General features: G+C 42.1%; 1 protein-coding gene across 1 annotated transcript; it reads left to right on the top strand.

The window, feature by feature from the left end:
• Positions 1 to 5,132: 5,132 nt before the first annotated feature.
• On the top strand, positions 5,133 to 112,891 carry LOC310939898 (GDNF family receptor alpha-2-like; the record flags this gene model as incomplete). The annotated part of the gene is made up of 8 exons (XM_083904755.1): positions 5,133 to 5,184; positions 7,544 to 7,885; positions 33,788 to 33,871; positions 57,325 to 57,703; positions 81,718 to 81,830; positions 85,742 to 85,882; positions 96,992 to 97,134; positions 112,179 to 112,891. 8 exons carry the CDS (start codon positions 5,133 to 5,135, stop codon positions 112,314 to 112,316), a joined length of 1,392 nt encoding a protein of 463 aa, XP_083760881.1. The 3' UTR covers positions 112,317 to 112,891.
• Between the last annotated feature and the right edge of the window lie 9,005 nt (positions 112,892 to 121,896).

The following is a 121,896-nucleotide window of genomic DNA, read 5'->3' as shown; positions in this document are numbered from 1 at the left end:
GATATAATGCTTCCTCTTTTGCATGATACCATTTCAGGTTGCATTTTGGACTTGGGTTAAAGGTGCATTATGTAATAAAGCTAAAGCAACCGGCCATAAAATCCTCATAAAGTGTCACAGAGACTCAGGAATAATGTTCATATAACAAACTGAACTCACCAACAACAACAGTACAGACAAAATATTTGCATTAAAAAAAATATATTTTGCAGACTGCAAATCATGTTTATGTTTTGAAATCATGTTTTTTGGCATGTGGCGCCACCTACCGCCATCTACCAATCATTGCAGTCAGTAGAGTCTCAGCAGTTGCCGAGCAACCGCGGGTTGCCAGTTACGTCAGAAAAAACGAAACCCAAAAAGACCTCTGTATTTTTGAATTTGAATGCAGTAACCGTTTTTGGCCACATTCTTACACGTGGCGCCTTTAAGTCGCAATGATTTTTCTTCCACCAAGCCCACGAGGCTTCATCACGTCCATCACAGTAGCATAAAACCACCTGAGGGCTCCATGTCCACACACATTCAGCTTGAGTCTCCACCTTTGGCCTTTTTAACGCAGCCAGATTTCCCCCGACTCCCTGAATCCTTTCACTCTTTTCCACATCGTGTACTTTAGATGGTGACAAACCTAATTGTGTTTCTTGCAATCTTTGTGCTTTGAAACTTGATTTTTTTTTTTTTTTTTTTAGCTGAATCAATTCTTTCACAAAGTTTGGCACCGCCACGACCCCAACCTTGCCCCGAAAAGCCTTTGGCGGATGCTCCTTTTATATTAAAAATGTATACTCTCATCTGTTACCAGTTAACTTGGTAATTGTGGAACCTTCCAGAACGGGGGGGGTTACTTGTATAAACGCTCCAGTTTTGCAAAATGAGTGAATGATTGCGAAACAAAATGATATCCTTCAGTGAAAACAATGAAAAATATTTTCACTGCACTTTTAGTCGTTAAACAAAATGTTCAAGTCAGTTCAACAAATTAGAGGTTTTAGTGTTTATTGGCTATTTAACGTTTATGACTTGATTTGGCAGATATTTTTTATGGCGGATGCCTTTCTTGATGTTATCCAGGTTTGGAACCGGCACTGGGAAAAACTGGATGTAGCCCCCACGGCTGGTGTCTTCTCTTCGGCCACTGAGTGTCGTCACGGGAAGAGTCAAACTGTGGATCAGTTAAAAAGACGTAACAATCCTGACGTGCGCTAATCTAACAACATTTAGCAAGGAAATGTCTATAATCTGGAGTCTGGAACAGCCGGCGATCGTGAGCCGAATCCCCACCAGTTCAGTTCCGTTCAAATGATTAAATTACACGTAAAACAACTGCGTTCAGAGGCGCCGTTTGTGAACGGGCAAGGCAGGCAACTGCTTGGGGCCCCGAGCCGACAGGGGGCCCCCGCATCGGAGCCAGAGAGCTGTTTTTACTGAAATGTGCCGTGACCAGCCGACCTCCCCGTCCCTCTTAAACAACAATGGGCGATTTGCAATGACATCTCAGTAGGAAACCTCCCTAAAGGGGCCCCACCTCACTTTAACCTGTGTGAAGTTAACGTTCTGCAAGTTGGAAAATTAAGAAGATCATTTGCAGTGTAATGTAAACCTTTTTTTACTCGGTTTATATGTGTGTTTTTTCAATTTTATTGTTCTATATATTTATATTTTTTATAATGCGGGTTCTTTACAGTGTGATGTATTTTTTTTACTAATAAAATTTTGAACATCACACATTTTTCGTTGGTGTCAGATTATTTGTAACATAATGGTGATGAGCACTGGTTGGAAGGAAGGGCCCCCTGGGAATTTTTGCTTAGGGGCCCCTACAGACTCTAGAACCGCCTCTGATTGCGTTGCTCCTCGCTAGTTTGGTCGAGGTACAATGAAGTAATGGGAAAACGACGTGTCTGATACCAAACTGAGTAGAGTAGAGCCGAGCTGTGCTGGAACTGTATAATGGAAAAGTGCAATTTGGAGTTCTTGGGATTTACTATTTTGGCTCAGGGTTAGTCTGGCCCCTTGACCTGGGGGGACTCGAACCGGCAACCTTCCAATTTCAACTTTCCACTTGGCCATGGGCTGCCCCCATTAGTGTTTATCACTACAACCTGTAAACACTGTAAAAAAAAAATCATCTGTAATGTGTGTTCCAACCTTTCTGTAAATGGGGTGTGAACGTGTCTAGAATGTACCATGTGTGGTAGTGGATGATGTTTTACAGTGTCCTAATAATGACAGAGACTTCACACTCTGAAGGGGAAAAGGAGAATAAAAACCCGGGCCAATATGAGCAGAATGAGGCTGATTTTCGCCGTTACGGCAGCGAGCGGCTGCTCCCTCTTGGTCGGCGGCGGCGGCGTCTGACAGTCAGACATCATTACGAGCCGGTGGCCCTCGCAGTTTGTCACTGTCACAGCCTCTAAATAGAGACGTTGTTTTTCCCCAGATTTGCAAAGATTTATGACATTCCGGGGCACTTTTTTGAGGCGACGATGCACAACAGTGTCATTTTGTTCAATGTGAAGCCACTTTGAAAAATGGCAGATCCTGTGGTTTTGCGGGGCTGATTTCCTGCGAACACAAATATAATGCGAGACATTGTGCCCGTTCCTTTTTTTTTTCCCCCCTTCGTATTAATATTTCTTTCAATCAGAGGAAACAGATGTGACGTGAAGCGCTGGGACGCTGCTGGAAATGAATGATGACATTTTCATCATCACTGTTGAGGTCCACCTTTGAACCTTTGAATCGTTGACACATTTCTGCGGATTGTAGAGATGTCGGCCTGGTGCCACATGGAAATTGATCGTCCCACGGACCTTAATTACTTTAAAGGCCTACGTTTGTCTGAAAAAGTACAGGGAGATACAGTCTTTTGGTCTCAGGACGGAAAGTGGAATTTCCCAGTTGAGGGAGAGTTCAAGTTCAGCTAAAAAAAAAAGTCAGAGCAACCTCTCAAACCCAAAGATTGGATTCCAAGATGGCTGCCACTTAACTCAATAGCTAAAACGCTCTGCTACTTTCACTGTTAATTGTGCTTTTGCGCTATTAGTGTCACATTAGTGATCGATTTTCGTCCGCAGATGTGTTGCTAAACTGTTTGTAAATACTGTGCTGGGACCATGGTAGCCATTGGTGTAGCTTACAGTGGCTAACAACAGCTAACCCGAGATACGTTTCTCTAACTTCTCAACTACGTAAACTACGTAAGTAACTCTGAGGTTTACGTCAATCCTAGTTTCAACCAGTTACAGCCTTTTTTCTTAACATACATACTGAACTTTACATTTGTTGCTCCCTTTGACCGGAACTAACAATCAAGCTATCGGTATAGCTAACAGTGGCTAACAACGGCTAACCCGAGATACGTTTCTCTAACTTCTCAACTAAACTACGTAAGTAACTCTGAGGTTTACGTCAATCCCAGTTTCAACCAGTTACAGCATTTTTTCTTAACGTACATACTGAACTTTACGTTTGTTACTCCCTTTGACCGGAACTAACAATCAAGCTATCGGTATAGCTTACAGTGGCTAACAACAGCTAACCCGAGATACGTTTCTCTAACTTCTCAACTAAACTACGTAAGTAACTCTGAGGTTTACGTCAATCCCAGTTGCAACCAGTTACAGCATTTTTTCTTAACGTACATACTGAACTTTACGTTTGTTGCTCCCTTTGACTGGAACAATCAAGCTATCGGTATGGCTAACAGCGGCTAACAACAGCTAGCCTGAGATACGTTTGTGTTACTTTTTTTTCAACTTCTCAACTAGAATGTCAACTAACTAACTGAAAAAACATTCGATTGGCAAAGGACGACAGATACACCCAGATTAGCTTAGTAGTCGTTGATGCTGTTGTTGTTCTTGTTTATTTGTGTATTTACAGTATTTATTAAAGTCTTATTTCAAGAGATACAACAACAACCAACTAACTAACTAACTAAGGACGACAAATACAACCGGATCAGCGTATTATTATGATCACTATTATTATGATTATCATTATTATGATGATGATCATTATGATTATGATTATTGTTATTATCTTTATTATTATTATGGCGTTGGGGGCAAACGACATGTCACACACCCTGGAGGAGGTGATAATGATAAGTGTCATTATCTGATATTATTATCTGTTGTCGTCTGTTGTCGGAGTTTTTCCTCACTCGATATGTCCCTTCGAGGCAAGATGTTGGGCTATATAAATACAATTCTCATGACTATTATTATTATTATGATTATTATTATTATTATTATTTCATAGCTGAGGGCGTTTTCCCTGCAGGGAAATGTCAACAATGCAGAGGTCATTTTCCCCGCACACAGGAACGTGTTTATTTTTTGTTAGGTGTGAACGTTTTTTTTTTCTTTCAAAAAAATCAGTGCAACCCCACCAGCAGCGCCCTCTGCCGGCTGCCCCGGAAACTCCTCCTCTTTATAAAGTGCAGCGGAGCCTCGACGCGCTTGTAGTCAGTGCAAAAAAAAAGGGCAGGAGCGTTCACTCCGCACCACAGGAGCGCACGGCGGGGTGGTTGATTCTGTCTCTCTCTCTCTGTGTGTGTGTGTGTTTCTGTGTTTGCGTGTGTGTGTGTTTGGATGAGCCGGTGCTGTGGGGAAACAGAGGTCCAGTGAGCGGTCACTTGCACTTGTGCAGCCCGGTCCGAGAGAGCTGAAGAGCGGACACCCAGTTTTGAAAAAAAGGATGTTTTAGGCACAACTTGTCTCCAGAGGACAAGTGGAACGGTCCAAGTCTGTGCGTCCCGATGATGCGGAGAGACCAAGTCTCAGTAGTTTGTCGTGAGGAACGGATCCTGAGAAAACAGCTCACGTGGATTGATTGATTGATTGACTTGATTGATTACTTCATTGGCATTTGGAGATTTGATTTTCTGTGTCTGTGACGTTTTTTTTTTTTTTTCTTAGTAATTACTGTGGATTATTAATTTGGAGACTTGGATTTCGCTTCTCTTTCTTTTTTTTTTATTCTCAACCCTGCGTCTTTATTCCGAAGTTGAAAAAGGGGATTTAGATTTTTTTTTAAGGATCCGGAGAGTGGAATTATCCTCCCACACGGTGGAAATATCAGTGTGATTTGGAGCCACAGTTCATCTTCTCTCAACCGACAACATGAAGACTGTCAAAGTGTGGATGTGCGTTCACATCTGTCTCCTGCTCTTAGGTGAGAAGTGGAATAAATAAAATGCAATGACACGCAGCTCCAAATTGTGCCAAATTGCGCATTTCAAGCGCGTCATAAAGATCATTTCTAACATCATTAATTATTGTGCTGGATTTAATTTTTTTGTGGTGTGCCCACTTCTAAAACACGTCATTACACGAGAACATGGTTATTTTTTTTTTTTATGATTCTGTGCAGGGAAAATACTGATGGATGATCGTGTCATGCGTAATTATGACTTAAAGGTGCCAGTTGGTGTGTGATTGAATCACTTAGATTAAATATCCACAGCTTGCAAAACCATAATTAGTTTGTTATTATAATATAATACAGTTTGTATATATATATATGACATATTTATTCCCACTTACACATCTGTATCTGGTTGAATATGAGGAAAAAGCATCATCATCAGCAGCAGAAATGTGATCATTGTGATCATTCTTGTCCACAAACTGCAGCACTTCTCGCTAAAAATCGTGCATGAATCCACAGTTTTCGCTCCATGCTTATATCACATACTGATGCAGCATCACCTCCTCCTTCCTTGCCTCTGATCTTTTAAAAAAAAAAAAAATGCTCGAGATCACCACAAGGGGTCTCTCTTGCCATTTCACCTGAACTGTTGCCACTGAGCGTGTGAATCTTCCGCTCCTGTCAAACTGCAACAACTGTGCATCACTGTCTGTTTGCTCAGTTCAAAAGCTTGCGCGGATTAAACGTCGCCGCGTCGACGAAGTCCTCGGCGATTGTTATTAACGCTCCCGTGGTCCACGCCTTGTCTTGATTAGGCTCTGAGGAGGCTGCCAAGTGTAGTTTGTTCTAGATTGCAGTATTAAATTGGGAAGGGGGAGCAGGGGGGGGGGGGGGGGGTTGGGGGCTACAGGTTATCACAGGTCAGTCACTTCATGTGACGCAAACAAGACATGAAAAAGACCTCGGGTAGAGACACGTGTCAGGCCAACGTGAACACAGAGGAATGTGAGTGAACATGCAGGGGCCGGAAAACCCCAGCGTTTAGAAGTCCATCATCCGACCTGGTTCACGGACTATAACGCCCAGAACGTGGTGCCTGAACAGAAACACAGGACGTTAAAAAAATATCGAAGAATTTCCACGGCTTGAAAATGGTAGATGTGAGTGACTGTGACGTAAAACGCACCTCGTGTTTCTGCGTTCCGCTGCACCGGAGAAACGTTAAAAATGCCATTTTTTTAACGAGAGGAACGCGTTACGACGGTTGTGAGATCGCTTAACGCTTTATGACAGTCGCGATTGCCGCCATAAAACAAACAAACAAACAAACCAAAAATAAACCACGACTACCCTAACCCCTATTTTTCGAATTATAACATCCTATTTGAAAACCGTGAAGCCGTGAATTGTTCGACAGGGAGAAGCCAAAACTTGTGTAGGATGTCGTAAAAAAACGGTTTCTCGTATGGATCGAGGACCATACTGAATATACAACATCATGCTCCTCTAATCCAGGGTTCTCAAATGACCCGGGGCCCGATGATTATTTTGAGGTGGCCAATAAATCTAACTTTTTCTGGTTCAGGAGTGGTGTTTTTTTTCGATAGAATTTCAAAATAAAAGTGGCTGTGTTGATATGGATCGCTATTCGCACTTTATGTTAAGAAACACATATTCACCATTAACTCGGTGCGTACCAACATGCATATAGCTAGCATACTAGCCCTTTATTAGTAATTATTAAACACATATTAACACCTTCTTTAGGAAAAAATCTTAATCCACGTCATCATAGAGGTAGTTATGTAGAATAAGGTATTAATACGTGCTTAATAATTACTAATAAAGAGCAAGTATGCTCGTAAAAACCTAGTTCATGGTGAATATGCGTTCCTTAACATACAGAAATAACTTCATTATAACTTGAAATGAAGTGGTGGGCTGCCTTTTGCGCCACCTGCTGCTCAACGTGTTGAACTAACTCCCATATGTTTGCTTTATCGCGGTTTATAGTGTAACAAATAAATGCTAATATTCTTCTACCGAATCTGTGGAAATTCAGTGAAAAGCACTGGTTCCTCGTAGGTTGCGAGAAGGGTTTTCTCCAGGGTTCTTCAGTTTCCTCCCACATGTCCAAAAACATAATCGGACACTCTAAAGTTGTTGTTTGTCTCTATATGTTGGCCCTGCGATGGTTTGTTGGGATTAGCACCAGCAACCCTGTGTCAAAGTGGCAGACAATGGACGGATGGATGGAAACCTAGCTCCTGACGCAAACCCGAATCTCTCACAGTCATTTTCACCATTATCTATAAGCCCCTTCTTCCTTCTTCCGTCACCTTCACCTTCTCGTCTTCCTTGTTTCCTCCACCCCCCCTTTTAGACGCGGCAGCAGGTTCATGGGAGGGCCCCTCGGCTCTGTCCGCGTCCCTGAGCACCGGCGCTCCGGGACCTGGGCCCGCGGCTCAGCCCGAGTGGGTGGACTGCATCCAGGCGAGCGACATGTGCAACCAGAACCCGCACTGCAGCTCCCGCTACCGGGTGATGCGCCAGTGCCTCGTGGGCAAAGAGAAGGAGGCCATGCTGGACCACAACAGAGAGTGTCAGACGGCCCTGGAGGTGCTGCTGGTGAGCCCGCTGTACGACTGCCGCTGCAAACGGGGCATGAAGAAGGAGATGCAGTGTTTGCAGAACTACTGGACGATCCACATGGGACTCACTGAAGGTAAAGGAGGCAGATGGCTTTCCTTTTTTTTTCATCCTCGCAGCGAAACACTTGCATCACATCGTGGTTAACTGTGTGGCAATTGCAGAAGGTGCAAAGAAGTAAAAAGCTCTTTAGAAGAAGAGTGGAATTAGCAGTGGGCTTCAATGTCATTTCTTTCTTTGTGCATTTCCTTTTGTTTCAGCGGGGCTGATGAGTGAATGTGTAGCAGCCTCCAACGGCACACATGTTCACTCATGACCTTGATGTATGTGGATATGACACAGCACATTCGTCATCTTTAAAATATCTATTTTAAAGGTGCATTATGTGATAAATCTAAAGCAACTGGCCATAAAATCCTCTTAATATGTCACAGAGACTCAGGAATAATGTTCAAAACAAACTGAACTCACCAACAACAACAGTACAGGCAAAATATTCGCATTAAAGGTCACATAGAGTGGTCCTGTTGCACATATATGTTAGTTATGGAGGTCTACTTACATATATTAACTTGTTTTTATGGTCAAAAACCTCCTAGTTGCTGTAAACTAGCCGATAGAAATCCTCTTTTCTGACAGTGTTTTTCAGCCGCGATGTTTCAGAGTGAACTTTCACCCCCAGAAGACAGAGTCTTGTGATTGGCCAGTACTATCCAGCACATCCGTTTTCAGAAGCGCAGCGCCCCCCTCTGGAACGGCGGATGCACTGCTACTCATTATCAAAACATTGTTTTAACAGTGTTTAAAAATAGCTTCGTCACGACTCCCCGCCGCAGTCCCTTTTATGACTTTGACCCGGAGTCAGACCCAGAGTCAGAAGACACTGTTGCTCGTGAAACACCTCCACAACGGACGTTATTCTTCTTCTGCGGTTCAATGTACGCAACCGGATGTGCCCGGACTAGTGCCCGGAGCAGGAGGATCTGCTGTTCAGGAGAACCGCTGCTTACGTAACTATTACGGGATTTTCAGAGATCTCGTTGAGCCCCGAGATTACAATAAAACACAACGTTCTCAGCAATGGCTGAACTGTTTGTTTCGAACCGTCAGGGCTTCATAAACAAGGTAATGACGCAGATACACACCAAAAAAAACAGCGATAATAGGAACTTCCGGTCTAGTTCCGCTTTAAGAACATTTTTTTGCAGACTGCAAATCACGTTTTGGCATGTGGCGCCACCTACCGCCGTCTACCATTCATTGCGTTCAGTAGAGTCTCAGCTGCCGAGCGACCGCGGGGGTTGCCAGTTACGCCAGAAAACAAAAACCTGCGAAATTTTGAATTTGAATGATGTAGTAACCGTTTTTGGCCACATTCTTACATATGGCGCCTTCAAATGAAGACTTCATGTACCAGCGATCATTCCCCGGTAAAGAAAAAGAAAACTCACAACACCCACTGTTGTTGTTGTTGTTGTTGTTGTTGTTGTTGATGACTTTCCCCCCCAGTGCCTGCTTATAGTGATACCCAGAAGCCTCCGCTGAGGAAAAATATATGCTTTTCTACTTTCCTCAGCCCTCTCCAAACGTAATGGAGCTATAATGGGATTACATTAGGTAGACCTGTTATGGTAGACTTATTGGTTTTCACCTAAAGTGTTCCATATTACCATATAATTAGGTTATAATCGTATAGCTCAGTGCCCTTTATGTGTCCACTTACACAGGACATAAAATAGCACTCTTGTTGTAACACTGAAACCTTCTGGTTTTTTTTTTTTTTTACACTGCAACACATTTAGAGAGCATAAAGCCGCCGGCTGGACCGACATTAATTTTTTTTGCTCGTCCTTAAGAGTAAAAAAGCCTTAAGAGCGTCTAACGTTGAGACAAATCTGCGATGCTGGAGACGCGGGACTTTAACCCCAGAGTGGCGTTTTTTTCCTCCACGCCGGTCAAAGTCAGCGACGCCGGTGTGTGTGTGTGTCTGTGTGTGTGTGTCACGCCGCGTAAACATGTAGGACACGGTGTTCTTCCGCCGTTTCATCGCGTTTGGTCGGAAGGCGCGGCAGAGTCTCCGAGCTTTTTTCCCGGGCTTCTGGTGCGTTGATCCGTGAAGCGATTTGCCCACGCCGACGCCGACTGCTCGTAGCACCGGCCACGCTTCGTCACACTGACGGCAGCAGAGGGTCCCTGACACCAGTTCAAGGAAAACACAAAGACGTGGATCCTCCCCTGGGGCCTTTTCTCCTCTTTACTAACTTTATCCTTTTGTAATGATCTGTCTGTTCTCTCTCGTACGCCTTCTTCCCCCTCGATCTCTGTCTTTCTCCCTGAACAAATAGCTGCATCCGTCAGTGTTTTCAATTGACTGTGTCGTGAGAGTCGTCCAGCTATTAGGGACGGAGTCCTGGAGCAGCTTCAGTGTGCCCTTCGTAGAGCCAATGCTTTCTTTTTTTTTGGAAAGAATACCTTCTCACTCAGCAGTGTCCTGTTTTGGCCTCGTCACCCTCGGAGATAAAACCCACTTCAACACAAACGAAAAGCTCTTACAGTGCAGCCTTAATCTAATCGCGATCCATTGTGCAGTCAAGCGGGCTTTTGTTAAGTGGAAACAATCTATGTACAACATCCATCTCTGGGAACAACCACATAGGGGCCGGATCCCAGCAGACCCCTCTTGTAATGGGCTCAAAACCACTTTAAAAGTCATTTGTTGACAAAACAGGAAGGTTTTTGGTGCAGTTGTCGGGGTTCAAGCGGCACGTAATGTAGCGCTTAAGAGTTTTATATTACTCGTATAAATGAGGATGGATGATGAGCACGAGCCGAGCGAGAGTGAAGAAGGGAGGGATGGAAGAAAAAGAGAAGATCAGGTAAAAGGACGTGTTTGGCTAAAGACAAGAGAGAAGCTTCTCAAAATCAAGGGTCCTTCGTTAGCGGTGGATCTGATCTTTGAGGATCAAGTGAGCTCCTGCAGAAATGAGGCATTGTGGGAAAGAATAGCAGCTAGCGGGGGACGCTTTTCCACGATACAGTTCTAGAACTGCTCGACTCGTCCTGAAAACGTGTTCATCTCCAACATTTAGTAGCAAGGAAATGTCTCAATGGAGTTTGGTGTATTTACAGAGGCACAGCTTGTGAACAGGCAAGGCAGGCAACTGCTTGGGGCCCCGAGCTGATAGGGGGCCCCCCAGACACTTGGAGCCTGAGGGCTGTTTTTTACTGAAATGTGCAGTGACCAGCCGCCTCCCCGTCCCCCTTAAACAACAATGGGCGATTTGCAATGACATCTCAGTAGGAAAACCTCCCTAAATGGGCCCCACCTCACGTTAACCTGTGTGAAGTTATCGTTCTGCAAGTTGGAAAATGAAGAGGATTATTTACAGTGTAATGCATATGTTTTTTAGTCAGTTCATATAGCTTTTTAAAAGCTATTTACAGTATTTTTTTGTTCTTTACATTCATATTTTCACATACTTTTTTAATTGCCCATGTTATTTCTTTCATTTAAAAAAAATAAAAAAATAAAATTTTGAACACTGGTTGGAAGGGCCCCCTGGGAATTTTTGCTTAGGGCCCCTACAGACTCTAGAATCGCCTCTGTGTATTTAGCCACATCGCTCGATACCAAACCGAGTCGAGTAGGTAAGGTAATGCGCTAATTGTGTTTGTGGTTGAGCGATTGAACACCTTGGGTGCTGGTGTTATTGCTAACTAGCGATCACAGCTAACGAACTGCGTCCTTACAGCTCAAGCTAGCATTTTCTAGCTAACGTTTCAAGTCAGCTAATACTGGAAATCATGCTTTTTGTTGTTGAGTTTTGGCAAATCATTGTTGGTACTTCTGCTGTGCTGAGGATAGACAACATTCATTGTTGTGTATTTTCCATGCTAAAGACTTGGCCTCTTATAGAATTTGACGGATTCGACTCATTCGTGCAATCATTTGCTGGAATCGATGATGGATTTCAAGAATTTAGCCCTTTAGTAATCTGTTCAGTACTGTATGCCTAATGGCTAAAGGGCACACATTGTCAATTTGCACATTATTTGCAGCAAACCTAAGGTCTAAAGTGAAATCTCACTCTATCCAGAACTAGTTTGCTATGTTTTCCGTGACCCGTGTTGACCAGGAGCAGGAAGCTGGCCTGTAACGCTTCAGGGCTAAACCATTGAGTCTGTGAGGGGAAAGCTGATGTCGATCAGCGATGAACTGGGATAGAAAACAACACTTTCTGCTCCCAAATCAGCCCGACGCCAAACCGACGAAGCACCCGTTGATTCCACCGCCTCGGGCAAGGTTACGTATCTCACTATCTTAGCGAGCGAGCGAGCGAGGGTTATTAATATCTTTCATTTAAAAATATAAAAATCACAAATGAGTGTTGCAAAAATGATTTTTCAAAGTGTGAAGGTAGATTAGAAAATGTGTAAAGAAACAGTCATTCTCAGCGACTGTATTCAGACCCAGAGATATTTTTTCAGATGGCAAATAAATTAGCAGAAATGCTTCCAGTCCTGACTGGTAAGTTTTTATTTTTATATTTTAAATAGAGCTTCAAATAATCAGTTGATTATTTTCTCCATTAAGTGAGTACTTCACGCTTCATATTCACATTTTTGACACTTAAAAACTTGTTTTAATTATTGCAAAAAAAAACCCACTAAAAACTGATTAATTGTTTGTCAAAATACTTGACTAATTTAGCAATCAAGCCCTAATTTTAATTAACGTGCACAACATTAAGTTGTGTTTTACTTTGTCGAACATTCATCTCAGAAAATCTATTCAAAAATCTATAAATAATATTGTATGACAGAAACAGTGGTGAATAACAGTCAGATATGTTGTAATTTGCACTAATTTGTCATCTTTCAAAAGTGGACACCCATAAAAAGTTTGGCATACAATTGTGATTGTCTTAGTGTGGGGCCACAGTCCCCTGGTGGTCTCTGCAGGTACTGCAGGTGGTCGTGACATGGTAATAAAAATTGGGGATGTGAATCTTTGGGTGGCTCACGATTCGATTCAAACGATTCCCGATTCATTCAAACGATTCTCGATTCATAATCGACTCTCGATTCAACCGATTCGATTCATACGATTCTCGATTCAAACAATTCTTGATTCGAAAATTGTGTGTTAAGGCAAATTATGGCATCAAAACAAGACAGTTTGAATAAGATAATGTGATCATGTGATCACACAAAGGCAAACTTAAGACAAAAGTTAACATTTATTCATTCAAAACAAATTAAAACTTGCATAAATAAAAGCTTCGACTAGCTACCTTTTTCTTCCAGAAGTTACAAAAATCAACTGTACACAAATAATGGTGTTTTTTCAAAATAGAAACTTAAAAAAAAAAAATAATATTTCAAAAAAATATTTCCCCACCCCTAATAAAAATCCACATATATTTTTGTTTTTTAACTTTCAAATAATCTTTATGTGGAAGCATTATTAAGGGTTATGATGTGTGGAGAATATTTGTTTTGTTGCCAAGCTGAGCAATGATGAATAAAAAGGTTATTTTCTACCTGTGAAATAATCTATATCCACATAATTCAGGATTCTTGTAGTTTGATTTGAGCAACCAAAACCAGCCAGAGGACATTGTGCGATATATACAAATAGCGAATTAATAATCGGGCGCGACAGACGACTTTCAATCTACACATCCATGCATTCACGCGGCTGGTTGTTGTAATCACACATTATTCACAACCATTTACCCAGGGACACATCGAGAAGTCAGGGCTTTGAACCTCCAACCTTTCATAATTAAAACGGCTCGCGATGTCAGTCGGTGTAATGATCGGATCCAGTAAGTCATTTAACGGCGCCGTGAATGTCAGAGTGACAAAGTGAATACTGTTCACGCAGAGGCTTCGTACCGTCAGCGTTAATCTGTCTCTCTCTGGTCTCTTTTGCGGCCGCGCTTGTGCTGCTTCAGACTCATAACTGGAAATGTCACTCTCATTTGAAAGAAAACCGCAGCGTCTACCTTGAGACTAAAGGGCGGATAATTCACCTCCGAATCGCCCGTAAAATGCCCGGGTGGAGAGGCTTTGCAGCCCTGCGTCCGTGAGCTGTAACCTTCACTGGCAGCGGTGCACAAGGTCCAGACACTCGGCCGGGGGTTTTTCCATCAGACGCTTTTTATGTTTGGTTTGCACAGAACAACACTTACAGGGGGGGGAAACGGGCAAAGACACACGTCTCGAAATATCGCTTTAAAGTTCTCCGCTCTTGTGGGGGGTAGAAAAGTCGACGTATTGATTAAACGTGAATGTTTGGGACCGCGTTTAGTCGATGAAGAACGATGAAGAAACCTCACTCCGCACAGCTGCGCGGCGTTTCCGCGAAGACTGATGAGGTAAACCGCCACGTTTCCTCAAATTAGTGCGAGAAGCAAAAACACAACTGTAATTACAGATGTAAGCAGCACGGAATCGTTTATCAGCGTCGACTGTTGCTCTTTTCTCTTTTTTAGCCTTCTTATGCAGTGACTCAGAATGTGAATCGCTAAATCCCAACGCTTCTAGACTTCTAGACTATACCATTTTTGTTAGTATTGCCTCTTTTCCACTGGAAAAGCAATTTCTCATTTAGACGTGATTTTGAAAAATTACCCGGAATTACCCGGCGAGAGAAGAACCTTATCGCGACTACGATACGACTACGATTACGTGGAACTCTAGAGGGGAGGAGCTTTGTGTGCCGAAGAACCCTGATTGGCTGCAGCTTGTTTAAGCCAACTTTAAACAATACTTATTCATTTCACAGTCATCACAAGTGGACGAATGATGAGGTCCAGGCACCTTTGAGGATATCAGCGAGGACTCATCGACACCAAATAATCCAATTGGCAGTTTCCCGAACTTTGAGATGCAGTGGAAACACAAACCAAACACCCATCCATGCATCTTCTACCGCTTTATCGCTGGTCTTTCGCTGGTGCCAATCTTAGCTGACATAGGACAAAAGGCGGGGTACATCCTGGACAGATCGCCAGTCCATCGCAGGGACACATATATTAATAGTAATAATCCATACACGGAGGCCCCGAGGCACCGTTGTTAGAGAACGGCAGCTGCCTGTGCTCCTGAGTGGAGCAGTAATCGGTTCTTTTATGGATTCAAACTGTTGACGTGATTGGCTCACACACAAAACCACCCACTATCCATCAAGAAAGGCATCAAGCTGCCATTTTAGATGTTGGAATGTTAGGGTTAACCCTAACCCTAAGAGTTAACCCTAACCCAATTAACAGGTCACCATTAGCTGGTATAATAACCTTAAAGTGTTTTTTTTTGTTGTTAAAAAGGAGCTGAACTGTTGCCTACACTCTTAGAAATAAAAGTGCTAAGTAGAACCATATAAGGTTCTTCGGCTTGTCCTCATAGGAAAGAACGCGTTATGGCTCCAGGTAGAACCTTTTTATAAAGGTTCCACCAAGAACCCTTTTTAAAATCCTTTATTCAGAAAAGGGGTTTTAAAGGGTTCTCTGGGTCACAATGGTTCTTACTGGAACCATTAGTGTTACCAAGAACCCTTGAAAAACCCTTTTTTCGGGAAAGGGTTATTCCGAAGCAAATTGTTCCAGGTAGAACCTCAGCCCTTATAGAAGGACCCTTTTGGAACCCTTATTTCTAAGAGTGTATATAGAGAAAAAAACAACCATCCACTCTCACGGTGAATTCAGAGTGTCCAATTGGCCTAATCTACAAATCTGCATGTTTTTGGACCGTGGGAGGCAACTAGAGAACCCGGAAAAAAACCCATGCAGACATGTGGAGAACATGCAAACTCCACGTAGAAAGGTGTTAACCACTACAACGGCCGTGTCGCCCTGCGAACCGCACAGATTACCAGGAATTGTTGGTGGAAAAGGGGCGAAAATGGACAAAAAGTTGTCAGAGAAACGCTGAGCTTCTGTCAATCATTCACCACAGTTTCATTATTGATCAAATAACGATCGGCTGCTCTAATAATCTATAAAAGTTAACAGAGGGCCTGCGGTGATTAACGGATTAACGGCTAACCGAGTTCATGGATTAGTTGCTTAATTAATATCATGTGTCAGTATTGCGATAACTGATTTGTCGGATCGAGCGCTTTATTTAAATGATTAAATCACATTGTCTGATTTTATAAAACAAAGAAATCATTAACACTGCTTTAGATTTGGTTTGTTAATTAAAAACATCATTGTTTCCGCATTTTTCCACATTTTCCTTTTATTGGATTAATTATCAACAGATTAATCGCCGATGAAACAATTTGTCAGCTGCAATTTCCGGGGTTCACGCTTTTTTGTATTGATACTGTCTGCAAATAAGTATCTGACTATAACCTGCTGCTTAATGTAATGCTCATTATAATATGACAACTCCAGTGAATCCATGTGAATAGAATCCAGACCGGAGTGTCTGAAAGGGTGTTTGAGAGTTGACAGTTCACTGTAGCTGTGATCAAAGTGCAGCACATTATTGCTGCTGACGCTAAGTGCGATAACAACGTGACTCAGCACCTTGTGTCACGTGTTCCCCGTTCTTGAACGACACCGGTTCACAGATTCCAGCACGAGGTTGTCGGATACCATACGTCTGTGAAGTATTTTGAAATTCGCAACACATTCTTGATATGTGTGTGAACCTGTCCCGCGCCCTGCAGGTAATATACGGGGTCAAATTTCCTCCTTGATCATTACTGTGCTGTTTTTACTGCTTCTACATAGAAATAAGGGGTTCCAAAAGTGACATTCTACAAGGGCTGAGGTTCTACCTGGAACCATTTGCTTCTGAAAAACCCTTTCCTGAAAAAAAAAAAACATGCAGATTTGTAGATTAGGCAAATTGGACACTCTGAATTGACCGTGAGTGTGAGATTGGATGGTTGTTTTTACTATATATTCACTCTTAGAAATAAGGGTTCCTTAAGGGTCCTTCTACAAGGGCTGATGTTCTACTTGGAACCATTTGCTTCTGAATAACCTCGCTCCTTTCCAGACGAAAGGGTTTTTTCAAGGGTTCTTGGTAACACTAATGGTACCAGTAAGAACCATTTTGATCCAGAGAACCCTTTAAAACCCCTTTCCTGATTGGTTTTAAAGGGGTTCTTGGTGGAACCCTCCAAAGGGGAACCTTTTATAAAGGCAAAAAAGGGTTCTAGGGTACAACAACAGTTCGGCCCTGTTTTTAACAAAATAAAAACACTATCAGGTAACCCCAACCCTAACCCATAATACCAGCTAATGGTGACCTGTTAATTAGGGTTAGGGTTAACCCCTTAGGGTTAGGGTTAACACTAACCCTAACATTACAACATCCAAAATGGCAGCTGGGTTTAAAGAGCCTTTCTTGACGGATAGTGGGTGGTTTTGGACCTGTGTCAGTGTGAGCCAATCACGTCAACAGTTTGCATCCATAAAAGAACCAATTAAGGCTGCACTCAGGAGCACAGGCAGCTGCCGTTCCCTAACAACGGTGCCTCGGGGGCCTCCGTGTGTGGATTATTATCGTCTGAATGTTTGCAGCAGGATTGATACATTTAATGATATCTTTCACGCCTACAACATGCATTACTGATCTTTTAGTGAAAAAAACCCCTCTCGGAGAAAAGTTTAATTGCCCGAGACAACTTTAACTGCAGCGAGGAGGGCGAGCTCCACCGGTGGATCCTCACGGCTCTGTTCTATCTTCACACGGAGGAAAGACGGGTATTCCAGACAATTAGGCGGGAACATGATGCATCGTCTCCATTTTCATGAAAGTCAGCACTGCGAAAGGTCATCGTTTCCGATACTGCATCATGCTAATACCACGCGTTTGTCCCCCAGGAGACACCGTGTGCTGCGCTCATCGTGATATAAGGTTTGTTTGTACACGCAAAAAATGTGAATGGAAAAAGTCTTATGTTTTAAGTTTTAGTGAATGGAAGAGGACGTTTAGAAATCATAATGACTGGAAAGTCCCAGAAATGGCGAACTAGGCCTGCAATGATTATTAATCGATTACTGAATTAATCATCAACTCATTTTCTTAAATATATTAATCAGTTTAATTTTTGCTCCATATAACAAAGAAATCGCTAAAAATTGAATAATTTTTGGTTTGTGGACAAAAACGAGACATTTGAGAGCATCATCATTTCCTGGTTTGGTCGACATTGTCAACATTTTGTGACATTTTACGAACCCGACAAGTACTTAAGTAATTAATTCATAAGTAATTAATATAAAAAAAAGAATCAACCAAATGTTTCCTTTCACCCCAACCGGTCTAGGCAGATGCTGCACATGTTTTGAGTGTGGTTCTCTCCAGAGATTTCGTCCCGCTTACGATTATGAAAATAATAATCTCACGTACCGGCGCTAAAGGCTAATCCCGAGAGTCAACACAGACAGTGACTTTAGCGCCACCTGCTGCTTAACCAACTCAACTAACTCTTTAGCAGCAGTGGATGGAAATATGTGCCGTACATTTTAATGGAAGTCGAGCGATGGAGTCAAAAGGCGTGTGGGGGGAGGGAGGGTAGGAGGTGAGGGATGGACGGTGCTGATAAATGATGAGAGGTGAAGAAAATTTAAGAGAGAGATGGAGAAAACCAAAGATTGAAACGGCGAGAGGTAAGAACGGGAGCGTCGTGGGGGAGAGAGGGAGGGAGGTGGGGGTACAAAGGTACACAGTATTCCTGGGTGAAACCATCATTACTATGAGCAATAGTCGCAGTCACTGGTCATTACCTTAGCCATCCACTGTCATAAGCAGAACATTTTTTTTCCAGGCCTGGCCTACGTGTCAGGGGATCGCGGGAGGAGCAGACTCCTGCATGCTGAACGCGTCCTCGCCTCCTCCTCCTCCCTCCTCCCTCCTCCTCCTCCTCCCTAAGCACTCGCTGGCTCCTTCATCATCAGAGGAAAGGACCTGTCAATATCTTGCGGACGTGATCGATAAAGTCTTTCATCCTTTTCGCCGTCTCAAAAATGCAAAGGGAAACGGTGAACTGCGACGACGACAAAACAAGAGTTGTTTGTCCTCTTCAAATATGTCTGTGACGATTTTATATACGCGTGGAGTGAACCTCACGAGCGAGCAGAGGCGATTCTAGAGTCTGTAGGGGCCCCTAAGCAAAAGTTCCCAGGGGGCCCCTTCCTTCCAACCAGTGTTAATCACCATTATGTTATAAATAATCTGACACCAACGAACAATGTATTTCAAAATTATTAAAAAACATTATATCAAAAATGATATTATAATAATTATTATCGAAATGAATGAAATAACATGGAAAAACCTTGTAATTGAAAAGTATGTGAGAATATAAATGTAAAGAACAATAAAATACTGTAAATACCTTTTAAAAAACTAGATGAACTTAGTAAAAAAACATACATTACACTGTAAATAATCCTCCTTTAGGAAGGTTTCCTAATGAGATGTCATTTCAAATCGCCCATTGTTGTTTAAGGGGGACGGGAATGCGCCTGGTCACCGCACATTTCAGTAAAAACAGCCCCCAGGCTCCGAGTGTCGGGGGGGCCCCCTATCGGCTCGGGGCCCCCAAGTAGTTGCCTGTTCACAAGCTGCGCCTCTGTGCGTGAGATGACTCTCGTTGGGGCTACAGGAGGCGCAGAGGAGTGAAAATGTAGGGGCCGGGTATAAGCGAAAAGGTTGAGATTGGCCTTTTGTAGCAGAGTGAGACCTCCGTCTCTTTCTCTATCAGAGGGAGAGAGTGAGTGAGTGAGTGAGTGAGTGAGTGAGTGAGTGAGTGACGGCCATTCTGCTCGCTGAATACTGTCATGATGCGAGCATTAAGACTCACTCCTGACTGAAAGGTTCACAGTGAATGAATGTGAACTGCAGGAGTCAACTACCAGGCCCCGGCGGCTGTCATTACAGCTCGGCCGCCTCACCTCACCTCACCTCACCTCACCTCACCTCACCTCGTCTACCAACTATTTTCTACGGTGGCCCACGGGTGTCAGGCCAAATACAAAAGCCGCAACGCAAATACAAACGCCACAACACAAATATTTCTATATTCACAATATTTTTATAGAAGAAGACAGCTCTCGCTCCTGTGATAAGTAAGTGAAACATTGTTCTCTAGCTAACTATGATGCAGGTGTAACGTTAGGCTATTCCAGAAAGCCGGTTTAATGACTGTCCGCCAGCAACAATCCGCCGCATTGTCAACATCCGTTACCGTTCACTTCCGTTGAAGGTCACTTCCGTTGTGGCGCTTGTATTTGTGTTGTGGCTTTTGTATTTGTGTTGTGTTTTGTATTTGCGTTGTGGCTTTTGTATTTGTGTTGTGGCGTTTGTATTTGTGTTGTGGCTTTTGTATTTGCGTTATGTCGTTTGTATTTGCGTTGTGGCGTTTGTATTTGCGTTGTGGCTTTTGTATTTGTGTTGTGGCTTTTGTATTTGCGTTGTGTCGTTTGTATTTGCGTTGTGGCGTTTGTATTTGGGTTGTGGCTTTTGTATTTGTGTTGTGTCATTTGTATTTGCGTTGTGGCGTTTGTATTTGCGTTGTGGCTTTTGTATTTGTGTTGTATCGTTTGTATTTGCGTTGTGGCTTTTGTATTTGTGTTGTGGCATTTGTATTTGTGTTGTGGCGTTTGTGTTGTGGCGTTTGTATTTGCGTTGTGGCGTTTGTATTTGCGTTGTGGCTTTTGTATTTGTGTTGTGGCGTTTGTATTTGCGTTGTGGCGTTTGTATTTGCGTTGTGGCGTTTGTATTTGAGTTGTGGCGTTTGTATTTGCGTTGTGGCTTTTGTATTTGTGTTGTGGCTTTTGTATTTGTGTTTTTTGTATTTGTGTTGTGGCTTTTGTATTTGTGTTGTGGCTTTTGTATTTGTGTTGTGGCTTTTGTGTTTGTGTTGTGGCTTTTGTGTTTGTGTTGTGGCTTTTGTGTTTGGCCTGACACCTCTGGGCCACCGTAATTTTCTCTCTTTGCATCATTAATTGAAATAGCCGCTCATCAGAATAAGAATCTCCCTTCCCTTTCCTCCATAAGGAGAAATTCCGAGCACAATTAACACTTTATTTCGTTTGATTATTTATACGCCGCCGCTAATCATGTTTACACAGAACACTCACGTTGCCTTTTTAAGTTATATGAACCTGCGTCTTTATGTGTTTTTTTTCCTCCTCTTTCACGTCGATCTGAAAAGGTAAATGCGGACGAGAGGCTGATATATTACCGGCTGCCGTCTGTTTTAATGTTTCCCTCAATATGCTGCAATCCCATAAAGCTGTTTTTTACTGAAATTTTTATCAGGATTTACAGCGTATTCCACATTTAGTAGCTGACACCATGCAGGTATTAAAATGCTGATTTAGGGGAGTGGGTTTGTAACAATTCATATTAACATTACAGCTGCATCGCCAAAGGGGAGGCTGAACATTTTCAGTCTTTTTCCTTTTTTTTTCCCCCCTGTGCTGTGTTTGCTCACGGTGCCACGTTGGATTGGAATTGTGACTTCAAATATTATTCCGGGCTAATCCAATATTCTATTTGTATGGATTTGAAATTGAGTTTAAAATGTCAATATCACTTCAAACGCTGAGCCGTTAACCGAGTTTATGGATCAGCCGTGAGTTCTGTTTGATGAAAGATGCATCTGTGCTTTCATTATATGTGATAAACGGGCCCATTGTTCATTTTTACAATTATTATTTTGCATAATATTATAATAAAATGCAGCAAATTTAAATCAGAGGTGTCAAACACGTGGCCCACCACTTAATATCTTGTTGCATGATGCTATAATACTATAATAATACTATAAATATGTATTTGCTTGCAGTATTTTTTATAATAGTAATGAAAAGACAAATGTGTAATTATCGCATTATTAAATTCATAATCAAATGACAACTTTTGATTATAAATGACATTCAAAACAATGGTGATTAAGGCTATAAGCTCCACATGGCTCTGTCTGTGTATTTTTGTGAGGGAAGAAGCACACGGCGCGAGTAAAGCGAGACCAAGTAGATTCCTTTGTAGAAAAAGGACTTTACAGTCATATTTTGATCGCAATGACACTTTTGTGCTCTGCCAACTGTATGTGCCTCCATGTTCAAACGCCGCTGCTGCTGTTTCTTTCACTATGCAGCTCCAATTAATGCTCCTGGATGGTGTCTGAGGTTTTCTGATTTTCATTCATTTTTGGTTTGTGGACAAAACAAGAAATTTGAGTCGTCATCTAATATTTGTGATCACCTAAAAATCTGGATAGGATTAACCAGTCGGAAGAAGCACACGGCGTGAGTAAAGTGAGACCAAGTAGGTTCCTTTGTAGAAAAATAAATCTGGACATCAAGTAAGGACTTTACGGTCATATTTTGATCGCAATGACACTTTTGTGCTCTGCCAACTGTATGTGCCTCCATGTTCAAACGCCGCCGCTGCTGCTGTTTCTTTCACTATGCAGCTCCAATTAAGGCTCCTGGATGGTGTCTGGACAAATAGGGTTGAAACAATTACTCGATTATTAATTGGTTTTGAGGTTTTCTGATTTTCATTCATTTTTGGTCTGTGGACAAAACAAGAAATTTGAGTCGTCATCTCATATTTGTGATTCCCTAAAAATCTGGATAGGATTAACCAGTCGGAAGAAGCACATGGCGCGAGTAAAGCGAGACCAGGTAGATTCCTTTGTAGAAAAATAAATCTGGACATCAAGTAAGGACTTTACGGTCATATTTTTATCGCAATGACACTTTTGTGCTCTGCCAACTGTATGTGCCTCCATGTTCAAACGCCGCCGCTGCTGCTGTTTCTTTCACTATGCAGCTCCAATTAAGGCTCCTGGATGGTGTCTGGACAAATAGGGTTGAAACAATTACTCGATTATTAATTGGTTTTGAGGTTTTCTGATTTTCATTCATTTTTGGTCTGTGGACAAAACAAGAAATTTGAGTCGTCATCTAATATTTATGATTCCCTAAAAATCTGGATAGGCTTAACCAGTCGGAAGAAGCACAGGGCGCGAGTAAAGCGAGACCAAGTAGATTCCTTTGTAAATAAAAATAAATCTGGACATCAAGTAAGGCCTTTACGGTCATATTTTGATCGCAAAGACACTTTTGTGCTCTGCCAACAGTATGTGCCTCCATGTTCAAACGCCGCCGCCGCTGCTGTTTCTTTCACTATGCAGCTCCAATTAAGGCTCCTGGATGGTGTCTGGACAAATAGGGTTGAAACAATTACTCGATTATTAATTGGTTTTGAGGTTTTCTGATTTTCATTCATTTTTGGTCTGTGGACAAAACAAGAAATTTGAGTCGTCATCTAATATTTATGATTCCCTAAAAATCTGGATAGGCTTAACCAGTCGGAAGAAGCACATGGCGCGAGTAAAGCGAGACCAAGTTGATTCCTTTGTAGAAAAATTAATCTGGACATCAAGTAAGGACTTAATGACACTTTTGTGCTCTGCCAACAGTCTGTGCATCCATGTTCAAACGCCGCCGCTGCTGCTGTTTCTTTCACTATGCAGCTCCAATTAAGGCTCCTGGATGGTGTCTGGACAAATATACGCCATTAGGGCTGAAACAATAACTCGATTATTAATTGGTGTTGAGGTTTTCTGATTTTTAACTTCTTTAATGTGAATATTTTCTGGTTTCTTTGCTCCGTGTAACAAAGAAATCATTAAAACTGAATCATTTTAGATATGTGGACAAAACACGACATTTGATCGACATTTCATCATTTCCAGGTTTGAGAAACGCTGATCAACAATCAACAGATCAACATTTTCTGACAAACGGTTACTCGATTAATCGATTGCAGTCCTAGACGCTAAATTATTAGACATATTATGTACAACACATAAGTTACCAAAGTACCAAAGTACCAAAGTAACATCATCTTTATAACAATTCTACGATTCTCCCAAACAAATCTGGATAGGATTAACCAGTCGGAGGAAGTACGAAGGCAAATCTTCTCCTTCCAATGTCTCGGCAAACAAATTTCCACGAATTTGATTTCAATTTCGCTAACTGAATGTGAAGGTGCAGAGAGAGAGAGAGAGAGAGAGAGAGAGAGAGAGAGAGAGAGAGAGAGAGAGAGAGAGAGAGAGAGAGAGGATCAAATGCACTTTCACAGCATATTGATTTAATTTCATTAGGTTTATTGGAATTCAGTTCCCATCTGACAGATTTAGTTTTTTCCGCGTTTGAAGATTCACTAACAAAACTTTGAGGGCATTGACGGCAAAGACTCTTGTCACCTTTGGTTAGACGAGCGGAGTTCGTGAAACCGGCGGCAGCAGCGCGGCTGTGCAGAGAACCCTTTCGGCTGTGCTGCAGGCTGCTCCAGCTGTGCCAGGGCTTTTGTGTGCGTGTAATTAATATCAAACAGAAGTGGTGTTGCAATAACGCTCTATTAGATGAATAAGAAGCACAACAGGAGTGTTTCTCCTCTGCACACTGGCCTGATGCACGCAAACGGAAAAAAAGTATAGGTAACGCTTTCTTTTACAGTCCCCTAATTACCTGGTATTTAGCTGGTAAATTCATGGTAACACTAAAGTGTTGCTAGGTAATTACCAAGGGTAATAAGATAAGTAAATACAGTGAAACCGTTGCCAAAATACTGGGTAATGCACGGTAATGTACTCGGTAAGTAAAGTAAAACTGTACTGTAAAAGAAAGCCAAGCTTGTTTCCATGTAATTACACACATTTTTAGGGTTAGGTTTGTTAGATTACCCCTTGGGTAAATAGCTAGTAATTAGGGGACTGTAGGTACCTGCTTATTACCAGTTTATAACCCAATAATACACTTACATTTACCATAGTTTTGCCATAGTTTAGCTGTACATACCTTCTTATTAACAGCAGTAATAACACGCTATAATTAACTATATAGTTACCAGGTAAATGCCCAGTATTTTGGCAACAGTTTCACTGTATTTACTTTCTTATTACCATTGGTAATTACCTAGTAACACTTTGGTGTTACCATGAATTTACCAGGTAAATACCTGGTAATTAGGGGACTGTAAAAGAAAGCGTTACCAAAGTATATATAATCGATATTAAACAGGGACATAATCAGTACAGAGCACTTTTTTTTATAAAACACAGTGAGTTGAATGGCAGTTATTAAAATTGACTGTGCTTCCAGCCATGAGCGGTTTGCTAAGAATGTCCCAAAAAAAAAAAAAAAAAAATCCATAGGACAGTTTCCATCACCTCAGGAGTTAAGCTCACTGATAATGGATATGAAAAGGATGAGTGATGGCGACTAATGACTTCATAATATCCCTCATGGCAAAGGAGAGGAGAGCGTGAATCCATTTAAAAGCAGTATTCCTCTCATGCTTTAACCGGGGGAAAGGCTTCGCTCGTCTGACTGAGCCTTTTTTGCCGGTCATGCTCCATACTGTCAGAGCAAATGAAGTCAAACGAACGCGTAATTACAGCGATAAGTTGTTGCCCCCGCAGCTCAAACCGTCTTATCGCTTAACAGCTGGGAAGAATTTTTTTTATTACTTGATGGATGCGTAATTGGGTCCAGGGTGACTGTCAAAGAGCAGCTTTATTTATTTCATTCCAAGTACAACAAGGCTCCTGCTGTGTGTGTGTGTTTTCCAAGGTGGGTGTGATTAGAGTGTGTACTTTATTTGTTTGTTGTTGTTCATTCAACATGGATGCTATCGTCCAAGTTAAGTAAGCACATCAAATTAATTAACCACAGCTCCTGTGGTTTGGAGTTTTGGAGACATTGTAGTTTTAGGGGTCACTGCAGAACCTCGCTGTGCATTTGGACTTGTGCAACTTAAAGGCGCCATATGTAAGAATGTGGCCAAAAACGGTTACTACATTCAAATTCAAAATACCGAGGTCTTTTAGGTTTCGTTTTTTCCGACGTAACTGGCAACCCGTGGTTGCTCGGCAGCTGAGACTCTACCGACTGCGATGATTGGTAGACGGCGGTAGGTGGCGCCACATGCCAAAAACATGATTTCAAAACATAAATATGATTTGCAGTCTGCAAAATATTTTTTTAATGTAAATAGTTTGTCTGTTCTGTTGTTGTTGGTGAGTTCAGTTTGTTATATGAACATTATTCCTGAGTCTCTGTGACATATTAGGAGGATTTTATGGACAGTTGCTTTAGATTTATTACATAATGTACCTTTAACGTGTTATAGTTTTTGTGAGCAGGACACTTTACAAACTCTTATCTAGTATCATGTAGAACGTGGACGACCCTCCCCACCACGCACCGGGTGAACAGTGAAGGACTGTGTGTAAGAGACTCTCAGAGTTTTCTGATACAGGAAATCTTTCCTGCCAGCTGTAGCAGTAAACCTCTATAACACAGCTGTTCTGTTGGACAGAGAACTCTCTTGACTCTTTTGTGTTATGTAACTAAACTTGCAGATACAGCTGTGGCCGTGCAACTTCATAACTTTGCACGACCGGACAATTGGACTGTGTGCAGTATATTCTGTGTAGCCACCGTTGTTTATTTGGTTAGATTCAAATGTTTTATTCCATATTGTCTTCATAGCTGTGGTGTATATCCTTCTGTTACATCTAGATACACATTTATTTTAAATAGTTTTAGAGCTGCAACTAATGGTTCGTTTCATAATTTAATTATTTCTTTGTTATATGGAGCAAATAAGCCAGAAAATATTCACATTTAAGAAGCTGCAATCTAAACATTGGATTTAATTATTGAAAGAAAATACTCTGAATTATCAAAATAGTTCATAGTTGATAATTGTCCTTTATGGACCAAACTACCAATCAATTGAGAAAATAATGAACAGATTCATTGATTATGAAAATAATCTTTAGTTGCAGCTCTAATTGCACGAAATGCCAGAAAATATTGATTATGTGTTTCCCAAACCTGGAAATGAACCAAAAATGATTCAGTTTTAATGATTTCTCTGTTATATGGAGCAAAGATAGTTGATTAATTTAGTAATTGATTAATCGTTGATTAGTGAAGTATTCAGTGTTTCAGCCTTAAGTATTTTATATTTTAATATTTTATTTATTCTTGTTTAGATGTGCATTTGCCTGGAACCATACTTAAGTAGCACAAAAATACTATCTATTAGCTAGTTGTTAACTTTTTAGGTAGCTTTCTTATCTATTAAGCTATTGCTTTCTTAGCTAACTATTAAGCTGGCTGCCTTGCTAGCAGGCTGACTGGCTAACCAAGTGTTTCATAACAAGGTACGTTTTTTTCTTAACTATTAGGCTATTGCTTTATTAACTAACTATTAAGCTAGCTGCCTTGCTATCAGGCTGACTGGCTAACCAAGTGTTTCATAAAAAGATATGTTTTTTTCTTAACTATTAAGCTATTGCTTTATTAACTAACTATTAAGCTAGCTGCCTTGCTAGCAGGCTGACTGGCTAACCAAGTGTTTCATAACAAGGTACGTTTTTTCTTAACTATTAAGCTATTGCTTTATTAACTAACTATTAAGCTAGCTGCCTTGCTAGCAGGCTGACTGGCTAACCAAGTGTTTCATAAAAAGATAAGTTTTTTTCTCAACTATTAAGCTATTGCTTTATTAACTAACTATTAAGCTAGCTGCCTTGCTATCAAGCTGACTAGGTAACGAGGTGTTTCATAACAAGGTACATTTTCTTTCACAACTATTAAGCTATTGCTTAATTAACTAACTATTAAGCAAGCTGACTGGCTATCTAGGTGTTTCATAACAAGGTACGTTTTTTCTTATCTATTAAGCTATTGTTTAAGTAGCTAACTATGAAGTTGACAGTCTTGCTAGCAAGCTGACTGGCTAACTAGGCTTTTCATAACAAGGTATGTTTTTTCTTATCTATTAAGCTATTGCTTAATTATCTAACTATTAAGCTAGCTGCCTTGCTAGCAGGCTGACTGGCTAACTAGGTGTTTCATAACAAGGTACGTGTCTTGATTTTGTCAAATGAGAACACTGCTGTCACAGTCTAACACAAAGACAGTCGAGGAAAATCCTTTTTTAAACACACGTGTACGTGTTTAGCTAGCAAAGGTGGTTAGAGTCTGGTTACTGCTCAAAGGAAGGAGGGTGAAGGTGATTGTTTGCAGAGTAATTGGTAGCCTCGAAAAAACACTGCTTTAAAGCCTTTCGCATAATTGTTGTAATTACACAGACAGAGATCTCGAGTCCAGCAGCCCAACGTTTACAGAGGTCACACGGAGAAAAGAGACTGACATTCACGGAAAGTGCAGTGCGTGGATGTATTATAACACACACACCTACACACAAAAGGTGAAACAAGAAAGTAGAGGTTGATTATCGTGGATAATTCTACGGCAGATATCAGTGTAGCTGATGGTTGATTCAGGGGCTGATATATCAGGCCAATTATCTTTTTTTTTGAAAATATACCAGTTTAATAATACCAAACAATTCATTTAAATAACCATTTAATGGATAACACTTTCCAATCTGCTTTTTATGGCTGCACTGCAGTGCAATTACATCACCCGGCACTTTCCATTGTTATTTGCGTCTGTACTTAATACAGTTTGGATGTCACCGTGTGTTACTGTGTGTTTTTACGTGCTAATGATGTTGCATTATTTTATCCGCCTCGCGTCTGCAGATGGAAATAGCGAATGTGTAATAGCAGAATTACGACGTGGGCGCATTTAAAGTACACGTGAAACTCATTCATGTTTTCAAATACTAATGCTAATTTAAATGAATGAATTAACACATTGGATATTAAGTACATGTAACAGCAGACGGCAGAGTTCTACGGCGGATGGTGTACAGGGGGGAGCTGCCAGAGAAATGACAGAATGTAGACAGAATACTAAATATAGTTTTTTTTTTTTTAAATGATAAAAATAGGAGAATCATTTGGCTGTAATGATATAATGAGACCCTTGAAAGACACAAAAGCCTCTTTTCCACCAACATTCTCGGAACTTATTTAAAATCATTCCTGGTAATCTGTGTGGTCTGAGTTCCCCCGCAACTCAAAGTTCCGGGAATTTTTTTTCAAATCAGGCTGACAGGGGGGGGGGGGGGAGCGGTATAGTGGAAACTGCACTACATCTCCGGTCCAGTAGGTGGTGGTAAGAAGTAGTTGAAGGCCAAACAAGCATGATGACACCATGAAATTGTTGTTACTCTTGTTTTTTTTTTTTTTACATCGCAAATAAAACCATCTGCACGGAAAAAGGCAACTGCCGTTATTATCAAAGACAATCGCGTTCTTCTTCCCTCGTCTTCTTTTAAAGGTCAAAGGTGGTCGTCGCGAGTAAGTAGTTCTTTCTGTGAACGTTTGAGTTCCCCACGTAATTTCCTAACGATCACATTTTTCCTCCGCTGCCATCTCTACACTCACTCCACTCCTCAACTCTGCCAGACGTCAATAGCGACATGTGCTCAGAGAACGGCCGACCGAGCTGCGCCGCGTTGTTACGGTCGTCAATATTGACGTAAACGGGGAGACGAAGCGCTATCCCCGTGAAGTATCGAGTCCTGACCGCGTTCGCAAATCTCAGGTCGTTTTCTTTTCCAACGGAAATTATGATCATATGAAAAACCTCTTCTTCACCTCCAGCAGTAAACGCTTCTGCTGCTGCTGCCGCCGCTTCAGCCGAGAGACCAATAAAGAGCAAAGTATCCCTCACATTAGTGCCAATTCTTTGTGCCGCCCTTTAATTTAGCACGGCACTTACTTGTGTCGCAGTTGCTGAGTTTGGCACATTTCTTCAAAAGTTCCTTAAGCTCTCAGGTCTTTTGAGTGCCCTCATTTCCTTGTCTTCCATCTTGTCTCCTCTCTTTCATACGCCCGCCTCACATTAGCTCACCCTTTTTCAACCAGTCCGACCCAATCGTGACTTGCTTTTGATTCGTTTTCATGGGTGAATTCAACTCACACGACCACTTTCACCACTTTATCTAATCGTTGTTGACTTCTGTTTTTAACTCTTATTTGAAATTTTATTGTCCACATGATACAAACATTCTTGTAGAGCATTCTAACTTAGGGGAACGAGTCTCTTACCTTAACCATAACCATCACAAGGAGATGCTTCACCTTAACCCCAACCCTAACCCTGGCCTCAATCCAATTCTCACCCTAAAATCAGGTCTTAACCCTGAAAAGTACATTTAACCTTGACATTTAACCAATCGGTCTACGAGTTGCGTTAATGAGAAGGACGCATGCCAATTCCTTAACCCCTAACCCACAGACAAAAAGCTGTTTTGATATCTTAGTGGGGACACCTCATAGACATAATGCATTCCCTAGCCCCTTACCCTAACCTTAACCATCACCACAAAGTTCCTAACCCTTAACCCTAACCCTAAAACCAGGTCTTAACCCTGAAAAGCACTATACATTTGTTGGGCCCAGACAAAATGTCCTCACTCAAAGAACACAATACAAGAACACAAACACACACAGTTGTTTTGATATCTTAGTGAGGACACCTCATAGATATAATGCATTCCCTAGCCCCTGACCCTAAATTTAACCATCAAAATGAAGTGCCTACCCCAACCCTAACCCTAACCCCAACCCTAAAACAAGGTCCTAACCCTGACAAAGCACTTGAAAGTTGTAGGGCCCAGACAAAATGTCCTGACTTTCCAAAAAGGTCCTCACTCCGTATGGTTTATATGATTTTTGTTCCTCATGAAGGGACAAATACAAGACACAAAGTCATTTTGATATCTTAGTTAGGACACCTCATAGACATCATGCATTCCTTAGCTACTTACCCTAATTTTAACCCTAACCCCAACCTTAAGACTAAAACAAGGTCTTAACCCTGAAAAAGCACTTTCAATGTGTTGGGCCCAGACAAAAATGTCCTCACTTTCCCAAAATATCCTCACTCCGTATCGTTTATATGATTTTTGTTCCTTGTAAAGCAACAAATACAAGAACACACACACACTAAGTTGTTCTTACCCTAGTGAGGACACCTCCAAGACATGATGCATTCCCAAGCCCCTTACCCTAACCATGCCACCGAAATGCCTGACCCAACTTTAACCCATACCCATTTCTAACCCTAACCCTAAAACCAGGTTTTAACCCTGAAAAAGCACGTCAAAGTTGTTGAGCCCAGACGAAAAATATCCCCATGAGGACCTTACAAAGATATAAATACAAGTACACACACACACACACATAGCTGACCTAGCAGATAGGAGACAGCTTTTATCAGCCTGCATTATCTTTCCAATGGAATCCATGTTGGAGCGCGTTGATAAACAAACTGTAGTGTATCTATTGATTGGATCTAGTGATTGGTTGTCGAGGCAGCACCGTTTTTGCACCAACTGGGTTTCAGTACTACTCATTTTTTGTTGTTGTTGTTGTTGTTGCCCTCTCATCTGCAGCAGTGAGTCCTCCTCAGACCCGACACAAACACCCTCTCTGTGTTTCTGCTGGGATCAGAATGCCAGGCTATTTAACACTGGAGGGTTTGTCTCAATCACACCGAATGGCTGTGAATTTTAAATGCGGGATTAGAGGCCTACAGAGAAGCAGGCACACGGGAGGGACTGAGTCAGTTGAGTGCTAATTAGATTTTTTTTTTTTTTTTTTTTTTTTTTTATAAACAAACAATATCCGGCAACACGTTGTTTGCAGAGTGAGATGTAACTGAAGTCAGTCTAAACTGTGTTTTAAAACTAAACCCCAGCAAAGACGAATGCTCCACGGGGCCAAAGCAGCCACCGGCGATGGGAATGGTGTTAACCCTTTAAGGTACGCACCAAGAAAAAAACAAAGAAAAAATTATTTATTTGCATTTTTTTTTTAATTTTTTTTAAATTTACTTATGATAAAAATAACCACAATCAATATTTTTTATTTTTATTTTTTTTTTAATTAGACCATACAGTATTACAGATACAGGCCTCTACCAAACGGTTGAGACGTCTGTTTATAATAAACCTGGTTTGCATAATTCATAAAGTACAACATTCACAATTTTACAAGTCACATTAAGTGTTAGTGAGTTCAGCTTGATCCATTTTTCAATGAGATATAGTGACTTAAAGTGTGGTCGACCAAATGGTTGAGTAGGACCTTAAAGGGTTAATCACATTTTCATAGTCACACAGGTTTTTAAAAATGCTGGTTATGTCTGTTAATTATACTGTAAAAGCGGCTACAGTTAGCATAGCATTGTGTTGCATATATAGCTGTAGTCTGTAAGTTATAAGGTAAACAAAACTTGTGTTACATTCAAATCGTTGTTGAAGGACTTCACACAATATCGCTCTTTTTTTCAGTACAGTGCCGTTTAGATCTCGAGTTGCCTGCAAAATTTACGGCGCCGCCGCACAGGAAGTGATTCATCTTATGTCAAGACAGATGCGGAGGGGGCAAAAGCAGCAGCAGCAGCAGCAGCAGCAGCAGCAGCGCTGAGCTAGTAAATCGAGACGGCGACAAACTGTTTAGAGCAGTGTTTCTCAGGCCTGGTCTGTGGCACTCGCTGCCCCTTCGTGTTATTTTTTCTGAAAGTCTCCGCGCTCCAACAGCGCCTGATTCAAATCAGTCAGCTCATCAACAAGCTCTTGCAGAAGCCGCGTAAACGACCCAGCGGTTTGAGTCAGGTGTGGCGACAACCTGAATCGGGTGCTTCGACGGTGAAATTTGGTTCGTGGTTTGCTTCAAGATAAGCGTTTTTACAGCTGCATCATCCAGGTGCGGATTGTAGTTATGTACTCAGAGATTTATCGTTTAAGGGGCCACTTGGTCTCTTTATTCATGCTAATAATGGTCGTGTGGATTATTATTGTTCATTTATGTCTCATAGTCGGTCCATATAGGGCTGACACAATTACTCAAATAGTCGGTCATTAATCGATTACTAAATTATCCGTCAACTGTTTTATTTTAAAAAAATCCATGAGTTGGTTTTCTGATTTTTCAGACTCTTCAATGTGAATATTTTCTGGTTTCTTTGCTCCTTAAAACAAAGAAGTCGTTAAAGCTGAATCATGTTGATGATCAAATGATCAGCATTTTCTGACATTTTACGCAATTAGAGCTGCAACAAATTATTATTTTCATCATCAAGTAATGTGTTGATTATTTTGTATTGGTAGTTTTCAACAATTGATCAATTTCATCACTTATAACTAATCAGTTACTACATCAATTGTCAACTATTTTGATAATTGATCTGATCAATTTGAGTGCTCTTTAAATAATGCAATGAAGTTTTGAGGTTTTTCAGCTTCTTATATGTGAATATTGTCTAGTTTCTGTGATTTTCCAGCTTCTTAAATGTGAACATTTATATATTATATGTTAAAAAAACAAACATTAAAGGTGCATTATGTAATAAATCTATAGCAACTGGCCATAAAATCCACCAACAACAACAGTACAGACAAAATATTTGTCTGCAAATCATGTTTATGTTTTGTAATCATCTTTCGGCATGTGGCGCCACCTACCGCCGTCTACCAATCATTGCAGTCAGTAGAGTCTCAGCTGCCGAGCAACCACGGGTTGCCAGTTACGTCAAAAAATAAATCTGAAAAGACCTCGGTATTTTGAATTTGAATGTAGTAACTGTTTTTGGCCACATTCTTACACATGGCACCTTTAAAACTGAATTATTTTGGTTTGTGGACAAAACAAGACATTTGAGAACGTCATTTTCTGACATTTTCTGCACCAAACAGGTAGTCGATTAGTAACCGACAGATTAATCGATGGTGAAAATAACCGTTAGCTGCACATACGTCTTTCAGGGACATGAACTGCACTTAAACTTGCTCAGTTTTGATGAGCGACAAACACGGACTTCCACTAACTGCGACAAAATTGTCCTCTGTCAGCATTTGTCCCCTTTTAGGGCTCACATCACTACTCCTACATTTGAGTGTGAATTCAATTACCTCTGTGTTGTTTTTTTGTAGCGCCGTAATGAATCTTTGTCATTATTTCTTTTCTTTTTTTCCCCCCCCCTTTCAGGTGGAGATATGGATTCGTCTCCGTACGAGCCCGTGGCGCCAAACCGACACCCCGACGCTTTCCGCTTGGCTTCAATCTCATCAGGTATTTACTGCTTTTTATCTCAAATGAATTCTCTGTGCTTTTGTCACACGAGCGAGAATGTGATGTAAATATTCACCGCAGACAGGAGGTGGGAAATGAAATTCCTACAGGATAAAAAAAAAAAAAAAAAAAATCCATACAGCCATTGTTGGTGGTCTTCCACCATTCAGCTTCGCTCGCGTGGTAATGAATGTTAGTGCAGCGGTTGTTTATGGACGCGTGGGTTAAAAACCATATACAGTCATTACCTCATATATTCTCCTGCTATTGATTTTGCTTTCCTTTGGTTTTTACTAATTAAACAGCACACCGCTCGACAAGAGAGCTACAGCCGGGGCCTTTTTTTTATTTACTGATTCTTACCGTCGTGCTATCGCTAATCAATACACGTCTTATTATGTCGCGTCGCGGCAACAGTGGCTAACGCGGCGCGGAGAGAACGCGGCGTGGACGCAAGCGAGGGACGAGGATGTTCTGTCGCTTAAAGATTCCATTTTTCTTGTTGTGTTTTGGCAGAAAATGTCCACAGGATGTTCTCTCCTATTTCTTTTCTTTTTCCGCCAACAACAACAACGACAACAACAACAAAAAAGCAATCTGCAAACACTGAAGACGGCACATTTTCCCCTCTTCTCTTGGCTGATGTATCTGGCTTTGTTTTATCAATGGGAGGTTAAGGAAAGACATGCTTTTTTGCATAATCCCCTTGGCTTGAAATCAGCAGTGTATCACTTTGTTTTTGAAAATGCGCTTGTTTTGATGTATCGGAGGAAGAGCAGCAGAATGAGTGTGTAAGAGTGCGGGGCTTTGATTAGTTTGGACTTTTTTTTTTTTTTTTTTTTCAAGCGATGATGGCAAACTGCCTTGTCTGATTTAAGTGCATGTTCATCTGGAACGCACCCAGGCAGGGAAGCGCAAAAACTGAAATTTGTTGTTTTGATGACGGAAAATGTTTCTAAAGTTTCACCGCCGATTGAAATACTGCGTCGGAAAAAAAAAATTCCAATCCAATCAAGCTGATTTATGAATAGTTCTTACGATTGAAATATGGCTCCTGTGTTTTGCCCACTTTTATTTCCTTTGGCTGCGTTTCTGTAATAAATGCAGCAAAAACAGTGTTTTCTTAATATACTTTCAAATGATGACAAGGAACACAGCGACTTCTCTTCTTTTAAAAAAAAAAAAAAAAAAACACAGCGCAAAAGCTGGTGAAGGCTGAACGACACGCGGGGGAGTAATTAAAAAACATGAAAGTGTAATAAGTCGTAAAAACTGTTTGTGCCATAAAATCAAACTCAAAAAAGTTGCAAGGAAAGACTTTGGGCTTCGCTTCTAACTCGGGAATCAACAACGAGGGGGAGATCCGACGTTTTCAAGGATGAACAAAGACAACACAAAAAGCTACAAATCATCCAACAGTTTCATTTAATGCGGACCTAGACCGGAAGTTCCAATTAACGTTGTTTTTTAGTGTGTATCTGCGTCGTTACCTTGTTTACGAAGCCCTGAAGGTTCGAAACAAACAGTTCAGTCACTGCTGAGAACGCTGTGTTTTATTGTAATCTCGGGCTCAGCGAGATCTCTGAAAAAAACCCGGTCCGGTTACGTAAACACCGGTTCTCCTGAACAGCAGATCCTCCTGCTCCGGGCACTAGTCCGGGCACATCCGGTTGCGTACATTGACCCGCAGAAGAAGAGTCGTGAAGGCGCTATTTTTAAACACTGTTAAAACAATGTTTTGATAATGAGTAGCAGTGCATCCACCGTTCCAGAGGGGGGAGCTGCGCTTCTGAGAGCTGGTGTGCTGATTATGTCACTTCCGGGTACTGGCCAATCACAAGACAGTTGGGAAGGCTCTACGCTGGCTGACCAATCGCAACACACTCTGTCTTCTGGGTGTGAGATTTCAGTCTGAAACGGCGTAGCTGAGGAGAGCGTCAGTAAGGAGAGATTTCTATCGGCTCGTTTACAGCAACTAGGAGGTTTTTGACCATAAAAACAAGTTAATGTATGTAAGTAGACCTCCATAACTCACATATATGTGCAACAGGACCACTCTATGTGAGCTTTAAAACAGTTGCAGGCCGTGAAACGATGTGAAAATGTGACACAAAGGAACTGAGTGTTTAAATCCAATTAGGAAAATATTGCTAACAAAATCACTGAAAGCTTGTTTGTTTGTGAGTCATTAGCTAAATAATAATCAGAGTTTCTCTGTAACAAGGATCTTAGTAACTAACTCATTTCCAAAAAATGACTCGTTAGTAATTAAAATTGTCCTTTGAAGAGCTTTGAAGATAAAGATAAAAAAAGAACATCAGTGAATCGGGCGCAAATGGACTTGAAGACGCCTCCACGAGGCTTTGAGGCGAAACCTCAGGGGATTTCATCTTAAGGTGAGGTTAACTTTATCAATGTGGGGGGAAAAATTCTGTTTTCTGGAAATTCTACGGCGGCCGACTGAGCAGCACCTCGGGGGGGGGGAACAAGTCCAGGGTGAATGTCAGTGCCTCGGTCTGTGGCAGTCTGACAGAACAACAAGTTTTCATGGTGGGAGGAAAACTGGAGGAATAATCCACACCAACACGGAGAGAAAGTTAAAAAGAAAGGATCTTTTTGTTACTGGCGTTATATAACTGGAAATTGCCGAGTCAGATGGACGGTTGATCAGACTGAGCGCGGCCGCCACGAGGGGCCAACCTGCCCAGAATCTGTCTAAACACTCAAAAGATGTTTTGATGGTGGGAGGAAACCGGAGAGCCTGGAGGAAAACCCACGCAGACAAGGGGAGAACAATTAGAGCTCGGGATTTACGGGCTCTTTGAAGGGAGCCGTTCAAAAAAGACTGGCTCGTACTTATATGTAATTACTGTTTTAGAAGCCAAACAGAAGTAGTAACTTGGTTTTTTTTTATCAAGAAAATAATCAGCGGTTGTAATTATGAGGTGAGATTAGGATCAGGAGGATTCAAACTTACACACGACATCAGTACTTTGTTAGCGGAAGTTATTCTGATATATCGATGATATATTTTTTCACTGTGAACGTTCCATGAATAATGTGGCACTATATCCCCATGCATTGACAGTGAGATTATTATATTATATTACACTATTTTGGTGTTAACCTCATCTAAAAAGCTTTGTGGCACAATAAACAATAATAAGGCTCCAATTAATAACAGGTTTTTCCACACAAGAACATGAAAACACAACAATATATATATATAAGAATAATAAAAAAGAAAAACTGTATGTAAGATATAAGATAAAATACAGAGATACATAGAAAACAATGTCAACAATAACGAACGATTCACTCACTCACTCAGTCGGGGCTGTGCTGTTTGCTTGGCTCCTCCCCCAAAGTTGATAGAGAAGACGTCCCATTGGACAGAAGATTTGCATATCTGTAACAATTTGTTTGCGTATCTCGCAAACAAAACGTTTCGCAACTCTGACTCGGTTCTCGTCGTTCGTTTTCAAAAGCGCCGTTTCCAAAGATTCGACTCGTCCGTGAACGTCCCAGCGTCCCAGAGTACATGCTAACTCCTGCGCCGTCTTGCTATGAGGCGACGGTGCTAACCGCTAACCGCTACCTGCGTAACGCGCGACGTCAACACAGTACGGTCCTGTTCTGCTGCTCCGTGGGTGTGACACAGAAACTCCACTCCACTCAGAGTCAAACTACGCCCAGGTTTGTTTAAGCGACGGTCGTGGTTAAAGAGCGTTAGCGTCACCTGTGGTCACTTGAAGCAGAACGAGCAGAAGTGGTTCCCTCTCCTCTCCTGGGCAGAGATGAAAGAGCGGCGTTGTAACTTCAACGCGAGCTAATGACCGTCATTAACAACCTCGAGCTCTCCCAAAACCAAGGCATGCGGTCGACTCTCTGAGGCAGTTTCTATGACAGGGTTAGAGGAGCATAATGAGGGTCATTAGGACACTGTGCTGCGAAAAATGTACTTTCAAGAAAGTAGAATAAGAGCATTTTATGAAATACAGAAGTAAAACTGAAGTAAAAACCTGATTCAAAGATCTGCAGACGCCTGATAACGAACTGTTCATCTGAATCAGGTGTGTTGGAGCAGTGCAGTGTTTGACTGAGGACCAGGGTTGGAAATGATGTTTGACTTAATAATGATAAGGTTTGAGCTGATAAAATAGCGTTAGTGTGTGTCTTTGCATGGATTTCTCGTGTCCAAATGTTGCTCCAGGTTCATTGTGTTTTTTTTTCCTTTGTGTTTCAGTCTTACGTCGTACGTGAAATTCGACCACGTGTCAATTTCGTTCTTCCTAACGTTGTCATTTCTGCCGATTTCACTCCTCCTGTTGACATCTGTGTAGATCAACCTAACCTCTATATAATACCTCACAAAGAGATTAGTGATTGAAGGGCCGATTCCAATTCCTATCTTAACCCTCAAGCTCAACCCTTAATCTTAACTGGCCCTCAAAACCAAGTGTTGAGGGTTATTTTGTCACTTAGAAATGGGACACCCCTTAAATGCAGATACGTCTTCAGACTGTAGGGGGCAGAATAACGGGAAAGCTGCGTCCAGTCTGTCAACTCCAAAAAAGAAAAAGAAGAAGAACACATATACGTCAGGATTATTTATTACGATCCGTTTGTCGGTCAAGTTATTAGGTTGTCAGTTAGTTATAAGATGATACTCATACAAATACCACAACCACGGACATATTCAGCTGACAGTTACCACACACCACGACTTATTGAAAAGTAAACGATAGCAAACCATCGCTTGTCCGCACCGGCCGACTATTGACAAAAGATCGTAAAATAAAAATAAATGTTACGCAACAATGACGTCAGTAATCCATAATATGGACCTAAACTAAGATAATACAATGGTTTTCATCATTTTTATATCTCTATTAACAAAGAAAATACTTCATTTGTAGCGTACTCGTTTCGCTGCTTTCGGCGCCATCTTTGTTCTGTCAAAACACGTAGCCCTTGCTAGGGTGGGCTCAGAAAATCTCAATATTGAGGGCGATACAGCCCTTAAACTCGCCCCTCAACTTAATTTTTCTGAGAATCGGTGACAGCACTTTAAGGGTTAAGCAAGGAATTGGAATTCAACCTATTCTTCTCTTCTGATTGGTTCTTTTCCCAGTCTGTCCCGTCTAGTTTTAATTGATTGACGAAAGTGTCAGGAGATTTTGCTGTAGTTGTTGTCATATATCAGCTTTATTTTTATTTACTTAACGTCTAATGTGAAAAGGGTCATTGACGAACATTTTTTCAGTCAGATTTCACAGCCAGACCAAACCTCACAAGACGAGGTTTTAATTACCCTTTAATTCCCACGTAAAATCCCTTGGTTTCACCATAAAAAAGCCCTTTTGGATGAAGCTGAAAACAAAAACCAACAGACCAGCTGCTACTGATTCACTGACTTTTGCAGAACTATGACCTAGATGAATGAGAATCTTAATCTGCACAGGATATATTCCTGTATGAGAAGTCTATTTGAATTCGCTCGCCTGACGTGGATCTTAAATCTTTACAAATGCGGTCGTTTCGTTGGCGTTTTTTGGTTCCCGGTGTCTTGTTTTTTTGACGTTCAACAGTCAGAAGAGAATAAAAACCACAGCTGCTGATGTTTATTACCTCTGTACGAGAACAAGCGCTCTTATAAAAGACAGCGTGCGGTACATGTTAAGATATAACAGGGGACTCATTACTGCATCCATTTTGCCACCTCTATTCTCTCCAAGGTGAAATATTGGATTTGCTCTCAGAAAAATTGTTTAGCCGCAAGGTTTCCTCATTATTTATCATTTCTGAGGAACGGCGTAATTGATTGTGGCGCTGAGAAAAGAAACGTAATTACACACTTGTTTTATGAAGATGCTTCTCACTTCATTTTCCAAACCATATAAAATATTCATTATCGTGTCTTTAAATGCTTGAACTGCACAGGGAATATAGTGATATCTGGCCGGCTGACGAGGGCACAGGGGGGGGATGTATATTCTCCTGGAGCAAAGGTAGGAAATTGAAAAATAATCTCTGTTTTAAAAAGTTTTGTTTTTTTTCGTCGTATCGAGTAAGATAAGGGACAAAAGTTACGTGATAGAAAAAAGAAGAACTCGCCGTTCGACGAAAAACACACTCTCGCACTCGGAAGTGTAAATGAAACGGAGCATATGGAGTCTGTATCCGCGTTCTCCCAAGTGACACCTGCAAAACTATATCACACAGGACTCCTCTCTCCTAATGGGTAGTTTTATTTTAGCCCCCTCAGTGTTGGCTTATCTTCAGAGTGAGCATTTGCATGCACGCACACACGCACACACACACGGAGAAAGACAAAAGTTTAACACCCATGGGGTTTTTTTGTCTTAAAGAAGGGCAAAAGTATTTCTTCTCTCCGTCCTCTTTTCTCCTGCAACACTGACGACAGTAAAAAAAAAAAAAAGAAGAAGAAGAAGAAGGAAGTTTGGACACACGGGGATAAATTCTGACTCTGACTCTGTGCACCTGCATCAGCAGAGTTTCATCACCTGCTTGTGAAGTGACCACTTTAAACACTGGGCTCTTTTTTTTCTATATGCTGTCTGTGTGAATGCAGTGCAGGAACTACTGGCTCCTCCTCCTCCTCCTCCTCCTCCTCCTCTTCTGTGCTTCCACCTCTCGCTGTTGAACAATGTGTCGTTACAGGATGAACGACCTGTTAAAAGTCACGACAGCAGCACATTCCACCGTGTCATTTGCAAAAAAACCAGCGTGAGGACGTTACATTAAAAAAAAAAAACATGTGCTGCACATTTTGAAGACGGATGACACCACAGGTTGCGGAAGATATTAATTATAATACGATGATGCTGTAGAACATCACGGGAACCTGCAGGAGAGACACTTCCATCATCCTTCCTCGGAAATTCTTAAATGGTCCGTATTTAATGTTGATCAGGGGCGTCAAACATAGGGCCCCGCAGGCCAGAATTGGCACACCAGAGGGTCCAATCTGGCCTGCATAATTTATGATTGTTTTGTGCCTTGTCGCTTGTCGGTGTCACATTGGGCGTCAAATTGGGTGTGGAATTGGGTGTCGGATTGGGCATAGAATTGGGCACCAATTTGGTGTTGCATTGGGAGTTGCATTGCGTGTCGAATTGGGCATAGAATTGGGAGCCAATTGGGTGTTGCATTGGGAGTCAAATTGGGCATCAAATTGGGTGTCGCATTGGGTGTGGAATTGCGGGCCAATTGAGTGTCGCATTGGGCGTCAAATTGGGTGGGGAATTGGGTATTGCATTGGGAGTTGCATTGAGTGTTGAATTGGGTGTTGGATTCGGCATCAAATTGGGCATCAAATCGGGGGTCAAATTGGGTGTCAGATTGGGCATAGAATTGGACGCCAATTGGGTGTTGCATTGGGAGTCAAATTGGGCATAGAATTGGGCGCCAATTGGGTGTTGCATTGGGAGTCAAATTGGGTGTCGGATTGGCCATAGAATTGTGCGCCAATTGAGTGTCAAATTGGGTGTCGCATTGGGTGTCAAATCGGGTGTTGCATTGGGTGTCAAATTGGGTGTCGGATTGGGCATAGAATTGGGCGTTGTATTGGGTATCAAATTTGGTGTTGTATTAGGCGTAAAATTGGGTGTCGCATTGGCCGTCAAATTGGGTGTCAAATTTGGCATCAGATTGGGCATCCGTCGGGGCAGGTGAGTGGGGGTGTCAGCTGGTTGGAGGGTTACCAGGTCGAGGCTCGGGTGACTATCCTCGGCAACTACTTCTTCTGTTGGGGAGCGCAAATTCATCTGAATGCTGTCCGCGTGGGTCCGCACATACTATGTAGTATACCATTTATTTTTCTAAAGATGTTTTGCGAAAAAAAATACTTCTAGGGCTTCTTGTCAATACGTTATTATGCTATTATTTTACTGGTCCGGCCCACTGTAGATCGAGTCTTGATGACCTTTCAGTGCTGCTTTACACTGCACAGAATTTGCCTTCATTCACTCAAACGTTACGCAGCACAACCGTCTTGCAGCACTTTTTCTATCACACGTCTGTCAAACCCATTCACACGCTTGCCGACACACACAGGAGCAACTTGGGGTTAAGTGCGTTGCCCAGACATGTAGAGGTAGCGGCGCTGGGAACTGAACCATTGACTTTGACAGTTGGGGAAAAAAAACCCGACTCAGGTGAAGGCGACACGCGATACACTGACGCTGAGCATCGTACATGTGTTTGACACGGTTCAATAATCACACATCAGGGAAAAACAAAAACATGAAATTTGACACAACATCTGAACCTTAACTTAGCAGAGACTCAGTGACAGCAACAGCATTTTTGACTCAGGTTGCGTGATGTTTACTTCTACTTCTTTCATTTAAGCTGTTTCCCCCCCAGGGCTTAATAAGAATATTTCTGATTCTGATTTTGATTTATGGGAGCAGAATATTTGTTAGACAGTTGGAGCATCATGCTTCTTTTTTTTTGACATGGCAGGTGATGAATCTATTTGCAATTGGCACAAATGTGTTGTGAACATCTTATAAAGATGTAAAACCACAGTGTCGGTGTAAAGCTCAAGGTTGTGACAATGGTGTGAAGCCAGAACCTCCTGCACAGATGTATGCCAAAAATTGATGTAGCTCTCACTTATACTCGTTATCTAACCCCATGGTTCTCAAACGGTGGTACATGTGCCACCAGTGGTACGCGAGCGCCCTCTGGTGGCGCTTTAGAAAAGTCATAAATAGTATAAGTGAGAAGGAGGAGGATATAGAGAGATTAAATTATATTTTTTCGGAATAAATCTGCCTCTGTAGTTGTCGTAGTCTGGGTTAGGGTTAGGGTTTTTAACGTTGGTGTTACTTCAAGTGCTCAATATTTTCTCAAGTGCTATAAAACCTTTGAGAACCACTGATCTACGGGGCGGGGATCACACTCACTCAATTACAAATATCTACTTCATGAATGACATCTACAAAGAACTACTGGTTGCAGTACCATTTTTTCTTTTTCATTTTCGGTCCAAAATTTTACAAAAACGTCATACTATACTATGTCCAAAATTTGAAAAAAAATTGGACGCAAAATTTTTGGTCCAAAATTTCAAAAAGAAATTTGAAAAAAAAAAATTGACCCAAAATTTGACAAAAACGTCATACTATATGTCATCCAGAATTTGAAAAAAAAAATTGACCCAAAGTTTTTGGTCCAAAATTTGACAAAAACATCATACTATAATATGTTGTCCAACATTTGAAAACAAATTTGAAAAAAAAAAAAATTGGTCCGAAATTAAAAAAAAAAAATTTGGTCCAAAATTTAAAAAAAAAAATTTGGTCCAAAATTTGGAAAAAAAATTTGGTCCAAAATTTAAAGAAAAAAAATTTGTTCCAAAATTTGAAAAAAAAAATTGACCCACAATTTTTTGTCCAGAATTTGACAAAAACGTCATACTATAATATGTCGTCCAAAATTTGAAAACAAATTTGAAAAAAAAAATTTGGTCCAAAATTTGACAAAAAAGTCATACTATACTATGTCATCCAAAAATATATATTTTTTTTTCTTGACAAAGTTAGTATAGCATGTTATAGCAACTTAAGGAAGTGATTTCAATGAAAACAAAGTGAGGACCAGCCAAAATGTCCTCACTCCGTAAAAATGACCTCATTTTGTTGGTTAAAAACCCTCACTGGTCCTCAGTATGCCGCAAGTACAAGAACACACACACACACACACACACACACGGGGGAGAACCTGCAAACTCCACATGGAAAGTCCCTTTGGTTGAGTCACTACTCTGCGGTGTGGAACTGGACGTAGTCGCCCTGGTTTGAAAATTGAAGCGTAGGAAGTCGCAAAGAAAGTGAAGTCAATGGTAAAATGAGCTTCTCCTTCTCACGTCATGTTCATTTTGTCATTTTTGATGTTTCCCTTTAGAGCAAAATACACGATAAAGCACATATGAGTGGATACCAGTATCATCTGATAGGCGTCTGGTTGCAAAAAACGGAATCACACACATCCGCACTTCAATATATATCTGTATATAATATGAGACTATGGGTGAATTCCAATTCCTTGCTTAACCCTCAATCTGTCCCGGTTCTCAGAAAAATTAAGTTGAGGGGCGAGTTTAAGGGCTGTATCGTCCTCAATATTGAGATTTTCCGAGACCACCCTTGGGAGCAAGGGCTACCCAGAATGCATTGCATTGTGTTTTCACATAACAAAGATGGCGCGGAAATCAGCGAAACGAGTACGCTACAAATTAAGTGTTTTCTTTGTTAATAGAGATATAAAAATGATTTTAGGCCCATATTATGGATTACTGACGTTGCGTAACATTTATTTTTATTTTACACTCTTTTGTCAATAGCCGGTCGGTGCAGACACGCGATCGTTTATCATCTTATGACTAACTGACAACCTAATAAATAATAATAAATAAATAATCCTGACGTAAATGTGTTCTTCTTCTTCTTCTTTTTTAGAGTTGACAGACTGGACGCAGCTTTCGCGTTATTCTGCCCCCTACAGTCTGATGACGTATCTGCATTTAAGGGGTGTCCCATTTCTAAGTGACAAAATGACCCTCAACACTTGGCTTTGAGGGCCAGTTAATATTAAGAGTTGAGCTTGAGGGTTAAGATAGGAATTGGCCCTATGACCATTTTTGTATATACAGTATGTGATCACAATTCAGAAAAATAACTAATACAATTATTTATATCAGGCCAACAGAAATGTGAAAATATGTCAAATATGTTTATACGTGTGTTTTAGTAGTAATTAAATGCATAAATGGGGTAAAAAGAAGCAAATAAATAAATTAAAGACATAAAACACATGCATCAGCAATAACTATCTTGAATGCAAAGGAAAACAGTGGAGTCTTTAAACAAGATTTAAAATTGGACGGTGAAGGGGAACTGCCTAATGTCTAATGATAGACTATTCCACAACTTCATAACTAGCCCGATCTCCTCTGAGCTTCAGCTGTGATTTAGAAACCACTAACATCAGCTGATCATAATATAATGCACCATTAACACCAATATTAGGACGCAAGAGATCTTGAAACAATTATTAGCTTCAGGAAAACGCTTCATCACGACTGCAGCCTTTGTGATTCCCCCTGTTTTTAAATTGCACTACAATACGTTGTTCAGCCCCAGTTTACATTACACAGACATTCACAAAAAAAAGCACTTCTTATTCCCACGAAGGTGAGAAACAACTGATCTTATCTGCTCAGATTTTTACTCTCAGTTCTGCTCTACGAATATATAGCAGTGGGGTTTTCTTATAGGTTATTGTTGGTTCTGGTGTTGAAAAACACAGACCGCTGACAGTGAAACAGCAAATGACAGCAGCCGGGCGAACAGCGGCGACACCTGTGTCACATCAGGGCAGAGGGTCCTTGTCAGGACATACATCATGTGACAGATGTTGGGAGATGATAGTTGGACGGAGAACAGAGTGTGTGAACACTGACAGCTGACAGCTGACAGCAGGGAGAAGTGACCTCTGGTTACCACTGAGTGGAAATACCGTTCACAAAACAAAAACAAAAACGAGAGCACAGAACTTCGACGAGGCTTAAAGGATAATGTCTCACACTTTTACCTGCTTATACAGGAGCTATCACCGCTTTACATAAACATGACTAAATCCATCCTGATCTGTGAAGATCTCGCTGAGGTAAACACATCTGAACTTTTTTAAATGGGACTTTACCGAGTTAAATTTAAACAAATCCATAATCTGAATACGATTCCAGATGAAACTCAGTATGACGGTAGAGCGTGTGATCCCGCATACGCTCACCAAATTTCAAATTTCATGACCAAAATTTAATGGGAACATAGACAGGAAACAGGTTATGTGACAGAAAATGGAACCTCTGTTGAAACAAAACAAAAAACTGGTTTATACTCGTCACAATATTGTCAAAAAAAAGACACTGATTAAGATATGATTGGTAAAACCAATCATTTTCACACACAAAACAATTCTAACTTTCTATGAACAAATGATTTTTGGGGCCAATGAATTCCTGCATTATGGTCAGCTCTATAGAGGCAGCCATTTTAGACCACCATCGTTTTTCTTTTTTTAATGGTAGCCCACAATGGACAAACTAAACTAAACAAAACATGTTTTGAGTTTTGATGCTACATGAAGGCTACATACATGTAGGTTCTTCAACACTCTTGGAATGGAAGGATATTCAGCCGTGACATGCGACTTCACAGTTATTATGCTAAATTTCTACACACTGTGCCTTTAAGTTAAACAAAAATGAATCCAGGAAAAAAAAAAAAAAATCTAAAAGTAATGCCGCCCATTACCCTGAATGACTTATAACCAAAATTAAGAAAATAAGAGCACAATCAATCAGTTTATACTCAAACAGATATTAGATCAGTGTTAATTAATATATTAAACAAAATGAAAGTCTGTCAAGCAGCAGATCTGGGATCTGATGACTTGATGAGACGCAGGTGAGTCCAGGTAATCAGCGAAATCAGCTCCTGCTGTGAAAGAAACACACACACACACACACACACACACACACACACACACACACACACACACACACACACACACACACACACACACACACACACACACACACACAGAGAAAGAAGGCATGGAGATCCTGGGTGAAACTTTGCACGTCTGGTCGCTTTTTTCGCCTTTTAACTCTACAAAGCTCCCCCTACAGTAAGTCCATATTTTTACACCACCATTCTATCTATCTATCTATCTATCTATCTATCTATCTATCTATCTATCTATCTATCTATCTATCTATCTATCTATCTATCTATCTATCTATCTATCTATCATTAGCTTAAAGATAGTATAAAGTTAGCTTAAGTTGGCTAAAACAATTGTTGTCTGTCTGTCTATTTTGCTAACTTGCTAGGCAGCTTTTCTATTACCTGTCTAACCAGTAAGCTAGCTAGCTAGCTAGCTATATCTTTCTTCGATTTTAGCTGGTTTTGTCTATTTTTTGTCCTCTCTGTGTTTACTATTTTTGACCCTATAAGCATATATCTATCTACATACATATATAGAGATATAAAAACACTGAGAAAAGTACAAATTACTCTTTTATTTCCCCCTTCCTGCTAACGAGTTCTATCATTTACCACTTTATATATGTTCATGACAACTTTTCCCGGGATGAAAACGAACACAATCCCGCGTACTCATTTGTGTGATATCTTTAGGCTTGTGAGAGAAGACGCGTTAGTTGTAAGCGTGGAGAAACGTAATCATCAAACGATACCGAACATCGCTGAGTCGTTCTTTCCCCCAGAGGGAAATCCGTCGAGAATCAGGTCTCTCTACCTGTTTCAGCTGCCGTTATAAACCCGAGCACAATAAGCAATATTAATGCATAGTTTCTGGCGGTTAAATCAAATTGGACCGAACACTAGTGGGAATATAACCAAATCAGATGAAGTGATGAAGCATGGGCTCGCCATGCAGAGACACATTTGTCTTGTTTACAGTCGCACACCTTCTTCCAGTCGCAAGGCAAAAGCTCCGTGCTCCGCTAAGTTTTGTCGCCTTAGAAAATTAATCACCCGCGCTGCTCGCTGTGGCACTGGTTTGTCTGCAGCGCAGAGGACGCTGCAGTTTTGTGTTAATGTGCTAAACGCTTGCTGTTGTCGACTAATTAATAATTTGCCTGTGAATGATAATTTGGGTTGGATCAGTGGCCTCCGAGGTATTGAGATTATTGAGCCATCATTTACCAAAAAGTCACTGAAACAAACACTCTCCCACTTTGTTATATCACATTCTCACTGGTCAAAAGAAATGTGTGACTCTTTACTTGTTTTAACAAGTTTATGCTGCGTTCGCTCCCAGGTAAAATGATTCTGTGATGCATGTGGGTTATTTTCAGCTCTAACCATCATTAATGGTGACGTGACCAGACAAATTGTTTTTTTAGGTACCTCGCACACAAAGGTGGTGAGGAACCTATTGAAATTGCTGATTACTATTATTATTATTCTCCGCGGGAAACTTGAATTTGACCCCCTAAACGTGCGTGAAAATTTCCACGCACATCAGAACTGGTGAAAAAATTTGATGAAATAATGGACTTGGTCCAAAATGGCTCGGTAGTGTCCCCACAGGTCAGGCCCCTATGGAGCGGGCCGAAATTTAGTTGATGGGTATATTGCGCGGCCCGAGGCGAACAAAAAAATCCTCTTGACACCATGACCTCAACTCAACAGGAAGTCCGCCATCTTGGATTTGGGCGTATTTCTTGGCATTTCGCAAGTTTCCTAACTGAGCTTGCTGGTCTGAGGCCGTTTATCCTAGGAAGATGAAAAGCGTGTCAAATTGTACTAGTTTTATTAATATTATTATTGTTGGCAGCAATGCTAATTCCTCTGTAATTTCCAAACCGATGCAAACACACACGTCTTCTGTCCGTTTACCAATTCAAAATGAACAGTTGATGAATGACGGCACCCTCTAGTGGTAGTATAAATAACAGAACTCTGGTATCTTGGGTGTAGTCGTCGTGGGTCAAGTAGCTTCGATGCAATGGACTGGCGACCTGTCCAGTAGCTTCTTGATTAAAGCATGGTACTTTTGGTGTGATCGACACAGGTTTTGACTCCCATGTTAGACGTTTACACACGGTACCACGCCACATGCAAACCCTTTTACTAGCTAACCGCCTAGCCCTGTCTTTTGTAGCCACAACCCTAACCTCACTAACACTTATGGGTCGTATTCAAGGGTTGACCGAAAATGACCCATAGTTGCGTTTCAGTTGACTTGTTTATACCTTGGTGCTCGCGTGGCACGGATCTGTGGGAATAATACACAACTCCTTATATGGACATCCTGGGTGTCTTTTGTTTTTGTTTTTAAAAACGAGCCAAGCAAACTTAAAACAGTGACACAGTTCCAAAATTTCACAAATTCAATCCGATTTTAAACAATATGATTACTTGGTATTATTACTATGATATTATTTGCTCTTGGGTCATGATAGTTTTTGCCTGTTTTCAAAAGTGGGCCCCCCCATGTAGAAAGTTCAGTACATGTTTATAAAGGTGGTTTTAAGGGAGGACAGTGAGCAAGAATGTCTTAGTTGTTTTGGGGGGGGAGGATTTCTGTCCTCCCAGATTTGATGTTTGGAGTCGGGAAGGAGGATGAGGAGGTTGGTGTCAACAGATCATAGGTTGTGGGTGGGAGTGTGGAGAAATTTGGACAAATATGTGAGAAAAGTGAGAAAAATGTTGTAGAAAGGGCTCTCGTTGTGTTCGTTGCACTGGAGTTCCAATGCACAGCCGTTATTATACCGCTTTCAGGACAGAGAGGCCGAGCGAGTCAATAACCGTCCACTGAAATCAATAACAACGCCACGTCTTCCTCCGCTCTGCCCGCCGAAAAAAAAAACCCTTATCGAAGTCAAACGATTGCCGTATTTTTGCGCAGCATGTTGAGATATCATTGATTGTGATTGTTAATATGTGAAATGTATTCTGTGCTCTCGACCCAGAGCTGAGCTAATTAACTTATTACAGAGCAGAGGGCAGCGCGGAATCCTGTGTCCTGCAGGTCCCTCCTGGAATTAGGTTTAAAATTCCTTGCTTAGACCTTCTAACTCTCTGCACTAAGCCTCTCACCTCTCAGCTCATTGTGCCCAACATCCAATTAAATCCAGAAAGCTCCATCCTCTGCTGGGGGGGGGAGAAAAAGAAAAAAAGGACCAGTGCAACAGCCGTGCTCAGCATGCTGCTGAACACTTTGACATTTTCTAGTTGTCTTCATAATAATTACCATTATTTACTCAAACACCATAGTATTTGTTTTTGGCCTGGAGTCGGACTGTATCTGTGTTTGTTTGTACAAGATTGGCGTTTTGTAAGCTCGTGGTTGTACCTCTGTGTGTAATTATATTACTTTGTTTATATGCTTCATTATTCTGTGTGGATTTTTCCTCATCAGTTTACCAGTGGCCCAGACTAAGATTGTCTTTGTTGTGGGTCAGCAGCAAATGTGAACGTTGTTGTTTACAGCTCACTTAACAGCCTCCCTATTTTGTAGTCAGCACTTTTCTAACAAGTTTGAATTAAACAACGGTGAATAAATTCACAGGAGATTGTTCTCGTTTGTTTTTTTAAATCGGTATACGCTTATTTGTTTACGTACTCACAAGCTGGTAAAAAGCAGATTATTGACACAACATTGTTCTGGTTCACCTGTGCATCTGAATAAGGAGGAAAGGTGATTTGGATGCCGGTGCCAGATGTTTCAGAAACTGCTGATCTACTGGGATTTACACTCATAACTTAACTGTCTCTAGGGTTTAGAACTGGACCACACTTTAAACGCTCTGCATTTCCGCATGCTAATTCGGGGCTGTGTTTCTTAAAAAAAAAAATTAATCCAGAGTGCTTTCTTGAGTGCTGGGTTGTACGGGTGTGGGTACCAGCTAACTACCTTGCATAGTTTCCTTGGTTGTAGCTTCTTTGTTGTCTCTTTTGACCAAAAAGGGAGTGCAATACCAACTGGACAAGGAAGTGTTGTGCTAAAGGGAGCACGTGGCCTCAAACTGGAGGTGTGCTTGTTTTTGTCCACGTAGCGTCCACACAGTCACCGGACGGAAATAGGCTAATAGCGAAAATTACATCACGCAGACCCAAAGAAACCCCTGCAGAGCAACCTTTGCAGACATGCGAGGTCGGTCTCTAAAGGCCACATTATACTTCTCCGACTGCGTAACCACAGAGACGTCGTGGTGCTGGATACGCACTGCAATTTCCCGCCCCGCACAGTAGGGGTCGCTATGCAAGGTTGTTGTGCTTCTGGCTACAGTGAGCAATGGCGTCCGAAAGAGAAAGACTGTTGTTGTTGTTGTTGCAGCGGAATAACATTGAAACAGTGGCCGTTTCTCACCTGAAATAAATATTTTTCGCAGTTTTAAGATAATTTGAGGCGAGAAATTAGCCATTTAGAGTCTAAACATGTGGTTTGTGTATTAAGATATTTCGTATTTATAGTTTGGCAGCGACGTTGTCGGCGGTGATCAGCTCCGCCTCTGTGGACCCTCGTGCGCCGGCACAGAGCAGCGTTAGCTCGGCCTGTCCTGAGGACCAATCGCAGCCCTTGCCGCCCCGTTGTCCCATGACGGAGTGACAGACACTTGTCCTGTCCGACAGCCTCATGTCCGTCGACGCTGAGGCTCTGCATAACTTACATAGAGCACTTTACGCACGGAGTATAAATTGGTCTCTAAGACCCAGACCGTATAGACGTCCAATTTCTACCACTTTATCCGCCACATGAGGCTCGTGGCGAGGCGTTGTAGAGCCAATCCAAGAAGACACAGGGGGGAAAGGCAAGGCTCACCATGGACAGGTCGCCAGTCCATTGCAATTGGCCAACGTACAGAGGAAGAAGCGTTCACTCTTACAGTCACACCTATGGTCAATTTCATGTGTCCAGTTAACCTAATCCCCTTTCTACATGTCTTTGGACGTGCAGATTTCAGACAGACAGGCCCTCAGTCGATTCAGGGCCTTACAGACAAAAGTTAGTAATAGAAAATATCCAGTCTGCGGCAATTCTTGAGAAGAAGAGTGGTTTAAAAGGACAGAAAAACAGCAGCAACTCACAACAATAACTTAAAAAAAAAAAAAAAAATCTATGCAGGAGTGCGCCTCTGTACTCTCAACACGTGGGAACCTTGAAGCAGACTGGCTACAGCGGCAGAAGACCACACCGGGTGACACCATTAAGTGTCCTGCATACATTTTAAAGCGGCTGGTAAGTTTTCTATACGCCGCACAAAGACGACCAGGAGAGCGAAACAGCTTGTGTGCGTAACTGCAGCTATTCAAGACGCAAGCTTTGAATTACACTGGAGAAAGTTCAACTTGGAGGCAGATGCTCACAAAACAACTCGAGTATTTTTGTTTGTTTACGAAAAAATTAGTTTGGACCCTGCTTCCCACCTGAATTCTCACACGCAAATATTTAACTTTCTCTCTATTATTTAATTTTTTTTTTTTTTCAGCTCCGAGGTAAAAAAATCCACTTTCTTCTCGAGTACAGAGGACTTTATGAACTCTGCGGGTCTTTACCGCTCTGGTGACGTCCACACATCTCCTGCTCGGTGAAGGCGTCGGGGAGATGATGTCAGAGCTGCCGCACACACACACACACACACACCCTCGCCTGCTTCCCCCCTCTGGAAACCGTGCTGCGACACAGAGTACTGAGCTAATGACTGATGAGTCCTTTGACACGGAAATGCTTGACATGCTCCTCGGGGTCCAGACTAAAGACTTCCCTAACAAGCTCTCGCACATTCACCGAGGGCCGCATTAAATCCAAACTTTGGCACCTTTCCTAATTACTGAGAACATACCCGGAGCCAAGAACCCCGCGCTAACCTGAGCTGAACTCCGTTCTGCAGCGCTCCGAAGTCCCCCGAGTATGGGATGATATATGAAATGCAGAATTCAAATTAGGCTGACGAAGAGCAATTACGGGGGAAGTAGGATCCCTTACTCTTAGGGGAAAAAAAACATCAGAATCCGGTGAATGTTGTAACCACATCCCCCCACCCTTTCTCTTTGTCTTTTTAATATTCCTTTCTATTTTTTGCAATCCGTTCCACCAGAACACAGGTCTTATAGGTAGCTCGCTCCATCTGTCTCCTATCTCACGCTTTTACCCTCTCATTTGTTTCTCCTCGATTCCCTTCCCGCCTCCTCCGCCACATACGTGTGAAGAATGGATGGTTATTTCCACCACGCCGCTATCAGTGGGGGTCTAATTTACGATGCTCGCGGAGTAGCGCGGCCTATTAAAGGGCCTATTTACAGTCAAGCGGCAGCATCGCCGAACGGCCTCAACTGTTGGGAACATCAACCAAATGTTACGAGAACACTCCTTCTCCGCCCACGAGGCAGTCGCGAGTAAACAACGCCGGACAGTCTGATGCGCCCGGTGTTGATTTATGCGTTACGTTACCCGGATTAATTGTCACGCGGCGCCGCAACGCACATGTGAAATACATAATATCTGCGCGTATTCGTGTCTTGGTTCATTTCGGATACCAAATGCGCCTGCATTCGTTGACGATGATCGGTGTAATGCGCCCACTCGCCCGTCCATCTCTTCGTTCATTCAGTCAATATACGTCGTTTGCTCAAGCAGCAAGGTTGGTTGAGGGATTGCTGAGAGATTGTACTCGTGATGGTCTGGATTAATATTCTGAGCAGGAGCTGCACATATTTGCTGAATTAAGTGGATCTCCTGCACGTCTGTTTAGTGTCTGTCCAAAGACGCCGTCATTGTCCTTTTATTGCGTCTTTATCTGTCACAATCAGCTCTAGGAATCAACTCGTCTCCTCGCCCTCTGAAAGCTTTATATCATTAGCTTATCAACCCCATCCTCTTCACATTATAGTAGTAAAAAAAAAAAAAACCCTCTTTGTAATGCACTTGGAAAATCAATTATAACACAATAATACACATTTCCCTCCACTCGTCGCCACTTCTTTGCTTCCGTCGCTCACGCTCTTCCTCGCTTATCATTCCGTTTGTGTGTAAGCACGTCAGAGCCATCAAGTGGGCTTTGTGTCTTATGTTCTCGCCCCAGGACATCTCCAAATTCAATCTCGGCTCTCCAATCACAAGTAGTAAAAACCCATCCGTCGCTGCAGCTTCAAAAAAAAAAAAAAAAACCGAAGGAGGAGGAGGAGGAAGAAAAAACACTTCAGCCCCTTCTTGGTCAGATAAATCTTAGTAGCTCATCCTTCTCCTATTTTCTTTTCATCCCGGACCCCCCAGTGGCCCACATTAGAGTCCGCAGATGGCCACGGGAGATTAAGGAGCTGCAATCCATCAATGTTATGTAGCCTGAACCACTGGACAACCGCCCTGCTAACCTCTCCCCTCCAGCTGGACTGTACTAACCCCACGACTGGTCCGCTTCAGCCAAGCTTGGCCCACTTTATTAAAACCGTTGGCTCCGCGTTGGCTTCTTCATGCCGAGCCCTCCAAAAAAAACACTCCGCTCTCCTTCTGATTCCTCGTCGTAATTACAGATAAAGTGAGCCGCTCCTACTTGACAGGTTTGTCTAATTGTCTCCAATGCCACCTTTGAGGTTTGATAAATTATCCGAGCACAACATTTTTTTCCCGTCGGTGGTTTCGTCGCCTCACGAGACTGAGCATGCAAAAAACGCTCGCAGACATTTGTAATGGAATGTTTATACTCGACACGCAGAGAGTGCAAGGAAAGACACATTTAATTTGATAAAACAATTATGTGCGTGTGTGTGTTTTTTTTGAGTCATGTATTTGCGCCAAACATTAAAAAAACAAAGTGGGTAAAAGTTTCTCCCCGGAGGTCTGTGCATGTACCTACATCTGTTGAACCCAGAACATGTTTGCTAACACCGTGTTTTGTTAGACTGCCAACGGTTAACCTTGATACGTGTAAACCAAAGCCTCATGTAGAGCTAGATTGGTTTTGAGTGCCCTCAACCGTAAATTCCCCTGTGGTATTGGGACATCACTACATGCAAATTAGCGTAGTGAACGTAGCGAACGTGCTAACCTACGTCACACGTTGACAATTCTACCGGTGGAGCGTGCTACTATTTTCATTTGGGGAAATGCCAGCGTTGATCAGCTGTTTGTTTTTCTCCGTCCTCATAAACGCTATATCGCAAATGTGATTGAAATCTGACAAGTCCGGGGTATTCGTGTTCAAGTGAGCGTAGCCGTTCGCTAGCTAGTTAGCTAGCTGCTTTCATAAATGGTCACTTATTTTCTGACATTAGTGTTCAAAGCTCAGCGTTCCTTTGGATGTATATCAAACCAACATATTCCAACACAATTTGTCATAGTAACGTGCTTATTTGCGAAAATAATATTACGACGAAAATGTTCCTCGGTAGATGTGGCCGCCATCTTTGAAGAAAAATATCAGCCGGCTTGCTGACTTTGCAAAGCATCATGGGTAATTCCATCTTCCGCTTCTTTTTAAGCCTGCATCAGAGCTCACTACATTTTGAGAGTTGATTATAAAGGCAAAATCACATTTCCCCTTGCTCCTCCCTACACGTGAACGCGCAAAATGTAGGGTTAGGGGAAAAATGTAGGGTTAGGGGAGGTATTGGGACAGGGCCTTAGTGTACTCTCTCCTCTGCGATGAATCCCTGATATTCTCCTCCAGCTTCTCTTCAGTGGCAGTGACTTTTGTTTTATCTGACGCATCTGAAAACACACTGACAACATTGATTTTGAGGGTTTTTATCCCCAATCCAACCCAACGCGGTGTGCTCTCTGCATCCACATTTTTAAAGATTGATAAGGGGCAATGTACCATTTAGAAACAGTGCAGCGTCTCCAGCAGACCCCTTTTTCCCCCTTGAAATAAATGGTTCTCTTCTTGTTTCAGGCTGTCTGATAGACATAGTGTGAGATTGGTTCTGTTGAATAAGAGATGAATCTCGCTGCGTGTCACCATGTGGCTGCGACCTCTGAAATATCATTATCTACAGGTTGGGGAGGTTAACTTCACTAATATAGCCTGAATACAAGAGAGGGGCACCTCAAGTGAACATGTTACTGCTTTATTATTGGTATATCTCAAGGAAAAGTGTGATTTTTTTGTTTTGTTTTTTTACTGCCACTACGCCGTATATCAGAACACCCAAACACACCATTAGTTTTGCACAAAATTGCAATGTTTCATTTTGAAATTACGCAGAAAAGGAGTGTGGGGAGTTAATCTTGTACTTGAAGTGTGGAAGTGGAGTTTTGCCAAGTCCTTGAGCTTCACATGTTTTTGAGCAGATGATCCAGTTTTTTTTTTTCAGTGCCGTCGTTTTCCTGCTGACCAGCATTTGCATCGATGTGCTTTCTCGTCACTATTTTCCCAAGGACTTTGGTTTAGCTTTGCATTTTTTGTTGTCAAAGAAAAATGTGAATATATTCACCTCATTACAAACTCAGATGACAAGAAATATTGGAATTAATATCATTAGGATTGAATTGACGTCACGATGTTACCTGGAGCTGCAGGCGTCTCTCTCTCCAGTGGTTTTACTGTATAGACGATATTGAAGAGTGTCCTTCAGTGCTCAAGTCTAACATTTGCAATGAACCCCCTGGTGGCTCGGAGATGCAGGGATTATTGTTTTTATTTGTTGAACATACTGCAGCTGAGCCCGCTGCAAATTGCGGGGAAAGATTGGTGATGTTGAGTCAGAGAAGAGCTTTTGGCCCACCTGGTGTTACTGTGTTATTGCTTGAATGGCAACGGTGCTTTCACGGAAATGCATATTTCCACAGATGGCGTCTTGTTTTCAAGAGATTGTGACATTGAAAGACTTTTAGCCATTGGATTGTGGATGTGTGATTTAAAAAAAATCAACAGAAAGAAATTATACTCTTATTCCTATTTTGTCTTCACTTCTTCATTCACTCGTAAAGTATCACAATGTAGGATTTCCTCTCTGGGTCCCCCTACAGTTGGAAATCGGTATTGTCTGTTACAAGAGTACAAATGCCAAAAGATACTAGGGATGTGAATCTTTGGATGGCTCACGATTCGAATCTGCTTCTTAGGGTCACCGATTCGATTCAAACGGTTCTCGATTCAAAAATATATACAATGCATAGTGTGTTAAGGCAAATTATGGCATCAAAACAATACAGTTTGTATAAGATAATGTGATAATGTGATCACACAAAGGCAAACTTAAGACAAAAGTTACTATTTATTCATTCAAAACAAATAAAAACTTACTTACTTTACAAAAAAATAACTTGCATAAATAAAAGCTTAGGCTAGCTGCCCTTTTCTCCCAGAAGTTACAAAAATAAACTGTACACAAATAACACAAACTGGTGTTTTGTGTGATTTTTGAAGTTTATGAATCGTGGATGATTAGATTAGATAGATTTTTTCCCCCACCCCTAAAATATACCATCAATACCTTATTAGAAGGTCAGAATTTTACATTGTGTTGCTTCAATTGTGATTAAACATGTATAAGGTGCTAATAAATGGAAATCAAATTAAATAAGATAAAATAAGAACCTTTTTCAAGTTGTAAGGAGTAAGGTTTGGTAAAAAAACATGCATGGCTAACAGCTATGCTAACGGTCAGAAGATGCACCGACCAGTTAAGATGCAAGAATTTGCATTTCCACCCAATTTGATCAGCAACAAGAAAACTAGCATGTTCACCCGAGTCTTGTGTTCCCACTTGGACCAAAAGCTAAAAAAATACGTGTTTGCATTTTAAGCAGAATTCATGCCTGGGAGGGAAAGCCAATTAAAGACATTCCCACTGGTCTAAAACATGTTTAAACCCAAGTTTTTTGACCAGGGAGAAACGATGTACAAGTCACTAAGTTGTTTTTTGTTTCTCTTTTTTCAGGAATGCTCACAGCTGCGCCAAAAGGCTTCCACTGCCCCGACGCCGAGAAAAACTGCAACCCCTGTCTGGACGCGGCCAAGGCCTGCAACCTCAACAACAGCTGCAAGAAGCAGCGCTCCTCCTACATCGCCACCTGCAGCAAGGAGGACCCCAACAAGGGCGAGACCTGCAGCAAGAAGCGCTGCCACAAGGTGCTGCGGATGTTCCTGGACCGCGTGCCCGCCGAGTTCAGCCACCGCCTGCTCTTCTGCCCCTGCCAGACCGAGGGCTGCGCCGAGCGCCGCCGGCAGACCATCGTGCCCGATTGCTCCTACAAAGAGAAGGAGAAACCCAACTGTCTGGAGCTGCGCAGGGTCTGCCGCCAGGACTTGCTCTGCAGGTGAAGTAAAACACAGAGTTTTAGAGCTGTAGGCGTTCATCTTATGTGTATTCATGTGAGTGTTGTTGGTTGGATTGGCAGCCAGGCCTTTTCGCCGCTGTGTACCTGAACTTGTGCCAAAACACCTTTGAAGATGCTTCATCTTCTTCCCTTCATGATAAACGAGAGGAGGAAATTGAATCCGTGAAGTTGGAAGAGAGTTCTCTCGCGTTTGATGGCAATTTCCCTGCTCCTGTGGTGTCATAAAGTTTTTATTCCTCTTGCTGTAACTTTGCCAGCAAAGTAATTAGAGTTTCAGGGAAGCTGTGGCTATTAGACGCGGGATGAAGACGTGACGCTAAGTCGAAGAGACAACGCTCAATTAAGCCGAACAAAACATTAGCGGATCACTTTGGCCTGCGTGGGGCCTCTATCGGATTCAAGCGGCCAGATTCAATTCACACCCACCCAGCCGTGACATGTTTCCTCGCGTTAGCGCCGCTGAGAGCAGGTGAAACACAGCGGCTGCGCCGACAGCCCCGTTCGGCTGTCAAGACCTTTTTACTCCCAGAATCATGTCCGGGCCCCGGACGCGGTCCCCCCACCACCGTCTGACCACTTTGAGACAATATCCCCCGCATTCATTAGTCTAATAGCATAAAAATGGGACACATTTGAATAATTCCAAGCATTTAAAACCCCATTTATGAGCCTAATGGTGTTCGACCAAGTGTTAGACCCTTGGAAGCTAAAAATAAGACTCATGATGTGAGACTTATCAGAGGGTTATATGTGTTTTTGGGGGGCTACTTTTTCATTTCCCAGTGTAACAGATGATTAGGCAGCGGGTGCAATTTAGTGACAATCAAAGATTGGATCTTTAAGCGTTTTTTTTTTTTTTTTTTTGGACAGACACCGTGAAACAGAGAGAGAAACGTTGCGTCTGGGCAGGTAGAGCGAAGCAATATGGGCCAAAAAAAAACCCCCACACAATTCTTGGTATATTTTTTTGCTGTTTTCACCTGCTGTTACTCAAACTTTCAGTCACACATGATAAGCTTTGTCATCATTTAATCTTCGATTGTCGGCTGATACATGCTTCAAAGAGTCTGTGGTACAGATGTGTCTGTTGTCAGTGTGTGTGTGTGTGTGTGTGTGTAGGTGTGTGTAGCAGAGGGTTTTAGGGTTTGAACTAGGTTTAGGTTTGAGTGAGGATGAAAGCATTTAACTGTGATGCATAAGGTCAGACTTACAAGCAAAGACTGTTGTACAAGAGTGTGTGTGTTTATGGAGTATTTGTCATCACTTTAGGACCATCTTCGGCATAAACACTGACCTTGTCAGGACCAGTGGTCCTCATGGAGACCAAAAACCTGGTCCTGATGACGCTGAAGAACGTGGCCAAAAAACAGTTACTACATCCAAATTCAAAAATACCGAGGTCTTTTAGGTTTTGTTTTTCTGACGTAACTGGCAACCCGTGGTTGCTCGGCAGCTGAGACTCTACTGACTGCAATGACTGGTAGACGGCGGTAGGTGGCGCCACATGCCAAAATTTGATTTCAAAACATAAACATGATTTGCAGTCTGCAAAATATTTTTTTTAATGCAAATATTTTGTCTGTACTGTTGTTGTTGGTGAGTTCAGTTTGTTATATGAACATTATTCCTGAGTCTCTGTGACATATTAGGAGGATTTTATGGCCAGTTGATTTAGATTTATTACATAATGCACCTATAAGGTTAGGGTTAGTCATGAACTGGTTATGAGTAAAGTCAAGGATAAAGCTTTTGTCAGAGCACATCTCTAAAAAGATAGCAGAGCGAACCTGTATGTGTGTGTATATATATATATATATATATATATATATATATATATATATATATATATATATATATGTGTGTAATGGGCCATGTAGATAAATTTAGATTCAAACCTATATTTCAGAGGATATTTTGACTTTGTGAGGACATTTTGACTGGTCCTCAAAACTTTAAAGGTGCTTTTTGTGGGTTAGGTCCGAGGGCTTGGGGGAATGCATTACAGTCTATGATCAGGTTGAAAATAAATCACTGTCTTCTTGGGCCTCATCTAACTCTGCCCCGTTAAAGGGAGTGAACGATCACACAGCTCTGCTCCGATTATAGACGACCAGAAAGACATAAAACACACACAAGTAAAATGTCTGACATGCACACTTTAAAAACACTCCATCAGCCAAAGGTCAAACAGCATATTTTGGCACAGACAAGAAAAAACTATCCTTATTTCTGGAAATGCAGCTGTGAACTTAAGTTTGATTCATTTTGTCCCACCTCTATATGTATGTGTGTGTGTTTGTACTCATATTGTTAGGACTTTTGACCTTGTGGGGACATTTTCAACTTTCAAGGGCTTTAAGACCTGGTTTTAGGGTTAGACTTGTGTTAAAGGGTTAGGGTTATGTCTATGTTGTGTCCTCACTAAGATATAGAAACAAGTGTGTGTATCTGTGTGTGTGTTTGTACTCATTGTGAGGACTTTTGACCTTGTGGGGACATTTTCAACTTTCAAGGGCTTTAAGACCTGGTTTTAGGGTTAGACTTGGGTTAAAGGGTTAGGGTTATGTCTATGATGTGTCCTCACAAAGATATAGAAACAAGTTGGTGTATCTGTGTGTGTGTTTGTACCCACATTGTGAGGACTTTTGACCTTATGGGGACATTTTCAACTTTTAAGGGCTTTAAGACCTGGTTTTAGTGTTAGAATTGGGTTAAGGGGCTAGGGTTATGGTTATATCAAGGGTGTGTCCTCACTAAGATATAGAAACAATTTTGTGTATCTGTATCTGTGTGTGTTTGTACTCATGTTGTGAGGACTTTTGACCTTATGGGGACATTTTCAACTTTAAAGGGCTTTAAGACCTGGTTTTAGGGTTATAATTGGGTTAAGCGGCTAGGGGTTATGGTTATGTCTATGGTGGGTCCACACTAAGATATAGAAACAAGTTTGTCTATCTGCGTCAGTGTGTTTGTACTCATGTTGTGAGGACTTTTGACCTTGTTGGGACATTTTCAACTTTAAAGGGCTTTTCAGGGTTAAGACCTGGTTTTAGGGTTATAATTGGGTCAAGGGGCTAGGGTTATGTCTATGACGTGTCCTCACAGATATAGAAACACATTTGTGTATGTATGCGTGTATTTATATTTGTATTCATTACCTCTTTCTGACCTTTTATGGGTCAAAACACTGACTTTGTAAGGACCAGTCGTCCTCATGGAGACCAAAACCTGGTCCTAATGAGGCAGAACCTCATTCTCATTTCTGAGGAGCTTCCTATTGTAGTTAGATTAAAGTTATGGTTAAACATGAGTGAGCGATACAGAGAGAAATAAAAGAGTTGACAGTCGCTGAGTGAATCAAAACTCTACTCACGCTGTTGTTAGACGGGGAAAATAAGAAGTGTCAGTATTGTGGTGCTGGCTACAAATAAATAAATGTGCATATTTATGCTGATTAGTGTGAAAAAAAGATATTGTGAAAATACACAGTTATTAGACAAACATCCTGATATACTGCCCAGCCCTGCGGTGGAGAGACGAACGTGGGTGAACAGCCAAGATGGTTCCTGATGATCAATCAACTCGTATCTCGTGCAGCACAATGAATAATATGCTGCACTATATAAATCATAGTCACACACACACACGAGTGTGGAAAAACCACACCTCCCGGTGCTTGTGCTCTATTTTGAATAACAACCCAATATCGTTCGTCTCTGTACGCGGGACAACAAAAAAAAATTCAAATCAGACTCGCTAACAATGCAGAGAGCGGCGACTCGTACTTCTTTGGTCGTGTCACATTTATCCTGTTTCCACGGAGGTTGAGCAAGCCTCTGAGGCTGAGCGTGGTGGTTAAAAAAAAAAAAAAAGAAGCCCAACCCAATTCCTCCCCACCGCGAAACACTAAATCCAACCACTGTGCTGCTAAAGTAGGGAAACTATTGCCTCTCCTCCGATTTATGGTTGCCTTTGATAATTACCTGCTTGCCTGCACTGTGTAATCTGTTTTCAGGCTGAGTTGCTTTCTTTGACCTTTAGGCCCTCAGGTGTCTGCTGTGCTCCTCCTGATGAAATAGAACGTTAAAGCTTATTATCTGTGGCTTTGTAACGCCCCGCTGAGGTCAACAGCTCGATGAGTGCATGCACTCGTACAGTACGGACACACGCCGGTCCTGCACGGCCAACACACCGGAAACCATTACGCGGCCACACATAGAAACGCACACATTTACACAACGCTGCCCCTGTGACAGTCCACTGTGAGGCATCTGAAGTCAACACTGTGAGCATGTGAGCCTTGTCTTTATGTCCTTTTTCTGTTAGAGACACAGGTTTTTGTTCTCGAAAATGACATGCCCAAACTAAATAGAGTAAATATCTGCAGTTACAAGCTCTATGTGAATTATCTTGGTATCAAACTACAGATACCGCTTGTGAGATTCCACCACAGGTGTACGTTTCACTGTAGATGCCTTTGTGTCAGAGTAAATGTACATGGAACATGGAGCATAACTGAAGGATTTTTTTCTCTCGCCTAAAAAAATATTGCATTTTAAAGCAAATATCACCTTTAAGAAAATGCAGTAGGAGCTTAAAAACACATGGAGGTCATGTAACAACATGTGGACATGAGCTGTGCAAGGTCTGATGCTGCTGAAATGAAGCAGAGTGAAATTACAGAGGTTTTATTAAAGAGCTGTCCAGGCGTTCTTGCTTTCGGCTTTTGGCATTTGGCAGCATCTGTGCCATTTGGGATTTTCTAGGTTACAAATTATTAAAAACCCATTTAATTTTATCTATATATCATTGTTGGTCTAGAAAGAACTTGTTTTGAAAAAAAAAAAAGTATGATAAAAGTATGATAACTTGCTCTAAATCAATGCTTCCTGTGCGGTGCGTAATAACGACTTTGTGACTCTGCAGCGTCTTCAGTTACGCAGCGCCATAGCTCTGGCTTATCTTAGTCAATTAGGGTGATTGACAGCTCGTTTTAAACCTCTAAACCGGTAGAATCAGATTCCGGTCTCCAAATGCATGTAAATCACTAGCGAGTCAAAGGGACATAAATGCATGTGACGCATTTGTGCGGACATCCGCTTTCTCTAATCAGAACGATCTAATGTCCCTCTGTAATGATCAATCAGACCGGGATTTGTCCCCAAAGCATACTGGAAAGTGTAGTTCTTCATTAGAAGTGGTTTTGTTCCGGTGGAAATAACTTGTTTTGATAAACAGCAAAGGTAAGACAACATTTCTGCTTGTATTTTTTGAAAGTCAGTTGTTGTTTTGCTCTTATTTTGGGGCTGAATCTGTGAATCTTGGTCATAGAGTGATAAAAATGGTACCGCTGGAATCTGTTTGTTCTCCCCTGTCCAGTCGACCCGTGTTTTATTTGTTTACATAATCACGCTGACGCTCCGGTGCCGCTTTTCAATGAGTGTGCTGTAACGTTTTTTTTCGCTCCTGCGGGTTTGATCCCCCGGCGTTTTAACTGTGTTTCGTGAACATAAGAATTATTTATATGAGCTTTTAGCTGAGTTTCTGACCTTTCTGTGGGTATGCAGCATGTCTGTGTTTGTTAAAGTTAGATGTTAGATCAAGTTAGATCTGTTCTTAATTAGCTTTGCACCTTCACTATGTTACGCAGCAAATAGAATTTGAACTCATTTGTCATGCTAATGGAGATAAAGTCCACAAATTAGGGGTGTATTTTGAGCAACGCTGGTGATAAACACAAACGAAAAAGGGCCCTTCCGAAACTTTTTAGAACACAAGGTTAAGTATGACAAAGCAAACTACCTCTCGACCTCAATTTTCCCCTCTCTGATGTGTTGATAAAAGCAGGAGGAGATCATTGGAGATGCCTGGGATTAGGTTCCACTCAGACCTGGTATTAACATGTGTCGTGGATGTGTCTTCTGTGAGATCACCTATAAGCCTATTTCATTTTAACACAAGGGACGGAATTCCGAGGAAGAGGATGTAAGAGGGATAATGAGACATCGTGAGAGGGCGGCGAGAGAGAGAGAGAGAGAGAGTGAGAGAGAGGCCTGGTCGCAGAATCAATGCAGAGCTGCAAAGCTACTGCAGCAGATTGGAGGTCAGTGTTTGGGGTCACACAGACTCTTGGCCATCTCAACCATGAGCTTAGCTCCCTGCAACACACTCTGATCAGGAATCGGTCAGGGCCTCGGAAAAAAAACGGCCAGCGGATTTAAAAATGTATCCCCAACTCTGTATTTATTTCCAACCTTCAAATACCAGCAGTTTCTTGCCATGCACTGTAAAAATCCTCAATTATTTGCACCTTGAGCACATCGGATGCCAGCTTGGCTGCGATTTCACCTTTGGAAGCCGTTCAGATTTTTTTTCCAAGTGGAGTCCAGAGCTCAATCAATTAAAAACACATATTTGAAAGGATCTCAAAAAACATGATTTTTGGCTCGGGCTTTGGTGGCATATCGGGCTGGAAGATTCCATTCTCTTTTAAGTCTCCGCGGAGGCATATGTTGACACGCTCAGGAGATCTGGGGACTGCAGTTGGACGAAGAACAACCGTTCCTTACACCTGGTTGTACTTCGGCTGCATTTGTCGTCTTATTTTCATTCTTTCACAATCCTGCACAAATCCTGCACAAACAGACGAAAAGAACGGATCCCCGTGTCCACCTCTCTCTCTCCGTTCGACTTCACACTGTGCTCTCACCATTCTTCCAATGGATCCAACACCTATTCATTTGGGACTGCTCAGCCCACGCAATGACAATAGTCTATATTTGGATGTGCTGATTTTTAAGGGGCTAGTGTAGAGGGACTGTGTGTGTGTGTGTGTGTGTTCATGCATGCACCCGAGGAGAATAAATCCTCATTCCCATTTCCATGTCGCTTCAAACAGCGCGAGCCCAACGAAGCCACATCTAAAGAGCATTGAGTTGTATACATGCGTCGCAATCGATTCTCTGCAAAAATCAATGCGACATTTCTGTCTTTGATTTATATCCTCTGGTCTCCGGGCTCGTCGGATGCTCCTCGATTGAGTTCTTTAGCCACTGGGTTTTCAAAGCAGAGAGCTGAGGGACAATCGATCAGTTTACACATAGCCTGGCCCAGTTTGGTGGGATGTACTTGTACCGGGTCACTTTATTTGCTTATATAACACACATACACACTCTGGTCCCCCATGAAAAAATTCAGTGTTTGTACCAGAAAATGGGGTAACAAAAACATATATACACACACAAACTTGTTGTTATATCTTAGTGAGGACACCCCATCGCCATAATTAATCCCCTAGCCCCCTAACCCTTACCCTTACCATCACAACTAAGTGCCTAACCCTAATCCTTACCCTCAAATCAGACAGATAGGAATATACTTGGGTGGTCTCGCTTCCAAGCTCAGGTCTTCTACCAGAGGCTGAGGAGACTGAGGGTTCTTAGCTGTTCCTAGGACTGCGCTTTCCTGGACAGAGATCTCAGATCTCAGTTGTTCCTGGAGTCTGTTTAGCTGAGTTACAGCTCCGGGTGTTGCTATCACCGCTGGGACCACAGTTGCCTTTACTCCGCACACCTTCTTCTTCTCTACAGCTCCTCTCTCAGCCCTCGCTATTTCTCAAGCTTCTCACGTTCCTTCCTCTTGATGATGCTGCTGTTATCGCTTGCGGGACTGCCACGTCCATCTATCATCGCTACTGCCCTCTTCTGCTGCTGCTGCTTATTGACAACCACTATGTCCGCTTGATGAGCCGCCATCAGTTTGTCCGTCTGGATCGAGAAGTTCCGTAGATCTTAGCCACTGTCGTTCACAGAAGTCGTTCCCGGAAATACGATGTGTTGCACCGTCTCAGGGGCCATCTTTACACGCTCTACACCTTGACTCCTGCCTGGTGTGATATCAGTTATTGGGCACAAGCACTCCCGAGATATCGGCATATTAGACATCTGAAAAAAAATCCAATATCCGTGCATTCCTAACTGCTGGTCCTGAGAAGGTCAGTGTTGATGTCAGGGAAAAAGTTCTCGAGGAGGTAACAGATACAAGGACAACCTAAACTTCACCTAAAAACAAGAGAACTTAAAACAAAAGACAAGACGTCACTGCACAGAAAAAACACGATTGATAGACATTATTGAAGCATCTAAACCACGTGTCAAACTCAAGGCCCGGGGGCCAGATGTGGCCCGCCACATCATTTTATGTGGCCCGCGAGGTCTATGCTGCTTTAAGGCGTGTGTTGACCATAAACTACATTTCCCACAATGCATTAGCGATCCCGCCACTAGTTTGCAGCGTATCATTTTATACAATATTGTACCGTCAAAGAGTACAATCTACGTTGGCATTTTGACACCAAACAAGGAGCCAAAGTATGCCAAAGTTAGCCTTAAAAACCCAACAAATTGCCAAAGAATTAAAAGGCAAACTGCGATCGCAGCAGAATGTGTTCACAAAAGCCATAACCAAAAACGATGAGGCAGTGAAAGCTAGCTTTATTGTGGCTGAAGAAATCCCTCGTGCTTCTTGGTCTTTTTCTGAGGTTGCGTTTGATTTGACACCCCTGATCTAAACCCTGCCCTTTAATCCGAGACTCTGTAAGGATGTTTGGCCTTATTAGGGCTGGGATTCGGGCTCCATGAGGACAACTGGTCCTGACAATTGTGTCAAAGATGCACTTAACCAAACCCTATACCCGTCACCCTGACACCAAATCATCACCCTTTTAAAAAAGTCCATCGATGTTATAAACCAAGTTTTGAGAGTTTATCCTCATCAACTAATAAAGACGTTTATATAAACACACACAAAAGGCCTTAACTCAACATCCAGCGTAGGTGAGAAGTCGCACCTCCGTTAATCAGGAACAGTACAGAGAAGAGAATAAGTGGCCTTGCCTTTATTTGCCTTTAATAGACAACCCTTTTTTAAAAAAAAACGCCTTTGCTGTTGCACTTCTATCACAAGTTATTCTCACTTTCTTTCTTTCTCACTCTGGAATTCTAACGCTAATTCTTCTCTGCGTACGGTCACTTATCTATGATGTGCTGCAACTTTAATTAGCGACCTGGACTAACGATAAGAAAAGAAGCCGCGTGGAAATAGATTGTGTGAGAAAGCGCGGTGTCAGAAAAAAAAAAAGTGAATTCATAATGTGTTTGTGTAAAAAAAAATATTTTTTTTAAAAATGCAAAGGTAGACAACTATTTGAGATCTGTAGAATCAGCTTAACCCTTGCGTTTGACCTCCTTATCTTATTTCTTCCTCCCCAGTTTTGCTATTTAATGGAGCATAAAATTGAGATAATTTCACCCAATTTTTCTCAGTTCAGCAGTGAGAATGAACCAGACTGTTAAACCAAAGCTAAAATGCTTTGTAGACGCGCTGCACATAGTATATACTGTGATAGGGAGAGGAAAAAAAAACAGCTTGTTCCTCAGGCACGTTTGTGTTCGTCCAAGAACGAACAGTAAAGGGAGTAATAATGGGATGAAAAAAAAAAAACAATATTATTGCTCATCTTGATAAAACTAACAATATCTCAAACTTATTTTTTAATGAGTTAGAGGGTTTTTTTTTTGTTGTTTTTTAATGTGCACCACTGGGGAACTGCATTTTGCCTTCGTAGAGTGTTAGTAAAGTGTCATTATTTATTTTGTGAGAAAGCTTTATTGCATTTTGTGTTCATATATATATTTATTTTTTGTTTAATAATGACAAAGGAGGATAAATCAGGGAATCCGAGAGACCCATGGATTTTGGTCAAACTAGTAGGAAAACGCAGGTGAAACACCTCAAGCCTTTATGTGGAATCATCATTTAATTTATTGTTAATATGAAGGCGTTGACTCGTTAGCATTGCTTTGTTTGTCCAAAAATGAACAGTAAAGGGAGTAAAAATGGGACAAGAAACATAATTATCGCTCATCTTGCTAAAACTTACAATATGTCAAACTTTTTTTTAATGAGTTAGAAGTTGTTTTGTTTTTTAATGTGCGACACTGGGGAGCTGCATCTTGCCTCTTGACTTGGTAAAGTGTTAGCAAAGTGTCATTAGTTATTTCTTGAAAAAACTTTACATATATATATATATATATATATTAAATTATAACAAAGGAGGAGATAAACGATCAGGGAATCTATAACTAGTGTAGTAAAAACGTGTATATGTAGGAAAACAGGTGTGAAGTCTTTATGTAGATTAATTCAATGTAGTGGTAAAGGCGCCATATGTAAGAGTGTGGCCAAAAACGGTTACTACATTCAAATTCAAAATACCGAGGTCTTTTAAGTTTTGTTTTCTGACGTAACTGGCAACCCGTGGTTGCTCGGCAGCTGAGACTGTACCGACTGCAATGATTGGTAGACGGCTGTAGGTGGCGCCACATGCCAATTTCAAAACATAACATGATTTGCAGTCTGCAAAATATTTTTTTTAATGCAAATATTTTGTCTGTACTGTTGTTGTTGGTGAGTTCAGTTTGTTATATGAACATTATTCCTGAGTCTCTGTGACATATTAGGAGGATTTTAGGGCCAGTTGCTTTAGATTTATTACATAATGCACCTTTAAGATTAAGGCGTCGACTCATCAGCGTTGCTTTGAATCTGAATCTAATACAGTTTTGAGTCAGAGAAAGTTCAGAAGAGTTCACTCAAAGACAGACACAGAAACATAGACACTACAAAGTAATACACGGGCTGTTTCCGCCACTTCAATAACACACAGTATCCGTGTCTGAATCGTCTTTTCTCTGATTGGGCGAATCCTCCGATTCTGCAAGCCAAGCAGATGTGTGGACCGGTGACCTTTTCCCCTCATACATAGTACAGTTTTCTGCAAGTGTGCGACTTTAATCAGGCCGTAGCTTTTCTTCCAGAGACGTGCTCGGCTCGCCGGCTACGCATGAGAGCAACAAACTGGGGGTTAGAGAAGGGCGAGAATGAGGAGTCGTGCGGCGGGAAAAGAAAGAAAGAAAGAAGGAAAAAAAAAAATAGGGAGTTGTGCGTTTAATTCCAATCCGTGGATTAGCATATGCCCGTTTACTTTCCCAAACGGTAATCTCCAAGGGAACACGGTGTAGCGGAAAAACTGCAGTCATTACCGACCATGGCCTCATCCTTTCAATTGTACCGTATGTATTATTAATGCGCACATTATCAATAGGGCTTTAGACTTATCTACAGAGCGGTCGATGTGTGGTTTTGAATGTGTCAGTAAAGGCCACTCACTCTTCGTCGCTCTCACTCTGAACTCGTCTTTGTGCTCGGGGAGGCTAAGCGAAGGCCGCAGCCTGTACCTTCCTTTCAACGCTCTGTGCGGAATTGTTTGATATGTGACTAATGGCTATATAATTACTTGTAATAAGTGTTTTGCCACCGTTTGCTAACTCTTCTCCTTCAGGGACAGTTTGCCCGTTTTTTTGTCTGACAAGTACATTTTGTCTGAGGGAGCGGCGGCTGTTGGGTTGTGTCTTGCTCAGAGACTATTGAGGGAATTCAGATAACCTTGAATAATCTACTCAACCAAAGCAGACAGTACTGGTTTTTGTGTGCAGCACACTTGATGTAGCATTCATCCCGGTGACATAGCATTCAGCAGGGGGCTAAGCGCTGTCACTTTTCCCAAAAACTCAAATTTGAAAGAATATTACGTGCCGTGCTGTAGACGTTCGGATGCTCGTGTTGTCTATTTTTTTCACGGCGCTACGACCTAAAAATCACAGCGTGAGCGAGTGAGCGTTCAAAATGGACGTGAGGTCGAGATGCTCTCGTGCAATAATTACCTCACACAGTCTGATGTGTTTCTCTGCTGTTTGTTGTGGACCGGAATGAGTCATTAAAGGTTTCCACTGCTAAAGAAAACGCAGATATCTGCCAGATGGAGGTCACAGAAATAAAAAAAAAAAACAACGACAACAACAACAACTTCTTTTTTTTTGGATAAACCTGAGCTATATTCAGTTAGGAATAGTCAGAATAGTAGAATATTATTCAAAAGCAGAGGCGATTCTAGAGTCTGTAGGGGCCCTAGGCAAAAATTCCCAGGGGGCCCCTTCCTTCCAACCAGTGTTCATCACCATTATGTTACAAATAATCTGACACCAATGAAAAATGTATGACTTCAAAAAAAATTTTTTTTCAAAATGAATGAAATAACATGGAAAAACCTTGTAATTAAAAAGTATGTGAAAATATAAATGTAAAGAACAATAAAATACTGTAAATAGCTTTTTAAAAAAACTATATAAACTTAGTAAGCAAATACATTACACTGTAAATAAACCACATTATAAAACAATATGAATATATAGAACAATAAAATAATGTAAACATGCATTACACTGTAAATAATCCTCTTCATTTTCCAACTTGCAGAACGATAACTTCACACGGGTTAAAGTGAGGTGGGGCCCCTTTAGGGGGGGTTTCCTACTGAGATGTCATTGCAAATCGCCCATTGTTGTTTAAGGGGGACGGGGAGGCGGCCGGTCACGGCACATTTCAGTAAAAACAGCCCTCAGGCTCCGAGTGTCGGGGGGGGGCCCCCCTATCAGCTCGGGGGCCCCAAGCGGTTGCCTGCCTTGCCCGTTCGCAAGCTGCGCCTCTGTTCACGATTTCCACCCTTTATCCAAAGGAGCTGAATGTGTGAGAACAAAAATGTCCATTTCAGTTGACGTAGACATCGTATGGATTTTACGTCCGCTAGCTCCCGAGAACAAAGTCGGTGCGAAAACGCTTGGCAGGAATACGATACCGCCACATCTGGAATATGCTAATTATAGTATATCGTGAACTCATATCCTCCGAGTTCACACACTGTCCAGTCACACTGGGCTTTGACCTCGTCCCGCTGCCTTTTTCCGACGCAATAAAGCACCAGACTTTTTGTGTTGTTGTTGTTGTTGTTTTTTTTCCCCCCTCGTCTCAATTCTCTGCTGAGTCAGCAGGCGAAAAAGGTCGCGTCACGTGACAGCGAGGCTAAACCGCCTTGTGTTTTGACTGGACGCCATCTGTCTGCATTTGCCCTTTTAAGAGTATTGACCAGGAATCCTAATGAGTACAGTGCTGCCAAAAAAACAAAACAACCAAAGGCAGGACTCCAGTAATGTCTGACAACGAGAGGCAAAATAGCTGTGGGTTAAAAACGTAAAAAACGTCAGAGGTCGTCTCGGGGTCACCGGCTGAAATTAAGGTTGTTATAGTCGACTGAATTATAAGAGGAAAGATTATCCGCTCGCAGTGTTGAAGGAGGTTTTAGCAACAAGGGAAGTATCAAAACGTTGAAAAGAACCGTGTCTGTTCAGAAGGAAAAAAAATCATTCAACCCTGGAGGAAGTGGGCGCGCATTACAGAGAGATTACGTCGTATCCCGAGATACAACGAGACGATTGATTAAGTTGCTTGATCCTGAGGACGTGGATCTGAGACGCAGGTTTTACCGCTGCAAAGGTCTTAGAATAAAGTTGACACGTCGATACATACTTTATCCTTCAGTCAGCGCCTTTGTATCATTTTTGTCTTTCATCATAAAAAAGGTTATGAAGTGCAGCGTTTAACCCTGGAACACTATCGCTCAAATAAATACACCTGATGAAAAGTGCTTGTCATCAAAATATATCAAAACAGGACAATACGTGACACATTTGAGCAGCGTTCTTTTATTTTAAAATGCGTCATGTCCAACAAAATTAAAGGTGTCATATGTAAGAATGTGACCAAAAACGGTTACTACACTCAAATTCAAAACCCACAGAGGTCTTTTAGGTTTTCGTTTTCTGACGTAACTGGCAACCCGTGGTTGCTCGGCAGCTGAGACTCTACCGACTGCAACGATTGGTAGACGGCGGTAGGTGGCGCCACATGCCAAAACATGATTTCAAAACATAAACATGATTTGCAGTCTGCAAAAAAAAAAATTTAATGCAAATATTTTGTCTGTACTGTTGTTGTTGGTGAGTTTAGTTTGTTATATGAACATTATTCCTGAGTCTCTGTGACATATTAGGAGGATTTTATGGCCAGTTGATTTAGATTTATTACATAATGCACCTTTAAAGAAAATCATCATAAGTGGACCATATAAAAATGCTCCAAAATGACTGGAAAATAAGGAATTTGGGAACTAAAAAATAAAAAAAAAATAATATTAATGAAGATGAAAACTTGTTTTTTTTCATGAAAATCACATACATTTATTTGCTCGGGTGAAAACCACCCGGTGTTCTAGGGTTCATAGTCAATATTCAAACACCAGCTTTGCCAGCCAACATTTGTTTACTTTGCCATTTCACATGGATGAACAGAAGGACACTCAAGGCTGTCGCATATTTTCCCTCCGAGGAGAGAGGAGAGAGGAGATGAGGTCGGAGGAACTCGACAGGCAACAAAAAGAAAAGGGCGAGGAACGGGAGGGGGAAGGCGATGTCGGGCAAAAGAGAGGGAAAACATCCTTTTGTTTTTCCTCATTTGCTTCATGTAACTGCCATTATGTCGGCGGCCTCGTGTGACGCTTATTGTTACGCTGTGTGTAGATGAGCAGCAGATAGGCTTTTCAAAGCCTCTCCTCGACTGAGGACCGTGGGGGGAAACGAGATAAGAGCGAAGAGCCGTAATTTCATATTTAGCTGAAATTATCAACCGTAGGAACTCATATTTGTTGACAGAGCGGAGCGGGGAAGTCTCTAAACCAGATAGGACTCTCAATAGACTGTGGGTTTAATGTTGAAAGGAAGCTCTTAGGGAGTTTGGAGTCTGATAACCATCACCACCACCCCATCACCACCCTCACCCTCCACTCCCCGCCTCTCCTTCTTCGTGAGAAAAAATGGTTTCCGTGACTGGCACTCATCTGATTTGAGTCCCATTGTTTGTCACGGGGCATCAAGTGATAGGAATAAGAATCCATATAAAAAGCCATTAGTTTTCTATTACTGCCACGCCGGATGGACAGACACTCAGCGCTCAGCCAAATCACTGTGTTTAAAGTGTCAGGTCGGCTGAAAGAAGTCTACCTCAGTGGGGGCTCCCGTGCCACTTCCCCCGGGGGCTGAGTGGCTGAAATGACCATAAAAACTCCGTTGAGCTTAGACAGCCTGTAATTTTCCAGCAGCGAGTGGCGTTTTCGCCGAGGTATAATGGAAAGCTCTTGGAAAGCCGTGAAATGTGCTGCATCCTGGTTTCGGAACACCATTGTCTGAACACTCAGGACACCTCTCTAAACTTTAAATTACTGTTTTTAAGCCGTCATTGTCTGAAGATAAAAAAAAAACCCTTGTTGGGTTTCTTTAATTTTCGCCGTGGCCTTTGCCCTCCCTACAGAAATCAGACATTTTTGTGCCCGTGAAAGAAAATAAAGAGACTCTCTCACACGGTGAAATAGAACGCATGCTTCCAAAGGTTGTTTGTACATGTTTGAATGCGATGGATTTGCTCTCCCTCCTCTCGCCTTCCATCTCCTTTATAGCGCGATTGTGAGCACAACCGCTCTTTCATTGTGAACAGGATGAGGACGCTGTGTGTGTGTGTGTGTGTTGTCGTGCTTTTGGTAACCGCGTGCTCTTCGTGTGTGTGTGTGTGTGCGTCTTTATCTGCCGCTGCAGACGTGATGAAGCAGCGGGAACACGGAATGTGCCATTTTTTTCTGATGCGGGGTGCGTTTATGGTGTTCGCGGCGTGTTCTGTCAGGAGGTTCTCCGGCTGATTTGATAGGAGGGCGCAGGGAGATGGGGTTGGAGTAATGAAGTGAGTCCGAGTGGGATTTTCTGCTGGAGGCCCAAGCTAATCACACTACGCTAGCTGCACACACACACACACATTTTTGTACTTGCTGCATACTGAGGACCGGGTTGCTGACAACGTGAGGACCAGCATTTCCACTTTATAAATCAACACAATAACAAATATCTACTTTATGAATGACAAAAAATGTCATCGAAAAGTTGAAAAATCTTTGAAAAAAAAAATTTACCCAAAATTTTCAGTCCAAAATTTGACAAAAACGTCATACTATACTGTCATCCAAAATTTGAAAAAAAAAATTTACCAACATTTTTTTGTCCAAAATTTGACCAAACATTTTTCGTCCAAAATTTGACAAAAATGTCATACTATACTGTCATCCAAAATTTGAAAAAAAAAATGGACCAGAAATGTTTCATCCAAAATTTGACCAAAAATGTTTCGTCCAAAATTTGACAAAAAATGTCATCGAAAAGTTGAAAAATCTTTGAAAAAAAAAATTGACCCAACATTTTTAGTCCAAAATTTGACAAAAACGTCATACTATACTGTCATCCAAAATTTGAAAAAAAAAATTTACCATAAATTTTTTGTCCAAAATTTGACCAACATTTTTTTGTCCAAAATTTGACCAAAATTTTTTTGTCCAAAATTTGACCAAAAATGTTTTGTCCAAAATTTGACCAAAAATGTTTTGTCCAAAATTTGACCAAACATTTTTCGTCCAAAATTTGACAAAAATGTCATACTATACTGTCATCCAAAATTTGAAAAAAAAAATGGACCAGAAATGTTTCATCCAAAATTTGACCAAAAATGTTTCGTCCAAAATTTGACCAAAAATGTTTCGTCCAAAATTTGACCAAGAATTTAAAAAAAAAAATTTGTCCAAAATTTGACAAAAACGTCATACTATACTTTGTCGTCCATAATTTGAAAAAAAAAAATTCACAAAATTTTCCATCCAAAATTTGACAAAGACGTCATACTATACTATGTCGTCCAAATTTATTTATTTTTTTGACAAATTGAGTATAGCATGTTATAGCAACCTCACTGAAACAAAGTGAGGACCGGCCAAAATGTCCTCACTCCGTAAAAATGACCTCACTTTGTTGGTTAAAAACCCTCACTGGTCCTCAGTATGCCGCAAGTACAAGAACACACACACACACACTCATACACTACTGTTCAAAAGTTTGGGGTCACTTAGAAATGTGCTTATTTTTTCAATGAATATAACATTAAATGAATCAGAAATACACTATATACATTGTTAATGTGGTAAACGACTATTCTAGCTGCAAACGTCTGGTTTTTAATGGAACATAGGTGTATAGAGGCCCATTTCCAGTGTTCTAATGGTACATTGTGTTTGCTCATTACGTTAGAAGGCTATTGGGTGATTGGAAAACCCTTGAAAACCCTTGTGCAATGATGTTAGCACAGCTGAAAACAGTTTTGCTGGTTCTTTGACGAAAGGGCAAAATTATTAGTTTTCTTGTCAATGCCTTGACTATATTTTCTATTCATTTTGCAACTCTTTTAATGAATAAAAGTATGACTTTTAATGGAAAACAGTTTGAAAAACAGCATTTAAACTCAGAGTTTGAATGCAACATAACAAACAGTAAGCACATCGGTTTCAAACTCACAGCAGTCAAAAGCATATATGCCTCTTATAGAATATTTAATATATGTTCGACGCAGCGCCGTCACTGAGTCTCCTGGAGGACAGATAAGCATGTAAACAGGAGGCTCAGTGCATCTCATCCAACCCAATTACTTCTTTGAAACGATAAATAAGTGATCAAACACATACTGCAACTGCTGCAATGCATATTTAAAGATAAAGCAATATGGACATTTCTGTGACAATAGCATCCTACGTATTGAATAATGAATTTCTCCGCATGGTGCATGAACGCACCAGTGATGGTAATGCATCTATCAAACGACGCCAGTGAGTTGTGATTATCTATGGCCTTTTTTTTGCATTTGAGTCACATGTCTGTCGGCGTGATAACACAGTATATGCATGAGCATACTGTTCTTAAGTATAGACAAAAAAAAAAAACCCTTCAACCCCTTCTGTTTAAAAGGTGTCACATCCGCGGTGTTTCAACATGAGGTGGTTATTATCACATCCTTTTTTTATATAGACTTGTCTGAAGGAAGCCATCGTCAGGTTAAGACACGTTCTCCGGTTTTTTCATTTTTTTCTTTGTCTGAACGAAGTGGCAAAAGGCACCGCGACTTTGTTGTCGAGGTGAAAACTTCTGACTTTGACACCGAGACGAAACGTTGGCGAACAGGAGCGTCTGCTGCGAGTGACATCTTCTTCAGTTTATGCGCTTTAGGTGAGATTTTAATGAGAGTCACACGTTGCCTGTTACATACGAAGCTACTGTTTTCACTAATTTAAGTTGGAAAAAGAACTACGTTCAAAGTTGGAGGATCACTGTGACGGGACCGTATCTATGTTCCCCGGGTCCTATGTTCCCCGTTTTTCCAAAAAAGGTCCTATGTTCCCCACTTTGTATGTGATTTTTGAAAAAGGGTAGGGTTAGGGTTAGGGTTAGAGAAAGGGTCCTATGTTCCCCCGCTTTGTATGTGACTGGGGAACATAGGACCCTTTCTATAAAAAAGGGTCCTATGTTCCCCACTGTTCACCCAAAGGGTCCGATGTTCCCCGCTTTGTATGAGACCGGGGAACATAGGACCCTACCCCTTACCCTAACCCTAACCCTTACCCTAACCCTTACCCTTACCCTTACCCTTACCCTAACCCTTACCCTAACCCTTACCCTAACCCTTACCCTAACCCTAACCCTAACCCTACCCTAACCCTAATCCTTTACCCTGGAGCTCCACACCCAGGCTTCCACAAAGTGGGGAACATAGGACCCTTTTTTTTTAAAAAAGGTCCGATGCTCCACGATCGGGGAACATAGGACCCGGGAACATAGGTACGGTCCCGGTACAACCCCACTGTGACTGATATACAGGGTGGTCAGACACAACCTTTCTATTAACATCCATCCTGAGAGATTCAATCGCATGTGGATAGAAGGAACAACTGTTCACATCGCATCACATCATTAAAATGTGTCCTGGATGTCGCTCCTTTGATTGCCAGGAGATCAAATCTGGCTTCCTCCACCCAGAATTCAAATACATGCTGACGTCACTGCCTGTTCAAAAGAGCATTTTCAACAAATCTGACAATACGGACGTGTCAACTGTCAGTATGTGTGTGTGTGTGTGAGAGACATGAAAGACGCTCAGCGAAAGAAAGAAAGCTCTGTGCTCCCACACTGCTGTGACATGAACTGAGACTTTAACCATCATTATTGTGCGCATGGGTGCAGATTAGTGTGAGATACCGTGAAACTGTAGCTGGTCAAACCCATTCTTGTGTCCTCAGACCACCTCCGAATGTGGTGTTTGGGATTTGGAATCATTCTGGGAGCATTCAGACGTGCATTTGGCTCAATCTGCACGTGATTGGATCACTCAGGACTGGCATTGCGCCGATTCGTAACGTACATTTATCATCATCGAAGCACTTAACACGGTAAGGTCAAGACCTAACAATTACTATAGAGAAACCCAACAGGAACACAATGAGCAAGCACTTGGCAAGAGTGGCGAGAGACGAAAAAAAAACTCCCCGTTAACAGGAAGAAATGGCTGACTCAGAGTCTGCGGACATCTGCCTCGACTGGTTGGGGGGGAAGGGAAGGAGAGGCGGTTGAAATCACTTTCCTCTTGTCCATGGAGTGACAATCCTCTTGTCCGAACGCCATATGTGATTGGTTCCAGCGTTTTTCATGTGACCCTCAGAAAAGGACAAGCCGTAGATGAAGCATGAATGAGGACAATAATAACATAATAGTAGTAGTAACACTAATAGTAATAGTAATGAAGCTTAAAGCTCACATAGAGCTGTCCTGTTGCACATGTATGTTAGTTATGGAGGTCTACTTACATACATTAACTTGTTTTTATGGTCAAAAACCTCAGCCGATAGAAATCCTCTTTTCTGATGCCGTTCCCCAGCCGCGATATTTCAGACTCAACTCTCAGCAGTGGCTGAACTGTTTGTTTTGAACCTTCAGGGCTTCTTAATGACGCAAATACACACTAAAAAACAGCGTTAATTGGAACTTCCGGTCTAGGTCTCGGTTTCGTCTCTACTTGTCGACCTCTAAAGATCGCTGCGTTTCCTTCTACTTAGCTAGCTTGGATCCAAATTTGAGCATGCTGGGAATTACATTGGGGTCTGTGCAACCTGCTGTTCTCCAACGGAAACGTAACTGTGGATGGTTTTGGTCGACCCTTGAATACGACCCATAAGGTACGTTTTTAGCATACCGGTGTTTTTCAACTCAACAAGGCACAAGTGTTAGTGAGGTTAGGGTTAGGGCAAAAACAAAAAAACAGGGCTAGGTCACATCTGGTCTTTAATCAGCCTAAAAGGACATGTCACCCCTCTGGTCATTGAGCTTCACTGTCCACCCTTAGCTGCACTCATCAAATTCAAACCACTGATGCTAGCCTACAAAGAGCTTCATGGGTCTGCTACCACCTACTTAAATGCTTATGTTACCCCTCGACGACTCTGGTCATCAAAGGATTGTCGTCTGGTGGTAACAACACCCCGCAAAAGACGATCCAGACTCTCTTCGTGTGTCGTTCCACACTGGGTTCTGAACCCTGACTATGCTCTTGAAATCCCAGCTCTTCCAAGAGCATCTTCTGCCCCTATAGCACTTACCTTTACCCCCCTCCCTTGCACCGTCTCCTTCTACACTTGGCTCCACTTCTGCACTCTCGCCCTCTGTCAATCCACCGTTCCTAGCGAGTGGATTTCTTTCCAAGTGGATCCGAGGGTTGTAATTCTTGGGTCATTACGTTTCCGTTGGAGGACATTCTTGGTCTGTGATATGACACTGAGACACCTGCAGGTGTTTGCAGGCCTTTTCTTTGGATATTTGTTATCATTTAATAACTGACAATAACCAAATTAATAAAGGGACACATGGAAAACTTGTCGGCAAGAATATTAGTAGACTGAAAACCTTGCAATTTGCACCGGACTCTGAGCTTGTGTAGGTTCACCATCTTCTCTACAGGCATTAAGATGCTTTGTCAAAGTAAAAGTTAAACTTTTAATTTTGCAAGCAACCAACATAACTGGCAGAGATAAAAAACCTACTAATTAAAATGTGTCAAATTCAATCAGATAATGATGCACTGAGTTTTTTTAAATCACTCTCACCTTTATAAAATACAACACCCTAACAAATGAGAAGCTACCACGGATGAGTCAGCGCAACGGTTTCTTTTTCAGACATTTCAAGTTTTACCAAAAGTTTGAAACCAACTGGACACGAGCCGGAGGACATATTCAGTCAGTTGATTTGAGTAAACCTGTTTATTTGTGTATGACTGTCTGTGTGTGTGTGTGTCTGTGTGTGTGTTCATGCTTGTTTGTGTTCACGAAGGGCAAGACAGCCTCAGGTACGTTACCTTTGAACCTAAGGCTGGATAAAAAAAAAAAGGGGAGTCACACCAGTTCACAGCGAATGAGTCATGACAGAGTGAGAGGAAGAAAAGCACCGAGGGTAAAAAAAAAAAAAAGAGGACGGGAGAGAAAAATGTGCAACGGACTGTGATTCGCTCAGTGGCTCGCCGTGATGTGAACAGTACAGACAGAGCGACTTTGCACACGCTACTCCCAATAAACCGACTTAAGTGGATTAGCGACGCCGCCCTCGGGGCGTCCGCAGACTTAAAGCTCTTATCACAAACACACACTGAAACAAAACATACTCTCACTTTATCAGTTCGCTCAGTTTGTGAGGGGAAGCGAGGTTTTCGGGGAGACAGCGGTGATGGACGCAATGTGCATGAAAACCGAGGCGGGCGATGCGATTCTAATCCTCACCTGTGGGCTTGTGCTGCACGAAGGGGGGTCACCGAAGGTTGCGTGAGGGGCCTGGTCGCTCGGAACGACACCTGAAAAACAGATGTTCCATGTTCACTCTCATGCTGTAGTGACAACTGACGGCTGTAAACATAGAGCCAAAGAAACGAGTCATCGTGCACGGGTTGGCTGCACGTTTATAACCAAATGTTAAACATGAATCATGAGCAATTTATTATTCACCGAAAGCAGAAATAGGTTGACAAGCTCTGTAAAAAAAAATAGACTTGAATCACTTACACCTTGATGAATTGTGTAATTGTGTAATTTGGTCAATTTAGTTTTAAAGGTGCCATATGTAAAAATGTGGCCAAAAACGGTTACTACATTCAAATTCAAAATACCGAGGTCTTTTAGGTTTTCGTTTTCTGACGTAACTGGCAACCCGTGGTTGCTCGGCAGCTGAGACTCTACTGACTGCAACGATAGGAAGACGGCCGTAGGTGGCGCCACATGTCAAAAAATTATTTCAAAACATAAGGGTTAGGGTTTTGTCTGTACTGTTGTTGTTGGTGAGTTCAGTTTGTTATATGAACATTATTCCTGAGTCTCTGTGACATTTTAGGAGGATTTCTAGGCCAGTTGATTTAGATTTATTACATAATGCACCTTTCAGTGTTATCACTTAAAGTTTTGGGGGACTTTATTAGTGCCAAGTTGATACAGCTACACTGTTGTTCAGTCAGGCTGTGGAAACAAAACACTGTTGACACATGTGTCTTTGAGAATGAACACATTACACCTGACGTACCTGTGGAAACATGGTTTGTTTGCAATCCATAGGAGAGAGTTTGGGGGGTTTTTTGCGTGTGGAAAAACTTCCACAACTCCACAAATATTGGTGGGTTCCATTTACATTGGAAGTGACATCACCTCCAAGTTGACTGCATTCCAGTTGAGAAGTCGGGGGAAACACAAACGTATCTCGTGCGAACCATTGTTCGCAAATACCAGCCGTTAACAACACTCTACACCCTGTTTTGCACACACAGTGTAGCAGCATGTTCACAGATAACAGTTGAACAGCACTTTGTTTACGATGAACTTAACGTTGATGATGATGAACTATTGATTGAGTGGCAGCCATCTTGGAATCCCCTCTTTAGTTTGAGTTGAAACGTCTGACCAGGAACTCGGAAAATTCTGACTTCCAACAAGGGGTATAATATATGAGGTGTAAATCCAGAAGTCCCTTCAACGCAGCTTAGCATTAAGCTAAGTGACTTCTTTTAATGCTAAAGACATTCGTGCTTTGGTTGATGTAAATCCATGGTTCTCAAACTGTGGCACCTTATCTCTCGCCCCATCTTAATCTAATTTCACTATAAATAAATCTGAATAAATCTGCCTCTTGTGAAAAGTCCTGAGTTGACTTTGCTCGACCTATTTACACCACTGTGTTTTATCGCTGGTAATAATAGTGTGACAAGAGGTTTTCTCAGGTGGTATGTGTAAAGTTTGAGAACTTTACACATATTAAAGCGGAACTAGACCGGAAGTTCCTATTATCGCTTTTTTTTTGTGTGTATCTGCGTCATTACCTTGTTTATGAAGCCCTGAAGGTTCGAAACAAACAGTTTAGCCACTGCTGAGAACGTTGTGTTTTATTGTAATCTCGGGGCTCAACGAGATCACTGAAAATCCCGTAATAGTTACGTAAGCAGCGGTTCTCCTGAAAAACCGATCGTCCTGCTCCGGGCACTAGTCCGGGCACATCCGGTTGCGTACATTGAACCGCAGAAGAAGAATAACGTCCGTTGTGGAGGTGTTTCACGAGCGACAGTGTCTTCTGACTCTGGGTCTGACTCCGGTTTAAAGTCATAAAAGGGACTGCGGTGGGGAGTCGCGACGAAGCTATTTTTAAACACTGTTAAAACAATGTTTTGATAATGAGGACCAGTGCATCCGCCGTTCCAGAGGGGGGCGCTGCGCTTCTGAGAATGGATGTGCTGGATAGTACTGGCCAATCACAAGACTCTGTCTTCTGGGGGTGAAAGTTCACTCTGAAATCTCGCAGCAGAAAAACACTGTCAGAAAAGAGGATTTCTATCGGCTAGTTTACAGCAACTAGGAGGTTTTTGACCATAAAAACAAGTTAATATATGTAAGTAGACCTCCATAACTAACATATATGTGCAACAGGACCACTCTATGTGACCTTTAAGTGCACAGGATATGAGGTTCATTGTTGGATTAAATCATTCTCATTCTTAAACTCTCTTCCTCTGACTGTGCGGCTGCGCTTTGTGTTTTTGCCGCGCAGGTCGAGGCTGGCCGATTACCTGGTCAACTGCTGGATGACTCCACACACACTGAGCACCTGTCCCAACCAAGACAACCACCAGGCCTGCCTGGCCTCCTACACAAGTCTCATCGGTGAGTACAAGCAAGGAGTGTGATGGAGTGAGAGTGTGTGTCATGTCCAGGTCAAACACACACAATGTGTCAGATAAGGCAAACGCAGAGCCAGACATTTGTACTTTGACTTGACCAACAGACAATGACTTGACGATCTGGATAGACAATACATATCAGTCAGAGGCCTGATGGTAAGATATTACAATACAAGAGCATTCAGAGAGCACAGACACCTGACAAGTGTCACACTTTGACATCTGCGTGAACATGCAGGCACCTTGAACGTGTACTTTTTTTGTGCACTCTCACTTGTCAAAATCAGATAAGGCTTTCATAGAGCGATAACATCTTTGCAGCGACTTGACGGACAAACCTGAGCGACTGCATGGGAAAACACTGCAGAAAACGGCAACAAATCAGATGTGTCTGACTACCTGTCGGCAGGTCGTGAAGCGTCCCAGGCGTGGCCTTTATTGTTCTTCACTGCTACACGGGCTAAAAGATCGATGTGTGAGGGCTGACAGGTGCTGCAACTGTACAGTACTGTGCAAGAGTGTCAAAAGCTTTGTTATTTTTTGTGTCTGTCAAACGTCTGTGGTGAGTGGCGTTCGGATTGGAATGATGCGATTGAGAGATATTAGCAAAAATAAATCTATTGTGCAGCATGTAATAGTAAAGGTAAACACAGGTTTCACCAGTAACATTAAAGGTGCCATATGTAAGAATGTGGCCAAAAACGGTTACTACATTCGATTTTGGACGTAACTGGCAACCCGTGGTTGCTCGGCAGCTGAGACTCTACTGACTGCAGTTATTGGTAGACGGCGGTAGGTGAAAAAATGACTTGAATCAGTTACACCTTGATGAATTGTGTAATTGTGGAATTTGGTCAATTTAGTTTTAAAGGTGCCATATGTAAGAATGTGGCCAAAAACGGTTACTACATTCAAATTCAAAATACCGAGGTCTTTTAGGTTTCGATTTTGGACGTAACTGGCAACCCGTGGTTGCTCGGCAGCTGAGACTCTACTGACTGCAACGATTGGTAGACGGCGGTAGGTGGCGCCACATGCCAAAAACACGATTTCAAAACATAAACATGATTTGCAGTCTGCAAAATATTTATTTTAATGCAAATATTTTGTCTGTACTGTTGTTGTTGGTGAGTTCAGTTTGTTATATGAACATTATTCCTGAGTCTCTGTGACATATTAGGAGGATTTCACGACCAGTTGATTTAGATTTATTACATAATTCACCTTTTATCAGAGAGCCAGGGTCATGGTATTTTTCCAGTGTAAAGGAGGTTCACATTAATACTTGACGCTTTCACCTGTTTTTGCCTGTATTTTCTGGATGTGCTCGGATTAAGTGATGGAGAAAGAAATATAAAACTATCTAGGGGGGAAAAAAAACAAAAGCACATCGACACAGGTAAGTGAATCCAGGTCTCTTTAATGATGAAGTCTTAGAAAGAAGTGAAAAGTGCATCTGGCAGGCAGACGGTGAAGGCTGGTGAAATCCTGGAAGTAGAGATCAGCATCAGAGTTGGGTTTTTGTTTGTCTCCAGGAGACAAGAAACTAAACTTCAGACACACAGACAAACAGCGAGCAAGAGTTGCACATCAACCACAGTGTGTGGTACAGTGATTTGGCAGGAGCTGGCAGCAGAAGCAGGCTTCTTTGGGTGAGTTGATTAAAGGTGATCTCCAGGTGTTCTTGACTGTGATCGCGAACAGGTGCGAGGTGAGCAAAGGTTCAGAGTGGAGAGAGGGGCAGAGTGGAAATAACAGGCAAACACTTCCTTATTCAAAAAGACAACAAGAAAAAATAAGGAAGAAAATCACTCAGGGGTCACAGGTGAGTCGTGACTAGGGCTGGGTATTGATTCAAAACCATTGATATGGTACCAATATTGATTTGTAGACTTCAGTACTTTCAGTAATGAAGCGACATCACACGTTATTGTAAAATAGTCTAATTTTATTGTTCTGCTCCACGACAGTTTTCCATCCTGAAAGTGGATTCATAAAGAACATAAACATTAGCTTCAGTGTGATTTCACTTAAAATGTCGGTTTCATTCCATTAGTTTTATGTATGAGCACCTTTGTATTTTCTCCCCTCAAACATAAAAAGGCAGTAAACCTTTAACAATAAAATTAGTGACTGCCCGGTGGCGCTCGTCTTAGCTTTGCCTCTTAGCTTTTTTTTTTTCTCCCAGTGTCAATGTTTTGTCATTTGATGTCAGAGATGGCTAATAGGCTAGTAAGGGACTAATGTGAAGAGCGAATAAAGAGACAACTTAGCTGTTATGCTAGCTAACCCCTTTAATAAGCACATTTTAACACAGTTTAAGACACTAACTAAGCTAGTGGATCAGCTAGTAGCTAGCAGCTTCAGCTAGTAACAGTAAACCACCACAATAGCTACTGCTACCCAGTTGTACCCAGTTTTAGCCTCGCTGTTGTCTTCAGTAGATGTTGAAGTTGGAGCGAATTAGAACACATTTGTCATGACATTTACCTCCACATAAGGCAGTAATGGTGCATTCCAGTTGTAGTCGAAAGTTGGAATTTCCAACCTGGAAAGCCAGACCAAACTATTTCCAAGATGTCAACCACTTGCGTCACAAGTGCTCTGCTAATTTCACGGTTAATTGCACTTAAGTCGTATTTGTTTGTAATAATTTGTACACAGAACAGTTGAATTTTTATTCGTGAACATGTTACTACGCTGTTTGTGTGTGTGCTAAATACCGCATAGAACATCGTTATCTACTGGCCTTGCTAACAATAGCTAGCCCGAGATACGATCGCTTCCATGGTTTTGTTTCTCAACTGTGGTCAACTCAGAATCGACTTATGTAAATGAAACGTAACCATAACTTCCGAGACTGTCCGCCAACGAAACATAGCTATCGGTTTTTAAAATATGCGCCCCCTAGTGGTAGTATAAATAGCAGCATAGCAGGCCTGTCTAACCCTAGCCTCATCAACACCTAGTTGAGTTGACCTCGTTGGCTAAAAACGACCCATACTTGCGTTTCAGTTGGACGACAGTTTGTAACTTCCAATTTCAGACAAACGGTGGAGTAAATAATGATGGTTTTCAGGGAGTTCATGGGAGATACAGTGCGAACGCCGTCTCTCGTCCTTTAATTTTTATCACGACAAGCAGGCAGAGCCAATGCGACACACTTCTCCTCCCTACTGGCCTGATATTTCCCCCCAGTGCGCTGGACATCAGTTCGCTACAAGAAGTAATTAGGGAGTAGAGGCACAGAGAGCTTGTTTACTTAATTAAAACACTTGATGACCATCTGTTTGCTCACAGAGAGCGTCGCTTAAACAATGTGCACAGACTAGTACTTGCAAATGTCTCCGTCCCAGCCGCAGTGTTCGATAACAGATGCCCGGTGGTCATGTTGCGGCAGCGTCAGGGAGCTCGCAGATTTTTCCAAATGCAAATGTAGACAGAATTTCTATTTCTTTTTTTTTAGCTTCGTGGTCACTGAAGTGTCCATATTTCAGCATCAGTCACCTGAAGTGATAATACGCTGTAGTGCTTCCCTGGATTTGTTTGGAATATGTTACACAAAGTGCATCTCAAACCCCTGACTCCACCTGAAAGCATCAAAAGCAGATAAGTGCACTGTTTTAGTACAACGGCGTGATATTCAAAACAGCACACGCCGCTTTTTCTAACGCAACTGCTTTCACCAACATTCGCGATATAATGGTCTCTTTACATTTAAAAGTAAGTCCGAGCAAATACTTCACCTTCAAGAGTACAGTGCCCATATCTATGACTAACATCCTGTTGTCTACTTTATATAATATCTGCAACAAATGTAGTCCATTATTGTCCATTAGTGGCCTGTAACTGTTTGTACTAATGCGTCTGCGTCTGTGCGTTTGTCCCAACCAGGGACCGAAATGACTCCCAACTACGTCGACAGCAGCTTTTCCAACTGGACCATTTCCCCGTGGTGCACCTGTAAAGGCAGCGGAAACCAAGAAGAGGAGTGCACCAACTTCCTGCGCTACTTCACCGACAACACATGCCTAAGTGAGTCATCTGGACTGTGCATGCATTTGAAATGTGCTCTGTAACCGATCGGGGTCCAGCAGTCATGTAATATTGATACGGGCGCGAGCGCGCGCGATACGGTAGTTACTCTTGCTGCCGTACGAGAGTGGAGGGAGCCGCGCACATCGATCTAATGCAACTTTAATAGTTTCATGTCCGATTCTGTTTTTCAGTGTTTCTGACGTCTCCCCCGAGACAACTGTGGATGTGATGTTGTTGAGGGGGTTGGATGATGTGTGGTGGTGGTGGAGACTGGATGTGGAAATAATGAGTGGTGTGGCATTAGGGTGGGTGTTTCCAGCTCCTCTGGTCTCCGTCGGAACAGCCCAAGTGTATGCTTTGACTCTCAAAGGGGCTGCAGGTAAGAAATGTTCTGTATTAGGTCAGAAAATGACTATGACGTGTCATCAGAGATTAGGGAAACACGTGACATTGAAGTAGCCGTCAATGAGAACAATGGTGCAGCCAGGTTATTCATAATTAAAAGTTTTCGGTGTTAATGTTTTAGTCAGGTGTTTTCGGCTTTTTTGTGCCAACCAACACAGCTCATAACACTTTGACACCCACGTCGCAGGCAGAGTTGTTTCGCACACAGGAAACTGCAGCGATGGGTCGGAAATGCCAAACCTAAAATGCTTCACTAACCCACTCAAAAAACATCTCAACAACAGGAGAAAAAAAAAAGACAGATATGCTGGTGTTGGTCATTTTGTTCTGGACGGGGACGCAACTGAGTTTCAGCCAAGGATAGATAACACTCTCACCCTGCTCAGCATAATTATGCAGGATTTTTACCCTAATGTAATAGCTTCGGAGTCATTGTGATAATGGTGGGGGCTGTATCCACTCCCCCTACTGTCTGTTTGTGGAGTCCTCAGAATCAGGAGTAGTGTAGTTCGTTCAACTGACTGGGATCACTTCATGAACTGATTCGTTCCTTTCTTAGTTCAGTTGAGCTCAGCAGCGATCGTGGTGGCTGGGAGTGGAACTGTCGCGTTCTGTGAATCACTCGTGAAGTCGTTCGCCGAATCTTCGGCAAACGACGCCAGCCAACGGGCCCCGAGCGGGGAGGGAGTGACTAGTAAGAAGAACTGTGTCTGCCGTGCTGCTGTGATTCGTTCGCGCTGTCAGTCACTGACTCAGTCATGATTCGCGAACGAACTGACACACACAGAGAGCTGGTGAACTGTGGCTGTGGACGTGAATCTCGCGAACGAACTGAGAGCTGGTGAACTGTCGTTGTGGACGTAGATCTCGCGAACAAACTGAGAGCTGGTGAACTGTCGCTGTGGACGTGAAACTCGCGAAAGGAACTGAGAGCTGGTGAAATGTCGCTGTGGACGTGAATCTCGCGAACTAACTGAGAGCTGGTGAACTGTCGCTGTGAACGTGAATCTCGCGAACGAACTGAGAGCTGGTGAACTGTCGCCGTGGACGTGAATCTCGCGAACAAACTGACACACAGAAAGCTGGAGAACTGTTGCTGAGGACATGAATCTCGTCCTCGCTGTCACTCACTCTATGAACCGCGGCGCTAACGTACTGCACTCAGGGAGGAGGTGAGTCACGTAGCAGGGCACTGGGCTCCTGCTTAGCACTGAACGATTCGGTGAACGAATCTTTTGAACGAATCATTTTAATGAACTGAATCAAGTGATTCAGTATACTCAAATGAACTGCCGATCCCATCACTACTCAGGAGGTCTTTGCAAAGTCTTGGGTCTTGCGAGCAACAGGACTTCACACACCGTTGACAGGTACTTTTTTTATACATTCATCATGGCAGATCCAGTGAAAAAGAAGCAGCGAAAACCGTTGTCAGAGGAAGCGAGGAAGAGGAAATGACCACATGTCGGTGTCATAAAAATATGTACTCTGAAACTGTCGGAGGGAGATCCGTAGGGAGAAGGCTCGAAAAAGTGACCAGACTTGCAAAGTTCCACTTTAATGCCTCTTCTGCTACTTGGAGCAGAAACTCTTCCACTTTTACTCAGTGGGATGGTGGGACACTTATGTAAGTGTAAGGGTTTGGATGCAGCTCCATGTTTGAGTGCTTTTTGGGAAAACTTCGGCAGCCGTGTTTTACATTGTTTTTTTTTCGGGCGGCGATTGCAAGTGCCTGTTTTAAACGATAAGTTTGCTGTTTTACAGACAGTTCACCCCCCCAGTGCGCAATAAATAGATAACACTGCAAGCTCCCATACTCTTTAAAGGTCGGGTTGTGTTTGCACTTTGCTGCCTTTTTTTTTTATTATTATGAAGGTGCTAAGAGAAAGATAGAACCGCTCTCTCTCTCTCTCTCTCTGCTGAGAAGACATTTCCTCCCCATGTGCAAAGCAAAACCAAACAAACCATCTACAGAAACAGCAGGATGCCACCAAAGCACCTGCAGGTGAAGCAGGTACACACACACACTCATTGTCACAATGCCTGTGAAGGTGCATGTTACAATTTAAAAAGTAACTTCTGTGTCACCGACTCCAGAAAAGGTTTTTATTACTCGTTTTCAGACTAATACACCCACGGACTTTAAGGGTCGCAACTAATGATGACTTTAATGATCCAGTAATACGATTTAACGGTTTCTTTATTATATGGTGCAAGGAAATCAGAAACATATTCACATTTAAATAACTGGGAACTTGTATTAATTATTCAAACGCTCAATATAATGTGATGCATTCAAAGACCCTGGTAAAGGTCACATTATAATTTTTTCCGACTGTGTAACCACGGAGACGCCTCGAGCCTTCATACTTCTGCGACGTGGTGATGGATACACACTGCAATTTCCCTCCCGATCAGTAGGGGTCGCTACGCAAGGTTGTTAGAGAAAGACTGTTGTTGTTGAAACATTGGCCGTTTCTCTCTTTTCTGTGTCACGGAACGCAGTTTTAAGATCATTTGAGGTGAGAAATTGGCCATTTAGAGTCTAAACATGTGCTGTTTGTGTTAAGATTAAGATTAAGACGTATTTATAGTTTGGCAGCGACGTTGTCGGCGGTGATCAGCTCCGCCTCTGTGGACGCTCGGTGCGCACTGTGAGCCGGCACAGAGCAGCTTCGCACGGCCTGTCCTGAGGACCAATCGCAGCCCTTGCCGTCTCCGTTGTCCCTTGACGGAGTGACGGACACTTAAAAAGTATTACGTGCAGTCGGAGACGACCCAGATGCTCTGCGTAACCTACGTAGAGCACTTTACGCGGGAGTATAAATTGGGCTTGAATGTCATCACCTCTGTGGGATAGACGGTGTTTTGAGGCGCCGCTACAAAATGCATTCAGTAAACCTCGCAAATGTCATCACGTCTGCAAACACACAGTGTGCGAGAGGATTGACGATTTAAACTACGCAGGGAGAGAAAAAATGGCAGCTGAGTCAGTCGGACACGTGTGAAATGCTGGTCCCTGGTATTAATATTTCAAAAGACAATTAGGTTGATTTAAAATTTAATTTACTAATTTCACTTAAATTACACTTGAACCATTTATAATTCATTACAATTAGTCATTACAGAGAAGGAAATCGAGCTGGAGGGATTGAGAGATGTATTGATGACGGACGGATGGATGGATTTGCCCGCGACTCTGCTTTTTCCCCTCACAGCTTTCGCTCCGATATCAAGTCCGCAGAAGCTCTTACCGACTGATTAAGTCGAAATGAAATGTTCTCAGTACTTTCCCATCAATCTCATCCCTCCTCAGGGCGAGATCTGCCCAGACTTCAGTACAAAGGAAGCCAGTTTTATATCATTTTCACATTCAAACAGAGGAAGTTAAAAGGACTCATTCCTCACAGAGAGGCGGAAAAAAGGCCGTGAAAAGGTAACAAATCCAGCACAAATGAAATAATAAGATAAGCTAAAATACAGAACATCTGTAAATCTGTAAATGTGCAGAGTGCAGCGTGACAGAGTCGTTACCTGCAACATTCCTTGCGATTTTTCTTCCCCCCACTAAGAAGTCGACCGCCGGAGCGAGCAGCGGTGTCATCAGTGCTACACGACACCATTGCCTTTAACATGTGCCGTTGTGTGAATAATGCTTTCAGACCATTTCAATAGATCGCTGGGTTAGCGCTTTTAGCTGAGCGTGCTGGATGAGGGATGAGGCCGCGAGGTGAGGAGGCGTCTTGAAAAATAACACAAAAATGCAGCATCTCCTCTCTGCAGTCGAGCGATAAACTTCGACACACCGGGGAGGAAAATACAGTGTGTGAATACATCTGGTGTGTACACACACACACACACACACCAAGACACACACACACAGAGGTTTATGCAGCTATTCTTCTGAGGACACAGCACTGACATCCATTCATTTGTATGGTCAAAACCAATCATTATCCCTCACCGTAACCAGGCCAGAAATGAGGTTCTGCCTCATTAGGACCAGGATTTATGCCAGAAAAGGTCCTAAAGATGGTTTGTGTATGTATAACATGTTTGTACTGTGTATAAACCACATATAAACTAATATAATGATGTGTTAGTTAATAGGGAGATGCACAATATTGGATTTTTTGCCATTATCTGATATGATGAATATCAGCAGTGCTAGGGGCCAATAACTGATTTACGTTTTTCATCTGCAGAGGTCATTTAGTCTCTTCTGTATTGAACTTAGGGTTAGGGTTTCTTCATTCATTCTTCATCTTCATTATTGGCAGAAGGGCGGTATAGATGGAGGCATGACAAGGTCCTTACAGAAATCGCTAAATGGGTGGAACAGCAGCGAGTTAAGGCCAACAGCAACATGCAAGCCCAACCTTCCAAAGCCATAAACTTTGTGAGGGAAGGAGTCAAGACCCAAGGAGTCAAGACCAGCTCCATGGCCACAATCCGACCCTTCACCTTGGAAGGAGCCTCAGACTGGGAGTTGAGTGTGGACCTGAAGAGGAAACTCGTCTTCCCACAGGACGTGGCAGTGACCTCCCTTCGACCAGATATGGTCTTGCTATCTAGGAGCACAAAAACAATCATAGTTGCTGAGCTCACGGTACCATGGGAAGAAAGGCTGGCCACATCCCACCAACTGAAGAAAGCCAAATACCAGGACTTAATCGACGAAGCCGTGCTAAAGGGGTGGCATGCAATCAGCTATCCCATTGAAGTCGGCTGCCGCGGGTTCAGTGGGCTACTTCCTGCAGAGGGTGGGGCTGCAACCCAAACAGCTGAAGATAGCCACCAGGGACATAGCCGCAGCAGCCGAGTCCAGCTCAAGATGGCTGTGGCTAAAGAGAGCCCACAGTTGGTACCCTTCTGCAGGTGAAGGCTAGTCAGTCTTCGCTGCCCCACTCAGGCGAGGTGTTCAGGTTAAGGGGCGAAACACCTGAGACCCTGAGATCCCTGCTGACGATGCAGAAGGGTTCCAATAATGTGGATTCCCAAGGAATTCCATCTAGGAAGACGATCTGCATTTCTATAGTTTCTAGTTGTAGCTTGTGGTAAAGCATTTTTGATGTTTACTTTTGATTGTGCAACATAAATAAACATAAACAAAATAATAGTTTGAAAGGGAGCCAGCATATAAGTCAAGGAGGTAGCAGCCATTTATTTCAGCCATTCAGTCATCATGTCAGGGGATGTTGGCTTTTTTTCGCCGATTTCTGGACCTGAAAACTGATCCTGTTAAACCGTTTGTCACATTGAGCAAACAGATACGGACAGATATAGGACACTTGTTGACGTGTTCAGCGTCGTAGCTACTGGTTACCCATCGAGTAGACTGTCTCCACTCTGTGTCACTGTAGCTGAAGCCAAACTACATCTGTATATGGGCCTCTTTACACCTAGCGTAACTCATAAGGCGTTTTTTCTGTGATCAGATTTCAATGGGAATGCAATCAGATAGCACCTGATCGCTTGTAAGCGACGGCATCGGAGACACGTCGGTACTCGGTGGCTTCGTGCACAGCTAACGTGACATCGGCTGTCGTCAGTATTCCGCGACTCAAAGATGAGTCCAGAGTGGGAGGGGATTAATTAGGGGAGGGATGACTGTGATCGGATAGCGATCGGATCTTGATGTAGACACCGGAGACACATGTTAATACCAGGTGTAAATGCGGCCTTTGTGTCTGCAGTGACAAATTATCTCTGCCTTCCCCACCCTTTCCACTTCCCCACTATTTCTGCAAGGTAAATTGATCGACAAAGCAAAATTGCACCGCAAATACGATATTGTTTGACAAATTTACAGTCTGCACATCTTCCCCCCGTCTTCCAACTTTAACGGAATAGTAAATTTTGAAGACTCAAATATAAGGGGGGGCAGCCAGCATTCCATCTGAAAGGCAATAATAATGGTCTGATCTTTGATTCCGCTCTCGCTCTCTATCTCTGTTCATCTTTTTCGGGGGTTTTTTTTCCCCCTCCCTCATCTCCTGTTCCATCTGTCCCTGCAGGTAAGGGCAACACAGGCTGCGCCCGCGGGGTTAAAGGAAAACTGAGCCGGAGTCATTAGAAAAATGAATTGCTATTGGCAATGAGCTTAATCACTCAGTGGAACATTTGGGCACAGTAAAACATCCTTTGCCGAGGCCCTGCAGCCAAGTGCTTTTGATTTATGTCTTAACTTCCCCATCTTACAACATCTGTGGAGGGATAGCTAGCGATAGCCGACCCTGACAAACTGACGCATAACATCACGTGTGTTCGCGGTGCTTCACCAGCTCTTCAACTGCTCAGATTTTTCAAGTGTTTCTCTCTTTGCTTTTATTTTCCAGCAGCTGCTTCGAGAAGCTGCTTTACACAACGGGAAAACATTAAGTACGTGTTAATAGTGCAGGTGTGGGTTTTGTTAACTCTTCAGGGACCTCCTCTGTTGAGTTCTTGTTAAAGTTAGGATTAATATCTGAACTGTGGTGAGGTTAAGTTGACATGTATTTTTTTTTTTTTTACTGACTCCATACTCAGTGTGTAAGATGGTGCAAAAATGTGGCAGAAAGCCAAGCAACACAATGCATTAAATCACTTTCATATCACTCTGTCAGCTCCCAGGTAGGTTATATCACACATTTTTGTGTAGGGGAAAGCCTATTTATCTTTCACACACAAGTAATAATAATAATAATGCATTATAGTTAAGGCGCCTTTCAAGACACTCAAGGTCGCCGTACAACAACAAAATCAAAATAACAAAAGGTAAGAGCAACGGGTAGACAGTTAGAGAGTTAGAGGGAGTAGGCCTGTTTAAAAAGGTGGGTTTTCAGATGGGATTTAAAGATGGCGAATGAAACAATGTTCCTGATGCCAGGGGGGGAGGGAGTTCCAGAGGCGGGGGGCAGATCGGCTGAAGGCTCTGGCCCCCATGGTGGACAGACGGGCAGGAGGCACAATGAGGCTGATAGATGAGCCAGATCTTAGTGTCCGGGAAGGGGTGTTGGTGTGAAGGAGGTCAGAGAGGTATGGGGGAGAGAGGTTGTGGATGGCCTTGAAGGTGAGAAGTAGAATTTTGAAATCGATGCGGAATTTAACCGGAAGCCAGTGAAGCTGTTGCCGAACAGGTGTGATGTGATTGATAGAAGGGATCCTGGTGATGATCCGGGCAGCAGAGTTCTGAACCAATTGGAGTTTATAAATGGACTTGTGGGGAAGACCAATAAGAAGGGAGTTACAATAGTCCAGGCGGGATGTGACCCGGGAGTGGACCAGGATAGCAGTAGAGTTGGGAGTAAGTGTACACATCTGAAGTGCAACAGCAAGAGCTGAGAAGAGCAGAGTATGAATCGCTGAATTCGTTTTGCCTGTTAGGCTTCAATTTTCTCCCATGTACCACTTTAAAAGTGCGGCGTGCTTTTACACACAAACTACGTGTTCAATTAAAGCGACAAAGTTAGCGCCTCAGTTGGCCTTCATTGATGTTCACGATCCTCTCGGGTGACAGCGTTTTTTGATTCTTTTGTTGTTGTTTTCTGATTAGAGACTCAATGTTCAACCCATTCAAGCCAGTTAATCTCTGCATAAGTGGACCAAGTGGAAGAGGACGATCATACCTAGAAACCAACACTATTTATGGTTAAGGTTCGGTGGGGTTACAGTGAACGTCATGAGAGGTTTAGATATAATTAATTATACAACAGATCATCAAACACTCTTTAATGGTTGGAAATTAGAAGCTACAACACATTATGATGAGGGATGTACATGCGTATTTCATTATCCGATTAGTCACTTGATCATAAAAAGTTCATCTGTCAATGATTGCATTTAGTGAGTGGACACCATGTGTGTTTGCAGAAGTGATGACTGATTTGAGAGGTTTCTTGAATGCATTTTGAAGGTGCTCCTCAAAACACTGTAGATCCCACAGCGGTGATGACATTTACCAGGGTCTTTGAATGCATCTCATTAGTGAACCCTGCACGACTTTCACTAGCTCTCATGCGCTAGAGTTTAGAATATCAACAAATATTACTATTAAATAATTCAAATACCATTTTGACGTTCTACAAATGCCCATCTTTAACTATGATACTCTTCTTTTTAAATGACAAACATTAATCACATCTCCTGCACACTTCACTTTACAGCAGGTTATGTCCACTACTTTGATTCCCGTACAATTTATTCATAGGTTTCCATTAATTGTGCAACCCGGAGAAGAACGGTGTCTGTCGAGAGTCGCGTTGGTGTTTTGGATGAAACTGGCGAGTTAACGGCTTGATCTGACAGTTCACTGCTCTCAGTAGAATGTCTCCAGTAACTTTTTAATGAACTTTCACATCTGCAAGACGGATTAAAACCGTTTTTGCATGCAATCATTTCCTGTGTTCCCAATGCATTACAAGTCATCAATGCTTATATTAAGTATCTCACCTGTGCCCACTCACTGGATGATCGCCCTCACAGGTGTCTCATCAGAACAATGTCCTCGGCATCCGCTGGCGACCATTCGTAATTTAAATGTTATTTCTGGAGAAATTTTTGTAACAGCGTAAGTTGATTGCGCGGAGTATTTAATGATTATTATGAGCACCTGTGAGGCGGAGTGATACTGCGGTTCAACGTCCCAGTGCGGATACACACTGAACTATCTTTTATGTTTTAATGCTCTGGTTGTTTTAAGATTGATATGAATAAAATAATATAAGAAAGAAATTACCCAAAAATGTATGTATTAGGGTTATGACTTGGGGTTAGGGTTAGAAATGTGGTAGGGCAAAGGTTAAGGTTAGGCACTTAGTTGTGATGGTTGATTAGGGTAAGGGGCTAGGGAATGCATTGTGTCCTCACTAAGATATAAAAACAAGTTTGTGTGTTCTTGTATGGGTATCTTTGTGAGAACCATGAAACTTATTATAGCAAGTTGGGACATTTTGGCAAGGTCCTCAAGTTCTGTCACATCATAAAAGAGCTTCTTTAGGGTCAGGATAATGGTTGGGCTTCGGCACTTAGTTGCTATGGTTAATGATAAATGGTCTGTATTTATATACAGGGCCGTTTGAAGGAATTTGGGGGCCCCGAGCAAAACGGACATGTATAATTCCGCTTCATGATAACTGCCAAGTTTTTGTGATCACGAACCTGACTGGCTGCTGTCAGCGACAACTGAGAGGGGCCCCCTTGAGGACTGATCCCGATAACAGCGCCATTGCACTTTACTGCATTGACTATCAAAGGGGTGCTCACACAGTTTGTCGTTGCATTTTATTCATAACCAGTCGTTGTCTTGGGGCCCCAGGCCAGCTCGGGGGCCCGAAGCAATTGTTGGTTTGCCTGCCTTGTCGCAACGGCCCTGTTTATATAGAACTTTTCTTACTGTTGATGTCTAACGCTACAGTTTTGCCATTCGCCCTCATTCACGCACACTTTCATGCAGCACATCTACAGAGCATTTTCTATCACACAACCGTTCATACCCATTCAGGAGCAACGTGGGGTTAAGTGTCTTGCCCAAGGACACGTCTGCACGCAGAGTCGGGAATCAAGCTCACAGTTGAAAGACAACGCTCTCCCCACCAAGCTGCCGTTTATTAGGACAAGGGGACTAGGGAATGCATTATGTATACGAGTGTCCTCACCACCGTTTGTGTGTGAACACGTGTGTGTTCCACAACCATCTGTCCTTTGTGTTTCGCGGATGGTGAAATGCCATTTTATTTTTTTGTTTTGGAATGTTTTGAATTTGATCAGTCGCATAAATCTGTTCAAAGTAATCTCTCGCATGCTGACCTTATAATGGAGGTGGTTGCCAAGCAATTACAGTACATGCCTTTCCTTCTCTCCGGCTGAACAAAGAGGAACAAGCCTCGTGTTTTAAATGGATGAGCAGTTGAAAAGGTGCTTCAGTCCCTGTTTTACCATATCTGTCTGGAAAGCTGACTGAACGGGGATTTATCACATTTTTGCAGGGACTCGCGCATGCTCTTAGTCACAAAACGCATACAGACACATCTGCAAGGCGACACACCAACACTCATTCTTGTGCGTTCCACAGGCTGCGAGTGTGAGCTGATTGATTTGCTACTCTCAAAAAGATTCCATGCCTAAGTGGACAACTGCTGGCAAAAAAAAAAAAAAACTGAGGTTCATCATCTCAAGAGCATAAACTATGCCACTGTTTCGGTCAGCTTGTTGCAATTCGACAGCAGCTCTTGCAGCATAAAAGGGTTTTTCTACCAAGCCAAGGACCGGAGTTATTTGTTTTTTGGCAAATCCGTCCACCGTGTCACAGCAGTATTCACTTGTAATTAGTGGCAAAGTTGATAGCACATGAACATTGTGCATACTCAAAAAAAGGGAAGGCAATTAAACGCAGACTGTAAAAAAGACAATACAAAAATGTGTGGGTTTTTTGACAATTTAAAAACTTAGAAGTGGAAGGTTCAGCAAACAATGATTCGATTGTTGCTTTGTTAAGTTTGACAAACAACTCCCAAGTGTATACCGACAAAGCAGAAAAGAGTGTCCTTCCACACTCTTACTAGTCCCTTCTTTCTCAATCCCTCTTCTAAAACCTCGCCTCCTTCGCTCGCTGCCAAATCTTTGGCAGTGGACCAAGACGTTGACTTAGAGCTGTCTGTCTGCTCGCTGCATGCTGGGAAGTTCAGCGGGAAAACAAATGACTCTATATCTCTGTCCCTGCAGGAAATGCCATTCAGGCCTTTGGTTACGGGCTGGACAACATGCAGAACAAAACCGCGTCTGTCCCCGGCCCCACGGCGATGACGAAGACGGGCGGGGACTGGTCAACGGGCAGCTCGGAGCCTCCGTTTGTCTCCATCCCAAAGGTAATGTAGGACCTGCGCCGATTGTGGCGTTGCAATTTATATGCTAAACGTGGCACAGATCATCTTTCTCCGCCTGTGTGTCCTGAAACAGGTATGTTTTATGAGTCGAGGGTGTTAATCCTGGAAACATATTTCACACTGAAATGATTGGGGGAAAAAAAAGGGTGATCGACACCATTCGCATTTCCAATGGCCTGAGGTGTTTCCTGTCTCTCAACCATGGATCATAGTAATAATAGTAATAATCTGGTTGTAATTATCACATTATTAAATGCATCATCGTTCCATATCAAAACAAGCACTTTCACTTTGAAATCCATGTGAAATATCATCATGAATATATTGCAATATCATGATGGAAGTTGTTTTCCCTCATGACTGGCCACCTCTTGACCAGACTAGACGCTAAATGACCCCCCAAGTCATTTAATAATAATAATAACTGATTTATAAAGCGCCTGTCACGAAAACCAAAGTCACTGTACAAGTAGAACAAAAACACAAATAAACAGGTGGCAAGAAACTGAAGGAACAAGTGTCGTTTCAACACTGATTCACGATACAACGATTCTGAGATAATAAATATGTTGCACAACAATCATATAGAGTTATGTCACGATATCTGTCGAACTGAAGAAAACAAAAAGTTAAAAGTCTACGTATTAAACGTGGATGCATAGCTTTTCTCTACCGTTATCCCGCTGTAAACTCCCTCTTCTTCAGCCAGGTAACGGCCACCCAAGTTTTCCGCCATCAAGTAGCGAAGCTTGGCAGCGATTGTTTACTTCAGAGCGTCTTCATTTGTTCATTGAAGCTCCCATAGAGTGGTCCTGTTGCACATATATGTTAGTTATGGAGGTCTACTTACATATATTGTGTGCAAAACAAGTATACACATATACTTGTTTTTATGGTCAAAAACCTCCTAGTTGCTGTGAACTAGCCGATAGAAATCCTCTTTTCTGACAGTGTTTCTTTGCTGCGAGATTTCAGAGTGAACTTTCACCCCCAGAAGACAGAGTCTTGTGATTGGCCAGTACTATCCAGCACATCCGTTCTCAGAAGCGCAGCGCCCCCCTCTGGAACGGCGGATGCACTGCTACTCATTATCAAAACATTGTTTTAACAGTGTTTAAAAATAGCTTCTTCACGACTCCCCGCCGCAGTCCCTTTTATGACTTTGAACCGGAGTCAGACCCAGAGTCAGAAGACACTGTTGCTCGTGAAACACCTCCACAACGGACGTTATTCTTCTTCTGCGGTTCAATGTACGTAACCGGATGTGCCCGGACTAGTGCCCGGAGCAGGACGATCGGTTGTCCAGGAGAACCGCTGCTTACGTAACTATTACGGGATTTTCAGTGATCTCGTTGAGCCCCGAGATTACAATAAAACACAACGTTCTCAGCAATGGCTGAACTGTTTGTTTCAAACCGTCAGGGCTTCATAAACAAGGTAATGACGCAGATACACACCAAAAAAAACAGCGATAATAGGAACTTCCGGTCTAGTTCCGCTTTAAAACATCTCAATTAGCTCTGGCGTATTGATCAATTTTACTGCACGAGGAAGGACCACGATATATCACCAAATAGATATTTTGACCGACCCCTTATGTCTTATCATTTTGCTGGCATGACTGCCAAAAAAGATGAAATTACCACGTCTTGCTTCCCCACTGATGCCAAAGATGATAAAAAAAACCCACATGCATTTCAGAGTCATTAGACCCCGGAGTGAGTGCCAATTAAAAACATTCCCACTGGTCAAAACCTATTTAAATCTGAGTTTCTACTGGGTTTTTTTTTTTTTTTTTATTGACCGGTGGAAATGAGGTAAGGTTGTTTTCTCGACAATTTCCATCAGCGTCTTTGCATGAATTTGTTCAAATTGGCCCCTGACAAGAAGAACCACAGAATCAGTTCTCCACTGCACGCCTCCTCCTCCATGAAAGAAGGATTTTCGTGACACTGGCAGCATAAAACCCAACACGTCACACTCATTCAGACTCACATCACATCCAATCTCCACGCTTGTTAAAGCAATTGGCCCATTGTAACGTAGCCTTGGTGATAAGGCAGTTTATGCTACACCCAGGATGATGACATTTGGTTGAAACAGTATGTTTCTCTCAGGCACAATGAAAAAGTGAAATGGAATGCAGGGTTTTTTGTTTTTTGTTTTAATCTGGATTAGAGATTATGAAATACTTTTCTCCGCTGTCAACTCTTAAGACTTCAGCCAACACTGTTATAGCTAGGGTTCACTGTCTGGAGCAGAAAAGAAAAAAAACATTAGTCTTTGCTTTGCTACAAGAATACATGATCATTTTGTCTTCAGATAAAAATGTGGAAAAAAGACCGAGCCACATTGTCCCTGAGTATGTTTCTATGAGCAGTTACAGCACGACTCTGCCTGTCCCTGTCCCAGAATACAAATACTAGTGGGGAAATCGATTATAGTAAGTGTGTCTGGCTGCACTTACAACAGGTTTCAGCTTGTTAGGCTTAAGCTGGGGACACACCATCAGTCAGCACCAGTGTGGGGACAGTGTGGTTGTTGGCACAGGAATGTGTTTGTGTGTGAGGGTAACAGACAGACACAACCCGACCTTAGTCGCATGTCTGAATTTTTTACTGTGTGCTGGTTACCGACCCAACTGCAAACACATGTTGCCAACAGCCAATGAAAAAGAGTATGTTGGACACAGGAAGTAGCGTCAGAAGGCAACAGGAAGTAGAGGTGGCGGGGATGTCGAAAACAACAACAGCAACAGTGAGCCACTTGACTTCCATGTTTGTTTACCCTTTACATCGTTGGTTCTCAAAGTGCGGCCCGTGGGCCAATGGCGGCCCTCAGAAAAATTTCTGGCGGCCCGCAATGAACTGCAGTTGATAGTTTTAATCCAGGAGGTACTAAGCTTCTTAAATGTTTATTGGACATTACTGGATACAGACCAATAAGTGTAAACAAAAACACTGGGTATTTATCTGGTTTCTATATGGTGAATTTTAGTGTATTATTGGGTTATAAGCTGGTAATAAGCAGGTAGCTACAGCCCCCAATTACTAGCTATTTACCCAGTAAATATATGGTAACAGAAATGTGTTACTTGGTATTAACCTGTAATTAGAAGATAAGAACAATGGCCAGTAAATTATAAAGCGTTATTATATTAACGCTTAAATTACATTATATTAACGCTTATATTACTTAGCGCTAAACTGTAGAACTGCAATCTGGTCATTAAAATGATTACAAATGGGATTTCTTTCTGTTTTTTTTTTTCCTTTGGCGGCCCTCAGTCCAATGTTGGGTTCCTAAATTGGCCCTCAGGTATCAAAACTTTGAGAACCCCTGCTTTACATGGTCGCTCTCACGAGAGTTCAGTTGCCTTCAGTTGGTTTGACAAATCTCTGTGATCCAGGCACAGTCTGCTATATTCAGTGGGTTAGTGTGTACGACAGTGTCCCCAATGCTTTAGACATTTTCCCATTGACCAGATCATACTTAGTGAACATCAACATGCCTGTTTGATGTCACATTCTGTGGGGAACTCGTGGACTTATAAACCTCAAGCATATTTGTCGTCTGTATCTCTATATCGTCTTCTTCATTGCGCCGTTTGACCAAACTGGAAGCGTGCTCGCGTTCGTCCCTGTAGGGTGACGAAGTGTAGTGACGTAAATTTTGTCATATACGCCCGTTTAGGGCTGAACAATTAATCGAATTTTAATCAAAATCGCAATGTGGCCTACTGCAATTTTCAAATAGCAGGAGGCGCAATATTTGTTCAAGCCAAAGTGTGTGTCCAAATATCATTTTAGCTGAATAATTTTCTTGATGCATACACATCATATTCTTCAGACTGCAGGGAACATCAAGGGTTAACCCTTGTTTTCGAATGAAACTATGAATCATGACGTCAAGATTTCCATTCCCTCTGATATCGCGAATCATACCGCAATCGCAGTTCCTGCTTAAATGATCGCAATTAGATATTTATTCAAAATCGTTCAGCCCTACGCCCATTTCACCCTTGTGATCCTCTAGCAGAAAGTCTGACCCAGGACTTACATCTCATTAGCTAGCGGCTAGTTGCCATTTTGAGTCTTCTTACCATTCAACAATCTCAAATACATTCAATTATTTAGGCGAACGGAGCATGAATTGTCCTCCTTTTCGTCATGTCGTCTTCTTTTGTGCACCAGCCTCTTATTTTATATCCGGGTCAAAGCCGGGAGTATTCGCAGAGCGGCTAGGTCAGTTTGGGTTAGACACGCAGTGGTAATTCGAGTATGGATTGAGTTGGACTGGTTGCAGAAGTGCCGCGTAAATTCAGCAGAATTCAGCACGAGCGGGAGAGGAAGTACGAAAAAACAAAACAACCTCGTTTACTTTTCAGAACTACAACATATATTTCCGTTCGAGAAGTACCACGTGAAAACCCGGTATCCGTTCCACAACCGGTATATTTCAGGGATCGTCTCTCTTGTTCAGGACAGAAATATTTTACTCTGCACTTTGAGTCATGAAGGTTTGTGTTTTTCCCTTTCCCTCCCTTTTTGTCAGGCCGTTGAGTATGATTAGTTTCTGCGGTGAAACATTGTACTGTTGTATTACAGATGTATCGTAGATAGATGTGCCACGCAGGCCTTCTGGTGTAAGACTAATGATGTTTTTCACCTTTGCAGGAAACCCACTTTCCAAGCTCGGCTGAATTAGACACAGCAGTACGAAACCGCTGCTGCGGTCGTCGATACCGATGTAATGTTCGACATAAATTTTCCAGAGACGAACGCAGATCCGCACACAAAGTCCAAGTAGCGTGAAATATTCGCCGGTTGCGCATTTGCATGTCGAGCGAACGATGTCGTCCCATTGAGACATCTGTTCTGAGTAATTCCGATGACTTTTATAGCCGTTAAACGGCCGCGCTCGCACCCCAGTCACGCAGCATTGTCCTTTACACAGAAACCCTCATTGTTGCGAAGACAGCGAATTAAAACCTTAAAAAATGTCCCAAAGTGGAGAATTAATGACCACACACACACACACACTGTGATAACAATTACAGTGTGTGTGTGTGTGTGTGTGTGCGAGGGAAAGGTATCGGGGAAAGAGAGAATGGATGGTGGAAGTGCTTTCTCCGACTGTGTGTCTGTGTGTGTGTGTGTGTGTGCGTCGGTATTGATGCACCGCTCGGTGCCTGTCTCACTGCAGCATGGTGTTTAATTTATTGTAAAAATGGTAATTAGGAAACAATAAGACGTGCGATTACTCAAGCAGGAAGTTTTATAATTAGAGAGGGAGCTGGTAGGGACATTTTGGGCGGCCGTGCCTTCACAGACAACTATGCCTGGCAATTAAAACTTGTCAAACTTCCATGGCGGATAAATTGGGGGAGTGTTGTTGTTGTTGGTATGAGCACTCCTGGCACAAGATTGACTGTCCGGCGCTGTCAGTCTCAAGGCGGTGTCACACACACACACACACATGGACGGACAGATGGATGCCAAATGAAAGGCAAACCTATAATGAATAAACAGTTCATATAAACAGATACACAGTGACACTCTGTGACTAACCTTCATGTAGTTTATTTGTTGTATTTCTTTACGGCTTGTATATGTTTCAATCATATAAATTAGATAAATTATTATTTAAAATGTCACAGTGAGTAGTTGTGGGCTGTATTCTTTTGTGTATTCGCTCGGTAAGTAAACACATCTGCTCAGGCTTAGTTCTTTGATCTTTGTAATTCCCCCCCGAAAAAAACTGCAGCCAAGGTTTAGTTTATATGGACAACATTAAAAAAAATATACTAATCTTTTTTGTTGGTTTAAAGGGGAAATAAGTAGTTTATAGTGCCATCTAGAGGAGAGCCTGAAATTTACAACAAAGACCTGCTGCTCTGCTCACCCCCTCCCTTCCCTGAGCGCTACGGTATCCGCAGCTGGTCAAATGTCGTCCTCGACGTCTTTCTCCGTGTCAGCAGATGAGGTTCGTGAGGCGAGGGAGAGGGCGGAGCTACCGCGGCCTTAGCAGACGAAGCGGAGAGAGAGGAGGCGGGACTTCCTGCTACAAGTAAAGAGACGCTTGATTTGTTCTCTCGCGTTTGTCCTTACAGGCTCCGGTAGAAACATGGCGTCTCGCTGCTAACAGTGGCTATGCAACCGCGGTCCGCGGTCATGTTATTTAACATGACTTTTTGAAACACTACGAAAATGAAACAAAAACTATTATACAGCGACTAGACAATGCAGGAGCACATAATATGTATAAAAAAGTGGATTTTGGGTTATATAAACCCATAAATACTACATATTGTACCTTTAAGTGATCGTAATCTCTGTTGTTTTTATTCCCAGGATCAGTGTGAACACTTCACTGCCAACAGAGATGTTGTATGTTTTAAGATTGTTTATCACGATTAGAATTTTTAATGTCCTCAGCGAAACAGGTTCTTTAGCAAGAACACTGCTGTGTTTTTGCGTGGACTCGTCGGAAAGCGCCGTTGTTGTTTGTGTTCCCGTGTAACGCCGCCGCGTGTTGATTTTCAGCTCAATTTAACTGAATTGATTGCGGACAAACTACATAACTCTGAGGTTTTTTTTCGATAAGTAGCCTCGGGGAAACGCAGCCGCGCCGCACTAAATTTTGACAATACGGGTCAATAATGAAAACTCGAGCCCTCCCTCGCTCTCTCTCTCTACATCTGTAGTAACCCTGAATTACCCCCAAAGACGAGCGTGATTCACTTTTAACGGTTTAAATATAGGGGCTGACATCAGGTCAGCGCTGAAAGGTTAGATTGAGAGTTTTGGAAGACCCCCCCCGAGTATGCAGCTTTAACTCCAGGCTGGATGTTTCTTTTGTGATAGAGTTTCCTCTTTAATGTCTCTGTCCAAATCATGGACTGTGTATTTAAAGTGGACGTCGTCCTCGGGTTTGCAAAGTAAAATCTGCGATGGAACAAAGGTCTTTCTGCACGCTCCATCAGAGATCGTGGGGTTCCCCGGGTTCTCTGGTTTCTTCCAACAGTCCAAAAACATGCACAGTTTAATGGGACACTCTAAATTGGCTGTAGGGGTGAACGTGAGAGGGTTAGGGTTGGGATTGGGGTAAGAGTTTAGGTCTTTCAGGTTCACGTTTCAGGTCTGTCAGCCAATATATGTTTTTTGGAGCTCTGGAGTTGAAGACAGGTCACTCTCAATTGGCTGTCGGTGTGAATGTGAGAGGGTTAGGGTTAGGGTTGGGGTTCGGTTTGGGGTTAGAGGTCACAAGGTTAAAACTCTGTTGCACAGACCTACAGATCTGACGAGTGGAGATGGTGGTTCAGTCCAGGTCTGTCAGACAATGTATGTTTTTTGGAGCTCTGGTGTTGAAGACGTGACAATTGGCTGTTGGTGTGAATGTGAGAGGGTTAGGGTTAGGGTTGGGGTTGGGGTTGGCGTTAGAGTTTCAGAGGTTAAAACTCTGTTGCATAGGTCTACTGATCCGGCGAGTGGTGATGGTGGTTCAGTCCAGGTCTGTCAGCCAATGTATGTTTTTTGGAGCTCTGGAGTTGAAGACGGGTCACTCAATTGGCTGTTGGTGTGAATGTGAGAGGGTAAGGGTTAGGGTTAGAGGTTAGGAGGTTAAAACTCTGTTGCACAGGTCTACTGATCCGGCGAGTGGATATGGTGGTTCAGTCCAGGTCTGTCAGCCAATGTATGTTTTTTGGAGATCTAGAGTTGAAGACAGGTCAGACTGGCAGAGTTTAATTGGACACTCTAAATTGGCTGTAGGTGTGAATGTGAGAGGGTTGTTTGTCTCTGTGTTTGCCCTGCGATGGACTGAGTGTCTACCTTTCACGATATGTCAACTGGGATTGGCTTTAGCGACCCTAGATGATGGATGGATGGATTTATTTTCCCTCAATGAAGTATAAATATATTAAATAGCCACCAGGGGAGAAACACCATTGGTTTCAGTGAACTCTGTTTGAAGGGAAGTCTCTCCGTAAATTAAACATTAAAACAGCATATATATATATATACATATATATATATATATATACTACAGTCCTACAGTAGATTTTTGTCCAGTTGGTGCCAGGTTGAACGTGACATCTGTGAACTTTCCCCTTTCAAAAAGCTGACATGGTGTTCGTCACATTGCTCATGCCAAAGCTTTTATTGTCAAAATAAAGGCAAAATGCCAACATATACTTATTATATTAACTGCTAAAGTTTCTCCCTTCCTGTTTCTGTGTAACCGATAAAGTTTGACTAAATGAGTGTGTGCGTATATTCCATTATGGTGCATTTAAATTGATGCGCATGTGTTGCCTCCACACATACTGTGTGTGTGTGTGTGGGTATTGGCTGCAGACAGAGATCTGGACTCATGTCAACAGGCTGCTGCCACACATCACTGCCCTTGCTAATTAATTGGCTTTTAGTCGCGGATGTGTTTGGTACATTGTCAAGCTACCCAAAGCTTTTTCCCTCCTATTTTGGCAACTGTCACTTAACCGTTTCTTTGCAGGGTTGCAGAGTGTGCAGACTGCACTCAGTGCTGCACTAACTGTGGCCATTTTCCCTTCCTCCTCCTCCTCCTCCTCGTCTCCTATAGGTGAAAAAGAACACCTGTCTTGTTAATGTACTTCAGCACAATTTTCCACCTTTCATTATTTATATTCTCCCTCATGCGTCGCCTTGTTCTGTGCAGAGATGAGATGCTGCGAGATAACAACTTCTATGTATAGGGAAATTGACGAAAGTGCAATCTCTCCGAAGGTTGCGTTGGTGAAAATGGGGTGAGGAGATGGCGGCAGCGGTGGAGGAGGTGGAGGAGGAGAAAATGTTTAATGTTCCCCCCGTGATGTGCTTCTGCACGTGCCACAGCACACGGCTGCAAATGGTGCTTTCCCAAATTGAGCAAGACTATTTTATCTCGCAGGCAAAAACTGGTTCCTGCGTTGTGTGACATGAATCAGGGCAAATTGAAAAAGTGCTCAACATGTTAACAATTCCGTGGTAAAAAAGTACATAATAACTCCATTACAATGTGGATAAAACAGGAGACCAAAGGATTTAATAACTGTACTGTTGTGTTCTGTCTCCTCTTTGACGTTATTATCGCCGAGGGTGGGGGGCGTTGTTTACTGGCCATGTTTGTGTGTTTGTCAGCAGCAGAGTTTCAAAAAAATAAAGGACAGATTTTCATGAAATTTGTGGGAATGCAGGTTATGAGCCAAAAAAATAAAGGAAAGAAAATGCTTACATTTTGGTGGTGATCTGGTCACACATCTGGTTTCAGGAGTCGATTGATACTGTGGGAAACGGAGCTGCCTCAGTGGAGGCTTTTCGCTCTGTGAGGGCTTTCTCCAGAGTGTGGTGAACCACTCGCAGCTTCCTCTCAGATTATGTAATGCACACTACATAAGTTTAATTTATCTGCTGCACAGGGATAAACAATGTTTTTGGTTTGTTGTCGGGCGGGCCACACGGTTGATGTAGTGGTTAAGCGCTCTCTTGCTTTTGCAGCAAGAAGATCCGAGTTTGTTGGCTTTCTGCTTGGAGTTTGCAAGACATCCAGATTTGGGGATTGGGCAAATTGGACACTCTAAATTGATGAGTGGATGGTTGTTGTTTGTCTCTATGTGTGGCCCTGTGATGGACAGTGTAGGGTGTACCCTGCCTATCGCCCTATGTCAGCTGAGACTGAATGGATGGATGGTTCGTGTACAGTCAAACTCTTTAACAAGGGGCCTTTCCAACTGTTCTTCTGTTATGTTTGACTTCTGCTTGTTGTAATTTATAACTTACAAGCTAACAAGAGACGCTGACTTCCCTTAAGACGCATTTCCATCGAGAGGAAGTTTGGTTTGGTACAGTACCCCTACCGTTCCATTCTCGACGCCCTTCCCTTTCACATAGAGTGAAATCGTAGGGTAAGGTCAGGGTGGAACTAGACCGGCCAAGCTGATTGAGCGACAGAAAAACGTCCCTCCCGTTGTTTCTTCAACGCCCGCCGTCTATTCTCGTACAAATCTTGACATCTTGTTGAGGCAAACAGCCACAAACGGATCAGGGGGAAAACAAGCTGCTGGATGTCCTCCTTTGTTGTCTGTAGTGTCGTGTACACGGTCACAGCGCACACACCCTGCCTACCAAGTGAAGATGCTGTTCTCGCAAAGCCTGACCCAGGACTTGACCATTCCAGAACCGAACTGTACCATCACGGAAACACAGCACAGAGAAATCAGAGAACTGGTTTGGATGAAATGATATCAAAAATCTCACAATATGGCACTAATTTGGTAACAAGTCAACCAGTACTGTATTTGTTGCGATATTGTGACAGCGGTAAAGATGTTAGCGGCTCCATCCGTCCACGGTGAAAGAGATTTGCTCTGATTGCTTGAGGCAACTGTGTAACTGAAGCCTTTGTCTCTTTGCTGCTGATAGTGTTTGACGGAAGTTTGTCCGTGATGGGATTTGACAGTTGGCCTCCAGTTTGTTTACCAACCAAACAAATTATTTGTGGACCACTACAGAAAATGGCCGTGTCTGTTTTTGTCTGCATAGTCATACATATATTTGGTAAATGGGTTAGGGTTAGGGTTAGGGTCAGAGTTAGGGTTAGCTCCAGGTCTGGTTTTAGCTCAACAATGATAAGACAATAAAGAGCAAATAAAATGTCCATGTGAAAGGGAATCGGGCTTATAACTGGATGGTTGCTGGTTCAAATCCTGGGATAGGTCAAGGACCGGGGTGATCAGATAAGTGCTGACCACTGCTGGTTTGTATTAAGGATGTTTTACATGCTGACCCTAAATTCACAAATCACAGCTTAAAGCAGGAGGAAAGTATTTCTACATCCACATCACATCTTTGAGAACGAACCAAAACAAAAATGATGTACTTTCCAATTCCCCCCCGAGTAAACAAATACCTTTTCAACTATTTTGTTGAAACATTGAGAAATCAAATAATGCCTGGGTAATATATTCCATGCCAGTGGTGCTTGATAAAGAGCTGTCCCCTGTTTTCTATTAGTTCTACAATGAGGCAATGAAAACAGGCTGTGATGATGATACTTTATCTTGCTAAAAAAAAAAAACAGGTTACATTATTCTCCTGTGTGCTTTGTTAAGAATGTTGTGCAAACAAAAATAAATCCCAGAGATACTTTACGGCAACGTGACTTTGTTCTCACACAGACGTGATTATCGTACTCGACCGTCAGCCTGTGATCTCTGGAGTTCTCGTGCTGAGAAGTTATGGAAGAAGCTTTTGGCCTGACTGCACTTTTTTTTATTTTTTTTTTATTAATTCATATTTTTGTGATGAGTTGCCGAGTGGCTTCTCATATTACCCGTATCCCCCTGACGTGGAGGTCACCACAGTCCGGCAGTGTCTGCATATTGTTGTTGTGTTTGTCCGTCACCTTTTCTCTTCTCTTATCTCGTGACACGGGTGAAAAAAACAAAACGATTCTCCTTTAAAGAAGATTTAAAGGTTGCTGGAGCGTCTCTATCGCTCTTCTACATCTGTGCTTTCACCATTTTCAACAAAAGAGGATGATTTTCGATCCAATAATTATTACATTTTATGTCGTCTTTCCATTAGGGCGCCAACGATTATTTGATTAATCCATTATGAACTATTTTGGTAATTCATTATCTGGTTTTACAGGGGTTTTTTTCCCCCTAATTTTCAGCTTCTTAAATGAATATTTTCTGGTTTCTTTGCTCCATTTGACAAAGGAAATCATTAAAATTGGTTTCAGACATCTGAGAACATCATTTCCATGTTTTGGAAATCAATTTTATGGACCAAACAAGACCAAACACAAATGATCTACTGATTAATTATGAACATAGTGGTTAGCTGCGTCTCTGCTCTCCATTGCTGACATTTAAAATCCCTCGCTTTTGTTTTTAACTCTCTATATCTGTCATCTTTTGTCCCGATAAAGGACTTTTGGTAACGCTTTCTTTTACAGTCCCCTAATTACCTGGTATTTAGCTGGTAAATTCATGGTAACACTAAAGTGTTGCTAGGTAATTACCAAGGGTAATAAGATCAGTAAATACAGTGAAACCGTTGCCAAAATACTGGGTAATGCACGGTAAAGTACTCGGTAAGTAAAGTAAAACTGTACTGTAAAAGAAAGCCAAGCTTGTTTCCATGTAATTACACACATTTTTAGGGTTAGGTTTGTTAGATTACCCCTTGGGTAAATAGCTAGTAATTAGGGGACTGTAGGTACCTGCTTATTACCAGTTTATAACCCAATAATACACTTACATTTACCATAGTTTTGCCATAGTTTAGCTGTACATACCTTCTTATTAACAGCAGTAATAACACGCTATAATTAACTATATAGTTACCAGGTAAATGCCCAGTATTTTGGCAACAGTTTCACTGTATTTACTTTCTTATTACCATTGGTAATTACCTAGTAACACTTTGGTGTTACCATGAATTTACCAGGTAAAAACCTGGTAATTAGGGGACTGTAAAAGAAAGCGTTACCGGACTTTTTTTTATTTCAACCTTCTGAAACTAATCAGTGTCAGTTGAAAACGTCCGTCGGTGCCTCGCGACGGTCAAAAATAAAAGCCTGTTGAGGCGAGGCATCGATTCCACGCGCGATAACACGATATTCTGCGACGCGACCGCGTCGATTCTCCACCTTTTGACCCATCATCGCACTTCACAGTTGACTTTTCACTTCTCGCACACTCCGACAAAACACCCACTGAGTGCGAGAAAAGACACAGATGGACAAAAAAAGAAAATATCCACATACTCCTGGACGTATTAGTTGGACGCTGTTGATGCCTGGTCTGCGTCTGTTGGTGTGTAAATATTGAAAGAAAACAACAGCAGCTGCTGACGTGCTTTAGCTTCATAGCATGTGTTTGTTTTTTTTTTTTCTCTCCTGTAAATAAAAGTTTGTAATATAAGCTTTAAAAAGTGTTTAGAGACTTGCTGGCGTGACCTAAAGGAGAACGCTTTTATTTAGTTGCCAAGTTGTTTAAGAGAGCAGAGAAACTGCACATTGTTTAACCATTGGGTGGATCGGACACTTCACGTTCACGCCAAAAGGGGGTTTTCTACCACCTGGAACCTGGTCATTTACAACTCGCAACTCTGACTCTCTGGCCTCCTTTACACCTGGTTATTAGAGGAGTGGAGTTTTCCGTGATCGGATAGCGCTTCACCTCACCTGGTTAAGTTAGTGAAGTGTCTTAGATACACACATTAACACAGGAAATATGTTTACGTTGCATTATAAGTTGGTGTCCACTTATATATTGTAACTAGATACACATTGCCCATTGATTACGTTTACGGAAGTTGTAGGCTTTACCTGAGGCATTGCCTTCTGCATTTTCACCATAGTGTATGCATAGGTTAGGCAGTTGTCCTTTGATGTGTTCCCTAAAGGGTAACTGACGGTCAACTGGCTAAACAAGGGCGTAAGGTGAGGTATAGGAGGAGGAGCGGGTAGCCTTTTAAAAGTGGCATCTTGCTCAGGGAAAATTAGAGCTTCTTGGGTATCTGGCTGAAGCTCTCCCAAGTGACCTGCAGCGCTTGGAATTGACACTCGACTTGTAACGAAATAAAGATCTCTTTGTTTGGTGAAAAGTCTTGTGTCACGGAGTCTCATTCTACATCATCATCTCATCACCTGGTGTTCTGAACAAGAAGGAAGCCTGACTAAACGACATTAGCATGCGTCTCTGGCGTCCACATCAAGATCTGATTGCGATCTGATCACGGTCCATCAGTCCAGGGTAGAACCCTGCCTTTTCGCCCTATGTCAGCTGAGATCGCCACAGGGCCCAACGCTACCGATACAGCTGTAGAAGACGGATGTGCAAATGAAAATGGTCTGTTTATCAGCGATATCTTCAGTCCTGGTCCTGGAGACCCACTGCGCTGCATGTTCTAGACTAGATTTCCTTGCTCCAACACACTTGGTTCAAATGACCAGGCTTCTACAGAGCTTGTTGATGAGCTGAACATTTGCAAGGAAACTTCTAAAACATGCAGGGCAGCGGGTTCTCCAGGACCAGGACTGAAGAACCCTGGTCTACAGACTTCCCTCGCAAAAATCAACCCAGGACTGAGAAGGCAGAAAAGGGCTCCACTGTCAATCAAAAACAGGCTCCACACTTTTAGACACTTACCTCCGATCGTCACGCAGAAGCCCGGCGTCCACGCCCCCGCCCTGCTGCTCCTTTGACTCCCAGAGAAGCTGAGCTTCCGTGGTAGTGATGTTTCTTGCCTTATTTGTCCAATCACCACAAAAAAAAAACCCTATTATGTCTCGAACAGTTGAAGCTGAGCTACGGGAATACGGAAATCACGTAATACTACCCGCATAGCATTGCGCGGTTAGCATTAAAGGTGCATTATGTAATAAATCTAAAGCAACTGGCCGTAAAAGCCTCCTAATATGTCACAGAGACTCAGGAATAATGTTCATATAACAAACTGAACTCACCAACAACAACAGTACAGAAAAAAAAACATTTGCAGACTGCAAATCATGTTTATGTTTTGAAATCAGGTTTTGGCATGTGGCGCCACCTACCGCCGTCTACCAATCATTGCAGTCAGTAGAGTCTCGGCTGCCGAGCAACCACGGGTTGCCAGTTACGTCAAAAAACGAAAACCTAAAAGACCTCTGTATTTTGAATTTGAATGTAGTAACCGTTTTTGGCCACATTCTTACATATGGCACCTTTAAGCACACCTTTGAAACGTTTTAAAGCAATCACGACTGTTCGGGATCCAATTGTAACGCGATCACAGAAAAACGCCTTTTAATGCCAGGTGTAAAAGAGGCCTCTGACTCATGTTCTGACCTTATCCAGTCTCACCTCTCAGTTGTCCCCTCCTCCTCCTCCTCCTCCTCCTCCTCCTCCTCCTCCTCCTCCTTCTGTAAATGCCACCACAGGAGAGCATTATCTGAGTCACCATGTCTAACCTTTTACTCATTCATCTCCTCTCTCTCTCTCTCTCTCTGTCCAGTATCCTGAACCCAGAGACGGTGGCATTGGCAAGACCCACGGCCTGCAGGAGGATCACTCAGCCTGTCTGCACGCCAACCTCTGGGCTCTGCTCCCCGGCCTGGTTCTGGCTCTGGCTCTGGCCCAGCATGCCTTATAGAAGCCCGCGGTGGAGGAGGAGGAAGAAGAAGAAGAAGAAGAAGAAGAAGAAGAAGAAGAAGAAAAAAAGAGGTCATCCACCCACAAGCTGATCCTAAAAGCAGAAGGTGTTATTTCTGTGACTGATTTTAAGAAGACTGAATCTCCGCGGCACTTGACGTACGATAAAAATGGCATTTATGAAACTGCAAGAAGGAGACAGGTAAATGTAGAATCGTTATTCTTTTGTTTTTATCTTTCTTTTTTTAAACGACTGTGAATTTGTTGTTCATTTGGTGTGATGTTAGGGGCGAATACCACAACTGTGATAAAGGACATGGCTTTAAAGAAAAAAAAAATAAAGAAAAAACTAAAAAGGACCCTTGGTAGCAGAGGCCTCGAAGGCCCGTGCTGTGCAGGAACGAGCCTGGACTCTGATTGACTCACCAAAACACGGAGGACCCGAAGCCGAGCGCGAAGCAAAGACTACTTTTTTTTTCTCGCCGAAAAAGGAACGACGACGTGATTAAAAAGAGCCGACGGAGGAGGAGGAGGAGCTGTTGTTGTTGTTACGGGGGAGCGAGCATGAAGTAAATGGAACGGAGTGAAGGAGAAAGAGAGACGTATATTTCTGCTATCAGTCACACTTTCTTTTGTCTTGAATTGGTTTCTCGATGTAATCTTCTCTCGGACAAACAAAGGACAGAAAATTCAGGGGGGGGGGGGGGGGGGTTTGGGGGCGGGGGGGGGGGGGGGGGGGGGCGGTGGGATAGTACATTCTGTCTCTTCAACACTAGTGTAAACTCTAAATTGTACTCAGTGTTCTAAGTGTTGGTATAGTATCTGTGACCATAATAAATCTGCCGTACGAGCGCTTTCATCCGGGAGCGAAAATGAAAACTTTCGGATCAGCGACGCTAACGGCGAGCGGTTCTTCGTTCGGTCGTTTGAGATGTCGTTGTCGATGACTGTGGGCGTTTTCCCCGCGCACATGTATATTTCTGTCTCTGTGTATATAAATAGTTTTTTCTTTTCTTTCATTCGGCCGAAACGATATCCACGGTTATCCTTTGAGTGGACGTGACGTGTATATTGAGTTTGGAAGAATCTACGTCATTATTATTATTATTATTATTATTATTATCTGCGTTTATATTTGCCCGACCTGAGGTTCAATCACAAAGAATGTATAACAGGGATGAGATTAAACGAGCTCAAACTGCTTGGAAAGCCATAAGCGTTGTCTGTTGTGTGTGTTCACGTTTGTGTTTACATGTGTGGGAGCAAAGGAGCTTATAAGGGACCGAGGGTTAAACGGTCAGCAGAGGTTTATGATGCACTGTTTAATTTCAAGGTTGTTGGGGGAGTTGTTTTTTTTTTTTGGAGAGTAAGCAATGCCATTAAGTTGCTCGAATGTGTAACGTTGAAAAAAAATATATTAATAAACTTACTTAAATATAGGTTAAGTTTCCTTCATCAGAAAAAGACTCATAACACACACACAGGTGTTGATTTTTGACGACAACATGCAGTCGCCATGGCATCGCTTTAATAAACATATTGTTACAACATTCATTTCAACCAACGGTTGCATTCTTTCTTTCCGACATCCATGATTCTCATGATCGTAACTCTACAAACCGATTGTGATTTCTTGTGAAAATTTAAAAAAGTACCCGAAAGCAGAGAAATGGATCTTTGTGTGTTGTAACAGTAGCTCTCAGCTGTACGACCGTCCAATCACAGACAAGAATCACTTACCGTAATTTCTGAACGTTTGAATAACAGTTAGCAGATATTGAAAACTATGGAATTTAATTTAAAAAATATTGTATTTAATTGTTTGAAAATACACTTGTTTGTGGTTTTTTGTTTGTGGGCGGGCCTTCTGAAGCTGATTGACTACTGAGTTTTGGTGCAAAAATGGACTGGAAGTTGCCGCGGTCTTGGAGTTGCTGTTCATCTGGAACTCGTTTTCCGTTGACATCCAATAAAATAATTGTAAATATCTAACGTCTAAACATTAGATGTTTACATTTGTTTTGTCAGATGTCAACGGGGAAAACCTGGGGAACGAGTTCCAGACGACAAACAAAAAAACACTGCACAAAAAACAAAACAGGAAGCTCAAAGAACAAGTGTGGGTGTGCAAAAAACAAGGGAGGGAGGGAGCGCAAAGAACAAATAAGGGAGTGCAAATAACAAGTGAGAAAGTGCAAAAAACAAGTGAGAGAGTGCGAAGAACAAGTGAGAGAGTGCAAATAACAAGTGAGGAAGCGCAAAGAACAAGTGAGGCAGCGCAAAAAAACAAGTGAGGGAGTGCAAAAAACAAGTGAGGGAGCACAAAGAACAAGTGAGGGAGTGTAAAAACAAGTGAGGGAGCACAAAGAACAAGTGAGGGAGTGCAAATAACAAGTGAGGGAGCACAAAGAACAAGTGAGGCAGCGCAAAAAAACAAGTGAGGGAGTGCAAAAAACAAGTGAGGGAGCACAAAGAACAAGTGAGGGAGTGTAAAAACAAGTGGTGGAGTACAAAAAACAAGTGAGGGAGTGCAAATAACAAGTGAGGGAGCACAAAGAACAAGTGAGGGAGTGTAAAAACAAGTGGGGGAGTGCAAAAAACAAGTGAGGGAGCACAAAAAACAAGTGAGGGAGTGCAAAAACAAGTGAGGGAGAGCAAAAACAAGTGGGGGAGTGCAGAAAACAAGTGAGGGAGCACAAAAAACAAGTGAGGGAGCACAAAGAACAAGTGAGGGAGCGCAAAGAACAAGTGAGGAAGCGCAAAAAACAAGTGAGGGAGTGCAAAAAACAAGTGAGGAATCACAAAGAACAAGTGAGGGAGTGCAAAAACAAGTGGGGGAGTGCAAAAAACAAGTGAGGGAGTGCAAAAACAAGTGGGGGAGTGCAAAAAACAAGTGAGGGAGCGCAAAAACAAGTGGGGGAGTGCAAAAAACAAGTGAGGGAGTGCAAAAAAAAAAGTGAGGGAACACAAAAAACAGGTAACGAAGTGCAAAAAACAAATGAAGGAGTACCAAAAACAAGTGAGAGAGTGCAAATAACAAGTGAAGGAGTACCAAAAACAAGTGAGGGAGTGCAAATAACAAGTGAGGGAGTGCAAAGAACAATGTTTTTTGTTTCTTAAAAAGTGTGGTTTGAGAATATGGACACATCTAATTCCATAGAATACAAAATGAAAGTTAATTTCTCTCTGAAGCACTCACTCACTCACTCACTCACTCACTCGTTTCCATTTTTGACAATTCTACAGCCATAAAAACAGAATATTATCATCACGGCCGTGAGAGGGTTAAAAAAAGGGGGGTAAAATGAAGACAGAATTCATTGTGTATTAAATAATTGATGTCGCCAAAACTGAAGCCGAGGAAGTATGAGATGGAAATTGCAGCACACCACCAGGGGGCAACTCCGCTGGTTGCGAAAAAACAACTCTAAAAATACGCTCCGGCTCCTCGCTTGATTTATAACACAAGTTATTTGCTCGTTTCTGCTCTTCTACAATAAAAGATGATGTCAGTTTTGTTCCTATTTAGAGGGAAACGAGGAACACGAGAGGAAAACCTCAGGAAGAAGATTCTTCTACCACAGGACGGACCGATGTGCAATAAATGTCATGTATGTGGTGATGTAAACCTGTTTCTCACATTTATGACAACAGTGGTGGTGGAGTTGCATCACATCCAGAACTTTCTCAATGGGGGGGGGTCAGGGGGACCCATGCTCCCTGAAGTACTCTTTCACAATAAGAGCCTGATGAATCCTGGCATTGTCTCGCTCTTATTATTAAAGGTGCCGTATGTAAGAATGTGGACGGTTACTTCACTCAAATTCAAAATACCAAGGTCTTTAGGTTTCGGTTGTCTGACGTAACTGGCAACCCGTGGTTGCTCGGCAGCGGAGACTCTACTGACTGCAATGATTGGCGGACGGCGGTAGGTGGCGCCACATGCCGAAACATGATTTCAAAACATAAACATGATTTGCAGTCTGCAAAAAAAAAATAATTCTGACGTAACTGGCAACCCGTGGTTGCTCGGCAGCTGAGACTCTATTGACTGCAATGATTGGTAGACGGCGGTAGGTGGCGCCACATGCCAAAACATGATTTCAAAACATAAACATGATTTGCAGTCTGCAAAAAAAAAAAAAATTCTGACGTAACTGGCAACCCGTGGTTGCTCGGCAGCGGAGACTCTACTGACTGCAATGATTGGTAGACGGCGGTAGGTGGCGCCACATCCCAAAACATGATTTCAAAACATAAACATGATTTGCAGTCTGCAACAGATTTTTTTTTAAATCAAATATTTTGTCTGTACTGTTGTTGTTGGTGAGTTCAGTTTGTTATATGAACATTATTCCTGAGTCTCTGTGACATATTAGGAGGATTTTATGACCAGTTGCTTTAGATTTATTACATAATGCACCTTTAAAACAAATATTTTTTTGTGAATAATCACTAAATCCCAAAGAGAAAATGTCAAACATTGAAAGAGTGTATATAAGGCATTTCGTGTGTCGCCTCAGCTGCTGCTTCAGCTGCACGTGATCAGCTTCATCAACACCTCAGTCCACTGCAGTACAAATACCAGGTGAATTAAACGCCGACTCTTAAGCCAGAGTCTTAAGTCACCGTGTAGTTTTAGTGCACACGTCAAGGCCAAGTGCGCCGACTTTGTGCGTTTGTTTTCCCTGTAATCACCTGCTCGCTGGTGGAGCTTCTTTTTTTTTTTTTGCTCATTTTTGCTCTTCCAGAGCCTCAGGTCCACGATGTCAGTCGTGCTGCCAGAGCCGCTCAGTCCCACGGTTACTCTTCTCTGCCAGGCTGTGGTTAAGCCTCGTGTTCTGCTCGGCGGCGGCGGCGGCGGCGGCGGTGGCGTTTCCTCCATTTTCAGCTGTCGGCTCGGTCCAACCAAACAAGTAAGAAAAAAAACTCCTTATAAAGTTGAAATGGGGTTGGAAAGGCGGTGTAATCTGTCAGTGGTGTTGCAGCTCCACACACACACACACACAAAAGAACCTGACCACAACAGTGACCATTTACAGGCTGCACAATAGAGTTTTAGTTAAAAATTAGTATGATTTTGAAAAAAAAAAAAATTATTTTCGCTCACAGCCCAAAAACACTTATAAATGTGGGGGGAAAAAAAGGTATAAATGTAACCGTGAAAAGAAAACCTCACTTTATTCATGAATGAATGACACATTTTGACAGCGGTGAACTTCTCAGGTTCACTCGGCTCAATTGGACAAGTGTTCGCAGCTGAGCTGAATCACAGGTCACATGACCTGAGTCAGCAGCAGCAGCCTTTCTTTTTTTTTTTGGGGCAACACTTGAGTAGTTTTTTTTTTTTTGACATATGAATTATAGGCACAGGAAAACAAAAACATACAGTGAGCCAAAAAAAAAATCAACTTTTAAGCCAAAAAACTGACTGAAATTTAAAGGTGCCATATGTAAGAATGTGGCCAAAAACGGTAACTACATTCAAATTCAAAACACGGAAGTTCTTTTTTAAGGTTTCGTTTTCTGACGTAACTGGCAACCCGTGGTTGCTCGGCAGCTGAGAAATCTACTGACTGCAATGATTGGTAGACGGCGGTAGGTGGCGCCACATGACGCCAAAACATGATTTCAAAACATAAACATGATTTGCAGTCTGCAAAATGTTTTTTTTTTAATGCAAATATTTTGTCTGTACTGTTGTTGTTGGTGAGTTCAGTTTGTTATATGAACATTATTCCTGAGTCTCTAAATGATGGCGTTTATCAGTAAATAAAAGATACCGGAAGATGTTCACAGCATCTATTTCTTTAAATGTTTAGTTTATATGAAAATAACTAAAAAAAAAATTGGACTTTTTGTGTATATTTAGATTTTTCTTAATCCTTATCCTTTCCAATTATGATCTATACTTCAAGCACACAGTCCAATTTTATGGTGTTATATATTATTATATAAAAATCAGTTAATATGACTAAACGATAGTGAACAAATGTTAACACTTGCATAGTTATACATCAACATAAATAACAATTTACTCATTAAAATTAACAAATTAACACTGAGTGCAAATACTGACATATTAGACCTGTACGCTGACACTGAATACTTACACTTAAAATGTCACTATATTGTTATAAATTACCTGCTACACTAGGTCAAATAATAGTGCATATTTAAATGGCTTTGTTTTATTCCCTGTAAGTATTTTTTATAACTATTTTATATTATTATATTAAATGACCTTTTCACCGCCCACCTGTAGTACCGTCACGGCGCCACTAGGGAGCTGCGGAATCCCACTAGACTCGCACAATTGCGAAACGGGTGAATGTCATTTGGTGCAGTGTTGTAAATTATTATTCTGGGAGCATAATAATAATAATAATAATGAATAGGACAGATAAACAGAGTTCTCGTGGCGTCTCATGAGAAGTGGCCGCACTCAAGAATAGTGAAATTAAGAAGTGTGTGTGTACTGTGTGTGTACTGTGTGTGTACTGTGTGTGTACTGTGTGTGTACCTGACAGAAGTGGCCTCACTTCACACTGTGATGACTGTATTTACTGTGCACAGCAGTGCATGAACAAACTGAACGAGAAATAAAACTCAAAATAACACGCGGATAAAAATGATGAATGGCTCCTGTTTTCCTTCTTCAGTTAAAGACATATATTTTTCAGTGTGTGTATATTCATACAAATTCATCTGTTTTTTTTGAGTGTCGGCATCGCAATCACTGTCTCCGCGGAACTGTCTGTGTCTCCAGGCGTCAGTGTTTGCGCCACGTAAACGAACGCTCCCCCAAACCAAACGTCTTCATGTTACCGCCTGATTTTTTTACTTTAAAGCTCACATAGAGTGGTCCTGTTGCACATATATATATATATATATGTATATGTATGTATATATATACATATATATGTGAGTTATGGAGGTCTACTTACATACATTAACTTGTTTTTATGGTCCAAAACCTCCTAGTTGCTGTAAACGAGCCGACAGAAAGCCTCTTTTCTGACGGTGTTTTTCTGCTGCGAGATTTCAGAGTGAACTTTCACCCCCTGAAGACAGAGTGTGTTGTGATCGGCCAGTACTATCCAGCACATCCGCTCTCAGAAGCGCAGCGCCCCCCTCTGGAACGGCGGATGCACTGCTCCTCATTATCAAAACATTGTTTTAACAGTGTTTAAAAATAGCTTCTTCACGACTCCCCGCCGCAGTCCCTTTTATGACTTTGACCCGGAGTCAGAAGACGATGTCGCTCGTGAAACACCTCCACAACGGACGTTATTCTTCTTCTTCTGCGGTTCAATGTACGCAACTGAATGTGCCCGGACTAGTGCCCGGACTAGTGCCCGGAGAACCGCTATTTACATAACTATTACGGGATTTTCAGAGATCTCGTTGATCCCCGAGATTACAATAAAACACAACGTTCTCAGCAATGGCTGAACTGTTTGTTTTCGAACCTTCAGGGCTTCATAAACAAGGTAATGACGCAGATACACACAAAAAAAAACAGCGTTAATAGGAACTTCCGGTTCTAGTTCCGCTTTAAAAAGAAAAATAAACCCCGCAATTTGAACCTTGGTCAGAGTTATAGTGTTACAGTGTGGTCAGATCTGGCAAGACATTGCAATCACCTCCTAAAAACATGGGTGAGTTTGTTGCTTTTTCGGCCTTACACTTGTATATATATAATTATATGTATATGCTTTGTATTTGTCAGCTTCTATTTAGTCAGTATATTCATTCTCTCTCTCTCTCTTCATGTCAAAGTATAATAATCGTTTATAAGTTCCATTTGTTGGTCCTTTTTTTTTAAATGTCTGGTTACAAATAAGCGCACAGCTGTGTTAACATCAGTCAACATCGCCGGCTAAAACATCAAATTATACACAACAAAAGCAGTCATTTGTTGTTTTGCTGTCATGAGTCAGAGTCAGCGTCTCTGCTCTGTTGTTCGCGTATATACGCTGATGATGGCGCCGTCTACTTTGAATGATCGTTTACAACTTGGGCCGGAGAGAAGTTGCTGTCAAGACACCAACTTTTTGAAATATGTCTATTGTTTTTTTTTAAAATGTAATTTGTTTTAGAGCTGGTTCATGATTAAAACATGAATTCTGATTGTTTTAGCTTCTTAAATGTGAATATTTTCTCTGTTTCTTTGCTCCACTTAACAAAGAATTCAGTTAAAAAAAAACGGAATCATTTTGGTTTGTGGACAAAACAAGACATTTAAGAACATCATCGTTTCCACACTGATCAACGTTCTCTGACATTTTATGACCCAAACGATCACTCGATTATGAAAATAATAGTTAGTCGCAGCTCTGATGTGTTTGTTTAAACGTTAAGGTTTCATATTCATCCATTTTTAGGCCTGTTTTTACACATTGAGACAAAGACTCCAACAACTGTTTTTTTAAATATTGTGTTACAACTGTTTGAATTTCAAATTTTAAATTGTTAATTCACTATTTTAATGTGTGGTAGACTGTAAATAATGCCAGATATTGAAAGTTAGTCTTTTTAAATGGACTTTAAAAAGCTTGCACTTACACTTTAACGGTTAAAGGCGCCATATGTAAGAATGTGGCCAAAAACGGTTACTACATTCAAATTCAAAACACCGAGGTCTTTTAGGTTTCGTTTTCTGACGTAACTGGCAACCCGTGGTTGCTCTGCAGCTGAGACTCCACTGACTGCAATGATTGGTAGACGGCGGTAGGTGGCGCCACATGCCAAAACATGATTTCAAAACATAAACACGATTTGCAGTCTGCAAAAGATGCAAAATTTAATGCAAATATTTTGTCTGTACTGTTGTTGTTGGTGAGTTCAGTTTGTTATATGAACATTATTCCTGAGTCTCTGTGACATATTAGGAGGATTTTATGGCCAGTTGCTTTAGATTTATTACATAATGCACCTTTAAAATAAGCACATTAAAGGGTTAAACAGTACGTCCAGTATTGTACGTGGGTAATTCTTAGTATCACACGCAGACAATTAATGCCAATGAAAGTTTGAATAATTCATTTTTTTATTTATTTTTTTATATGGGCTGGATTTACAAGGATGCAAATGAGTAATTGTCTTAGGCGGAGATAAACATCTTAACAAAACAAAGGAAAACAATGTTGGCATGACTCGCTATCTGGTTTCTAGAAAACAGCCATTTTATTAGGTACAGCATCTCATTAGCCGCTCACACGGCAAAAACCGCGTACATTCAGTCCCGAAGTTCAAAGTGAGCATCGGACTGAAGGTGATTTAAGAGATTTTGAGTGTTTTCAGAAAAGTGCTGATCTACTGGGATTTTTCCTCCCGCACAGACGTCTCTACTGTTTACAACAGAACGGTCTGAAAAACCTGAAAACACTTTGTCGATGGTCAGAGGTCAGAGGAGAATAACCAGACTGGTTCAAAGTGACAGAAAAGGAAAGGTGAAACAAAACCTCACAACAGTAACTGATATCATCACTTCTACAACCTCCATGTGCAGAAGAAGAAGAAAAAAAAAACCCTCTTTGAAGCCGACAGTTCAAACAAACTTTATCAAAGCTCCGGTT

Source organism: Microchirus variegatus (genome assembly GCF_963457635.1).
Source record: "Microchirus variegatus genome assembly, chromosome: 18".
NCBI classification, from domain to species: Eukaryota; Metazoa; Chordata; class Actinopteri; order Pleuronectiformes; family Soleidae; genus Microchirus; species Microchirus variegatus.
The sequence above is the reverse complement of the archived record's forward strand: the minus strand, read 5'-3'. Positions and strand labels throughout refer to the sequence as shown.